Here is a 144,179-nt window from a genome sequence, read left to right on the forward strand (position 1 = left end):
GAATGAAACAAAGGGAAGAGAGAAGATGAACCGGAAAGATCTCACCGGTACAATGAAATCGAGACAGATCCATGATCAATCCACATGACGTCGCACCCAATGGTGTTTCCTAAGCCTCTAAACTATCAAAAATGGATCAGAGCTCTTCCATGGGGGAAAGAGGTGATAAAAAAACCTAAAAAAGTCTTTTTACAACATATATACAAGTCTGAAAGTCGCAGACCGCGCTAAGCGCGCCCAGCGCGCTAAGCGGGCTGCTTTTTATTTTTCTTAGACCGCCAGACCGCGCTTAGCGCCAAAAACCCGCGCTAAGCGCCCAACTTTCTGCCAAATGGGTCAAAAATGCTCCCAGAGCCCGCTTAGCGCGGTCAAGCCCGCTTAGCGCGCTCAACAGAACAGCAAATCTTGTTTTGGTCATATCTTGAGAACCGTAACTCCGATTTGCGCCCGGTTCGAAGCGTTGGAATGCTTATTCCATGCTCTATCTAACAATGAACAAATTGCAACCAAATTGATGAATTTTATCATCCTTATTTTGAGCCTTGCCCGCCGATGAATTGGTAAAATCGCGTGTTCGCCGCCGTGTCTTCGACACTTTATTCCTCAAAGCTTCGAACACACATAAATACCTACAAAAAGACAACAAAACTATCAAACGATATATATTTACATAAAAACGTAACAAAACACAAACGATACAAATATACACAAAAACGGGGAATTATTCAAACGGTATTAACAAAAAGTATCGATAAGTGCCACTATTTACAAACACAAAATAACTACATTTTGGCACTTAACAACTCTCCCCAACTTGAATTTGTTTGTCCTCAAACAAGGCCAAACACTCAAAGAATCAAAAGTAAAAATCCAAAGAATCAAGAATCAACACAGTTTAGAAAACGAAACAATTGCACAGTTCAAACCAAAAACGTACAAACAAAGTAAAAACTTACCACAATCCTAAAACGACGCATGAAAATGAAACGGATCCTAAGTACAAAAGTCATACAAAACATCCTAAAACAAAACAAGCTCAATAATGAATCACACCTAACAAAAACTCATCGGTAGATGAAAAACACCGAAAGGTGAGGACTTTGACACACACCCGACAATCTTGCAAACAATAGACAAAATTATGCATTCATCCAAAAATAGTATCGAAAACGCAACGGCACGAATCACAAGGGCTTTCAAGGTTGTAATGTGGCTCGGTTTACAAACAAGTGATAAGTCCTAAAGCTAATCGAAACAAAAAACTTGCCTAAACCTAAGGGAGTAATTACTTCCACAAAGTTTTAAACAATATAATTTCAATCAAACTTCTTCTTTATCACAAATTGTCAAACCAAAACATAATACTTATTAGCACACTCTTATTCTAAACTCTTTTTGTTCTTTTCTTTTTCAAACTTTTCTCTTTTTTCTTTCTTTTTCTTTCTTTCTCACATTTTTTTTTCTTTTTCTTTTTCTTTTCTTTCCACTACCTCATATCAATCACATCATAAAGAGGCAAACACCTTCTCCCCAACTTGAATTCAACCATAACATAAAGTGAATACTCCCTACTTTCTAAGGCAAGGTAAAAATCCATCTAAACATCATAATTATAGGTCAAGAAAACAAAGATAATCAAAATCCATCAAAAAGGGTGAACTATGTCTCAAGTTCAAAAACAAAATGGACAATGACAAAAAGGCTCAAAGGGGGTACTAATGGTCACACACTCACAAGGTAAAATGACATTTGGCTTATGGTAGTTGCGCTCAAAATCAAACAAGTGCCTTGATCACTTTCGTGCATTCACAAAATCAATACAGATGAAAGATTAAACATAATAATATCCAGATAAAACAAGAAATGTCGGTCACTCACATATATACACAATGGAAAGCCACCTCACATTTATGGTAAAAAGGGTAAACTAATTGTGATTCAAGTAATGAGCAAGTTATGCAAAAAGAATGAGTAATATGAAAATTGTACAAATGAAAAGTCTCCTAATCATGCTAAGCTATAGAAAGCGATAAACGAGTACCTTGTTATGTACAAATTCGAACAATCATTACCGCACAATTGGCATGTTGAATCAATCAAAATTGAAGAATTACCAAATGCGACTTCAAGTAATCAAGCCATAATTTGAGTCTAAACAACAACAAAAGAATTAAAATTATTACTAATAATTACTGCACTATAAGGCCTTGGTGTAAGTGGGAAAAAGGCGAGTCAAATGAATCATTAAAAAGAATTCATTGGCTAAAAGCTACAGACCGCGCTAAGCGCGGTCTAGCGCGCTAAGCGCGCTACACCAGAAAGACAAAAACCAGTGCAACAAAACAGAAATTCCAGTGTGCCTCCACTTAACACCTATACATCTCATTTACAAAAAATAAAACAGAAAAAGATACAACCGTTGGGGTGCCTCCCAACAAGCGCTCGTTTTACGTCGTTAGCTTGACGCCTTTTATTGTTTCGCGAATGGTAAGAAACTTCCCCGCGGTACGCCAATGCTTTCGCCTCAAACGCCACCTAAAGAAAACGTCCTGCCCAAACACTTAACAAACGAATCAAAAGCAAAAGTATATACAAGTATGTGTAAAAACACAAATTTACAACGGAATGGTGAAATTGACTAAACAAGTTGAAAAGTGAAGATATGTAATTTAAGAGCTAATCCGAGTTCAACTTGTTTAGTAAGTTCACCAAACAAAACGAAACAAGTATAACTATACAAAAACACACAAGTATGAGAATATGCTCAAAATATACCATATGAACATATTTACGAAACTTAAAACGTGAAACCATCGCAATGCGATTAATCTCAAAACCAATCCCCGGCAACGGCGCCATTTTGCTGATGCGGTAAAGCGGCAAGCAAAAAGTAATAGGTATTATTTATTACCGGGTGATATAGGTTATATCGTATCGTAGTCCACAGAGATTGGTTGAGAAGAACTGCCGTTCGACTATCTCGCGTTCTAAGTTTCATGATTTGGGTGCGGAAAGTAAATGCGGGAAAAGTAAATAAAAGCAGATAAACAATCTCAATAGTCTAAGAGAAATAGTTATGGAATTGCATTTCGTTCTACCCGTCGAATACTTAAATCTGAAGATCTATCGCTCGACATTCACAATACGCATCAACATCACCGGGCATCACTCGAGATGCCACATCGGTGTCCATGTCTGCAACACCGACGAAAGCTCAACCGTACTATTCACATCAGCGATTTCTCCACCGACACAAACAACACGGAGGCATTAGACTCGATACCCACTACGATTGTTAGTCCTAAATCCATGTCTGCAACCCAGAAACTAACAGTTATCATTCCTAATCAAGATCTATGGTGTCCATGTCTGCAACAACACAAATCCAGAGCATTTAAGCAAAAAGATCAAGAACAACAACAATGATGATTTGTAAAGCGAATATATAAACGATCCCAAGATCGACAAATGTACATACAAGAAGAGTAGAAATATACATACAACACCCACCATTGGAATGAAACAAAGGGAAGAGAGAAGATGAACCGGAAAGATCTCACCGGTACAATGAAATCGAGACAGATCCATGATCAATCCACATGACGTCGCACCCAATGGTGTTTCCTAAGCCTCTAAACTATCAAAAATGGATCAGAGCTCTTCCATGGGGGAAAGAGGTGATAAAAAAACCTAAAAAAGTCTTTTTACAACATATATACAAGTCTGAAAGTCGCAGACCGCGCTAAGCGCGCCCAGCGCGCTAAGCGGGCTGCTTTTTATTTTTCTTAGACCGCCAGACCGCGCTTAGCGCCAAAAACCCGCGCTAAGCGCCCAACTTTCTGCCAAATGGGTCAAAAATGCTCCCAGAGCCCGCTTAGCGCGGTCAAGCCCGCTTAGCGCGCTCAACAGAACAGCAAATCTTGTTTTGGTCATATCTTGAGAACCGTAACTCCGATTTGCGCCCGGTTCGAAGCGTTGGAATGCTTATTCCATGCTCTATCTAACAATGAACAAATTGCAACCAAATTGATGAATTTTATCATCCTTATTTTGAGCCTTGCCCGCCGATGAATTGGTAAAATCGCGTGTTCGCCGCCGTGTCTTCGACACTTTATTCCTCAAAGCTTCGAACACACATAAATACCTACAAAAAGACAACAAAACTATCAAACGATATATATTTACATAAAAACGTAACAAAACACAAACGATACAAATATACACAAAAACGGGGAATTATTCAAACGGTATTAACAAAAAGTATCGATAAGTGCCACTATTTACAAACACAAAATAACTACATTTTGGCACTTAACATAATGTTGTGTTGAGTTGTTATGTGTATTGTTGAGTACTTGCTGCTGTATGAGCATAATTATGATTAAGGTGTTGTTGCGTGTATGAGAAAATAACTCGATTGAGGAGATTTAATTAACAGTTGTGTTGTGTTAATTTCACGTACATTTGTGATTGTGATTGTATAGTAATTCGGATAATTGATTACAAGAGTTGTCACTGCATTATAATATTTATTTAACAATTGTGATTGTGATTGTGTTGTATATTAAAAAAGATTTTTTTTTTATTTGAACCACAATTTACAAACTCAATCCAACTCAATTTATAAATGAATTGATACAGTTTATTCGGTTTTAAAATTATGGGCTGAGTAATTCATTAAAATTTGAACAAATTAAAAATAAATAAAAAAATGTCCAGTCCAACTCGTATACATACCTTAATAAACAACTCACTTTATTTATATTACTATTGCGAAATAAATCAATAACTGATATTATATATTTAAAGATAACCAATAATGGATGTGTCAATCATTCACTTTTTCAATTTACTCTACGTTAATGTGTTAAATGTGAGTAAATAGTATGTATTAAATTATGAATACAATATTAAACAAGAATATAATTAATATACGTAATATTTTAAAATTTTAAAAGAAAAAACTCACTATAGTCTAATATATTAATTCATTCAGTATTATAGGCTCCCCTAGGCTCCCAAAAGTCCCAACACTCTCTACCTTATTTATCATCCAGGTAGAGTTTCCTTGATTAATTAATGCGTAGTTAAAGATAATTAATTAATTAATTGCATTTCCTTGATAATCACTTGGTATTATTCTGTCACAAATGAGAAGCTGATGTGAAGCAAATCATTGCCATAAATATTAACATATGATTACAATTTAAGAATCCTTAACCATAGCATGAAGTCAACAACACTTGACCTCAATAGTAGCTAGGACTAATTAATGATAGCAAGTTGTTTTCAAGATAGCAACAAAATTGGTCAATAGTGTTCCAATTCTAGAGTCATGAACTTTCTTTTGAATCTTGAAATGTTAGAAACCATACAAAATTACAAAGAGATGATGATGATTTTGCTTCCATTTTGGCTAATATGGTGGGGTACTTAATATACATGACCCCCTAACAACTTCCAATTTCACTTTATAGTAGCCCTTGAATTTGCCCAAAAATATAATTACTTTGGTCCTGGCTCCAACTACTCTACCCTAACATGTGACCCCAAAAATCTAAAATCCATATTGAAAATATATCATATACTAATCTATCAACTTGTTGACCCTTTAAGTCCATATTCCTCCTCTCTTATATTCATGCATAAAATATTAATGAAAATTATTCACTAGAATTGCCTAGTTAAATCAATTCAATCGATAACTGTGAAAAATTTGATTGTAGATAGATGAGTTTGAATTTGTAATATCTCGCAACATTTCATTTGTTTATCTTGAAGAAATAGAATTTTGACCTAAACTACTAAATCATGTTTTAAATTTTGATTTCAACCCTAAAAAATGCAGCAGTATAATCTTTATAGTCGTTTTTTAGGGCGTGCAATGCGGATTAACGCACAGAGTCTAAAATTTCTCACGGTTAAGTATGACTAAATAAAACTTCATAAAATATTTGTCTTAATTAAATTATGATTAAATATAATCTTTATTTATTTTTTTAAACTAATTTATGTTTAATCTACATAGAGTTTTTGAAAATTTGAGACGGTTATGATAGTCGTGAAAATATTCAATTTATATTAAAATATAGTTGTGTGATGATAATACTATAGACTAATTTTTAAGGGACAAGGAAACAATATCATGGTCAAAAAATGGGTCAAATAAGAAAGAAAGATTTAGTTATATTAATCTAGAAGCAAAAGTGACTTAAAAAAGGTTCAAAAAAGCTTCTATCATTTTCCATAAGTTGGAGAACCCACATTGCCCATCCTTATTTGAGAGCATTCTATGGCCCATTAAAAATGTCTTTTACTTGTATCAAATTTCATATAGGTACAATGCATCTAAATTCTAATCCTTCTTTTATTTTTAAAAATGACAACAAATATGCTATGTAATCTTATAAAAACATATTTCTTTTCTTCAATCATTCACTAAATGAATTGGCAACATCGACAAGATTTTATGAATTCATTATAGTTTTTAAGTGGGTTCCATTGATACTATTTTTCCTTTCTTGGATTTGTTTGTGCTTTGTCATTTTATAAATACTTTCACTTTGTTGCCCAATTTGATTATTTGATTATATATCACTTTATCAACAATCTCTTTGTTTTGCCGACAAATAATATGTTTGAATTGCTTATTGACAAAGCATTAGTCTACTTCATTAACAACTATTTTATAGTTCATCAAACCCAAAAAAAAGAAAACAACTATTTTATATGACGATAAAAAGTAATTGCTAAACCATATAGAGCATGACTAGAATTATTATTATCTTCTACAAGGAAATATTATCAAATATCTTGGAATTCATGACTCTAGTATTATATACATGACTTTTAACATTCAAACCCTAATTCATTTAAATAATAATACATCACTTTAATTCTTTGTAGTAGGAGATAAAAACATACTTAAATTGTTTAAAAAATATTAAGTTCTTTTATTATTTTTTCATGTAGTTTTATGACTGAATTTTCATTCTTTACGGATAAATAAGTGATATTGTTTAAATCAATATATTTATAATGAAAATCGTCAAGTAAATATGAGAGATTATCAAATATGTAAGTGAGAGATAAACTTGAGAGGTGCTGGAAGTGTTTCAAGAATCGGAGCAGGTCGACCCATTGAATAGAAAATTGGTCTGGTTTTATTGTTGAATCGGGTAAACTACTAAATCAGTAAGAGCCAATAAAAACTGACGAACCGACAATTTTGAAAAATAAACGGATTAAATGCATTTTTTATTTAAACAAAACAACGTCATTTTTTTTGTAATTAAAATATAAGTAAATTTTGTTCAAAATTTATTTGGAACAAATTTTCCTCTTTTAAATTTATTAGACACTCCACTTATTTTATTATACAGTTTATGTTATTAAATTTTGTTCAAAATTTATTTGGATTTGTATTTTATACTATTTTATCATGTGTGATGATTATGTTTAGAATTTAAATTTAAAGAATGAACTTGTTACATTATAATATTTTAAAAATTTAAAATTGGTAGGTGTCTTTATTTTTTTAGAGATCAAGTCATCTGATTCGACTGGTTTAATAATTATATAATTCTGTTATAGAGACTAATTTATTCAATTGAGTTATCTGATTTATTCAACTGAGTTATCTAATTTAGTCTTACAATTCGATCAATAACTCATTAATCCGACTAATAAACAATGACCCACCTTTATCAATTTGATGATCAGTCCAATTTTTTAAAATTAAGAGATAGAAAAATGAGTAATTTATATATATATATATATATATATATATATATATATATATATATATATATATATATATATATATATATATATATATATATATATATATATATATATATATATATATATATATATATATATATATATATATATTGAAGTAAAAAATTAAATGAAATTAGAAACTCCAAGCTTTGGGGAAAACACCTCCAAAAAAGAAGCTAATCAAGATAGGTTGGGCACTAAGTATAGTGATATGAATTTGATTAATGACTCTTTGTAGGTAGGGTCACATTATCACAATGTCAAAAAGGAATTATTCATACACCTAATAAGTTTAGGAATATACCTTGTAAGGTAAAAAATTCAATCATTCTTCTAATCAATTATTTTCATTCTACTTAAAAGAAAAAACATGTCGATAAAATTTGTGTTGCCGTAGGTCCTACAAAACATGGGCATCCTATTTCATCCATTATCAGAACTATTCTGTCTCGACAAAAAAGAAGAAAAGAAAATTAACACAATCACGTGAATAAATTTTCACAATCCTTTTGTAATTAAACTTTACCAAGAGCAAATATCTAGCAAGATTTAGGAATTAGTTTCTTTTTTAAATCAAGTATTCTTTCCATATAATTGTAAAGATTATATTTTTGAGTTGGAGTGGATTACAAGTTTAAAAAAATCAAAAGAATTTAACATTATTATTATTATTATTATTAGTATTATTATTATTATTATTATTGTTATTATATTGCGTGTTTAGGGCTGAATTCTAATTCAATATCTTTAAAAATTAGTTAATTATAATTAATTATTGTTATTATTATTTTATTTAATAATTTAATTGATCGGCAAAATTTCACTTTAAAAAAATGAATAATTGACATGACGCAAGTTTAAATTCCCACTCCCGTAACTAAATGTTATCAACTGAATCGAATTACTAGAAAAATATTATATAATTGTTTATCAAATAACTTTTGGATTAAAATTTAGCTTAATGAATTGGCATTGTGAAATCTGTTTGGTAAAAATAGCGGTTGAATGATAAGCTAGCTGATAGCTTATAGCTGATGACTGATGGCTGATGACTGATGACTTATAGCTTATAGCGGATGGTTGAGACTGATAGCTTATAAGCTCATTGAAGTGTTTGGTAAAATTAGCGGTTTAATTAACTTATAAATGTAAAATGACATAAAAGATATTTAATGTACAATTATTTTATTTTAAATTAGAATAAATTATAAGGGTTAAAAATGAATTTTAATTAAAATAGTAAGGATAAAAAAGGAATAAAAAATAATAAGCTATAAGACATAAGCTAAAACGCTATTTAAAATAGCGTCTGGAAAATAAGCTATAAGCTAGTAAAATAAGCTATAAACTCGTGATGAAAAGACCGTTACCAAACGGGTCTAAATTATCATATGAGCTTATAAGACATAAGACATAAGCCATAAGTTCGAAAGCATGTCTTACCAAACAGAGCCAAATTCTTGTTAAGGAATACAAAAATAGCTTATAATTGATATATGGTATTGATTAAAATATTCTTTTTAATTTATTTTATGGTTTTTAATATTAATATGAAATGGAGAAAAATGACATAAAATTAATTGTCATTTCAAAATTAGGTTATTGTATTGATGTATGGAGAAAAGATTTGTTGTATTTTGATTCCCTCAAATTGATGGGGTGGAAAAGTGGTCCATCAATTGGAGTGCATTGCATCAAGTTCAATTCTGTTTTATTCAACTAGACAACTATCCAAATGATATGAAACCTATTTATATTTATTTATTTATTTTAAATTTAATTTTAAAACCCATTATGTTTATGCTTCCCCTTTCTTCAAACTAAAACAACACAATAATTTAATCTTTAGAATTTTATTAATAATTTTATTTTCTAAAGCTTTTTCATATCACTTCAAGTTCTATTTAATAATTTAATGTTTAGAATTTTATTCTTAAAATTGAATAAATAGGATGTCGCGTATAGTAATGAATATGACATAAGAATATTTTAATGAGATGATAATGATTTCTTTCAATTTAATTATAGCTTCTGAGTTCGAATCTAACTAACACACAACAGTTTTAAATTTTCAAGAGAAAATTTTGTCAGCTATTTAGATCGAACACTATTATTCTAATTTGAATCAAAATTCAAAAATCTACTAAAGAGTTTATAATTTTTTTTTTTAACTTTTTTTACAATAAAAAAAAAAAGTAAAATTTGCAAGTGAAAGAAAACAATTCCAATCAAGATCCACAAGAATTATATAATATGTAGCTAGCTATTATTAACTTTCCATTTGATTTTTACACCTCTTTGAAACAAGAATATCATCCACTTGTGTGCTTATATAGCTATTGAAAACAATCAAACATTTTCATTTCTTGTATATATAATAACTTTGTGAAAAGTTAAAATCATCCAAAATTAAAATTCAAAGTGGCCAAGTTGGTTGAAAGCATGAAATTCCACCATATCCTTCTCTCTTATACATTGCCAATTCCTTTGCCTCAGATGCTCTTGCTCTCTACAACAAATCAAATAAACAAATTAATATAAAATCAACATCAATGTCACTTTAATTAATAATTTTTTTTATAAATTAAATTATTAATTTTCTAAAATCACAAACTCTAATAAATTTTATTTTATCCATCACATCAGTTTGAAAGGTTTTCATGCACCCTAACAACCATACATAATTAGCATATTATATGCATATGAATATGAATATATGCAATGTATCAATACATACATATATATATATATATATATATATATATATATATATATATATATATATATATATATATATATATATATATATATATATATATATATATATATATATTCACTTTTTAAATTTAAATAGGACCATGACAGTTTTAAAAAATGATTATACCTGCATTGTTTCTAAATCATCTGCCTCTGAATTGAAGTCATAATAAGTACTTGCTGCAGTAAGCTTCAATGAAAGAAACTGAAAAAAAAAACATAAATTAATATTAATTCATTAAAGCTATGTTAAAAGTATTTTTTTCCATAATTAAATGAAAATTATTTTGTCTTTTTTTTAAAATAATTTTTTATCACTTAATTACCTCAACTTGATGCTGCAATGACTGAACATAGTTTATGATTTCATCCAACATTACTGCCATTCCCATGGTCTGCAATATTAATTAGTAAAAGTAAGAAAATAGTGATTTTTTTACTAAAAAATAAATAAAATTTTACTTAATATAAATTATAAAGGAACATAAATTATTAACCTTGTAACATCCTGGAACAATATTCTGCAAGCATCTCAATTTCTCATTGATTTTTCCTCTTCTTACCTGAATAATAAAAAAATTAACAAAAAAATCATATAATAAGTGCTTATGAAATAAGCACTTAATTAATTAAGCTGAATATTTATTAAATTATACCCTTTCTGCTAAACTGTGACTATCAGTAGCTTGACCTCTTCTTGCTCTAACATGAACAACTTCCTTTGCTTTTTCTTCTTCTGTTTCATAGCTTTTCATTTTTTTTCCTCTTCCACCACTCTAAAATTTAATCAAAGAAAAAATTAATAAAAAAAAATTAATGATTTTTCATCATAAAACATGAAGAATAAAATGAATAAAAAAATAATAATAGAAGAAATTTTACAAGTTTTGTTTTGCTTCCACTTTCAGAAACCGCAGGAGTTGAATTCGCCGAACTAGTCTCTTGAAAATCCATCATTTTCCTCTTTTTATTATTACCATCATGAACTTTGTTTTCTTGAAAATCTTGAAGTGAAACTTGAACTGCATTGTTGTGACTATTAACATGATGATGATGAACAAGACCATGAAAATTCTCTTCCAAGTTTCGTGGAAACACATGTTCTTGTTCTTGTTGATGTTGATGATGTTCCAAGATGTTGTTGTCACAAGAAAAAGGCATCAAATTCTGCATCATGTTCATGTTAGAATTCTCCATGAATTGATTCAAGAGTTCCATGCTTTGATCAGAATCAAGAAAAGGAAAAGAGGGTCTAATAATATTTTGAAAATTTTCTGTGAATTCAGCCATATGTGATTTTTTTTTCTTCTAAGGAGTTTATTATTACTTTGTAATATTGTGGATAATGTGTAATGTGAGTTACAATTTTGTTGTATTTATAATGTTAGAATTTTTCAGCTGCATTGATGAATAGGAGTAATCTTAGGTGGCCACGTGGCAATTCAAGCTTCTTTAGTTTTCTGTTCCCTTTGTTGGGTCCCTTTCACAAAGAAAAATGTTTAATATTAATAAGGGTTCCATGTTTTGTGAGAAAAAAAGCACTTCCTATTTTTGGAGGTTTTGGACTTTTTTGATTTAGGAACCATGACTGTGTTTGTTGCCTTTATGATCTAATTTATTTTAAGTTGTAGTGGGAATTAAGAAAAAGTTGGGTTTTTTTTTAAGGGGAGTATAGTCTAGGTGCAACTCTTCCATAATTCCTTTTTGATGGATATGGATTCTTCCATTAATTTTTTTTTTTTATGAATTTGCAATCCATTTAGTTATATATGATGGCAGATCCAACTAAATAAATAAATAAATAATTTGGAGAGAGATAAAATTTAAAGCGAAAACGACATAAATCTGTAGTTAAATATGACAGAAGATCATGTTAAATAAATAAAAATAATAATTTGAAGAGACATAAAATTGGAAGAGAAAATGACATAAATAAACTCTAAAATACACAAACGGGAGAGAATATGTGATTTATGAATATAGGAGATTCGAATTTTCTTTTAATACGTGTTCAAGTCAAAATTCATCACGTTTTTAACCAAATTTATTTTTATTTAATCAAATATATACTCTAGATTAGCTCAAATGTCTATTCAGTTATTAATCAAAGATTAAGTCAATTGATAAGAAGTTGATTCATATTCTATGAAGTTGATGAAAATTCAATTTCTGCCGTCGATATGAAAATATCTTTAATAAATAATTTATACTAAGCGAATTTGGAACCTTCAAATCTATCCTCTTGATTCTATTGAACCCTAAAAAGTCAAAGATATAACATTTATTAATCTTTATCCTTGATTATTGAAATATCCTTTGTCTCATAATATGAGAGGCCATTATCTATTTGTGACATTTTGATAAGTTTTTACTTCCTACATAGTTAAAACATTAGAAACAAGTCATAGTCACTTCTCCTAAATATATGCAATATTGTTTTCCAATGCCAAAACTATTCCCTTCCATTCCAAAAAAAAAGTACCAATCAACTTGATGGTTACAACATCTTTAGTTCATCACCACAGTATTTTTAAACTTCCAATAATTGTGGCCATAAATTTGAGTTCAATTGAGATCATTGATGTCAATTGTTGCACAAGAAGAACATATCCATATGAGATTGTCACTTTCTTTTGTCTTCCTAACCCCCCTTAAAAAACATTACCCTTGGTGAATTGTGATTTTCCTAAGTATTGTCTTGTATATTACATACATAAAACCTGTCATTTAACAGTATTTTTCTTTCAAGTTGTTCTTAGTTTGTCCATATTTGAGACCAAATAAGCATGGTGTTTTGTAGTACTATGAATCTGTTATAAAAACTAAATGCATTTAAGTGGTGAATAGTTTGGGTTTATTGAGTATATTATGTGCTTTCACACTAAAAAAACACAAACTAGTTCACTATTTTCTCACACTTCTATTAGGCTTGTGCAACATTCTATCAATAAGCCTTGAATGACCAATTTTAAATGTTGTTGAGCAACCGTTTTTAGGTCAAATATTCGATGGTTTACGATTATGATTTGTATAAGTGAAATCTGATACGATTTAAGATTAATTTTATAAACTAAATTATAGAATTTAAATACAATTTTTATTTCAAAATTTTTAAATTGATTAATAGAAAGATATTATCTGAATACTGAATACGTCGAAACTATTAACTATTAGACAGTTCTCTTTTGATTATAAAAAAAAAAACTATTATATATTAAATTAATTAGTTTCTTTTTCTTAAAGAAATGCTATAGATAGTTTTATCTTTGAGAGCAAGTTGTGTCATATTTATTTATAAGCTTTTCAACCTTTCAATTACTACTTTACTACTTTGCCACACAATTCACTACCCTTTGTTTGCTCAACCTTGCCTTTGATTTGAACATATATATGAAAAAATGAATGAACCAAACTTTATAGCATGCCTTCTGACATGTGGGGTGTGTGTTTGGCAAACATCATTTTATTTATTTATTTTTCATTATTAAAAGGTTACATTCCTTGGTCTTATAGTCTAAAGATAGCATATGGGCAATCAAAAGTAGGGGTTGCCCCTATTTACCAAACTGTATATAGCTCTTAACCAAAAATAGATATACAAAAATGGTTTCAACTTTTGTTTGTAGGCATTAACGGTTCATATACAAAAAAGACAAATTGTTAACTTTAGGACAATATATCTTTCCTATAGGAGTAGTGTACACTTTATTATCTCTTTCTAAAATAAATGACACTGTGTTTATTTCAAAATCTTGGTTTAAGTCCACTTTTCAAGTAGATAAAATTGATTTATAGTTGAAATTTTGTTTTTATATTCTTTAAGATTTATCAAAATGGAATGACTGATTATTCAAGAGCATTTTGATGAAATAGTAAGAGATTTCTTTTAGCTTAATTAGAGATTTTGGATTCATATTTTGTTATGGGCACACAATAATATTACATTTTTTGAGAGAGTTTTGCAGTTAATATTAATTATTCTCGTTTCGAAAAATCAATCTCTATAATTGCGCACAGAGTATACCTAGAATAGGACGAAAACAACCCCATAATAGGATATTCAAATAGAAAATTGTTTTGAAAGTCAGTTGATTAAAGTGTAAAAGATACATCGAGGCAATTTCACAAACATAGGAGATACCGAAAAGATGTGTTAGAATGAAATTAAAGATACCGAAAAGGACGAAAAATTGTGGATGGTTAAAACAAGATATTCTATAACAAGAATAATAATTGTGACGTTATCGAAATGACATCGTCAGCACAAACTATCATTTGATTGTGTAACTTACCGCTAACAAAAACCCTAATTTTATTTTAATAACGGAGTTTTGAGACTTTTTGGCCGGAGTACAAAAATTTAGTTTGTCATGTGTTACACTCACTAAAGGGAAAATATTTCTTTCATATGATAAACGTGCATGAGTGAACTTGCCCATGCATTTGCATTTATAAGCTTTAATATAAATACAAAGTTAAAGCCAAACAAGTTATAGGCATGAAAAGAGTACACCATACAAAGAGTGGCTATGGATATGGCTACTAGTTAAATAGGACGGATTTTACCTAACACATTTCATAAATTTTCTTGACTTTTGACATTTGGGAACTAACTTAATGTACTCTCAAACATCCTTTTTTTAGTCATGCCTTGAATTTTAAGGTAGCAATTCCCATAAAAGAATCATGTACCAGAATGTTTTATCAAGTTAGAAGAGATAATTAGTAACTAAAGAGGGTTGGGGGAATGGTACTAAGTGTCAGATAACTTACAAATTTTCAGAGAATATTTGGTGGACTTTATTACAGTACTTTGACGTATTGCATCAATTTTTTATGAGTGATTCTCAAATGCTAAAAGACGAAAAGCAAAATACAAAGGTTCATTTTTACCGATGTGGATAGTTGCGTTATTTTTAGTTATACTTAAAGTTGCGACGTAAATTTTACGTGGTAAAATTGTGAAGTGAAAATCACGTCGCAACTTTGAGTATGGCTGAAAATAATTTGATAGATGTTGCAACATGATATTTACGTGATAAACTTTTGAAGTGAATATTACTTCACCAATAGATTTTGAGTTTAATGGCAGTGTACTGTCAGTATAAAAAAGTATTACGCAAACATCCAATCAAATCATTTTAAAGTGCCAAATTATAACAGTAATTTAAAATTTAAAGGCTAACTTTGTAAGATACATGGTTGTCGTTAGTTGACAGTGTAAAAATAATTTACACTGTCAGTGCACATGCCCTTTTCTCATAGATTTTTTTAAAATAAAAATATAAAAATAATTAATTGTTTTCATTTTATTTTTAATAAATATATTATACTAAATTAATAATAAAAACTATAAATAAAAAAATTTAATATACTAAAAAGTTTTAATTAATCTCTTACACAAATTAAAATTTAAAAGAAAAACAAAAATAAAATAAATCCTATGGGTCAGGAAACACGTCAAGATCAAGATCATCGTCATTCTCCGCATCCATCGGGTCTTGACCACCAACTCCTTCATTTCCATCAAATACTTGATTACCACTCCTTTGGAATTGCATAAATAGTCGCATTTGATGTTCCATATCAGATTGCCTCTTTGCTATTGCCTCAATTTGTCGTTGTTGCTCTTTCATTTGGGCCTTTAGCGTCGCCTCACGTTAAGTTGACTTGCGTCTCACCTTAGTTAACGCTAGTTGTCTTACTATTTCTACCATTTCAGGTGTCAACTACGGTGGACGTGACATTCCTTGTCCACCTTTAACTCTTTGAAATAGAGTTCTATCCCCACTTCTCAAGCTCTCGACCATATTTCCAGCACACAAAAACACCCATTTGGTCCCTTTGCGTCCTTTACTAAACCCCAAATATAAAAATTCACACATGAATTAAGCGGCTCTGAACCTCTTGGAGTATATTGAGGATTTTCAACCAAAAATTATGTAAGCAGTGTTCGATAACCAAAAAGTAAGTTAAATATAGTTTAAAGAACTTAGTTATATACAAGAATGAAATTAAATTAAATTAAATAATGAATAGAATATAGCCACATGATTTTCACGCTATAATATCTATATTTGCCACGTGAAAATCACACCACAACGTTGCCATTAAATATAAAAAATATATAAACAATATAAATAAAATAACTTAACAAAGTTTTTTTGGTACGTTCGTCAACAAAAATCCCTGATTTTTTCCGAGTCTTTTTAACCAGGTCTAGCATTAGTGGTAGTCTCCCCAACTCCTTAACTTAAATAATAAAATTAACTTTAATTAAAAACATATAATAAATCAAAATATAACTTAAAAAATTGGTAATAATTACCATGCGTCGAGCATGTTCGTAAGTACTTATACTTCTAACTACGTTAAGGCTATCCCTTTTTTCATATGCTCTCATTTTCTTTGCTTTTTCAGATCTAGCCTTAAATTCATGTATATTCCAATAGACAAGAAGTTCATCAAATACTTCTTTGTCTATCTAGTTAGGACGAATATTTTCATGGTTCCAACGCTTTCTAACACGCTGTAGCATGTCAGAAAGTTGAACTGATGTTCTTCCATAATAGTTTTTTTTAACCACTCTCTTGTCCATTTGTTCCCACGTACAATTTTTCTGCAATGTTGTATGATATTCAAATAAATAGTTAGATAATTATAATAAAAAAGTAATGGCTTAATTACAACTTTAGTCCCCAAAATAAAAAATAAAATAAAGGGATCAAAGTTGAATTAAGCCAAAAGTAATTTAAATAACACTAAATTACAGTTTTGATCTTCCTATTTTATCTGATTTACGAAATCAGTCCCTCTATTTTGAATTCAAACGGTTTTGGTCCCCATATTTTAAATTTAAATAGTTTTAATCCCTCTCTCATGTTTTTCAAAGAAAATCAAAGAGATATTTTATTTTTTAACTTATATTCTTACACCCCAGTTTATCTCGTATAAAAGCTCAATAGATTTAAGATCATCTCGATAAAAAAGTTTATTTCGCTTTGTGGTGAGACTTTTTAAACCCTTGGTTTGAGACCAGCCCTTAGAGAAACCTTTGTTTTGTCTAGGGACTAATAGCTCTAAGCATTGTTCTCTATTTGGTTAGAAGTTAAAGTGAAATTTTCATTTTCTTGTATAAGGGGATTCGTGGATAAATCCTTATAAAAGCTCTCAAATTTATTAGATACTCTCAAGAATAATTCTTAGGACATGAGTAGGTTAACTTAGGCCAAACCTATTAATTCTCTCGTGTTCTTTCTTCCCCTTTATCTCTTTTATTTCTAGTTATTTTGTTTTCTTTTATTTTCACTACTTATTTACTCACTTGTTTTAAAAAATATTTTCAAACACTAATATTTTAAATAATTTTATTTTTAACCAAAGTTTTCTAAACCATCACAATTCACCCCTCATCTTATATATGGATTCACATGTAAAATTCAATTTTGATAGAAAAGATCATCTTAGAGAAAGGTAAACACAATAGAAGCAACCAGAAGCATCAATTCAACAAATTTATCCATTAAAGTTTTCTTTTTGCGACAATTCTTGTGTAATATTGATAACTTTTACAATATATTTTGTTTAAGTTATGAGAAGCTAAACTTCATAATGTCACATATGAGTAATGGCCTCAGATGAATTTTGTATTCGATTATTAATATTTATAATGACTAAGTACTTATTTTTAGTATGATTTATTTCGATATGTTCTTAATACCTTTTACCTACTGATCAATCATAAATTGTCATAAATTGTAATACATTTACCTGTTAGAAATGAGCTTCAATATTTAATGCTGGATAGAAATATTTTTGTTGGTTATCAACTAAGTCTAGGGATTGTAGGCTAAAAGTGTAATGTTTTTTATATTCAAATTGCATAGTTTTATCTATGATTTACTAATAGCCATAGAAATCAATTGGCTAAATTACAGTTTTAGTCCCCCTGTTTTGGTATTTTCACGATTTTGGTCCCCCTATTTTCTTTTTAAACAGTTTTAGTCCCCCATCCCAATTTTGTTCATAAATAGTGCATGATCCGTACATGAATAGTATATGACCGTACATGAACAGTACATGACCGTACATGACAGTTGGTTCAAAATTGTGATGGGGGACCAAAACTGTTTAAAAAAAAAATAGGGGGACCAAAATCGTGAAAATGTCAAAACAAGGGGACCAAAACTGTAATTTAGCCAAATCAATTTTATACTAAAGGTTTTTTTGTTAAGAAATTAGAAATAAATAATCTAGAGAACTAATAGTCATTAGGTTTAAGGCTTAGTTTTACTAGTTTAATTTAGAATACAAAAGGATTCAAGTTCAACCTCTCATTTCTAACATGTTTTTATCATATCATTTTCTACTCTGCTAAATTTGTTCTCATTTTACCTTTTTGCAAAGAATCAACCAAACCCCCTTACCCTTTTTTTCAACTAAACTAAACTCTAACTTATAATAACATGCAGTCCTTGAGATAAAATTTGTGATTTCCCTATATTACCACATTGGACAATTTATTACACTTGCTAAATTATTTATCAAATTTTTGGCGCCGTTTCTGGAGATTGCCAAGGATTATAGAGTTACAGTTTTTATTTCAATTGAAATTTTGTTTCTCTCCAGTAAAATTTTAGTCTTTAATTTAATTTTAATTTATTATTAAAAAATCTACTTTTTCTTACTTCATGAATTCTTCTATACTTTGCTATTAATGAGTTGTTTGAGTTTTACAGTCGTATATTATCTTGATACATTACTACATGTATCTCCTACACGTTGGTCGCCTAATTTTGGAATCGCTTTAGAAGATGTGACTAAAATTTTAAAGCGTTAAAGAGTAAAGTAAAAAATATTGTGAATGAATGTAAGGAAGCTATTTTTATCTAGAAATGTATATTTGGCGAGAGTTAAAGTTGAAAGAAAAAATATGAGAAAGAAGAAGAAAAATATGTGTCATTAGATGAAAAAGATTATTTGAGAATAGAAGAATTTGAAGTAAAAAATAAATATGGGGAAGAGAAATGATGCAGCTTGAGGATGATCTAGTTTTGGATGAAACTCTAAATTCAACCATTTTTTGATTATGTAGTTTTGGATTAAACTCCAAATTCAACCCTGATAGCCTCAAACTGTCTTTGGACAACCACCAATAGATACCAAATAAGATTCTTGGTTTCTATGTTGGAAGGCAGGATCTCGAAGATTCACATGATCAAAAAGGGCACCCCTTAAGTATAGTATAGAAGGGGAACTCTTCTTCTTTGTGGTTTGATGAAAGTTTCATAAAAGGAGGAGGAAGCAATCATGTCATCCAGTTAGTTTACGATCCTTACTACCTCGTTTTCCAAGGCGTGTCAATGCTTGGAATTTCTGGTTGTCGTAGTCTCCTCTCGAGTTCATTGTGGATTCACCATCAAATATGTAACAAATGGTGGTGGAAACACAAAGCCTGTTTCCATAGACACTGCCAAATAATCTAGTCGTACTTGAGGAATCAGAGCATTGGTGAAACCTTTGACGTTAGTTGATGATCTACAACTTCTAGAGATGAGGATGCACATGCAAATCTCATACGGTTAAGTCAATAAACACTATGAGTATGGAATTCAATGTTAATTATAGTGTGTACCTGAGTTTGAATTGTTATGTATAATTTATTGAATGTGTCAAGGGTTTAGATACCCTGCAAGCAGTGTTTTAAAAACCGGACCGGCCGGTCGGACCGGTTGAACCGGGAACCGGCCAGGTAACTGGTCTGGTTCAATAGCTGGATTGGGAATGTCATTGAACCGGTCAAAACCGGTATAAACTGCTAAAACCGGGAAAACCGGCAGTTTAAATGCATTTTTATTTTTTTAATTTTTTTATTTTAAAAAATTTAAAACAACGTTGTTTTGACTATTTTAATTAAAAATTAAAATAATAAATAAAATAAAAAAATTATTACTGATGCGGTTGATTTTGTTACCGATGATTTTGATATTGAAGAAGGAGATCCCAACATTGAAACAATTTTTTTAATTGAAATTAAATTTAGTAGACAATGAAATTATTTTGTTATAAATTATTCAATTAGATTATGTTGCGATTAAATTTTTTTTTTCAATTATATTTTATAATTATGTACTATTTTATTGTGTGTGATACCTATGTGTAAAATGTGAATTTAAATTATGAACATGTGAATTTTTTTATAATATAATATTTTCAAAAAATTTAAGTGCTAGTTATATTGTGTAGAGACTGAATCATCCGGTTCAACAGATTTTATACCTATATAATTTTGTTATAACGACCGGTCTATTCAATCCAGTTATTCGGTTTAACCCGGTTTAGTCATGCGGTTCGACCAGTGATCTAGTAGTTCGACTAATAAACCAATGACTTAATACCCTAACTAGTTTGATGTCCGGTCCAGTTTTTAAAACACTGCCCGCAAGCTTCTCTTGGATAGTCTTCAAGGGTCTGATGTCACAAAATCTTATAAACTCTATCATCTAACTGTCTTTAGAAACTGATCAAACTTAATCAAATATGTCTATAAGACATACTTATTTAATGAGTTGTCATATGATAGAGAGTAGTCATATGAGTTGTCATATGAGTAGGATAACTTCCTATCATCATACTTCTTAAGATTTGAATGACCCGGTTTAAACCAATTGGGCCTTGCTCGAAACTTGCAAAAGACTTCCTAAGAAGCAATATTTTAATCACAAATGACTTAAACTATTACCATAATTAAACGTGTCTTTTTTCATAGAATGTGGGAACTCTACTATGTTTTACTTCTAAATTCTAAACGAAAAGAACAAATTATTTTAAAATAAGTATATAATCCCACTATCATTAACCATATAAAGCCAAAATGTATAGTCCCCACCACATTACTAATACTAATATACGTGGCTCAATTGTAATCACCTCAATATAATCCAAATATGCATCTATCTTAAATCTAATCAAGTCCAAAGAATTCAACATTTTTTTCTTTTTAAATTAATCATCCTTATTAATATCTATCTAAGCACTATTAAGAAGTCATGTATTTGGAACAACCTCGGAAAGACCATGTATTAAGTGACAAATAATTTGTACCTACTTTTGACTCCAAAAGATTATTTGATAATTGATATGTTGACCACTTAATCATGTTTATGTCTAAATGCATCCTTCATATCTTCTCTTTTGTGACAATGGCAATGGAAGAAGCATTTTCAAGAAGAAAATTATTAGTGCTGCGTATGAAATCAACTATATATGGAAAAACTTTGATCTCTCAATATATTCCATTAATTCCTATATTTGATGCGTGGTTATAATGATTGATTGATTAATTTGACATATATTAATTAAGATAGGGTTCAATGAACCAAGAGATTTGATGGAGTGGTTGCAAAGTAATGATGCAACTATAGTTTGTAATAATAGTTCAAATTAGCTCAAAATTAGCTCACTAAGTGGTTTAAGTTTTGGATTTTTAATTTTTAAAAAAGAAAACCTATTTTATTAAAATGAAATCAAAATTTCATATAATTTTAAGTATTTTTCACTTAAATTTCAAAATCACAAATTTATATTTTAATTTGATATTTGACAAATTTATATATTTGAAATTTTCAAAAAGTAAAATATTTTAAAATTCTAATCACTGTGAAGTTTAAAGAAATTGAGATCAACAATAATGAAAATTTTATAGTAAATAGAGAAACTGAGCTAAATAGATGATAGGGTATGTTGTTTAGCTTTCATCATATAATTAAGATTAAAATTATTAGATAAATAAGTTAGGTGAATGTTTAAAAGAAAAATAGCATAGGAAGAAGTTAGGTATAAGACAAGGGGTGATAAAATAGGTCGAATTAGTATAAGATCAAAAATTATGGTGGTTAAATATTAAGGGGTTGTTTGGGAGTTGGTTTTTAGAGGATTTTTTAGGGTTACGTCTATATCTTTAAATGTGAGTGATATTTTTAAAAAGTTTAAAAAAGGGTTAAATATATAAACTCCCCTGTAATGTTAGCGAGTTTCAGGTTAGCCCCCTATAAAAAAAATTTAATCACCTCATTAACTTATGTGGATTCTCTCATTGCTGCCCCCCTTCTGGCCATGTGGCATAGAATCTTTAGTTGAATTTGCACGCGTGGCATTTGGATTAAATTTTTATGTTATTAAATATCCAGCATGGCATAATTAGGGTTATTTCTTCCCCAATTCCTCTCCTTCTTCGTTTCTTTCTTCTTCAACCTCCAAGTTCATTTATCCCGTTCATTAGGGCAAGTGTGTGTTCCTAGAAAACAATTGTACGCCCTCTTCCATATCGTTTCACATCAGGTTATAAGTCACAGCGAATGGGTGGGAGCAAGGCCTCTTCCACGAATGATTATGGAGTTGGTTTACCCAAGTGTGGGTGCAACATGTCAATGAAGATGTGGGTGTCCAAGTCAGTTGATAATCCCGAGAGGAAATTCTCGAAATGCAAGAACGTGATGGTTAGTTTATGTTTTATGTTGTGTTATATGTGTTAATGGATGATACGATTGGGATGCAAGATGGTTGTGGTTTTTTCTTGTGGGATGATTTGATTGAAGGAAAAGACATTAATTCGTCCAGATGCTTACAGTGTGATGGGGAGAAGAAATACTTGAGAGAATTGGCTAATGAGATTGTGGACGAGATGGAATGCACAAGAAAATGGAAAAACAAAAGAGAAAGATTGCAAATTAAAGGAGGAAAATTTTCTGGTTAATGGTTATAATTGGCCTGTCTTGGATTATGTTTCCAGCTTTACTTAAGTTAGTGTAGGTAGAGAGTTAGTTTATCATATGTAATCCAAACGTTGTATCCAATTGTTTACAGTGTGATGCAATTCTAGTGGTGTTGTTAATTTATGTTCTTTGAATATTGTAATGGCTTTCAATATGGAAATGTGGTTGTTATCAGCTAAGTTCTGTTATTTGATTTACAATTACAAGGACAGATGGAGCTTATAACAGTTAAATGAAGATAACAAGCACACTGTGGTGCATAACATTCAGATACATTAATAAAGTCAGTACATAAAAGTTACAACAAAAGAAGCACACTATGGTGCATAACATTCAGATACATTAAAATTAAACTAGCAACTAAATAACTACATTAAACACACATAGGTGCATAAGTCACATACACTAAAGTTGGCCAAAACAAGAACACTATGGTGCATAAGATGCAGATACATAACATTCCTTACAAAAGATAACAGAATTATAGAGTCATTTAATCTCTCATCTTCCTTGTCTTCCATGTCTTCATGTTCCTAGTTGAAACTCCAAGTTTTGAGTCCTTGGGTAAAACGTTTTCTTCAATTTCTAGCAGCACTATTGGTTGGTCTTCTGAACCTTGCCCTGTGATGGGTTTTTTGAACCAAAACAGTTTGATCCTCTCACTTTGCCTCCTTTTGATAGGTGGTTTGGTTGGTCTTCTGACTTGTTGTTCAAAACCCTAACACATGTATGTTTGTCTACAAGTGTTTTAATAGCAAAAGTCTGTTGGTGGCCCACCTTGGAACATAAGACTAAAAAACCACACTTGGACTTACAAATTACGCTTACCCTGTGGGCCTCATTTTTTACAAAAGTTATCTCTCTCCCATTAAGCATTGACCACTCCCTAATAGCCTCTCGAAAATCGTTGAGGGAATTAAATTCCATGTCCCACTTGAACTTAAAGTCTTTGTTTAAGTGCTATTTCATATACTTGTCATACTTGGGCTTATCTTCATCACAGGAGTCATCTGGATCGTCACTATTCAATTCATCATTTTGATACTGGTCATCCTCATCCATGCTCTTATTAGGCTGACTTAAAAGCCCACTAAGACTGTCATCTACATTTAGAGGCAAATTAACATCTATTTCTTCATCAAAACCATTAGCAAGACTGATTGCTCTCTCGTCTTCACTATCATCCAATCCCTCAACAATTTCATCTTCCAACGCATCCAACTCCTTTTCCTCATTCACACAATTTGGTTCCCTATACTACGATCAAATTCCATACCCTTACTGTGTTCCACATACAAATCTCCTATGATATGCAGTGAGCTAAAATACAGGGAAAAATCTACTGCATCATCGTCCTTTCTAATCAAGATAAACCCTTCTTGGATTTCTAATACCTTTGCCCAAACCCTAAAACTACACTCGTTATACCCCAACCTATTAACTAATTTTACAATACTATCTAATCCCCAGCTAGCTACGTGCATACCTGTAATGGTTGTATCAACACCTCCTCTGTAGATGATTTCTTCGTCAGCAACCCTCACGAACTCCTCACCATGGTGAAACGTCACATTGAAATGCTCAGATTCCTGATATTGAACCAACAACAATTTTCGTAACATGTTTTAACAACATTTAGTAGAAATAGAACCTACCTGAGATTTCGCGTGAACTTCTTCTTGAACATTGCTCTGACTGGGATTTTTCTTAGTCTTCTTCGCCATTGTTTTCTCAGTGATGAAAGCCCTAAATACTGCAAGGGGGTATTTGAGAGAAACAAAATGTAATATACCCACTAATCAAACATTAAATAAAAAATAAATACACGTGTGTATTAAGAATGCTTTCGTGGCAAGTGTGGCAAAAGATTCCATGACATCTGGCCAACAAGGGGGTCTAGTGAGGGAATCTACAAAACTTAAGGGGACGATTAAAAAAAATATTACCAGGGTCTACAATGGAAACTCACTAACATTACAGGGGGGTTTTATATATTTATGCCTTTAAAAAACAATATACTATGTTATCATATAAATTTTTTTTTAAAAATTTTAAAAAAATATGCAACATATTTTAAGATATAGACGCAACCCTCCAAAGTCTTTCTCTCAAAAACCCTCCAAAAATCAACTCTCAAACAGTCCTTAAATATTGTGGTGGTTTAGACCGCCAATTAGCAAAAATAATCGTAAATTCGATTGCCTCTAGGAAAATATCAGTGGTCAAAAAATAAACGTCGTATGAACCGCCACTTTAAACATGGTTTAAAACACTGTTGTAAAATATATCTTTGATAACACCATATTACTACGGTCGTTCAAGCAAATGTAGTAATAACTCATCTTAACGAGCTTAAATTTATTTTTACTTTATTAAAAAACATTTATCACGGTTCATAATAACAACAGTGGTGATAGATCATAAAAGGTTATGTGTTTCGAATTCCAGCACCAACAATTTTTTTATTTTTTCTTATAAAAAGGACTTGTCCATATACTCTTATAAATATACTAAAATAAAAATACATATCACCATAGTTAATACCAGAAATCATTATGAATAGTACTTACATTTTATCACGGTTTTTGTTACCAACTGTGGCAATAAGTGTTACACACACACACCACACACACACACACACACACACACACACACACACACACACACACACACACACACACACACACACACACACACATATAAATATAAGTGAAGTTATCAAGCTTCATCAAAGAATAGTCGTCTCTCTCAAAATACAAAATCCTAACATCTCTCTTCTATATTCGGAGAACTCGTATATCTTCTTCTTCCACAACACTCGTCTTTTGGATGGGGAGTTTTTCATTATAGAAATCTATCTATCTAACACCATTGTTCTTAATTCCTATGTACATTCAACCGTAACGGGAGAGTAAATGCTGATATTGTCTTTGACTTTAACAATAATAGATTTTTCTAGCATTTGAAAAATTCTTTCACCCAGTTTGAGGCCCATCTTAAATGTTTTTCCATTGATAGGAAGCCCCCATATTTGAACTCAAATTTGGTCTTTTGAGAACTCTAATGTCCCAATAGACGATATAACATTCCATTCTTGAAGAATTAGCTAGGAATTCCTGAAACTCCAAGGATTTCCTTTCATAATATGCTTGTGATCTTAAGTTCTTACGACTGCTATTTTGAAAATTCTTACATCAATTTCTTTGACAATCAAATTCTAGGGATTGCACTAGATATTTGCAAGAGCATATTGCAGTGATCCTCTTTGGATGTTTTTTTGCGTGATTATTTTTCCCAATATGCTTAGAGATGGAATTCCTTCTGGTTCTTGAATCTCCTCCTCCTCGTACACAAAAAGTTTAGGTGATTTTGTTCTAATATGAGCATTTTTTTGAGTTGTATGGTTCAAAAGTTTTCAAGTGTCCTTTGATGGAGATAATTAGGTTTTCAAGGTTGCCATTGAAAGGGACATTTGTGATTTTTCTGAGACTTGTGCTAGAATTTTGGACCTGGAGATGATTGTTGTTATCCGTGTAGTCTTTGGAGTTTAATTATGGATAATCTTTTGTAGTTTTGCTTTAATTTGGCACAAGCAATTGAATGGTATCTTTGTTGGTACCAATGTGTTCCATGGTTTCTTGCATTTGGTAAGATTTGGATTTTTATTTTCCCGACTCCATGTCAGTAGCAGAGAGGAAGAAACGAAACATGAAAAAAAAAGGAAGACGGGTAAATGAAAAGAAGAGAGGAGTAAACCAACGAAGACGGTATGCACAAAAACCTAAGCACCTACTAGAGTGAACACACAATAGTGAAAAGGAAGGAGGAGGAAACCCAATACAAAATTAAGCTAAAACATAGGGGATGGAAAACGAAAGAAGATAGCAAAGATAAAATCACACAAGAATTCTTTAGAGGGCCAAAGATTCTTGAAACAATCAAGAAGAGTTCTTAGAGGGAATTACTTGAAAAAAAGATTATCTTTCATTTTATACTTTCTTCATAAATGTGAGATTCAAATTAATATACTTCTCTTTAAATCAAAATTAATCATATTACTCATTATATGAATTAAATTCTGAAATTTTAGTTTGCAAATAATAATGGAACTTAATCCATTTCTTTGAAACCAAAATAGTTAAAGTAATTTATTCAAATTAAAAGTACATATATTTTTTAAATACTCCATTTATTTTAGTATGGTTGATCTAGTTGATAAATTCACATGTATTACAAAAATTATATAAATAAAAGAGAGAAAAATATTTTTATTAATTTGTACAAAAATATAATAGTAGGCATTAGTTAATTACAGTGGACCTGCTTTGATCATCATATAATATAAAAAAGCAAGATGAGTATTTTGGCAAGTTCGCCAAGTGTCACATTTTTAGAGTCCTTGCTATTTTTACATTTGCTATTAATTGAAAACTTTCTATAATTATCTTTTAAATATTTATTTAATTAATTAATTTCTAACTACATTTTTCATTAATAATATTATAATAATGATAATAATAGTAATAATTAAATTAGGCTTTGGAAACAAACAAAAAACGGTTCAATTTTTTTTTGTTATTAATTAAATTTTAAGCAATTATTAGGGTCATTTTTTTGTTTTTTCCAACCAGCATCTATGCCTTTTGATTTTTCAATCTCACATGAACCAACGTTTGAATCATTATAATATCTGTTGGTTGTTGAATTTTGCCCACATTCATATGACCTTTTGTATTCTCAAAGTTCATTATATAAACCTTATACCCTTGCCTCCAATATCAATGAGTTTCATCTTTCCAAACTTTTTCTCTAAACGTGATATATGTTGTTGTCTTCTTCTTAAATGCTTTAGGTTCATGTATCATCAAATCATACCACAGCATATATCATCATTCATAATATAAACCTGTAGGAAACAGAGAAAATGAAACGGATTGAACATGGAAGGAGAACAGAAAGAGCTATGGACTGCGTCTGTGCCGAACCACCGCGCTGGCAACACGAAGCCACCGTGCTTAGTCCAGATCCGCACCGACGTCAACACCACCTTCGATTTTGCGCAACATGCCATCAGAACCGCTCACATCTGCCGCGGTCACCGCACTGCAGCCTCAGACCACCGTGATCTCTCCGATGCCACTCGCGGACTTACCTGCCTCTAAGTTTGGTTGTACTTTCAATATGTAACCGTTTTTGTTCATTAATTTTTTGTTTTATGGATTGATTTAGTTGTTTGAGAACATTGTATTCCTATGAGTTTTTTTATAAAGAAGAGAAGTTTTTATCGTAAGAAGAAGAAGAATGGAACGATGAGAGAGAAATAATAGACTGTTTGGTTTGTTTCTTTTATTTTATTATTTTGTCAATGCGGTGTGTTATGCTGTTTGGTTAACTTTTTTGATTGATTCTTATGGACAACTACAAAAATGCAGCGCCTCCTCTTATTGTAGCCATCTTTTTTTGTTTTTTTTTTGTTTTCTTATACAATACTATTATTATTTCCAGATAATTAATTTATTTAATAATTAGAGTTTATTTTTCACGGCTTCTTGGACCCATTCCAATGCTGCGCCTCCTCTTATTGTAGCCATCTTTTTTTGTTTTTTTTTTTGTTTTCTTATACAATACTATTATTATTTCCAGATAATTAATTTATTTAATAATTATAGTTTATTTTTCACGGCTTCTTGGACCCATTCCAATGCTACGCATACCTCACATGTCTTATTTCTACATACACTCTTTTAGTTGTGCTAAATTTAGTTAAGTTTTAATTTAGTTAATTTAGGTTATTATCCAAAATACAAAATAATAAAAATAATAAAATACTAAAAATATGACTTATGTTCCTGACTATTTTAGTATCTTATAATATTTTTTTTACAAAAATTAGTATCAAATATTGATTGTGATGTGTTTGTAACTACACCAAACAAAATAGGATAATGCTAACTTGTGCTCCAATGACACAAGTTAATAAAGCCTACTTTTAGAAATTTTATTTTGAAAAATACAATAAAAAAATTAATTTAATATTTTCATAAAATCAATACCCAAGTTTCAAAATATTCTTACTTCAATTACTCACTTCTTAAAGCACAAGTTATCATTACCAAAAAAAATAAAGATGATATCAAATATTCAAATAATTAAAACTTTTATCACTGATGAAATTTTTTATTTATGTACTAAAATATCTAAATGTCTTACATATAGTTTGTTTCTAGAATGTTGACTAGAATTTATTGATTTTGATTATGCTTTATAATTAATAATTGCTTGGGAGAATCATATTAATTATGAAATATACATTGCATATTAATATTTTATGATACTTATAAATGTCAATAGTAATTATCATTGATTTTTATTCAATAATGCGCACGTTATTTCACAACTATTTGATTGTGTTTATTTTTGTTTCTTGAGAAAAAAATTCCTTTTTTAGAATTTAATTGCATATTGATTTTTTTTAAATTGTCACTAGCTTCAAAATTAAGAAAAATATATCTTTCTTAAATTATATTTATATTTTTTATCGTGGCTTTTTTTTATCAACAATTCACTACATCACAAAAAATAAATTTAAAATTAAAATTTATAAAAATGACTTAAATAAAAATAATATTTATGTACTAGACAAAAATATTCTATAAATTAAAATATTTTTAGATTTAAAAAGTTTATAGACACGGACTAATTATTTTTAAAAGGGAAAAGCTAACATGTGCCTCCAAGGGCACAAGTTAATGAGATATTTATAGAAATTTTTTCTTGTAACGCGTGCATTCAATCAAAACTTTAAATATGACTTTATTGCATTTAATTATATCTAACTTTTTTTAATTATAGTATCCTTAACATGAACCCTAAGGGTACATGTTAGCATGACCCTTTTTAAAAACACACGGGTTAGAGACAAGTACCGTGTAAACGCACGGTAACCATACCAAAATTTATGCGCATACGAGTTATTACGTTTTTCGTGCAATTAAAAAAAATAAAAGTAAAAGTAATGTATTAATCCAAACTCAAGAAAAATGTGTTGTTTTTTAATTATTTATGCATCTAATATTTCAATTTTTGAAATTATTTTTAATTTAAGATATAAATTTTGTTAAGATAATATATATGTAAAATTATCGATGTAAAACAATTTAGGTAAAACAATTTTTGTTTTATTTTAAAAATAATTGATTACTTTGGCAAAACAATTTTCTTTTTCTCATTTACATTTTAAAAACAAAAGTCTGCGTATCACACGAGTACTTATATGCACACACACATGTTATGATATTTTTTGTAAAGAAAATAAAAATAAAAATAATATATTAACCCTAACACGATATAAATGTTTTATTTTTTAATTATTTATATATAATATTTATATTTTAAAATAATATATAAAAAATTTTAAAGACTTGAAGGAATGGGGTGCTGCTTTCCCCTTTTAAAAATTTAAATCCTAACACGATATAAATATTTTGATATAAATGTGTTGTTTTTATTAAATAAAATTTTAAAAATTTAGTTAAAAAAATTTTAAAAAAAAATTGAAGAAATGGGCCTTCCTTCCATTTTTGTAGGATAGTTTTTATTTTATTTTTTTATTTGTTATTCATTTAATTTAATTTTGTTAATAAATAAACCATAATAACTTTGAATTTGGTAATTTATTTTGTTTTAAAAAAATAATAATAAAAATTTTTAGAACCCTAAACGTCCATTTCCCCTTTTGTCCGGTGCCTCGCACGGGTATCCATACTAGTATCATTATAATCCTAATCATAATCATCAATCATCAATGTGCTGATTTCAGTCATTATCATTGTGACCTTATTGTCATTATCTTTGTTCTAACATAATAAGTTAATTAATCTCATCTTATGGACCCTAATTTTGTTAGTTTCTTGCTCAGACTTTTGCAAACTTATCTTATATCATGGATCATGGATGCACGTTTAGCAATTTCACTGCTCTAATTACATGTACTACTTTCTTGTCACATTCATCAATATTATAACTACATTATTTCTATTATTCCTGGACAAACTAAAATGAATTGAAGAATATTGAAGAACATGTAGTACTACTAATAACATAATTAAGACAATTTCTTTATTCATCCTTATTTTTTGAACCCGCGCAAAATTTCAAAAATATCCATATATTGCGAAAGTACATTTTCGAATGCACTTTTTATAAAATAAATGTGATTTTTGATGTGCACTTCCGAAAATACCTTATTTTATAGAAGAAAAGAAAGGTGTTTTCGAAAATGCATGTTGATCTATCTTTGTAATTTCGATTATTTATGATAAGTCGAAATCAATTATAAGAACGGTTGGAAATCAATTATAAGCGGAAGCCTATACTTGTTGGCCTTGTACGTCGAAATGACACAGTTTTATTCAACAACAAATTAGCAACAATGTAGTATTTACCTCAAATTGTAGCTTTGTATGCCCTCTTCGGTATGATCAACCACTTGAAACTTGATTTGGAGACGAAAAATGGATTAAAAATGATGGAGGTTTTGGAGAGGGTTTGAGTTTTTGTTTGGAGGAAAATGAATGAAATAGTGAAGGAGGGAAAAGGTATATGAAGGGTGTTTTCGGAAATGCATCTTCGAAAAAACACTTGACAGACGACAGTTTAAACCAAACGTTTAAATTGAAAAATAAGTACTTTTGGAGATGCATTTTCGAAAACACCCAGAAATGAGTGTTTTTGGAAATGCATCTCCGAATCCTAAAAAAATTTTTAAAAAAAAAATGTGACTTCAGAGATGCATCTCCCAAATCAAAAATATTATGGAATTTTTAGTAAGGGTTCTTACCTAGGGGTGGATAAAGAAATTGTCATAATTAATTAGAAAATTGGATCCAAAAGGAACAAAGTTGGGCTTGCAATATCTCATAAGGCTACAATTGTGATAGCAGGCTTTGGAGAATTTTACATGCACACCTTGGTCATAACACCCCCTCATATTTTTATAATACTAAAAATATTTATCTTAATTTTTTCATTAATCACGTGTTAAAAAAATTTCTTTAATGCAAAAAATTCGATAGGTCATATAAAAATTCAATATACATTTCTTAGTAATTTTGAGAAGTTGGATGTAAATAATAAATTAAAAAAAAAAAAAGTGATTATACGCCGGATTTTTCCAAAATATTTGGGTATAATACTAAAATTTGGAAAATCTTTAGTTTTATACCAGATTTTTAAAATAACCAATATAAAATGCAGATACCTCAAATTTTTTTAAAAAATTCAGTAGGATATTTTTTTAATTGTTATTTTTAAAAACTAAGTTTATACTACTAGATTCTTTAATAAATCCGATATATTTTATAGTTTTTTAAATATTTTGAAAAATCAATATAAAACTATAATTTATTTTTTAAAAATCTATGAATTTATATCGGATATTTGAAAAATCCGAAAAGAAAAAAATGATTTTATACCAATTTTTTAAATATTTGAAATAAATCTTTGAAAATTTATATTTTTATACCGACTTTTTAAAAAATGCTATAAAATTTATATTATTATACTGATTTTTTTAAGAATCCAATATAAATTCATAGGTCTTACACTGATTTTTTTTTCGAAAATCTAATATAGAAACATAAATTTGCCCTACTTTTGGTTCTTGTTTAACACTAAAACCTTTTTATATTATTTTTTAACATTTTTTCAATTGTTTTGTCAAAAAGAAGAATTCAGTGTGAATATACGCTATCATTTATATTTTACTAATAATTTGTATACAATGTTGCTCAATTTTTATTTTATACTTTTCCATTTATATTTCACATTAAAACTATTCTCGTGTTTTCATCATTTAGCGATATTAATATCACCAAAACAGTGAGGGTGAGTTCTGGCATCAAGTGATTTCATCCCCTCCCAATCGCAGTGCAGTTGTGGGGGATCGAACCTTGGTTCTCCCTACCAAGTCCAGCGCCAATCACCACTGAACCAACTAACGATTGATTTAATATTAACAATTTTAATTAGGTAGAATTTGATATAAATTGTATATATAGAAAGTTACATAAGAATGAAAGGCAAGCAAATAATAAATTGTGTCAATAATCTTTTTAGAAAGGAAAAGAATCTATCTTAAAAGTATATTTATAGGTGTGAGGGATACGACATTATTAGATATGATTCTTTTAACTTATTGTAGAAGATTTACTATCTCATATACTAAAAAATTAAAAATATTAAATGTAAATGCTAAATAAATTTTTATTAGGCTTAAAAGTGATGAAGGGTAGAGTAACCCGCATACATAGAAAACAAACATATGTACATGGTGAGGCCATACATCCTATAATAACTACAAATTCTCATGTTCCTCCCGAAGATGGTTACCTGTCAGTCTGAGGATGGCCTCCCATCTCAATGTGTATTGGTGTACTCCCTAAAGACCAATAGTTTTGTTAGATCTCAGTACTTGTATCAAATTATCTATTAATAATAAGACATTTCTTTATTATGTTTGATTTTTAAAAGTAATATAGTCCCTATAATTGCTAGTATATTTAATGAAACACTAAGCACGACTTAATCGCAAGACCTCATTAAACATAAAAACAATATTCTTAGAGTATTCATAGTCGACCTTTATTATGAAGTGGGATATCATTAAAATATTCAAATTATTACGTGGATGGATTGATGACCACGTCTCATGAATCATGGATAAAAAGTTATCAAGTCTTCACATAGGTGTAAATTTTAGGAGTAATATCCATAGATAAAATAAATGGATATTTAAATACCTGTTTATTAATGGATATGGGTTTAATGTTATCGTGCACGGGAATATCCATATCCATTAATAAATTATAAAAATTACTTAAGTATTATTAGTTTATTATACACTATCTTTGCATATTCTAAAACTAAAAAACTAGTCTTCTCATATACATATTTTTTTGAAGTTTTTTTTGAAGAAAACATTTATGTTCTATATAAATTTTATTGGTCATTTCATATTTAAGCTTCTTCTATACTCCATACATCACTTCAACAATTCTACAGTCCAACCAACGAGGCAACGAGTATCGCTCTTTTCCATTCAAAGTAGTGTCATCCTTTCTTCTCCTCTCCCGTCCGCTCTTCCACCAAAACTCACAATCACAATATCATTCTTATTTTTGTTGTTAAAAATAAAATGTATGGAATTTTATGCTCTGATGAAAATGAAGAAAATTAATTTGATAAAATTTTATCATTAAAATAAAAGAGATTTGTATAAATATTATGTGATAATAACATCCTGTGTCTTTAAAAAAAAATTAAAAATATTTTTTTTCAAAACATAATTTTAGAAAAATAGTATTATCCACGAATATCTGTAAATATTCGCGGATACCTTAATACCCACGAATTACCCATTTAGCGGATATCCACACAGATATGGGGCAGATATGAATATCATATTTATCCAACGGGGCGGACACAGATATCATATTATCCGTCCCCATGGATATCCATGTACATCCCTACACACATAAGAACAAATAAATAAGATATTAAATAAATAAATGAAAATTATTCGATGGTGTGTTCTTGTAATTCACTAGCTAGTGTTAATTAGAGAAACGTAGGACTAGGAGTATATCGTAAGGTACAATGTACTTAAGTTAAATTTGAAACACTGTAAGGTACAATGTACTTAAATGGTCATGATCATCTTGCAACCTATACAAATGGATATTTAAATATAATATTTATGATGAAGTAAATAAGCTTGGCCAAAATTTGTTTCAGGAACCTTAGCTTTCTGAAACCTAAAATTGCACCCTCTCCATCTTTCTCTCTAAGACTTCATTTTAATCACCTGTCACTGTGAGTGGATTATGATTGTGTGGATTAAGTAAGGGTGTTTTCATTCAAGTTGTGACCACTCTTTGAATTCGACTTCAAAGGTTCATCATTGTTAGAGGTAATAATTTAATCATCGGTCACGATCATTCCTAAGGATTCGCTAAAGGGAGATTTTTTGTATAACTATCGTGTTTTGCTTGTAATTTCCTTACAATGGTATTAAAGCTACTTATAAAAAGGAATTAAATATTGACATTGTGCTATGTGCATTTAGATATTTGATATCGACTATATTTCCTGATATATATTCGTGTGATTTTACATCAGTGCATTTGATATACTAGTTTTTTAACATCCATTCAATAAGTAAATAAATTATTGTTATATATTTGAATGATCAATGTTAACTATGCTTTGCGACCGACAATTGTATGGTGAAGCAATGATATTTTAATCACTCATATTGAATAAGCAATGTAAAACAATGAACACTCAATGTAACAACATAAAACCAAAACATGAACACTAAATATAAAACAAACCTACATCTTTGTCAACTACAGTCATCTCAAAATGCTCATTTATGTTAGAGACGACCTTCCATGTGTGATGTACTTTAATCATGATCTTCCGCAACTATTTCTGGTCGTTGATGTCCTTCACCATCTCAAAAGGCCTAGCGATGTTGAATGAATGTCAATGAGCAGGATTTGGGCAGGGTACTATAATAACCATCCCCATACCCGCAGTTTAAGAAAACCTCGTAACCGAGCCCATAACCGCGTGGACACCAACATTTCAATTTGTACTCGTACCCTATGGGTACCTAAGTATCCATACCCATACCCATTTACCCATATTTTTAATCAAATATAATATATTAATTATAATTTATCATGTTATTTCAAGTTTTTAACAACGTTAAAAAAAATTCAAGGATGATATTGTTGAGTTATGAAATAAGCAAACATTTGTATTTAACTACGTACAAGTTTAATTAATAGTGATGTAATTAATAAAATTGACAAATTAACATGTAGGCATAATCGTAAAAATAAGAAATATATATGGGTCGGCCTAGGTACTAAGGTTCCCATACATGTGCCCATACCCGCTTATTTTAGTGGATAATTGCATGTGCCCATACCCGTACATATTTTGCGGATTTTTATTCTATCCATTTTGAATAATTTTTACGGGTGCCCACTGGGGATGAGTCTAATTCACATCCCTAAATGAAGATAATAATGATGAAGTATGAAACAAAAACAGAGAAATGATAGTTTAAAGGATATTTTTAATCGTGAACCAAAAATGGAGCAAGAGGTAGGAGTGTGATTGGAGAATGAATAGGGTCAGGGTGTAGGAGGCTAAAACATGCAACATTTTGCATAATGATTAGACAAATGAAAGAAAGAAAACAAATAAAAGTATTTGAAAAAAGAGGAAGCAAATTGGAGACACAAGGAAAGAAGAGCAAAAGATCATAGAATTGGAATCGAACAACAAAATAGCAAATGGCCAAAACCTAGACGCGTAGAAATAAATGACAGAAATGGTAGTAATCACTACAAGAATAAATGTTTTTTGCAGCGACAAAATTTGTGGGCAAATGCATAAAGTTGTTGCAAAAGAGCTTTACCGCAACAATCAAAATATCGCTGCTGGTTGTTGCGATAAGTCCCGTTGCAAAAAGTTTTGCAACAAAATTTAATATCGTTGCCGTAAATAACTTTTTCCAGCAACAATATTTGCTGCCATTTTTTTAAATATTTGTTGGGATAAGTAAATTTTTCCAACCAAGATTGTTGTTATATATAACTTATCTCAACGACTAAAGTTGTTGCCATAATATATTTATCCCAATTTTTTATTTTTAATGATTCTCAATAATAAAAATCATAATTTTAATTCTGTATTTAAATTAATATAAATTAGTTCATGTAAATATATTGTGAAATTTGTAAATCGTAGTATACTAATTAAAATATATTTGTTAAAATCTTGTCACTTATTATTATTCATATGTAGAAATATAAAAACAATATCAACACAAATTAGTTTATGTAAATATGTTGTGAAATTTGTAATTCATATTGAATTGTAGATTAATTACAATATATTTGTTAAAATCATGTGACTTATTATTTCATATTTTAGAAAATAAAAACAATATAAACACAAATTACGTAAAATAAACACATGAAAATACCATAAAATATACTTGCATAATGAATCATATTTGTTTCCATTAGACTAAACAAATAAACATATTTCATAAAGAAATAGAAAATATAGTTACAATACTAATTATTTTTCCTAATTTTATCTTGACCATCTCTTTGTAAAGTAGCTGAAGTATCCCTGATTTCCCTGCAATTTTCATCCAATTATAAAATAATAAATAAAGATAAGAAGGAAAAAACATGACTATATTAAAAAAATTAAAAATTAAAATTACATAATCAACATCTTAAATTATACATTTATAAATATGTAAGTCAAGAGAAATATTTTTCATAGCATACCTTTGTGAAAATATATTACTAGTAGTTTCAACTATATGATCACGATAAGCTGCAATATTCATAGAACTTGGAAATTGTCCAGCCTGTATAAATGTTCAAAACACAATGATTTAATTATTGAAAACTTAAAAATATTAAACTAATATATTTTTAAAATGAAAGTTTTTGATTTATTATATTTTTGTAAATTTCAATCCAAACTTACCATAAAAGGATTCATTCTAAAATAAATAGTTGCCAATTTTTCTTCAAGTTGCTTTTCCATCCTTTCTTCAAGTTGTCTTTGAGTATCTTAAAATTTTGACATCATTTCTTCTCTTTTGTGACGTTCTTCTTGAAGTTGAGCTTCAACCTCTTTCAATTTCATTGTTATATCGTGTCTTTTTTCACGTTCACTTGCCAACTCTTGATATAAGGCGGCGGATTTTTCTTTTGTTGGTTTAATTCCAGCTCCAAGACCACGACAATACCCAGTTCGTTTTCCTACCACTGATTGAAAAGCATCATTAATAATTTGGTCTTCGTCAATATCTTCATTAATGTCTTGCAAGATCTCCGAAGAAGCTTCTTGAACCTTCAACTATTAAAAAAAAAAGTAAATTAGAATTAGAATTTATAATAATATATAAAAGCTTAATAAAAAATATATTTAATAAATAACATAACTAGGCATACATGAATTTCTCTTGAAGCTCCATCTATCCATTCTCCATTATTTTTCATGTGAGTCATTTGCCATAAATCTTGAAAATTGGGCTCTTTTCCACTATCAGGATCTCTCTAAGAATGGTTTTTACATTAAAGAAAACAAATAATATTTTAATAAATCATTAATAAAACTAACAATTCATAATAAAATTTTATATTTTAATATATTACCGCATCATAGCTAACTGCCTGAAATGACTTTCTTCCACATATGTGATTGATAACTTGTTTTGCTTTGTTTGCTTTATTTCTTTCACTCATTTCCTAAAAATCATACAAATAAAAAAATACATTAGTTTATATATATATATATATATATATATATATATATATATATATATATATATATATATATATATATATATATATATATATATATATATATATATATATATATATATATATATATATATATATACATACACATACACAATAATTTAATTTATCTATATTTACAATAATTAATTTCGATTACCTTATAGCGAGGATTTGAAAAATAATTTACCAAATAAGTCCAATCCTCTTCACTCACTTCATCAGGTTTGTTGTCCAAAGCTTGCTCATTTGTTTCAAAAATTTTATAGTAGCTATGAAGTCTTGCTCTATGGCTTCGATAGAGTCTTCTTGATGTATAAAGTATAACATCTTTATTATGCTCTGATTCTTCAATGTCAAAAGTATCCTAGATTTAATAATAAAAATAAAAAATCACTTTCAAATAGTTTTAACATACAATAACAAAAATAACATGTAAGATATTAAAATTACCAGAACTTTTGATACTATGTTATCTCTATCAATTTTAGAAATATCCTTCCATTTTTCAACATTAAGGGGGGCAGGCTTCTTGGTAAGAATAGAGATTTCAGTAACGAAATCAGAAGCTCCTGGTCCCATGGCTACCATCTTATCAATTGGAATAAAAACCTGTAATTTTCCGGTAGCACTCTTTCTCTTTTTCTTTGCAACACTTAAACCTGCAGTTTTACCTCTTCCAACTTTTTTTGTATTTGTGCATTCTTTTTTATTTATCGTCAAAATAAAAAATAAAATAAGAAATAAACAAAATTTGTAAAAAGAAAAAGCACATTAAACATCAATTGAGGAAAATATCAAATAATTGTACCTTCTTGAAGTGAATCAATACTAGCACTTGTAGAATTTGGATGCATTGAATTTGAATCATGATTTGGCAGTTCCATAATGACATTTATGGTGCAGGAAAGTAGAGATTGTATCCAAATGAGAGATTGTTGTTTAAAATAATTTTTATATCCAAGTTTTCCATGGGAAAAAAGTTGGCGCCTTTAATTAGCGGGAGTTTTTTTTCCCTTTGTTAGAATGAAAAAAATAGCGCCTAAATTATAGGTGATACATGTTTAAGAATTCAGTTGTGATAATCTTCCACTAAGCCACTATCCAACTTCTTTCCTTTTATTTAGATCTATCTTAAATTAGTTTTTTTTTCCTCAATTTTCAAAGTATAATTAAAGGTCCAGCTATAAGTACATTTATATATTCTCTCTCGTTACTTTGTTTCAAAAGAAAGTTCATTATTTATTTATTTTTAAAATAATTATATCATTCTCGTACTTATATATTATATATCAACTTATAAATAATTTACATATATTCCAATCACTTATATTAATAATAATAATAATAATAATAATAATAATAAAATTGATACATTTTTAAATAAGAACGAAACAACACTCTAAATGTGTATATACAAAACTAAATAGTTAAAATAATAAATAAAGAGTATATAATAATTTAGTTGTGAATTAAAAATAAATTAAAAAATATATATATATATATATATATATATATATATATATATATATATATATATATATATATATATATATATATATATATATATATATATATATATATATATATATGTGTGTGTGTGTGTGTGTGTATGGGATATGATCAAATGACACCAAGGTGTCAAAGTTTAATTTAACGTCAAATCTCAACCGTTAAAAGAATTGATCTAGCGGCCACACACACATACACACTATGTAATTTTGGGAAAAAATTACATGTAACCAAAATAGATAAAATTAAATAAAGTAATTAAAAAAAATACATTTTACTCTGTATCAGATTCTGTATTTTCTAGATGATCTTCTTCATCTATGAAACATTCATCTTGATCATCTTCAATATCACTGTCAATGTCATCAACATTATTTAAGTCTACTGTTTCTTTTTCTTTGTTAACAATAGATTCTTCTAAATGTATTCCACTAATGTCGTCTCTACAGTGTATTATCTTGATCCAGTAATGTTGCATCTAGTTGTACGTGAGTATCACCTAATTCATTGAGTTGGTATGGTTCCAAGTCATCGCCACATGGCAAATCAAAACTATTTCTTGGTTTTACTTTGACCACTGTATGCCACTTTTCATTGTCACCGTGTCTTACATAATAAACCAATCTGGCTTGAGAACCTAAGATAAATGGATCATTTCTATAACATAACCTTGTCATATCAACACTAAAAAATCCATATTCATCTTTTTTATATCCCCTACCTTGATTTCGACCTTGAGACGGAGCTTCAAACCAATCACATTTAAATAAAATGACAAAATTTCTATTCATGTATCTTACTTCTGTGATTTTTTGTATGACGCCATAATAATCAACATTTCCTGTCAACTCATCTCCTCGTACTATCACACCACTATTTTGGGTTTTTAAATGTATCTCACTATCTTTTGTACGGAATTTGAAACCATTCAAAAAATACCCTTTATGATTACATACTCGACAATCTGGACCTCTTGCTAATGCTAACAATTGACTAGTAACCCTCTTATCACCCAATTTTTGTAGTTGTATAACCTACATTTGAAAATGATATATGTTGTAACATTAATATTTATACAAATGAATATTAAAAAAATATTATTTTAGTGTACCTCTTTTTCAAACCACTTATTAAACTGCTCTTTGTGTCTCTTGTCCACATTTCTACTATTTTCATTTCTCAATATTGTCATGTGTTCCCTGTAAATTATTAAACATTATAACATATGAAAATATTTAAAATTATACCAAATATAAAAAAATGAAAAAAAAATGACAATAAAGATAATTACTCTATCCAAGGTCTGACTTCTTCACAATTTTGCAATATATAAAAATGAGCTTGTTGTATTTGATATACACTCATATTCTCCCAAGATTCTCCACAAATAGGTCTACCATTATTCTCAAACACTGACAATCCATTATAGTCGTCGCATGAGTAATCCATGCATCTTTCCGGTCGATTCAATCTAGAATCCATATCTGTCAAATATTGGGCACAAAACAACATACACTCTTCAGCCACATAACCTTCTGCTATAGAACCTTCTGGGCGTGCTTTGTTACGCACATAACTTTTTAATACGCGCAAAAACCTAATGATAAAGAAATTCATATTATCATAGGTATTAAGAAACAATAATTAGATTAATATACATATATCACATAAACTAACCTTTCAATAGGAAACATCCATCTATATTGAACCGGACCTCCAAGTTTTGCTTCATTCGCCAAGTGAATTGGTAGATGAACCATGACATCAACAAAAGAAGGTGGAAAAATGCGTTCTAGCTTACAAAGAGTCACTGCAATATTTTTATCTAAGCGGTTCAACTCATCCATTTGTAACTCTTTAGAGCATAAATCACCAAAGAATAAAGATAGTTCAATCAATGGATCACATGCGTCTTTTGGGAGCAACCCTTTTATTACAAGGGGGATAATTCTCTCAAACAAAACATGATAATCGTGACTTTTAAGTCCAGAAATCTTCCGTTCATCTACATTTACCCCACGACTGATATTTGAGGCATAAGCATCAGGAAATCTCACATCCTTTAAGACACGACAAAACCTAGTCTTTTCTACCTTTGACATTGTGTATTTTGCAGGAGGGATTATATATTTATCCCCGTTCCAAATAGGATGAAGTGGTCTTTTGATTCCCATGTTTTGCAGATCTAATCGAGACTTTAATGTATCCTTTGTTTTACCTTCAATATCTAACAATGTCCCAACAACACTTTCACATATATTTTTCTCTATGTGCATCACATCCAAATTATGTCTGAGTAATAATGTCCTCCAATAAGGCAATTCAAAAAATACACTTTTTTTCTTCCAATTATGATCTACCTTTTTAGTTCGTTTTCTTTTTTTGGTAAATTTTCCAAAAGTCACTAGTTCAAGATTTTCAAGTTGTGTTAACACGTCATCTCCAGTTAATTGTTTTGGTGGATACCTTATCTCCTTTGTGTTATCAAATGAGCTCTTATTCTTACGCCAAATGTGATTAATAGGTAAAAACCTGCGATGACCCATGTAGGATTGCTTTAAACCATATCTCAAACGACAAGAGCTAGTATCTTTATTACAACAAGGACAAGCTAGTGCTCCTTTAGTACTCCACCCAGACAACATTCCATAAGCTGGAAAATCATTAATGGTCCATAATAAGGCAGCATGCAATTTAAAATTTTGTTTCATCGAAGCATCATATGTTTCAATACCTATGTTCCATAAGTCTTTCAAGTCATCAATCAATGGTTGAAGAAAAACATCAATATCATTCCCAGGACTTTTTGGACCAGAAATAATCAACGATAACATAAAATTTGGTTGTTTCATGCATAACCAAGGAGGTACATTATACGGAATTAAAATCACAGGCCACATACTATAATTAGTACTCATCATACCGAAAGGGTTAAAACCGTCTGATGCTAGTCCAAGCCTTATGTTACGTGCATCTGAAGCAAAAAATGTATGTTCTTCGTCAAATTTCTTCCAAGTCAAAGAGTCAGCTGGATGCCTCAATATTCCATCATCGATTCTTTTGTTCTTATGCCATATCATGTCTTTTGTAGTTTCTTCAGACATAAATAATCTTTGTAGTCTTGGTTTGATAGGAAAGTAACGAACTATTTTATTCGGGACATCATTTTTCTTCTTATTTGTTTTCCATCTACTTTGACCACATATAGGACACTCTCTAAGATATTCATATTCTCCTCGATACAAAATACAATCATTAGAGCAGGCATCTATCTTAACATAATCAAGTCCAATATCCTTAATAATCTTCCGAACCTCGTACATTGAGTTGGGAATCACATTACCTTCAGGAAACGCCTCATTTAGTAGCTGTAGTAGTGAGTCAAATGAAGTATTGCTCCACCCATAAAGACACTTTATTTGAAAAATACGCATAATAAAAGATAACTTTGAGAACTTTTGACAACCAGGATATAACTTTTGTTCAACATCGTTCAACAATCCATAAAATATTTTAGCATCTTTATTTGGCTCTTCAGAGGCATTAGTCCTAGGTTGATGATCAAATGCATTATCTCTATTTGCACATGATGATTGATACATGTCTTGAAGCATTTTGTACGTTTGAGCATCATCACTCATTTCAAGATTGACATCAAATTCATCACCTTCATCTTTAGAATCTCCATTGTTACTAGATGATGAATCGTCTGATGTTTCTCCATGAAACTCCCATTTTATATAACTTGGTTCAAATCCCCACCTTAGTAAATGTTGTTTTGCATCTGCTTTGTTCTTAAAGAAAACATTATTGCATTTACGACAGGGGCATCTAATTGTTGTTTTAGGCTTGGGTCCAGAAAATGCAAATTCAAGAAAATAAATTATTCCTTTTATATATTCTGGTAAACCCACATCTTCCAGTTTCATCCATCTCTTGTCGTGTTTAGTCATTGTAAAAATTCCTGCCACTTGAAAAAAAATAAAAACATATATTATTTAATAAAAGAATATAACAAATAAAAAATTATTTTAATCATTATGTTTGTGAATTGGATATTTTCACCTAAAAATAAAAATTATTATACTATTGTTTTATTAATGACTTTAAAAGATAATGAATAATAATTATCTTTAGTATTTTTTTTCCATACTAATGTAATGTATTGGGAATTTATGCATATAGACAACTAGGATTAGAATTTGATAGTTTCAAACTAAATGTAATTGTTTTACATATACCTAAATCATTAAAAAATAATTAATAATAAATATATAATATAGACAAATATATTTGAAATAAATTAAAAATAAATTGTATTAGAGATATAAAAACCTCATTCGATATGAATTTGAGAGTTTTAAACTAAATTTAATTGTTTTACATATAACTAAATCATTCAAAAATAATTAATAATAAATATATTATATAGATAAATATATTTAGAATCTATTAAAATATAATAAACTGAATTAAAATAAATTGTGTTAGAAATATAAAGACCTCATAAAAAAATAACATGTTAATGATTTGACACACTGATATACTATTTATGGATTCAAATTAAGACCCCTTTTTAAAATTCTAACTTAAATGTCAAATATTTTTAAGAACAACAATTTTGAAGAGATAATATATACGATTTAAAGTAACATGTAATGCACCGCATTATCCTATCATCAGTAATTCGTTCCCTAAATTATGATTATATGAAAATGTCATCTCCACTTAATCAACAAAAAAAATCAAAAAACATATTTAACTATTATTCAATTTCCGTAAAAAAAATCAAAATTTGAATGATTAAATATATAATAATTTTACCTAATGCAAAAACATAATTTATATCAAAATTCTTAGGCTAAAAATTATGTAACTGTTAAAGTTATGAATAAAAAAAAGTAAAAAATCAAAATTTCTAATTTTATTGAGTGCAAAAACATCATACCTGATAAGCGTAAGTGGAATGAAATTTTTGCGTCGTACTCTTGAATTATCGAGTTAAAAGAACCATATCAAAGCTAGTTTTATTTAGCACAAAAAATAATAACACAAGAATGCATTTATAAATAAATTTGCGGTTTACTTGTCTCCTTTTTTCTCTCCATAATTACCTATTGAGTTGAGATTTTAGTGCCGATCTACAATTAAGATGAATTGAATAAAATTTCAAGTTCCTATTTAAAGGCGAATTGATGAATAGGCAGTTAAGTTTTAACGCTAATTCACTATTAATTAGTATTATTTATTTTGATTGAAACCGATTCACTATTATTTAGCATAATAATATGTATTGAATAAAATTTTAGATACTTGATTTATGGGAAGAACCATTTTTTAGAAAAAAGTGACGTCATAAATATAAAAAACTGAATGATAATCTCTCTCCTCCAACTACCATGTCCACATAACGTGGTCTTTTGATTTTTGAATTTATTTATTTATTTATTATTTTTAATATGTGCATCTACCAAAAGTGAGTTATCATGGTATTTTATAGCAGCACTCTCTCCTAAATCATTATATTTCCCAACAGTCTTTAAATGGTTGGAATAAAGTCGTAGCAAAAACTATATATTCTTGTAGTGAATGAAATTTCTAAAACATATAATTTTCTCATTCGATAGATATTAAAGTCCATGTTATTTTATTTTTATTTATATGTGTGGGATTAAGATACTTGTATCTAATTTTAATTTCTAAGAACTATTTTCTAAGACATTTAAAAAGTAAAAAGAGAGCAAATATTAAATCATCTCATTTGCAAAAATGTCTCAATTGTGGCAATTTTTCATTGGTTTAATTAAATGACCAATCAAATAACCGGTTCGAACCAATTGTTTCTCCGTTTCCGGTTCTCCGGTTCAGCCAGCTTATCCGAACCGGTTCTCCAGTTACTTTGGGTCCGCTATAGAGCTTCTCTTCATCAAGGGTAATTCTGTCAACAACAAAAAAACGAAGGTAAACTAATCGAACGGCCAGGATAGATTGATACATAACAACCAATCTTTATAAACCAAACAACAGAACCTCACTCCGCCTCTAGGGTTTCTGCTTCATTACACTCAGTCACAACAGAGGCCTTTGATTTCAACCTTCTTCAGCTAAGGTACAATTCCATCACCCCTTTTCGATTTCTCATCATGAATCATTCTTCACTGGAATCAAAATTCTATTTTTCGATTTTTGTTACAAATGATTTGATTATAGTTCGATTGATTATTCTGTTTACATTTTGACTTTTTTTTTTTTTGAGGTTTTAGGGTTAGGGATCTAGGTTTTGAAGAAAAAAGTTTTTTTTTTTTGTTGTTGTTGTTGTTGCATTTTATCACTTTTTTGCACTTATGATTATGTGTAATTAATTGGTGTTGTTGATGTATAATCTTGCACGAAGCACTTGAATCTTAGGGTTAATTGTGATGTAGTGTTATTCTGTTTTCAATCTGATTTTGGAATTTGTGAGTGATTCTGTAAATTTGGCTGTAACATTAGGTTTGTTATGTACTCCATGTTGATATGTTGGTTTTGTTGGTGCATATGATATGGGAGATGTTATGTGATGAAATTGTTTATTGTTTTAATATCAATGTAGCATTTGTGATGAACTTGCTGATTAAGATTTACTTTTTGTTTTGATATTTGCATGTTGAAAGATTATTAATAGTTGAAAGTTTATTGTTTCTTCTGTGTCCACAGTTGTCAAGATGTTCACTTCAAGGAAGAAAATCAGCAAGGACAAGGGTGCCGAGCCAACTGAATTTGAGGAATCAGTTGGACAGGTTATTGCTGTTTCTGTGGTTGTTGATAAGTTTCTCAGTTACGGAATATAAAATATTTATTGTTTGAAATATGTTGATGCAGGCATTGTTTGATCTTGAAAACACCAACCATGAGTTGAAGAGCGAGTTGAAAGATTTATACATAAACTCTGCAGTGTGAGTCTGTTTTTGTGTTGTTTGTTTGAGTTTACATGTGTTTTCTCTTTGTCTTATAGATGCTATTTTCCATATTCATCTACAGCCAAGTTGATGTTTCTGGCAACCGCAAGGCTGTTGTTATTCATGTCCCATACAGATTGAGGAAGGGTTTCCGCAAAATTCATGTCAGGCTTGTTAGGGAGCTTGAGAAGAAATTTAGCGGCAAGGTAAGACAGTTTTATATACATTTGTTTTTTGTAAATTTATAAGATTGCCCTTTGTTCTTTCAAACTTCTCTTATCGCTACTCTCTGCCAATTTATTTTGGTTCAATTTCTGTTAACCACTGAGTTTCAATTTGTTTTTCATATCTTGCATGCCTCCTTGGTATTTAAATTGCATTAATCTTTAGATGGAGCAGTTCTAGTCAATCTATAAAGCTGAAATTAATCAAGCTGCAATGTTTTTTAATGTGATGATACAGTAACTTTAGCCTTGAACCTTGTGTATTCACGATTCTTTGTGTGATGCTTCATTCTATTGTGTATACTAACTAAACTTTTGACTTGTAGGACGTAATCCTGATTGCCACCAGGAGAATTGTAAGACCCCCAAAGAAGGGTTCAGCTGCTCAGCGCCCCCGCAGCAGAACACTCACTGCTGTCCATGAGGCAATGCTGGAGGATGTTGTATTGCCTGCTGAGATTGTTGGGAAAAGAATTAGGTACCGAGTTGATGGATCCAAGATCATGAAGGTAAAAAGACTATTGTAACATGCAACTAATTTCCAAAAATTTCTCGTGATCAATCAATAAAGATTAAAATTAACTCTATCTAATCTAATATGGGATTTAGCCTGCAAATGAAACACATGCGGTTGGGTTTGTGTTGACAAGTCTGTTTGTTATGTACATTCAAAATATAAATATTTTGTCTTTTTGTTTTGCCTGAATTTGTTTCCTCTTATGCAGGTGTTTTTGGACCCCAAGGAGAGAAACAACACTGAGTACAAGTTGGAGACATTTTCTGCAGTTTATAGGAAATTGTCTGGCAAAGATGTTGTGTTTGAGTATCCCATTACCGAGGCTTAGATTCTTAGCTTCTGTTTCCCAGTTTTGAATTTGCTTCATGAACTGCATATGATGGATGCTGCCAGTTAAATTTTGTTTAAGTTGCCTTTAATTCTGAATTTTGTTTGGTGACTTTAAAAAGTATTTTGTGGCCTAGTTAAGCAATGTAGCTTTTGATATATTTATCTGATTGAAATTACTTTCTGAATTTTATTTAGTGTCTGTCTATTTTGTTTCGGAAGCAAACACAAATAAGTTGTTATAACAAATTTATATGTAACAAAAGATTTATTTTTAACAACTAATTATGAGCTTGGATCAAATTCAAATATGCTAAAAACAATTTAAGTTGCTTGGACTGCCTACAAAAGATGTATTTACGTTGGAATCAGCTTCAACAAAAGAAGACTGGTTGGAGTTGTACCTACCACAGGTGTATTTGGTTTCGCATAAGAAATTATCAAAATTTATTTTCTCATGCTTAATTTTAGGAAAAATTATGATGACTGTTCGCATTATGAAACAATTGATTGTACTTAACAACATAAAGATGTTATCTATATCTAGTTGAAAGAAAAATCACATTTGATCGGAGAGCTTTAAGCTGCAAGTTAAGCAGTTAGTTTCATAACTAATTCAAGATATCCTACAAAAAAAACTCATCTCTAATGTGTGAGAATTTCGTTATTGAAAAATCTGTAAGCTGCAAGATAAGCAGTTAGTTTCATAACTAATTCAAGATTTCTTACCAAAAAAACTCATCTCTAATGTGAGAATTTCATTACAAAATGCTTCACAAACCTTGATTGATACTATGTTTCCGTGTATATTAATTCTGTCTTTCAGATTAGACTAAATGAAAGTGTTCATATTAAAAGAAAAGAATTGTCTATCCACAAGCTAGTATATAGGAGAAATATAATTTTACAAAAGAATACCCTTAAAATAAATATAGAATCCTAAATACATTCTATGAATGTAGTTTATCTATCTCCCTTCATCAAAAGAAGAAGTAGAGATAGAATTTCTAGAATAATCCTCTACAAAACTACTACCACCTGAGGCTCTTGTTGCACTACTGGCATTAGTATTGGTCAAAGCAGAAGTGGAGGTTGTAGTCCACTTTCCTACACGACCCTGAAGTCCTGGTTTACTTGGTCTTGGCAAAGTGAATGAATCACTTGATAGCATTAGATGAACTGAATTCATGTCAGGTCTCTCCACTACACTTGCCTGACAGCATAATAAACCTAGCTGAATGCACATTGCAGCCTCGTCACCGTTGTATTTACCGATGCTCTGGTCTATTAAATCCATTGTCTTCCCTCCTTGATAAAGCTTCCATGCCTACAAATAAGTTAAGAAATAAACAACATTGTAAGACCATGAAATAAATTGTCACACTGGTAACAAAGTTTCATGTTTCATGTAACCTAAGATGGTACTATCAGTCTAGCAGAGCCTACGTCTATCTGCGTCGTCCAAATGCTGATCAAGTCAGTGTATCAGCCTTGAGCACAAGGAGGATCAAGAACTTCAAGTCAGTGTTTCAGCCTTGAGCACAAGGAGGATCAAGAACTTCTACTAACGGAAGGCGACATGTTTTCGGTAAACTTCAAAATTATTTTTAAGTATAGGTTCGCGGAAGTAGAGTTTACCTATTTTCTATTTTTCTACATATTACAGCAGCTGATCATTAATTTATTACATGAATCTCAGCTCATGAAAATAACAAGTCCATACTTAATTTTCTCTAATGCCTTTTTTGGAATAAACTTACATAGCTTAGGAGATCTGCTTTTTCTGTACCAAGATTCACATCATGGTTTTTTCTCCCACTAATTATTTCCAACACCAAGACTCCATAACTAAAAACATCAGTCTTTACAGAAAGATATCCGCGCAATGCATATTCAGGAGCCATGTAACCACTGAGATTCATCAAACAAAAAAAAAACATAAGGATTTCTACATGACAATAACAAAAAACAGCAAGTGACAAAACAAAACTACTCACTGTGTACCGGAAATCCTAAATGTCTGCACATGAGTGTCCTCTCCAGGAAACAGCCTTGCCAAACCGAAGTCTGAAATTTTCGGATTTAATTTCTCATCCAGCAATATGTTACTAGCTTTAATGTCTCTGTGAATAATTCTCTCTGGGGCCTCTTCATGCAGGTAGAGAAGTCCTCTTGTGATACCGGTAACTATTCGAAACCGTGTCGTCCAATCCAATGACCTCTTTTTATCTAAAAGAACATTATATATAACTGTTGTCAATTATTTTTCAGAAGCAATCACAAAACATAGGAAAAAAAGAATTGTGGCATGTTCCTCAATGAAGTTGTTTTCAATACCGAACAAAAAGTGATCAAGACTTTTGTTTGGTAGATACTCATAGACAAGCATTTTTTCGGGTCCTTCTGCACAACAACCTAGTAAAGTGACTAAATTCTTGTGCTGGATTCTTAGTAATAGCCGAACTTCGTTTGTAAATTCTCTAATTCCTTGTCTAGATTCCAATGACAGCTTTTTAATAGCCACTTCTTCACCATTTGGCATCAATCCCTGCAGAAAAACACGCATAATTTAGTGAAATTTGTGTTCTGAGAAAAAGAAAATTTGTAAACTGTAAGCTCCAAATATCTTAATTTTCTCCTCCTATCCTTTATTTTGTTTTCAAATGTGCTATAGACAGTTTAAGAAGATCAACTGCATAAAAGCAAGCCATCCATAACATGATTTTGTTGCAATCCTCAACCACAATTGCAGATTTGCAGTATGAGACAAGTAAATAGTTAGTCTCTACAATCAACTCAGTTGCATTCGTCCAAAATTTCTGAAATACATAGAATTGTAACCTTGACTGCAATTAAAATATTGGAGCAAAAGCCTAAATTACGAATTTCGATTTTCTGCAGTCATGTCAACATGGATTCACACAATCAACTAATTTGAACCCTCAGTTTCATCCAAAACCCCACATCATCTCTTCCCGAGTCCTTAAAAGGATGATAAATTTGGTTCCATTGATTACAATTTGCAATGCATAATAACAATGATAAATTTGTTACTTCCCTTAACTTAATATCTCATTAATCCCAAAAGTAATGTGAACTTCAATTCAATTCTAATGCATCATCTTCATCACAAATACAATTAAACTATTCCTCATCATTATTACTATTAACATTAACAATTAAACTATCTTTGATGTATACTGATAAAAGAAAAATTCAAAAAAAAGTAACCTTGAAAACAGGACCAAAGCCTCCACGACCAAGTTGATTATGTTAACAATAGTGAACATATGTAAACATAGAAAAAGGAAAAACACCCTTTAGCTTAGGGTTTCAATAGAATGAACAAAAACTGAAGAGTAAGGGTTACACCAGAGTATAAATACTAAAAGTTAGAAAAGACCGAATTACCCTAACAAAGATACAATAAACAAATATAACAATAATAATAATAATAACCAACATCTCCCCTCAAACTCAAGATGCATTAGCAGAGAGCATCGAGAGTTTGTCAATCAAAAAACGAAAACGTTTAATGGAATGCGTCTTCGTAAACAAATCAGCAATCTGTAGAGCGGACGAGACGAACGGTAGAGTAATTGTCCCGTGCTGAAGATGATGACGAGTGAAGTGACAATCAATCTCAATATGTTTGGTTCGTTCATGAAAGACAGAGTTGTGGGCAATTTGAACAGCACTTTTGTTATCACAATACATAGGAGTTGGTTTAGAAAGAGTGACACCCATATCAGAAAGTAACCAACGCAACCAAACTATTTCAGTAGTGGTGGATGCCATAGCACGATACTCAGCTTCTGTAGAAGAACGAGATACAATATCTTGTTTCTTACTCTTCCAAGAAATAAGAGAGTCTCCAAGAAAGACACAAAATCCTGTAGTAGACTTACGATTCGTGGGGTCTCCGGCCCAATCAGCATCAGAATAAGCACGTAGTTCCAATGATGACGATGAGGGAAAAAGAAGGCTCTGAAATTGGGTTCCACGAAGATAACGACATATGCGAAGAACAACTGCCCAATGCAATGTAGTAGGAGAGACAACAAACTGACTAACAACATGCACAGCATAAGCAATATCTGGTCTAGTAATTGTAAGATACACCAAACTGCCAACCAATGTACGATATAAGGTGGGATCTGGAAGGGGAACACCATCAGATAGAGCATATTTCACATTCAACTCAAGAGGACTATCTGCTACTTTGGTATCAGAAAGGCGACTTTGATCAAGAATGTTGGCAATATACTTGGATTGAGAGAGAAGATAACCTCTAGGAGAGTAGGCAACTTCAATGCCTAAGAAGTAGCGAAGAGTGCCTAAGTCCTTCATCTCAAATTGTTTGGCCAACTGTAATTTCAAATCATTAATTCCATCCATATCATCACCTGTAATAATCATATCATCAACATATAATGAAAGTAAAATACGACCGTGACAAGTGGTTTTGACAAACAACGCAGAATCATGATCACTAGAGCTAAAGCCAATAGATGTAATCACAGTGGTAAACTTCTCAAACCAAGCTCGTGGAGCTTGTTTCAGACCATATAATGCTTTCTTCAACTTACATACTTCCCCTTGATTATGAGAAACACCTTGTGGAGGTACCATATAAACTTCCTCTTGAAGATCGCCATTTAGAAATGCATTTTTAACATCCATTTGATAAATATGCCACTGACGAATAGATGCAACTGCAATAAGAGTGCGAATAGTAGTCATTTTAGCAACAGGAGCAAATGTTTCTTCATAATCCATACCATATTGTTGAGAGAATCCCTTAGCAACAAGTCGTGCTTTGTATCGCTCAACTGACCCATCAGACTTAGTTTTGATCTTGTATATCCACCGAGACCCAATAGCACGTTTTCCAGGAGGAAGAGGTACTAATTCCCAAGTATCTGTTTTATGCAGAGCAGAAAGTTCTTCTGTCATAGCCTGCTGCCAAAGAGGGTCAAGAATAGCCTCTTTATAGGAAGAGGGCTCAGACAAACTGTGTATAGAGGTTAGAAAAGAAGCAAAAGAAGAAGAGTAAGTTGAATATACAAAATCAGGTAATTGAGTAGACTTACGCTCACGAGAGGGATAACGAAGAGGCGGAGGATCAACAATCGTAGGAGGTTCTTGGGTAGCCGTGGGGACAAGAGGGATGTCAATATCTGGAGTAGCAGTAGTATCAGTCCTGCAATTCTCAAAATTACAATCACTAGAAATATTTTCATTTTGACCAAAAGGATCGATATGAGTGAGTTTCGAACTACTAGTAATATAAGAATCAGAAGAAAGAGAGTAAAAAGGAATGTGTTCAAGAAAAACAACGTGACGAGAAACATACAATTTCTTTGCACTAGGATCATAACAACGATAACCCTTTTGACCATCCCCATAACCAAGAAAAACACATATAGCTGAACGAGAAGACAACTTACTACGTTCTACTTGTGGGCGAAGAACAAAACAAGTAGAACCAAACACTTTCAAAGAGGAATAATCAGGAACAAAGTTATATAATTTTTCAAAGGGAGACAAACCTGATGTGACTGACGATGGAATTCTATTAATAACATGAACAGCAGTAAGAACAGCTTCACCCCAAAATTCACTAGGAACCGAAGCAGACAACAAAAGAGAGCGAGCAGTCTCCATAATGTGACGGTGTTTCCTTTCAGCAACCCCATTTTGTTGAGGTGTATCAGTACAAGAGGTTTGATGAATTGTACCATCAAAAGCAAGCAATTCAGAGAATTTATTAGAGGTATATTCACCACCTAAATCACAGCGGAAGCACTTTATAACAACATTATGTTGAGTCTTAACCATAGCACGAAACATACAGTAAATGTCAAAAAATTCAGAACGATTTTTCATAAGATAAACCCAACAATAACGAGTATAGTCATCAATAAACGAAACATAATATCTAGATCCACCCTTAGTAAGAAGTGGTGATGGACCCCATACATCAGAGTGAACTAAGTCAAATGGTGCATATGAAATGGAAACACTTTTATTAAATGGTAAAGCTGAAAATTTAGCAAGTTTACAACCACAACAATCTGAGATATCACTGGTTTGTAACTTTCCTAAAGCTCCAGTAGAAGCCAAATACTTTAATCTAGAAGCAGAGACATGTCCAAGACGGGAATGCCATAAATAAAAACTAGAAGACGAAGAATTTAAACGAAAAGAAGATAATAAATCAGCTGTGGAAGTAGAGGTTGAGGCTGCAGTATCTGGGACTCTCAACTCATCCAAGATATAAAGTCCCCCTTGTCTACGGCCTGTCCCAATCAGCCTCCCGGAATGAGGATCCTGCACACAACAAGAAGTGGAAGAAAACATAACTGAGTAACCAGAATCACACAATTGACTAACAGAAGCAAGACTCAAAGTGAGGTTAGGAATATAATAGACATTAGAAAATGACAAATTTGGTGTGGAGATAGAACCAATGCCTTCTAATGGCATATGAGTGCCATCAGCAGTCATAACTGACATAGATGGTGTAGTATTCAAGGACATAAATGATTTTGCATCATATGACATATGATGTGATGCTCCAGAGTCAAGAATCCATATGGAAGGAGATATACCTGGCAAACAAGAAGAGTTCAAACCTTTAATAGAGGAGGCAGACATGGCACGAGACTGAGTGGCAAAAAGCTTTTGGAGTTGCTCTGCAATATCAGATAGTTGAGAAGTAGTCTCAGATGGATATACATGCTCAGAACTAGAACCAATGGTAGGAGGAGCAGCAGTAGCCACATTGGATGATGGATGTTTGAAATTTTTCTTATTTCCTTTCAACAATTTGGGACATTGAGCTTTCCAATGACCTTTCTCCTTACAAAAAGCACATTCATCAATACCAAGCCCAATTCTACCTTGAGGTTTTCCTTTGTAAACTGGAGCAGCAAAAACAGTTGGAGGAGTGGAGAGAACTCCTTTATCTGGAATCAAATTGGAGTGAGACTTGAGTCTAATTTCTTCTGCCAACAATTCATTAAAAACTGAATCAACATTAGGAAGTGGATTACGATGTAGAATACCCCCACGAAGTCCCTCAAAATCATCCCTAAGCGCCATCAGAAATTGAACCAAACGTTGCTCTTCTCTTTGATCAGTGTATGCTTTGACCACTTTTAATTCAGACGATTCCATAAGAGCCAACTGATCCCACAAATTACTCATAGTTGAATAGAATTCCTGAATGGTCATATTATTCTGTTTGAGAGCTCTAATATCACTCTCCAGCTGGTACCGTTTTGCAAAATTAGATTGAGCATACAAACGTTTCAAATGGTCCCAAACCTCCTTAGCAGTATCATATTTTGCTAGTTGCACTCCTATTGACTGAGAAACAGAATTATTGATCCAAGTAAGAATCTTAGAATTATTGACATCCCATGTTTCCAACTCTTTTGCATATTTTGCTTCATCCTTTTTATCCGTAGGTTTAACAAAGGTTCCATCAACATAACTCCACATCCTTTTTCCTTTCAAAAAATTTTTCATTACGTAATTCCAATAAGAATAATTTTCTCCATTGAGTTGAACACTAATAGATTGAAGAGAATCATCTTTATCATGACTCATTGTATTTAACTATGAGATAACCAAAAACACCACAATTAAGTAAAAATAAATTAAATAAAAGTGATCCAAAAAGAATCAATTTTTTTTTCACTGTATAAGAAATAAGGATTCTCTATTGAATAGGTATACCACCAAGTTGTTTTTCCACCTACCACGTTGAATTTTTGTACTGTATCAAGAAGAAAATTGGCAAAGCTTCAACGAGGAAAAGGATAAAATTGACGACTAGCCAACACACTACAGGAACAAATGAAACCGTCAAATTCAATTGAAACAGTACCGTCAATACTCCAACAAATCGGCAACGAACAAATATGTGTACCACTTCGCGGTAGATCCGAAATCAAACCAAGCTCTTTGATACCATGTTAACAATAGTGAACATATGTAAACATAGAAAAAGGAAAAACACCCTTTAGCTTAGGGTTTCAATAGAATGAACAAAAACTGAAGAGTAAGGGTTACACCAGAGTATAAATACTAAAAGTTAGAAAAGACCGAATTACCCTAACAAAGATACAATAAACAAATATAACAATAATAATAATAATAACCAACAGATTAAGCTCAGAGAAGAAATTGGTGGCGAGTTGAAGAGTATGAAGGTCGAACAAGAGGTCGGAAGAGTCACCGGCGTCGATGGTATCTTTATCGTCATCGGCTTCGTCGTCGGAGGCTGTGGCGCCCTTCTTCAGCCGTCTCTGCAGGCAGGCGCAGAGGCTGGAGAAGAAGGACATAAAGTCAAAGGAAAAGTCAACGCGAATTTGGAGAAGGAAGCAGAAATTAACACACGCTATAGAATAGAATTAGAATCAATGTATTCGAATTCAATTAGTACTACTTAATCAAGGTTCTTGTTGGTTTATTAGTATGTACAGTACCATTTTTTAATTTAACCTATACTATAAATTGCAGTCCTAATTTAGTTTATTGTTAATAACTAGTAAAGGACCCGTGCGTGCGCACGGGTCGCGCAAAGTCGATATATATGAATTAAGAGAAAAATAAATGTCTTAAATGATAATTGTCATATAAATATTAATTGAATTTTTCAGGTTGTAGTTGTCATGATATATATAGAATTTACGTTGAAGAATGTATGAGAATAATTGTATCAACAATTGACTTTTTTCATTCATAAAATGCCCGCGTGTCCTCCACGTTTCACCTATGTGGTTTTGCAGGGCAGGGTAACGTTTTATGACCCATGTATCCATTTATAAAAATATTTGAAATTTATTTCCATTTATATAAAAAAATTTATCAACAATTGACTTTTTTCCGTTTATAAAAATATTTGAAATTTATTTTCATTTATATAAAAAAAATTGTATCAACAATTGACTTTTTTCCGTTTATAAAAATATTTGTAAGTTACTCTCATTTATAAAAATAATCGTATCAATCGTTGACTTTTTCATGTATATAAAAATATTTGTAACTTAGTCCCGTTTTTAAAAATAATTGTATTAAGGTAGACTTTCCCCGTTTATAAAAATATTTGTAACTTATTCTCATTTATAAAAATAAGTGTATCAACAGTTGAATTTTTCCCGTTTATAAAAATATTCGTAATTTATTTCTGTTTATAAAAATAATTGTATCAATAATTGACTTTTCTCGTCTATAAAAATATCTATAACATATTACCGTTTATAAAAATAATTGTATCAACAATAAACTTTTTTCTGTTTATAAAAATATTTGTAACTTATTACGATATAATTATTCTCTTTTATATAATTGAATTAATTAATTAATATTTTAAATGTATCCCTTAAATTAAACATGAGGATTATTGATTAATTAATAATGAAAACTATAGCAAAATTTATAAATTATATATAAATATAAGTATTTTTATATGAAATAACAATTAAAAAGAGTTTAATAAATATTTATTGATACCGAAAGATAGTTTTAAACAATTGTGAAATTACCAATCTATCTTTTTAAAATAATTTTGTAATTTCGCATAATCCAATTAATTATTAGTTGTCAACGTAAATTATTTTTATTTTTCTTAAAAGTAAAAGAAAAAATAATTATTTTGTATTTAGCTTTTTAATTTGATTTTCCATTAAAGAAATCTAATATTCACGTTTTCAATTAACCCACTTTTAAATTAACTCTCATTATCATAAAAATGATTTAACCTACAATCATGTTTCCAAAAAGTTATTTTTAATTGATTTATAATAAATAATAAAAATTAAATTTTTAATATTTTTTATTACAAAAAATTTAATACCCTAACAGATTTGATTTGCTGTTGAAAAATAATATTTTATCAATAATTGACTTTAATATAATTCACTTATCTCTACTATTTTAGTATAATTTGATTTAAAAATTAAATTAATTTTTTTTATTTGTTAATAGAAAGAATAAAACATTTGGAGTTTCTAACCTTAGATAAATCAATCTCGATTTTGTGTGAAATGGAAGTGATTCATAGAATCGAAATATATAAACTCTCCATTCATTTATGAATTTTGTGTGAGAATCTTTAATATATTAAAACCCAATACTTAGCACCTCTATTAATGCCTAATTTTTTTCACGTCCCCCTAAGAAGAGATATTCTTACATTTTCCTTATTTATCTCAATCACTTATTTGAATTTATTTGTACTATTAATTAGTCTGTCATTAATAATAATTATTATAGAATTAATTTTTAATTAATAAATTTTTGACGCAAAATCACATTTAGGTACTAAAAAAAGATTATTAAATTGTTTTTATTATGATAATTAAGTAAAATTGATAGTATACTTACTTTATTGTATTAAAAGTAGATTGCATTAAATATATTTATTTAAAAATGGTTAATATATTTAATAGATTTATTTTATTTATTAATCTTTAAATAGTATCATAGTATCATATTATCATTTTGATTAATCTTTTTCACAATAAGACTTGTGAAAATAAGAAAAAAATGAAATCTGTTAACAATATTTTCAAAACTGTAATAATAATTATATTCGATTAGAAACTTTAATGATTAAAATTATCATTTGAAAAATTATTCATATTGTTTAATTTTATTCCTCTATTTTCTATGTTATGGAAGATATAAAGACAATGAAAACTGAAGAAAAAAATATAATATAGGACTAAAAATAAAAATAAAATAAACGAAAGTAATTATGAAAATAGTTAAGATAAAAATTACAATTAAGGTGTGGAAAATAGTTTAATTAGTATTAATTAGTATAAGAATATAATTATGGTGATAATCGATTCCTTATTAGTTTAATATAGCTATTAATTGTTTTTATTATGAAAATACAATTAATTAGTTTGATTGCTATAAGAAATAATTTCATAATTATTATTAGACATCTCATATGTTTCTTTACGGCGTGTGTATCTTTAGTAGAATACATATAAAAGAAGATTAATAATGTAGACAAATAAGTGATCAAATATATTTATTGGTTAGAAATAAATGATTATATTAATTGGTATTCAATAACACTCATGTGAAATAAATTTTAAAATTAAATATGTTTTACATTTTATTCCTATACATTTTGTTCTAAGTCAAAAACAAATTTGAAAAACTAAAATAAAATTGAATTAATTAATTAATATTTTAAATGTATCCCGTAAAATTAAATGACAGTGTTATAATATATTGAATAAGATTTATAATTGATATATTAAATTATTGTTTTAAATATAAAGAAGAAGAATAAATTTGTGTGTTTCATAAGAAATTTTTTTGTCACTCGTTTTTTTTTTTTGTATTAACAAATATTTGTATCATATTTTAGTATAAATGCTAACATTTTAATAAAAAAATACTAATATTTTAATATAAAAATGCTAACATTTTTTCAAGTCAATTTTATTTTTCGTTGTATCATGTCATAATATCATATATTATTTTTATCAAATATATGATATTTTTGTTTTAAAAAATTATTTAAAAAATTACATATAATTGATTGAATTAATTTTTATAGAAAAAAAGGGTCAATACCAACTTTCTGTTTGTATGAAATATTTGATATTTTTATGAATATTAAAGGAATAAATTAAAATTAAAATTAATATCAACTATTTTTTCATGGATATTAAAATAATAAATATAAATTAAAATTAATGTCAACCTTATAATAGTGCATGTTTAGGTAATGAAGGCATTGAAAATATGAGAATATGTTTGTATGCATTTAATTTTTAATTCTATATAAAATCTTTTTTGTACGTTTATTTTTAATTATTTCATACTTTTCTGATTCCTCCATTTGAGTTTGAATTATGTCAAGATATTATTTATTTTATTTGTATTGTATGAAGGTAGAGAGTTATATTTATTGATATTATGTTTGAATTCTACTTTTTTTTTTTTATGATTAATTAAGCATAATGATTGCTTTTAGATATTAAAAAACTTTGTACCTATAAATGAATTATTATCACCTAAATTCAATTATTATCAACAGCTAATACCTACCTCTATTGGGTCATTTAATTTTTCAGCATGTGGATGAATGTACATAAAATCAATCTATTCTTTTGTTTAACACATTCAGTTTAATCAGTATAACTTCAAATAAAAAAATATTAAAAGACAACATTGATTATGACAAAAAATAAATAAAATAATTAAATGATTATATTAGACAATAAAACTTTTCTTATAAAATTGATATGATTTCAGATGAATTGTTCCATATATTATCAAGGGTTTAATATTAAGAATTGCATTTGGTGTGAGTCGTGCGTGATTAGAATAAAAGTTAATAATGATGGTAATTAATTGAGTCTTGAGGTATAATATATGTGAGAAATCATATAGGGCATGAATTCATTTATTAAAGCAATCAATTAATAGATTTATTATAAATGCTCTCAATTTTTGTGAGTATCATAGGTTATTATAATAGTAAATGTCATAGTTAAAAATAAATATATTTTCTTTCCTTAAATAAATATTATAATTACAATTATTAAAAGTTTAGATTTTAATTTGCATATATATATATATATATATATATAGTGATCTGGTCTGGGCCGAGCAGGCCCAACCCTTGTTACCAGCCGAGCAGGCCCAGTTCCCTTGGGCCCAATTACTGGACAACAGATAAGGGCTGCCCTTCGCGAAGACCATAGCCGAGCAGGCCCAAACCTTTGGGCCCACTTACTGGATAACCGTCAAGGAGTTATCCACGCACGAAGACCACGCGTCACGCAGCGAGGGATTCGGTCAACCACCTCCGAACCCTACGCCATGATCATCCGGAACGTGAGTCTCCTGCTGACTTAGCCCTAGCATGGGACGTTCTGGAAGTTCCCTAGCACGTGGGCCTCCAGTTGGATTTGGCCCAATTAGGGAACCTTGGCCCAGCGCTGGGGGCTATAAATACCCTCTTTCACTAGAGGGTCAGGTATTCTATTCTTAACTCTAAACCTCATTCTCTGATAGCTACTGACTTAAGCATCGGAGAACCTTGCAGGTACCCCCCCCCATCTTGCTCTTCAAGCCAGATATTGCGCCTTGACGATTCTCCTGATCAGGTACGATCAGTGGCGCCGTCTGTGGGAACCTTGCTCCCCCTTCTTTAACAAAGATCAAAGCATAACCTTTCACCATCGTCATGGCCAACAACAACATACCTAGTCCTGATCCCTTCGTCCTTGAACAACTGATTGAAGATTCCAGCCGCGAACTGACGAATCGCCGTCGGCAAGAACGTGCTTTTGCCGGACAGAGGCAACAGATTCAGCACATTCAACATGGGCACGGCCTTCAACAAGTCCAGAACGTCGAACAAACCCATCCTGAAGGACAAGTTCAGAACGGGGAAGACGGGCAGACCCGGCCCCAGACTGAACCAGACCAGCTCCAAGTGGTGAATGAAACTGATACCCGAGACGGGCAACCCGCTTCCTCGTTCACCCACACCTCTGGCAGACGAAGAAGCCGTAGCCCAGACGAGGAGGAACAGATCAACATTCCCGAGGGCGCTGATCCAACCGCCATCCTCCTACTCAAGGAGCTGCAGAAAACCAACCGCCTCATCCGCCTACAGGGCGACCGCATCCACGACTTGGAAAGGAAGCGACGATATCGCTCCCCCCAACGGAGACGCCATCGGTCACATTCCTATTCCTCTTTGCGGTCTCCTCCGAGGAGAAATCGCAAGCGCAGTCCATCTAGGTCTCGCTCCCCCTCGAGAAGAAACCGGCGCCAGCGGTCTTATTCCCGCTCTCCACCTCGAAAGACTCGGAAGAATCAGAAACCTGAAACCACTGAAGCCAAGAGTCTCTCACCCGAGCAGGAGCACCGAGGCCCCTCCAAAGCCGTGCAGAAAGTCCGCGAGCATTCTCCAAAAGACAACCGCAAAATCTCGGGCAAAGCACGTACTAAATCCCAGCGGGGCAGACATTCAAACTCTCCTGAGCCTAGCGACGAAGAAGATTTCCGCAGTCCCTTGTCCGAGCAAATCCGGCGTGTTCGTCTCCCCCGGGGGATGGAAAAACCACCAGCCTTGGACCACTATGACGGGACCACCGACCCCGATGACCACATAAGGAGCATCGAAGCTGTCATGGACTACCATGTGGTACGAGGATCCATCAAATGCCGCATCTTTCCGACCACGCTAAGGAAAGGCGCGATGAACTGGTACAGGAATCTGCCCCCTAACTCCATCCACTCCTGGACTGAACTGAAGGATCTTTTCCTAAGCCACTTCACCGCGTCTCGTCTGCAACCGAAATCAGAAGCAAATCTTGAGGCAGTAATCCAAGGTACCAACGAATCTTTGAGAGACTACCTCGATAGGTTCAACAAAGAAGTTGTCCAAGTGCAGACCGCGGACTACATGAAGAGGTACCTACTCGAACGAGGGCTCCTCCCCGGAAGCGACTTCAAAAAGGCCATCAAGATTGAGGAAGTCCACTCCATGAACGCCCTCCTTCGCAAGGCTCAGGCCTTCATCAGATATGAGGAAGCAGAAGCTGCTGCCACGAGAGCGTCACGGGACAACGACGCCGCTCGCAGTTCAAACCATGAGCCCTCAACTTCGAGGCGCGGGCACGAGAGAAGGAAAGACGACAGGTCTCTCGACATCAAAGAACGCCGGGGACCTTCTGGTCGTTTCAACGAATATACCCCGCTGAACGCCTCATGGGAAAGGATCCTAGCCGAATGCCAAAACACCGACTTCAAAAAGTCGAACATCAGACCCCCGAAGTCAAACCCCGCGAGGCCAGGAACCGACAAGTCCAAGTATTGCAAATACCACAGGAGCCATGGACACATGACCGAGGATTGCATTCACCTCAAGGACGCTATTGAAACATTGATCAAGGAAGGTCGTCTTTCAAAATACACACAGAAAGGGGAACCTTCCCGAAGGGACGACCACAGAAACTCTGACGAAGGGAATTCGCCGGACAACAGGCCCCTACAAGTAGCCCTGTCAGTGACCCGACCTGAAGATTTCATACCATCGGTCGGGGCACCTGCCGCACTCAGCAAATGGGAAGGATTCCCATTCGCCATGGTCGTCTCCAACGGCGGAGATCCGGGCTCCCTCACCATCAGTTCAGTGAAGAGAAAGTTCGATGAGCTGCTCAGCGCCAACGCAGACCTCGGCCCTACACTGAGAAAGTTCCGAGGGAAATCTGAACCAATCACCTTCTACCTGGAAGAACTACCCAGCGGAGCTCCAAACGCCACAATTCCTCTGCTCGTCCGAGCAAGAATGGCGAACTTCGATGTTCGACGGGTCCTAGTCGATGAAGGCAGCTCGGTCGACATCATGTACTCCCATCTCTTCCGGACACTCCAGCTGGACGACTCACATCTCACTCCCTACGTGGGTTCAGACCTTCAAGGCTTCAACGGAGCTACCACTAAACCATGGGGTTACGTCGAGCTGATTGTCACCTTCGGGGAAGGGGAGGCTTCTAGGCAAGTCAAAACTAGGTTCTTGGTGATCGACTGCAAAACCCTCTACAACTGCATCATCGGACGCCCCACTCTGGCCGAACTGACCGCCGTACCCTCCACTGTCCACCTGAAGATGAAGTTCTACACGAGGACAGGACGAGTGGCCACCATCAACGCCGATATTGAAGCAGCCAGAAGAATCTTCGACGCCTCCGTCAAAGGATTAGAACTGATCGCTCCGCCGACCAGCTCCAACAAAAAGCCAAGGGCCGAAGACAAGCATCCTCGAGGAGACCAGCATCAGACAACCAACGTCAGCTCAGTCAACCTGGATGCCCGGTTTGCAGAGGAAGAACTAAAGACTGGGGAAGAGACGAGGTCGAAGTCACCTCACCCCTTCCGACCAGTTCCGGACGGAGATTTCGAGCTGGTCCCCTTGGGCGAAAACCCTGACAAAGCAGTGAAAATCGGTAAAGGGATCCCAGACCTTCCGAGGAAGCAGCTCATAGCCTGCCTTCGAGCCAATGCTGATCTGTTCGCCTGGAGCGCCGCGGAAATGCCCGGACTCGACCCTGAGGTCGCCTGCCACCACCTCTCCATCAATCCAGCCGCAAAGGCCGTAGTTCAACGTAGGCGTCGGCAGTCTCCCGAGAAAGCGGAGGCTGCCGAGAAAGCTGTAAAAGACCTCCTAGAGGCAAATTTTATTTCCGAGGCCAAGTATTCAACTTGGCTCTCAAACGTTGTACTTGTTAAGAAATCTAATGGAAAATGGAGAATGTGTGTTGATTATACTGATGTTAACCGGGCATGTCCAAAAGACGCCTATCCTTTACCAAACATTGATAGACTGGTCGATAACTCGGCCGGCTATAAACTATTGTCTTTTATGGATGCTTATTCAGGTTACAACCAGATCCCCATGGCGAGGAGCGACAAGCAGTACACGGCGTTTATGACCGAGTCGGGCAACTATTACTACAACGTAATGCCCTTCGGCCTCAAAAACGCGGGATCCACATATCAACGGATGATGAACAAAGTGTTTCGTGGGGAGATCGGCGACACCCTCGAGGTATACATGGACGATATGATCGTCAAATCTCGAGAAGACACCGACCACACCTCCCATCTCGAGCGCGTGTTCGAGCAGGCCAGATCCTGCAAGATGCGCTTCAACCCAGAGAAATGCACCTTCGGCGTCCGGGCAGGAAAATTCCTCGGTTTCTATCTGACCGAACGAGGAATAGAAGCCAACCCAGATAAATGCCGAGCATTCTCTGAACTCCCTACTCCCAACAATAAAAAATCCATCCAAATCTTAAACGGGATGCTCACTGCACTTTCACGTTTCGTCGCGAAATCCGCCCAGCACGCCCTCCCTTTCTTCAAACTGCTACGCAAAGAAGCAGCCTTCAAATGGTCCGAAGAATGCGAGCAAGCACTTGCACACCTTAAGCAAGTACTTTCCAAACCGCCTGTCCTTTCTCGACCAGACGACAACGAGCCTCTGTACCTTTACCTAGCCATTTCAAACGAGGCCGTCAGCGCGGCACTGATCCGAGAAACCGTAGACGGACAAAAACCCGTGTACTTCACCAGCAAAGCTCTACAGGGACCCGAGGTGCAATACCAACAGATCGAGAAAGTCGCCATGGCCCTAGTAATAGCGGCCAGAAGGCTACGATACTACTTCCTCGCCCACACAATCTTTGTTCGGACGGACCAACCCATCAAGCAACTCCTCAGCCGACCAGACATGGCCGGCAGAATACTAAGGTGGTCCCTCGAGCTTTCAGAATTCGACGTACAGTATGAGAGCAGGAAGGCACTAAAAGCACAGGCACTGGCGGACTTCGTGGCCGAAATGACCTCTATGGCCGACTCGCCCGACGCAACTAAAGACAAGTGGACCATCTACGTAGATGGCGCGTCAAGCAGCTCGGGCAGCGGGGCAGGCATTATCTTGGAAAACGACGAAGGTCTTATCATAGAAGTATCTTTAATCCTCTCCTTCAACACGTCGAACAACCAGGCCGAGTATGAAGCCCTCCTCGCGGGACTGAGACTCGCCGAGGACATAGGGGCACGAGAGGTCAAGATCTACACTGATTCCCAACTCGTCGCATCTCATATCAGCGGCGAATACCAGGCCAAAAACGACGTACTTGCCGAATATCTCGCGCTCGTCAGAGATAAGATGAAAAAATTCGCCAAAGCAGAAGTCGAGCATATCCCCCGAGAACACAACTCGCGCGCCGACATACTGTCCAAACTTGCGAGCACGAGAAAGAAAGGGGGAAACAAATCAGTTATCCAAGAAATTCTGCCCAGACCAAGTGTAGGCGAAAGCGCGCGAGCTCTACAGATATTCGCCATCGGGGACGACCAATGCTGGATGACCCCAGTGTACAACTTCCTCACAAAAGACGAGCTCCCCGCTGACACGAAAGAAGCCTCAACGATTAAGAGATGAGCGTGCTCATACACTATCCTCGAAAACAAGCTGTACCAACGAGGTTTCTCCATCCCCCTCCTTAAATGCATCGATGCCTCGCAAGCACTGGAGGTACTCCAGGAGCTCCATGATGGAATCAACGGCCAGCACCTCGGTGGGCGGTCACTAGCTAGGAAAGCCCTCAGAGCCGGCTATTACTGGACGACCATGCAGCAGGACGCCAAAGAGTATGTCAAGAAATGCGACAAATGCCAGCGTCACGCCGACATGCACTTGGCACCACCAAACGAGCTCAAATCTCTCTCCTCACCCTGGCCTTTCTCTACGTGGGGAATGGACCTCCTCGGACCTTTCCCGGTCGGATCCTACCAAAACAAATACCTGGTGGTCGCTGTAGATTACTTCACAAAATGGATAGAAGCTGAAGCGCTCGCTAAAATCACATCCCAAAACGTACTCCGATTTTACAAGAGGAACATACTCGCTCGATTCGGAGTACCACAGGCGATTATAACCGACAACGGCACCCAGTTCACGGACAGAAAATTCCAGGAATTCGTGGCCAAACTCGGGACAAAGCAACACTTCACTTCGGTCGTACACCCCCAAACCAACGGACAGGCTGAAGCCGCCAACCGGGTCATTCTTCGTGGGTTGAAGAGAAGACTGGGCGAAGCGAAAAAAGCCTGGGTCGAAGAGCTACACAGCGTCCTCTGGGCATACAGGACGACCCCACATTCAACCACGGGCGAAACACCATTCAGGCTAACCTATGGCACCGAAGCCGTGATCCCCGTGGAGATCCGAGAACCGTCTCGTCGGACTGAGTCACCTCTCGAGGAAGAACTCAACGACGAAGCTATGAGAGAAGAGCTCGACATGGTCGAGGAGATCCGAACAGGATCCTCCCTGCGAGAAGCGAAATTGAAACAACAAATAGCGTTAAGACATGACACCAAAGTTATCAAGCGCTCCTTCGAAGTCGGAGACTTAGTGCTCCGTAGGAACATGAAAGATTCACGCGAAGGCAAACTAGCCCCAAACTGGGAAGGTCCATACCGAGTGTACGACAAAACCGAAAACGGTGCGTATTACCTCGAGAACCTTCTCGGCGAAAAACTAGCTTGACCTTGGAATGCTGAAAAACTCAGACGCTACTACAGTTAGAAACAACCTAACGCTACCCGGCCGCTCGTGACGAACACGAGGAAAGCTGGGCGAGGACTCGCGCCATGGTACAAGCGCGTATGCTCCACGACAGCTTCAGTCGGATAACCCTACCAGGAGGCAAAGCCGACTACGCGGCGGGCCTTACACGCAGACCCTCCGCGGAAGTACCTGCACGGCAGAACCCCAGCTCGCGATGGGATCGTTCACGCCGCGAGCACCTGGCCCCGACCGCGGCCTCGAGCTCGCTTATAGCGCACACCTGCTCTGCGCACCCGGACCGTTCCCCACACGCCCGGGCCATAAACCTCGGTCGAGCACAAACATAATTCGAGCATAAACATAAAGCATACATATTAACGGCAAAATCAGATAAGCAATAAACATTGGAGCATAAAACGGAATATTAAAAACCGACCAAATTGGCCGGAGATATCCAAATATTACAAAAATTATCCGGGCATCGCCCAACTAGCTACCTTGGCGCGCAGGCCACAAAACATCGGCACGCAGGCCACAATCATAAAAAAGAGACTGGTCAAACATCGCAATCTTCGTCCTCGGCACCGTTATCCTCGCCCTGGGGCTCCTGCTCGTCTTCCCAGTCCTCGAACTCCGGGTTTGATTGAATTCGTCCGTCCACGACCTTATGGTATGGACCAATGCCCTTCGTCACCAGACACGGGTTGAGGACTTTCAGCTGATCCACCGCAGCTTTGAAACCGACCCCCAGGGTAGCAACACAGTCAATCTCCAACTCCTTCACCTTGCCCAGAAGCTGAGAACGCGTCACCAAGGCCTTCTCATCATCATCCTCCTCGGCCGAAGGGAGATGAGCCCTCTCCAACTCAGCAATTCTCTCGCGGAGCCTTTTCCCCTCGGCCTCCAAGTCCGCAACCTTATTACGCTCTTTAACGAGATCCTCCACTATGCCGCTCTGGACCTCATACTTGTCCTTGTACTGTTCGAACTCGTGCTCCAGCTCGTCGTATTTGATTTGGAGAGCATCGTAGTCCTTCTGAGGACAGACTTTCTGAGCATTAAGAGCCAAGGCAAAGGCAGCCACCCTCATCATCCCTTCGAGGTCCTCGGACAAATCCTTGTCTCGAGCCACCCGGTCCCGCCTAACGATGTGCCTCACCTCCTCGCGCTCGAGGAGCACATTCTTCCTTGAAAAGATTCCCCTGTGCAGAGTACAAGAGGGCAGCACTATGTCCTCCTCGGAGGGGTTGTCGATGATAAGAGGACGAAGCTCCGCGGTCCCGTCATTCTTTTGCTTCTTTCCGGCTGGAGAACCACGCGAAGTCGTCCCAACCGACGAAGGAGAGCCACTGTCGGGGGCACTCGCGGCAGCCGCCTTGACCTCCTCAACCCGCGATCGTTTCACGGACACTTTGATGGCCCCCTTGTTCTTGGCCCGCATCTTCGTAACTTTTTCATGCAAGTCGGCCATTTTTCCTGCAAAATAAAGAGTTAGAACCAAAAAGATATTGTTTAAACAAATAATAGCTAGCTCACCTAACAAAATCATAGCATCCCCGTAACTGCCGCACTCGAGGACAGCTTTTGTGTTGATGTGCCGAGGCTCCAGCATGGGACTTCCATCTTCCTCGAATAGGGGATCCCCGTTGGGATACGTACATATTGCCGGCCTAAACCCGTCCACGTAGGAAGCGAGCCGCTGATACCCCCCAGTATCACGCTCATTGAGGTCCTCGTCACGGAAGATGAAATAATCGGTCCCCCGCTCGAAGTGGTCGGGCTGCCACTCCAACGGGAACCGGGCAGACGGACCCACCTTCCTCACCCCATCCTCGATATACTCGCGCTCCTCGAACAAGTGGTTCTCGGCATCGGGGGTAAGTGGCTTAACCAGAAAGTATCGACTCTTGAAATGCTTGATAGAGTCCTGGTAAATGGCGAACAGCTTCTTCGGCTGCTTAAACGACACCCAGCTCCACTTGCCGCCCCGATCACGCAACCTCTGCAAGTGAAACACTCTGAAGAAAAGAGGCAGGGTCGCTTCCACCTCCAAGTACCCACATACGATTTCGAAGGCTCTTAAGAACGCTAAAGCATTGGGATGAAGCTGAGACGGGCACATGCGCAGCCAACTGAAGACACTCCGTTGCAAAAGAGTGAAGGGAAGACGGAGACCAGCCTCCTTGAAGACGAACTCGTACATTGCGAAACGAGGACCAGAGAATCTCGAGCAGATCCTCTGATGAGATTTAGGCACAAAGGCAACCCAAGAGGGCTCCTCATCCTGCTCAAGATCCTCGATCACGTTAAAAGCTTCCCTAGGACGCGTCGTGAAGCGCGATGCGATCATCCTCGGAGCAACGGCCACCCAGTCTTCAAGTGCCCGAGGGGAGGTCTCGATGACGGGAATGTCCTCTTGCGAGCCAACAGCTTCCTCCCCATCTGAAATGTCGAAGACGACATCATCCTTGTTCTCGTCGGCCATTTACCTGAAAAGCAGAGGAAACCGTGAATTCGACTGGTCAAATCCACCCTTCCACCGCAAGTCAAGTGAAAGGGCGAGGAAAAGGGACGAGGAAAACTCCCCCAATCGTCAAATGGCCGACGAGCTAAAGTGCCCTCAGAGCATATACGTCGCACGCAGCGGAGGTCGGCAAACTCATGCCCTCACCGAGACGTGCAACCTCCACTGCTCGTGGCCTTTATACTACTCCCTAGTAATCCTAAAAGCTGGACGTCTCATTCAAACGTTCTAGCTCCGTTCACTCAAAACTCGCTCGGCAAACGCATGGGAGAAACGCTTATCTTCTAGGATTACTCGGTTAATTCATAAACGTTGCTCGTCATACTCATCAATCGTCCCCACCTCACTCAAAACTAATACATAAAACTTAAATAAAAACATGAAGGAGACGAGGAACTTACTTGGAGAAAGCGAAGAAGATATGAACGAGACGAGGAAGAGAGCAGTGAGCGGATCTCGAAGGCTTGGAAAATGTTAAGTGCCAAATGAGTGACCTCCTCACTCCTTATATAGGGAAGGAAGGCCAAAGGGTGTCATGATGGCCTAGGAAGCCTAGGAGACGCCATCATTACCTACGCTCCAAAGACGGCTCCCTCCATGAAAAGCTGCCACGCGTCCCAAAGATCTTGAGAACTCCAAAAGACGCCGTCTACTTTCATCCCTAGAAACGGCGCAGTAATGATTACACCCTGTACAGCTGGCACCTGTCAATCACGCTGACGAGTGGCAATCAATAAGGTTAAAAACCGAGGACAACAGCCGACAAAGCTCTCGAGGAACCCAGGACTTGGAATCGTTGCCCGTGCTCGGCTAAACCTCCTCGTTAAAGTCATCACCCTTATAAGGCTAATGACTTGGGGGGCTCCTGTTCTGGTCTGGGCCGAGCAGGCCCAACCCTTGTTACCAGCCGAGCAGGCCCAGTTCCCTTGGGCCCAATTACTGGACAACAGATAAGGGCTGCCCTTCGCGAAGACCCTAGCCGAGCAGGCCCAAACCTTTGGGCCCACTTACTGGATAACCGTCAAGGAGTTATCCACGCACGAAGACCATGCGTCACGCAGCGAGGGATTCGGTCAACCACCTCCGAACCCTACGCCATGATCATCCGGAACGTGAGTCTCCTGCTGACTCAGCCCTAGCATGGGACGTTCTGGCAGTTCCCTAGCACGTGGGCCTCCAGTTGGATTTGGCCCAATTAGGGAACCTTGGCCCAGCGCTGGGGGCTATAAATACCCTCTTTCACTAGAGGGTCAGGTATTCTATTCTTAACTCTAAACCTCATTCTCTGATAGCTACTGACTTAAGCATCAGAGAACCTTGCAGGTACCCCCCCCATCTTGCTCTTCAAGCCAGATATTGCGCCTTGACGATTCTCCTGATCAGGTACGATCATATAGTATTAAGTTTTTATGTCAAATTACAAATATTGTTTTATAATTTATTAGTTATTATTATTATTATCGATGATGATCGATTTGATTATACCATGGTCTCAAATTTTTGTTGTTTTGTAATTAAGAGAGTTGTGTTGAAAACATATTAACTTAAATATATTTAGCCTTCCTATCACAATCTAGTTAATCTATTGATTTGATCTTTATTAAAATGTAATAAGATGACATTCGTTTTCTTGTAGAAGTATAAATCTCTCCCGTCCAATATTTTATAATTATTTTATATTTTTATTTTTATTAGGTTATAAATCTGTTATACATATTTTATATTTAAATTTCTATTAGAATTTTGAATCTGTATAGATTGTTATTGCTGCAAATTTCAAATCCCGCTCTATACATTTTTTATTGTCGTCAGAATCAATTATAATTTATTGCTATCTTAACTCAATTTTCCGCTATAAAATAATGAAACAGAAACTTAACTTTTCGTTATTATATTTTAAATAACTTTAGTAATTTAAGTCAATCTTAACTCAATTTTAAAATAATGAAATAAAAATTAAATTTTTTGTTACTATATTTTAAACAATTTTAGTGACACCGTTTCATAGAAATACACCTTTGTCAACATGAAAAGAATGCTATAAGAGAATCACATGCACATGACAACGCAGTTGATATATTTTGTCAATAACATTAATAATTTAAAGAAACTAATTCAACAATCACTCAAAGTTTTTATCCTTCATATACATGAAACTAAATTGGAGCAGCTCCTCCTGTAATTTTTAGAGAAAAGTTCAGAGGTGACCATCAATTTTACCTCATGAAATTGAATGTATATGTAATCTAAGACATTAGCAGGTAGAAAAATAAAGTCATATATCCAGACTAATGTATTCTAAGAGATTAACATCTTGCTTTTGATGCAACAAATGCAATCAATATTTTATCAAAGATTAAAATAAATCAACATTAAATTTAAAATTTAGGAAGTGACATAATAGAGACCAAATCATAAATCTCTTATAAAACTTTGGTGAATTAATAAGCTGGAGAAAAACTTAATTAGTTTTTGCTCTTACATCACCACTTATAATGATGTTATGAACCCAACCGAAATAAAACAACCACCAGTTTCAATCTTTAGAATAGTATTGAAGCCACAATTTTGACAACATCCAGACCAACGCTTCCTCTGTACAGATCGGAAAAAAAAGACAACGAATCAGCCATCACCATCCAATTAAAGCATATGAAAAAATACCTAAAAGTTAAGAAACAATTTACATTAGGTTAATAAACACAAATCCTCTAAAACCTAAATGGTTTAATCGTATGCATAAATGATGGGTGGTGATTAAAGGGGAATTTTGTTATGCAACCATGCTGCGAATTTAAGAAGATCAAGATCCATTGGTATGAATTGCAGATAGAAAGGAAAACATGGAAAAAAATTCGAGGGAAAACAGTGAAGACGAACAACAACATTACTGTAATGAAGGAATGGTTGAAAAAAATCTGGAAGTGGGACGAAATCAGATGCCATAATATATAGATTAATGAGAGTATAATTTGAAGAGTTTTGTAGAATTCTAAGAGGGGGATGAATGGAAATAGTTTTGTACAGTTCCAAGGAGGTTTGTGATAAAGCATGCTCCAAATTGATATTTTCCAAAAGGTAGTAATGATGGTAGATTAAGGAGAGAAAATTGAAGGGTTTCTCAGAAATCTAAGAGGAGAAGCATGGAGGTTGTTTTGCTGTATTCCAAGGAATTTTGCACAATTCCAAGAAAGTTTTACACGTTAGTAATGATGGAAAAATATAAAAGGGTTACTGAAAGGTTACCCAATGATTAAGGAATATAATTTATTAATTAAAATAATAAAGGAGATGCAATTACTGTTACGCCCCCGATTATCACCCTCAAATTGGTGATTAGAGGGATAATGATAGGATTTCATATGTATTCTACTTTATTATATTAAAAGTAGATATTATTATAAGTTTCATTTATCATGAAATAATAATTTTTAATTATTTGACTAAAATGCGCAAAATAATAAAATACTTGGACTTTTTTTTTTGTTATGTCTCAGACTCAGTTAGGCATAGCGTGCATCTTTTTAGTTAATATTTTTTTAAAAAAAAAAAATTATTTTGGTACGAATACACTTAGATTTTGGACGATCCTATCCTTTTCATTAGTTTATTTTGATACATTGTGTTGTATTGTTGAAATGTAATTTAAATTTAGGATAGTTTTAGTTTCATTTACATTAGAGAGTTTAATTTGAATTTAAATTAGTTACCATTGTTTGTATATAAATTTATTGATAGTTGCATTTGTGACATAATTTAATTTTTTCATTTTTCGAGTGAAGAAAGTTTGTTACATATTCTCTTACTTTCTCTTTTTACAATTCTTTCATCTTATCTTCTTCACGTTGTGTTTTAATTGAGGTTTTCCGCTATTAAATCCAACAAATTAGTATCAAGGGTTTCGATTTTGGTATATGAAAACACGAGTGTACATGAGGTGTGTGATCGATTTTGTTCCTCAAATTCACATTGAATTGAAGTTCGAAATCGTAGAAGAATCACATTTCTTGATTATATGGGATTGAGAAATACAAGTGTTGGCAAGAATTAAGTGATTTGCACAAGATCGAAGATGAACGACAGAAACGGTAGCTTGAACACAAAGCTTCCTCTATTCAACGGAAAAAATTGGAATCAATGTTTGACTGAATGCATGTGTTGTTTGGAGCTCGAGATGTTCTTCATCTCGTCAATGTGGTTATACGATGGTTGCATCAAATGCAACAAAAGCGCAAAGAAACGTGCAACGTGAAACGAAAAAGAACGATAAAAAATATTGTTCTATATCCATCAGTGTGTGGATACAATGATATTTGAGAAGACCGCAGACGTAACAACGGTGAAAATTGCATGATACACTGCTGCAGTGTTATGGCGGTAACACATTAATAAATCAATTTTGTTAGATCAATTCTGACCACCGCTAATTTAAACACATCCATAACGAATAATCCCAAATGTTTATTTTTGTTGGACATTAAAAATATTTTTTTCAAACATTATTATTTTTTCAATAATACAAATATTCTTTGTTACTAGTCATACAAAACAATATACTATTCTAAACCTTTTAACCTTTTGCAAATTTTGAATTTGTTGTTGAATATTGAACGCGGTTACGTTGTAAATTAATCTACAATCTATTGAAATGATTTTCTTCTTCTAACTTTTAATATTTAGGAATATCTAAAAGTCACTAAAACTAAAAGGAAAATGCTAACCAGTGTCTTTGGAGCATTCTTTAAGTAATTAAAGTAGTAAGTTTTTTTTAAAAATGCGTATATTTAATGTATTGAAAATGCATTGGAAATTGAAATGTTAACTTTTACAAAAGATATTTTAGTTTGGGTCTTGCTATCAGTAGCCTGAGGACACTGATAGCAAGACCCAAACTAAAATTCATCTTTGAAAAATATTCACATTTATGTTAATAGTATAGAACAACAAAATATTTACAAATGTAATAAAATCAAAATGACTAATATGCATGTTTTTTAATATGTAATAATGCTCCTGACAACAATTGAATTTGAAGTTAAATAAAAGTAAATTACTCATTGCAATTCAAGATTTTAACTTTACTTTTTAATTGAACCGTTAAAGACATGATTATAAAATTCGCAATGATCATTAGACAGAAAATAATTTTTGGTTGTTTGTAAGCCACACATGTTCAGGACTTTCTCTTTATTATTCTTATTAATGGGTTTGACAAACATATATTACCGGTGGAGTATTGTACTATCCAAAGATACCGCCTTATGATTTCTTTATTTTTTATTGATGGGATTTTTCCAATTTGTCGTAAGGCGTGTTTGGATACTTTTGGTGTTGAAAGTGTAATTCTTTGTGTCAAAGCAAGTAATTCAACAAAATCTATTGTTGTCGAAATCCTGTTGTGTCAAAGGAAGTTGTCGAAATATCGAAGCTGAATTAGACTTAACATTGTTTTGTATGTTTTAGTTAGTTTGTTAGAGATTGTTTGATGTACAAGCAATCTCAACTATAAATAGAGAGATATCCTATAATTTGTAAATAACGGAGAAAAAGTTGACTAAAATTTCAATTTTGAAGGCAAAGAGAAACTCCATTGAATCTTCTTCTTCTTCTTCTTCTTCCCCTTTTCTATCAAATCTTAATTTCTCTTTTCTTCCCCAATTCATCTTTCTTTCTTTTAAAATTTATGTGCGGTGTGAATCATCTTGCAACTAAGGTATGGTTGATTCACTTGAGTGAAGAGTGAAGAACACGAGAAGAAATCAATCAGAAGGATTGATTCTTTTTCATCAAGATAGATTCGAATTATCCTCAAGATTTGTGTTTAATTTCAATATCTAGTATTTAGAGCACTGACTATGTGACTCATGGGAACATTTTCCATCAAGTCTTTCACTTCTGAAAAATAACAATTATGAGAATTGGTGTAAGTACAAGAAGATCGTTTGCTGCTATCAAAATCTTTGGGATCTTGTAATGGAAGAAGTAACATCAATTGGAAAAGATACTACGGATGAACAAGAGGTTGCACATAAAGAATTGAAGAAGAAAGATTATAAAGCTTCAAAATATCATTTTTGGTCCCTTATCTTTACCATGGGATCCAGTTAGGTCCCTTAACTTTTAAAAGTATCAATGTAGTCCCTTATATCTTAAAACAATGTCATTTAAGTTCTTTCCATTTAATTTTCACAAACGGCATCTATTTTTTCATGTTGACATCTAACATGACATATCTTCATACTCATGGCACCTAACTTCACAAACGGCTAGGGATGAATAAATTTCAACCAACCGGTTCTAATCGACCGATCCATTACAATTTTTGTGCAAACGGTTTGAATTGGACTTGCTTAATTTGGATAATATAAGATTAATTATTTTGGATTCATCGAAAATCGAACCCGACCGAACTCAACTAATATTTATTTTATTTTTATTTTTTATTATTATATATTGATTCATTTTAAAAATGGAGTTCACTAATGTTGGTGTAATATTTATCATTATAATTAATAATGACATTGTTTATTCACAAGAATAAAAAATACTCCCTCCGTCTCATAATAAATGTCCTATTTGAGCAATGCGCGGTTTTTAAGAAAATGATTGGATGTGTTGGTTTTAGTAAAAAAGTTAATGTCATTTACTAGAATACCCCTATTAGTAGTAGTTGAATAACGTGAAAGTTACTAAATAGGGGTATAATAGTGGAAAAATAATAATGATTGATGCATTGGAATTGTAAATGGACAATTAATTTGAGACAAAGAAAAAATGCAAATGGGACACTTATTATGAGACGGAAGGAGTAATGCAATATAAAATTTTGATTGATATTTACTGTGGTTCAAAGTATGACAATGATCAAATTAATGTCAAATGATATTGAAAATATTATACATAATAATAATTTTTTTCAATAATAAAAATATAATCTTATTTTGTATTATTTTAAAATTTTGATAAATTTTTTTAAAATAAAAATAAATGTTATTCAATTTTATAATAAATAGCTTTTATGTATTTAGTTTAATAAATATTAAGTCGATTAAATTCGATAAATCAATCGAACCGAATTTATCAAAAATCAAAATTTTTTCGATTAGAATTTAGTCTTTAAAATGAAATTGTAATTTACATTGAATTTAAATTTTAAATCTAATATCGACTCAAACCAACTTTTGTCCATTAAGGAGTCTATTTTTTGAGAACTTATCAAATATAAATTGTTTTCATTTTGAATTTGTTTAAGATAACGATGAATCTGCAAAAACATTATGACGTAATAACAACCATGTCCTACATTTTCAAATTTACCCTCACAAAAAGTTAAAATTCCAATCCAATCCTCTCTTCGAAATCCACTTCATCTTCTACCTCTGAACCTAATCCTAAACCCACCATTGATGAATTCACTCACATCAACACTATCAATATTTCTTCTTCTATCTCCAATAACAACAACAAGAATACAGTGAAACGCTGCGTTTTGAGAATTTCAATTCAACATAAAAATGAGGTCTTCTTCTACTACTGCTACTAATTCGGGTACGATCAATATCGCTGCGAGTGCTCAGAAGCTTGATGTTGATAATCGAATTGCTCTTCGGTTCTATTATCGGATTGCTGATAACATACTTCGACAGGTTCGTTGCTTTTGTTTGAGGCTTTTTCAATTTTCGATGATTTTTTCGAAATTTAGATACTTGGTTGTTATTGGGTTTATGTTTGTTGATAAAGTAGAATGCTTTTTTATAGAGGGGAATGTTAGGGGATTCTAGGTTTTATTAGAGATAGGGTTTAATTTAGGTTTTGAATTGATGGGTTTGAGATATTGAAGTTCATCAAATTTTATATCAGTTGGAGAATGGAGAATTATTGTAGTCAAAATTCAATACATGTAGTGTAGTGTTTAGTATTTACTAGTACTACTAGAGTTTAATTCCTTACTACTATTGGATAGTATTTTGTTGACTGTATGAAATATGGAAATCCGAAACACGGCACGTCGACATTTGAAAAAAATGGATAAATTAAATGTATTCACAAGTGTCGGTTTCGGATACGGATACAAACACGCATATTTTTTGGAGGTGTCATTGCTACATAGATGAAGCATATAGTCACTTGTAAGTGGAAAGTTGTTGCTCGAGCTTAACACTGTGGAACATGCTGACCTGAAAGCATAGCCAGCGGAGCCGAGTGGAGCGAGTTCGTCTGCCCTTTGGGTTTGACCCATCCGTTTATTAGGTTAAGCTCCCTATGGACTGTTAAGGTTCATGGGTGATACTGTAATCTGAAGCATTTCATCAGAGTTTTGTACTTTGTAACCCTAAGCATAACATAATAGAAAAAAATACAGCTGCCACTCTGTTAGAGGTGGCCACAATTAGCCGAACTCCGTGATCAATTGTTTATGTTCTTGTATTATTGAATTTATTGGGTAAACTACACTTACCTCTCCTGGGATCTTCTTAAACAGCGCAACTTCCCCTCTAATTTTTCACCTGCATTAACCTCCCCTTACTAATAACACCATTTCACGTATGCTAGATAAAATGTATGAAAGTTCCATGAAATTATACCATGGCGTCTAGTAAAAAATGTTTTTGCAAATTTCCATTGGTAGAGTGTTCATCAAACCCTCGAACATTTGAATAAATTGTACTAAAACTACAATTGAAAATCAACAGAAACTTGTCAAATCATAAGTGTAATACCACATAGCTGAACTTAGTAGTGACAGTTAGAGCTCCCAACCTTCACTTTACTACTTTTAGGCTTTAGATTTGGGAGAAAATTCTTCAGCATATCCATAAATTGACCAAAACAAGTGGGTTAGAAAAGAAACCCATGAGGGAAGTGATAATCAATGCACAAGCTTCAAGCCATCTGCAGTGAAAGTGCTAACCTTTCTCCATGTGTGTGGTGAAAGTGGGGGTTGTGAACTTGACAGAGTTAACTCCAAATTAACGGTGTTAAAGGAAAAGGGAGGTTAGTGTTTACTTAAAAATTAGTGGGGGGTGTTTGTGATATTTAAAAAGATATTAAGAGAGGTCAGTGAAATATTCTGTCATTTATTTGTTTACTGTAGAACCGAATTCGCTGTTCAAGCACTCGTTTTAAGTTGTATGAAATATGACATGCATAAATGTCACCATCTTTTTATTTTATGTCACTGTCTAATTTCATCTTCGCATTTTTCTTGGATTCATTTTATATTATCTGCCATAACGCTGATGATCAGGTTTCTTGTGTGTGTAGAGGTAGACACGGTTATATCGTATTGTAGTTTTTGGCATTATAGAAAATTACGTACAACTGTGATCGCTGTTTGTTGTTGCAGACCATAATTTAAAACTGGGGATGATTAATTTACTTTTTATTTCAAGATTTTTGTGCTGCTGCGTCTGATAGTTGCTTTTGCTGATATTATATTTTTCTACTGCCGAGTTTTATTAATCTATTGTCCTGCTTTAATTTCTTTTTATATCTGGAGACACTTATGTGGTCTTGTTTTCTTCCTAGGAAGACGGGTTTATTATTCAGTTGATGTGTCTGACCCTTAGCTTTGACTGTTGTTTTTTAAATATTGCAGGCCGACATCTTTCGTGCAGAGAAGAACATTATTGACCTATATGTCATGCTTTTAAGATTTTCTAGGTAATGCAAGGTTGCCTGTTAATCATTATTTGACTTGAGGTCTGTCTGGATGAATTTGTTTGAGCATATCTACTAGCATAACTTCATAAGCACTTACGAAACTATTTGAAAGTGCTTATGAAAACAACTTACGACATGTCGACAAACCATTTTCAGCTTATTTTCTTTAAGCTCTGCTCTCCAGGATAGCTTAGGAAACAGCATATAGCTTATATAGAAACACTTTATTTTTATCTTGTCATAGAAATAGTTTATGCATAAGCACTTATATAATAAGCGCTTATGCTACAAGCATTTGTTAAGCTACTTATCCAAAAAGGACTGTGTAACATATCTGGATTTGGTTGCATTTGTTTTTATGTATCGTTGCATTTGTTTTTATGTAATCACACTGCATTGAGGGTTCCGTCTTTTTTATTTTTAGTTTGGCATCTGAGACAATACCGCGTCACCGAGAGTATAGATCATCTCCACAAACCAAGAAACAATCATTGAAAAAGGTTGACTTTCAACTCTCATCTTAAAGTGACAATGTTTGCTTATAAAATCGTGGATTCACCTGATTTTTCAAGCTCTTTCTGTAGAGATTGCTGATTTCCTTGAATGAACTGGAGAAGCTGAAGCCATTGGCCCAGCAGAAGATCATTGAGCTTAACAGCAGAAATGCTCACCAACAAAATGGACGGGGAAATTTTCATTCAAATAATAACGTGGATATTTCTTCTGTGCATAAGCAAACTTTGGCTAGTAATGGCCAAATAAAGGTAAAAGCAAAGCAAAATTTGCTTTTGAAAGTTGTAAACTTGGAGTTCGTTGGTGATAATCTTTCTATAAATTAACATTCAATTCTGTTGGTCGAATGCATGCATTTTCTGCTTCGCTGCTCCCTTTTAAAAGAAGTTTCACACTTATATGGAATTTTATATTTGACCAGCCTGTCAGAGCAACTGCTAGCGAATTCGCTTACCAAGGATCAAGTGGTCAAAATTTCTCGTATGTCAGACCCGTGGAAGAGCAAGTGCGAAGACGGTAAGTATTGGACTCATAATTCTTGTATAATTCGCCCCTTATGGCGATTCTTATCATATATACTATTGCACTCTTTTTTCTAGAGAATTGTCCCAATGACGATGAATTTACTGTCACTGCATAGTAATCTTTTGGGATATTTCACAAACTGCTTTGCATTTTTCGGATATATATTGCTTAACTAATGGGATACTTCCATTTTTACGTGCCTTTTGTAGATCTCTAACTCTGCTACCTCCAAAGGAGGAAACTCTCTCTAGACATTCCATCCTCGGTCCCAATGGGCTTAATGGGCAGTGGCGGTCACCTACCATTGACACAGGGGTATGCTAGTGTAGTTGTAGAAATTGTATTCTATTCAAAGATCATTCTGACTTTTCTCTATGGATGTAGGTCAGGTATCCATCCAACATAGATCTGTCTCCAGTTGAACTACCAAGGTTGTTCCCTAACCTAGTTTAAGTTTCCTATACTTTTTAAAATTGTATTGTTTCATAGGGAGTTCAATATTTTAAATGTGAGTTTGAAATCTTCATGCATCCGTCCTCTGGTTTATCTTTTGATTTTATATACTAAATGCGGCCATCGCATGGGATTTTCTCTGAATGTACAGCTTGCAACGTCACTTGGAAGATGTGTCTCCGAGTAATAAAGATAATAGCATTGCAGAACTCCATAAATTAGATTTAAATTCAATTCCTACCGAGAGTGAAGACAGCCAGCCCCAGCGCGCTCATGAATCTCATTCTCTAATATCTTTTGAAGCAACAGAAGAAACCTCTGCTCAAATAGAAATTATTAGACAACCTTCTCCTCCACCCGTACTTGCTGAAGTGCATGATTTGGTCCCTGCAATGTCACCTCACATTAATGAGGCAGGATGTAAGGCAGAGATTCCATCATCTGATAGCAGTGTTCATGCCGAGTCTCCTCTGCAATTGCACATTGTGAGTCAATAACATCTTCTTAATGTCTTTGATGTTTTATTCTTTTAGGTTAACATTTCTAGGGAGGGCATTACGAAGTTCGTGTGTAGTGTTTGTTTTCCTCAAATATACTTGCAATTTATAGTAGAGAGAATACGTGTGAATTCTGTAGTAAGGAGAGTAGATCAGATGGAGGGTAGTCAAATAACTAGAGGTAGGAGAAGATCTAGAAAAACCATAAAAGAAACTATAAGTAAAGATCTTCATATCAACGAGTTGGATAGAAACATGGTTTTTGATAGAACATTGTGGCGCAGTTTGATCCATGTATCCGATCCCTTGTTGTATACTTACAATTTGTAGAAAACATTGAATGGTAATAAAGTTCGACATCATTCCAATTTCCATCTTTTTATAATAATTGTTTATACTATCTGCATGCAGTCAACTGCTTTGATGGAGAGCTTTATGAATCTTGCCAAGTCAAATACTAAGAAAAATTTGGAGACTTGTGGTGTCCTTGCTGGTTTGCTTGTAAGTGCTGTTTGCAATTTTTGTCTTAAAGTAAAGCAACATGCAAAGGTTGAAAATTGATATTTTGCACCACATGCTAATTTGCAGAAAAACAGAAAATTTTATATTACTGCGCTAATAATCCCGAAGCAGGAGTCAACATCAGATTCTGTAAGAACTCCTTCATTATATATCTTTTGGTGAAAGTATATTACTCCATCCGTTCCTTTTTAAGTGTCGTTTTAGCAAAAAGCTCTTCAACCAAGATAGTGGATTATTAGAGTTATTTTTCCTAACATACCCTTATTTATTTTTCTCTTTCCAAATAAATTCAATCATAAACTCTCTTTTTCCAATAACTAATTGAAAAATTTTAGGTGGAGTTAATGAAAAATAAGGGTATAAATGACAAACTATAACATTAAATTATAAAACGACACTTAAATAGGAACAAAAAAATTCTTCTAAAACGACACTTAAAAAGGAACGGAGGGAGTATTTATTATGTATACATAATTGTTAATCTTTCTCCTTCGTGAACAGTGTCAGACTACAAATGAAGAGGAAATATTTGAAGTGCAGGATACACGATCACTTTTCCCCCTTGGGTGGATCCATGTGAGTTTTCAAATTTTATGTTTGGAAGAAGCTTATTCATTATGAAGTTTACTTCTCTCTATTGTTGTGAATAGTAACACTGAAATATATTGTTCTTCCATTGTTGTGAATAGTAACACTGAAATATATTGTTCTTAATTACCAGACACATCCTACTCAATCTTGTTTCATGTCATCAATTGATGTGCACACTCATTACTCATATCAGGTTAGTTCAATAGTGTTCTTGCCAAGTTCTATAATAAAGTCCTATGTATTTCTGATGCAAATGCTCGTTTTTTAGATTATGCTGCCGGAATCTGTTGCAATAGTCATGGCGCCGACAGATAGTTCAAGGTAAGACATCACACATTAGATCTATTTTGTTGCATGGATAATAACAAATAAAACATCTCCATAGCAGAACATGTTGGTGGGACATCAACTTTAAAATTACATCACAGTTTTGCTTTATAGAAACATGATCCCTTAAATGAAGGAGTAAAGATCCATTTAGAGACTAAGAAGTTACCGAATTTGTTTCATTGTTTGCTGTCTTTTTGAAGTTTATGGTGTTTCATTGTTTACTGTCTTTTCGAAGTTTTCCCTAATTTGAAATTACATTTGTAAATTAACACGCGCAGAAAACATGGTATTTTTCGGCTCACAACCCCCGGTGGAATGTCGGTTATTAAACAATGTGATCAACGCGGCTTTCATCCACATAATCAACCTCCAGATGGTGGCCCTATTTACGATACCTGTACAGATGTTTACATGAACCCAGATTTAAAATTCGAAGTCATCGATCTCCGGTGATAATAAGAGTTTTATTTACATGCACCCTGTCATTGTGTATATATAGACCATAATTACTATTTTTTCCTATATATAGTTTTTCATTTTGCCATTAACTTCCTGCATTTTTTTTACTGTATAATCTAATCTAGCTACAAGTCTCAGGTACATATATTACATGTATAAATAAATATAATAAAATAAAAATATTACCTTTCAGAGTATAATACAGTTGTTACATTATTGCTCAAAGTGTCTCTCCAAATATGGACAGTTTCTTATATGATAGAAAATCATAAATCAAAGGTGAGACAATGTCATCACACTGTTGTTGTCAATGTCTAATAAGCCATTCTTTCATGATCATTGAGAAAGGTTTGAAAATGAAAACTTACCTACATTTCTTTCAAGTGCCAACAAATCCAATCCTAGTTTCTAATTACTCATAACATTATAGTTAACTTGAGTATCTAATGTATAAGATCTATGAGTATTGTAAATTTTAGAAGACTGAATTCGATTTTTCTTAAAATTTGGTATTTGGTTCTAAAACCGATTAATATGGAAGATCAATTCTACCGTTTACTAGCAAAACCAAATTCGAGAGTTTGATTTCTTATGATAACAAAAATAGAAATGCACATATAGAGATGACATCTTAAGAGGCACAACCATCTAGATGATTGAGTTTTTCATTTGATGTTTTGTGATGGCATTTTTTTTCCATTTGGTTGAGGGTCCACTAAAGCAACCATAGCCAAGTCTCCATACCGTGTATCAATTATGTAACAACAAAGATAGGTAACAAGTCTCATTCAAAAGTGTATTGAACATTCTAATTTAGGTTATATGGTTTTGGTTAAACTTTTTATTGCAACAAAACCACTTTTTTATGGTAATGCCAATTGTGGATTGAGAAAGGTGGTATTGTGGGGATCCTTCAAAAATTGATGGGTAGGGTCTTATGTTGTGGAAGGTATTGAGCAACTTAAATATTGAGTTAATGACTCTTTTGTCATCAAGGTTTTGAGCTTATTCATTTTTCCATGTTGGGAAAATGCTCACATGGCAAGTTGACAAAAATGGATTATCTTTGTTGGTTAAAAGAAGAAATAGTAGTTTTCTATTGAGAGTTTTGGGTCCATCTTCTAAGGGGACCCCTACATCCCATGCTATGTAAAGTTGTGCCCATTAGGGCCCAAATCCATTTTGTCTAGGGTTCTCTTCACATCAATATTAAATCATCTTATACTTAATATCATAACAATGGTTTTCACTTGTGAAAAAATGTAACCGATGCGGTTGAAATTGAAATTGTGATACTTTTGAAGAGGGCGAGTAAAACGTGCTGCAACACAAGTACAAAATTTATCACAATTAAATCGTGGTCAAGTAAAATCTCTTAAGATGTTTGTCACAATTAAATCGTGATTAAATATGATTTCTATTTATTTTGTTATTGTTAAGCTGCGATTAATCTAGACAGAACCTCCAATAACTTAAGATGATTATGATTTTAACATAGAGTGTAAGTGCTAGATAAATTAAGAAGACTTCAATTTTTTTATTTTATAAATTAATGCAATATATCATTTAAATTTGAATGTTTAAACATTCATTGAGCTCATCATTTAAGCATCCATATAAAATGCAACATGAGTGTCACAAACATTTGGTAAGATATTTGAAAAATTTATAGTTTAACTTGGTATTGAGTAAACTAATTAATCAACACCAAAAAGTTATACTTTTAGTTGAGTTGATCTTTGTCAACTTATCACCATATAGAATTAATTAAAGGTAGAAAATATCACACCTAATGAAGATTAACATGGTTAATTAATTAAACATTTTTGCAACACTTAGTGCTTGATGAATATGACAGATTTTGTTGGTAGGTGAGAAGTTATTTTCATTGCATTGCAACTTTGCAACTCTTTCTCAATTATAAGCCATTTTTACAACATCCAGATTAATGAAAATTTGTTTCAAATAATCATAAGCAGATTTTTCTTTACTTTCAAAAAATAATGAAAATACTTGTTTGCCTTAAAATGATGAAATGAGTATTTAGAAGTACTTTTCAATCTAATTGATTATTATTGTTGACCTTTTATATATAAATATGATATGATTGAGGAAAAGAAAAAAAGTGCTTAATTAGTGGTTAAGATATGATAATCCAAAAATTCTAATATCTTATAGAGCAAGTTTTGTAGATTACCTATTTTAAAGACAAAAAACTCCACATATTATTCCTTGAATTCAGCATAATTAGATTATGGTTGCAATCACTTTCCTCTAATCAACAAACCACTTTTTTTAATCACTTTTTTTAAATATTTTCTCTTTTTAATTCACACATTCTTTGTTTTCCTCTTTTGTTTCTACTCTCAACCAATAATACACTAAAAAAAAACTTGAATAAATATTCATTCATGTTCTTTCTATTTCTTTTGTCAAAAACAACTTCATATTTTCAACCTTAAAACCATGTTCTTTTTTCATTGTCTTTGATTTTTTTCTTCTTCATGTACTTAAATCTTGAAATCAACCTTGAATTTTGATTCTTTGTTTGTAGAGTTATGTGCTCCGAAACGAGTACTCCGCCGCGTCTTTCTTTCTCTCATAATCTCTCTGAATTCCATCTTCAAAAAGATGTTACTTGCATTGAAACATTGTTGTTAGACTCAAATTCTGATTTTGAGTTCAACACATGTAACAACATTCTTGAGTTTGAATCATCTTCAGCTGATGAACTTTTCTCTAATGGTGTCATTCTTCCAAAAAAACACACTCCTTTGGTTAAAGTTAATCAAATAAAACTTCCTCCTCGTCCATCGATTTCAAATGTTGAAAAAACGAAGAACAAAACCGATCATAAGTTGATCTTGGCCCATACCGGACCAGAAACCGTTAGAGAGCTTCTAGACGCGAGTTCTAATAACGCGAAAAAACATCATTCTAAGTCTTTTTGGGGATTTGGTAGAAGCAAAAGTCTCAATTGTGATACAAAGAAGAATTTGAGTTTTTCTTCACCTTTTTTGCTTAGAAGTAACTCAACCGGTTCGGCCAAAAAACCGAGTTCAAGCAAGCAAACATCGACGACAAGAGGTAAATCATCGTCGTTGCATTCGTGTTCTTCAACTTTAAATTTGTATCCAATGCAAAAATCTAATTCAGGGAAGAGTTATGGAGGATCTTATGGAAATGGCCATTGGATTAGTCCTGTTTTGAATGTTCCAACTCCTTGTGTTTCAAAGGGAAGTGCAAGTTTCTTTAGGTTTGGTTCAATTTTAAGTGTTGGAAAGGTTAAGAAGAATAAGAAGTGATTTTATTTATATGCTATTATTATCATATCATAACTAATGATTAATGTCATGGCTTCATCTTTGTTGTTAATTATCATATTTTTTATTTTGTTCTGATCAATGAAGTTATAATTAGACTTGTTTGTTCTGATCATGATTCATCTGGGCTTGTTCTCTATATGTTATGATAAGCAATTTAATTAAATATTTATAGTATAAGTGTTTATTATATCAGTGTTAATGTACAAGGTATCTTTACAACAATTTTATTATAGGTGAATTCTTATCTATAATAAAACAACTATGTAAAGTGAAACTGTTTTTTCAAATTATAAATTGCTTCGTTAGTGTAGATAGGGGTATTCGTGGTGTTGTTTAGATCGATTTTGAGAGAAAAATTTATCTGATTTTAAGATGAAATTATTTGCAATTTAATTCGGTTTTAGGTGATAAATTAAAAAAAATCATTTTAATTCAATCTAATTTCATATAGTTTATTTTGGATGAATGTTTGAATATTTAAATTATAAATTATAATTTTTATTAATATTATTATAGAAGTTCTATAAAATAATAGATTTGAAAGAATAAATAAAATATTAAAAATAAATATATAAATTAGTCTAATAAACAATATTAAAACAAATTAAATATAAACGTATAATAAAAATAAATAAGTATTACAATATTTAAATGCGATTCAATTAAGCTTAGATAGATTTTAAAAAACCAATTTGAAATCTCATTTGTTAAGAGGGATTCTCAAAAAAATGTAAACTATTTGATTTTTTTGCTTTTTGTTTTTTTAAAAATAATTTATAATTTATATTTAAATGGATTTAGATTTGAACACCTTTAATTTAGAATATATATAAAAATAATTTTTTTTTGAATTTACTATAAAATTTTTCTACAAATTCTCTCAAATATCGGACACATGTTTATCTTAATAGATAAATTTAAATTAATAAAATTAATAATTTTAAAAACTCTAAGTTCATGAAGTTAATTAAGTAGTTATATTAAAAAAGTTATCGACAAGAAATATATCATGGATTTTCTGAATGGCATTAGTCTTGGGAGACAGAAAAATGGAAATTCATGTTTAATGTTTTGTCCAATTTTGCACCAGTTTTTTAGTTCCTTCTAATAATGGAACCTTGTGCTTTTTGGTGCTTGTTTAGATTAGCATTGGTTTATTTATGAATAATTTCCCATTTATTTAACGAACATTTTTGTTTTTAATTGTAAGAATATAACAATTATATGGTAGCATGTTCCATGAGAAAAAGTTCGAATTACATTGGTCTTAAGGTCAAATATCAAATTTTCAAATTTTGTTATATTAAATTATGAGTTTAAAGGAAATGCACGGATACTGTCATCTAATAAAAATATATCGTTTTGTCATGTTATATAAAAGATTTAAAAATATAGTCTAACTTGGCACGATTCATAATCGTGATTGATTGATACTATAAAATTATTTTACACAGTATTTTCTAAAATCTATTATGCAAACCGCCAAATCGGATATTTATTTATCTTTGATTCTATTTGAATTTAAATTTCACCGGTATGGTATAATATAAGTTTAAATAGTTAAATCGTATATGTAACTTAGTGAAAAACTATTTTAACTCGCCTAGTTTTCAACTTAAATGTTTTTTCAATCATGCTTTATATATTTTGTGAAGAACTTCTGAAGAAAATTTAAGATTCTAACTTTTTTGAATTTTGTCTCAAATGCCTTAAACACAAGATATTTTCATTGAAAAATGTATGGTTTTCGGGGGAAGTATTTTATGAAGAAAGAGGAAGTTTCTTAAAAACATGTGTTGGATTTATGATTTATCTCATTTTTTTAGTAAGTTTTTTTTAGGGGGAGAAACTTATAGAGATAAAGAAAAGATTTATGAGATTTTTAATCATAAAACATAGAAGATTTTTATAGATATTTAAAAGCTGAGGACACTTTTGAATATATTGAGATTGTGTGATTCATGTATTAAGAAGATGAGAAATTAAATAAAAAATTAGATAGAAATTAGAGATGTTTTTATGAATTTGAAAATTTAATTTTTTATAACTCATTTGTAATCTCTTGTTAAAGACCTTTGATTTATAGTTGATCGAAGAATTACTTTATCTATATAGTAGATCATCTAGATCGAACTAGGTAAACAATTTTGTACGTGTTAAATCTCATATTTTTCTTGTTTTTGTAACTTTGGTTTTGCTTTCACCTTAATTGGGAGGTTATTATTGTTGAAGACTATTTATTGGGGTTGCTTCTATTCTTTGTCCCACATGTCATATTTTTTGGCGTGTTTGATCTTCATTTTTTCATAAGAAGTGACATCCACTATTGAGCAAAGCGTCTAAGTCTAAAAATGAATTCCATGAATTCTAAATGAAATATCGAGTTTTTTTTTTTGTTGCAAATAGCTATTTTGGATTATGAAAAGTAAATATGGAAGCAATTTTGATTCAACGAAATTCAGAAGAAACATTAAAAGGCGATGCATTGAGGTTGGTAAGTCCAACACAAGAAGAAAAGTCGAGATGGTAAATAAGGCCACAAGTGTCATTATCTCATGTCTCTGAGATGAAGTATGGAGGGAAGTCACAAGAGAAATATTGTAAAAAAAATGTGGGTCAAATTTGAATCATAGTTTATAACCATTATTTAACTCATTGATTATGTTTGAGACAACAACTTTACTCATTTTGGATGTGTAGAGAACCAATTCATTGTAGAGAAATTAACAAAATTTCACCAAATTATTGATGAGTTGTAAATATTGAAGAGTGATGATTAGAAATTTAATTACTTTTGTTGAGCTAATTACCTAAATTCTTTAAAATTTTAAAGGAAGTCATTTTTTAATGGAAAGGGAGGCATTATCACCTCGGAGGAGGTCAAATTGAATATAAGAACCACTGATTTAACAAATGTGAAAGATTTAAAGGTGGATAATTATGAAGAAGTTTTCAATAACTCAATGGGGATGGGTGGAAGTATGTGAAACCAATTGGGGAAGAAAATATAGGTCTAAGTGCAACTCCAAGTGATTTGACAAGTCAAAGTCTTTCATTTGTCATAAAAACAATCACTAAGATTGTCTTCAGAGAGAAGCAAGGGGAAATTATGTACTTATTATTGATGCACTAAAGAGACGGAAAATAGTTGAGTTATGAATTGTGGATGCTCTTATCACATGTATCTAGGGAATGGACATTTTAGGACATTAAAGTTAAGAGATGATGGAGTCGTTCGACTCCGTAACAATAAAGCTTGAAAAGTTCGGGGTATTAGTTTGGTTCTGCTCAAGATATTTGACAAGTATGAGTTCTTTTTACGCAATTTTTTGTCTATAATTGTACTTGATAATTTCTGCTATTGCAATAGAATTGAACATTACATATTAAAATTTTTGCATGGTTCATTGATAATTGTTGAATGGATTAAAATGTGTGATTTGTATATTTTAAATGGTTTTATTATTATTATTAGTCATGCATCATTCTCTATCAAAACTTTCGTGATAAAACCAAACTATGGTGTTTAAGATTATGTCATGTTAATGAAAGAGGTTTAGTTGAACTAGCTAAACACAATTTGCTAGATAGTGAGGGATCAAACAAACTAGAATTTTGTAATTATTGCGTACTAGAAAAGGCCATGTAGAATTTGGCAGAGACCATAACAGAAGCTTCCTCTTAAGTTTCCATGAAAAACTTGGTACTACTGATATCATTTATGCTGAGATGAAAGCAGAATTCTACAAACTATCCCAACAGTACATACAATCGCAACTGCAATAATGATTTCGCCTACGGGTGACAAAAGGACGTCCAGTTTTTAGCGGACTTTGGCAAGGCGGGACGAGCCTAATCAGGGCGAGCGGACTTTGGCAAGGCGGGAGTATGTCTGTTTGACACCCCTTTCACCTCTAATGAGCAGTAAAATTACAACCCGGTTGAACTCACACTTTTCAAGAATGATCAGCGCTGAACTGAAAATTGAAGAAAATTTCCTGTTTATGGAAACAAAATCCTTGAATTGAATGATGCAATTTTATTACTGCGGCGAGTTCATGAGTTGAAATCTATAACAGTAGGTATCTTCTGAACAAAGTTTGAACTATTTTCACTTACAAAACAAAAAAGAGCAACAAGATGCTAAACAATTCTTAATCACTTCAAAAATGACATTGCTTTTCCATTTCAAAAAGTCAACCAATGTTACTATTTCAAATTGCAACTAACTTTTCATTCATTGATTATTCTCAGTTCTGTTAAAAAGACAATGAATTTGTTGCGTGATCGATCAGTGATCAACAACTTGATGGTTCACAAGTAACTACAATACACGAAAAAATGATAGTTTTTCGCTTTCTCGAGTAAGCAACAAAGGAATAACTAAACAAATGAGAAGTTAGAGAAAAGAATGCAAAATCCAGAACAAGACTCTAACAACTTGATGGTGAATAGAATAATTTTGAATAAAGAAAGTTGATCAATAGAATCTGGAAGCTACAACATTGAAATAACCAAATACAAAATTTCATGATTATTAAGCTGAACTTTTGATTTACATATTGATGATTTGGATGGAAATTACCATTATTTATGTGACATTGTTGAAGGAAGTCACCAAGAAAAACATTTGGGAACATCCAGAAATTCAGTTATGTCATTCATTTCTGCTCCTGCAAGTATAACCACCGATCAGAATCAATTTGTGTCGCTACAAAAACAAACTCACTAATCTATATCATAAACTCAAGTCAAATTAACAATCAAAACTACAATTGCATAGAAAGAAAAACACAATCTACAAACTTCACCTCATTCGGGAACTTCAGAAACTTTGTATGACTCTGCAGTCACCTCCGATAGCCACATCCCAGGAAGAAGCGTCTACAAAACAATAGTCCAAAAAACAACTTAACAACACAACTTTTGAAACATGATTCACATGAACAAACAAATGTTAGAAAATGAAACCTATGATGATCACTTCATGCAATGTTATCGATCACGAAACATCAGAAAATAGCCATTTGTTCAAATTCCACTATGCCACATTGTTAGATCGCTACTATTACTATATAACCCAACAAAGCAGTAAAATGAAACCTATGATGATCACTTCTTAATCATTTCATGAAGTATCATCAACCGTGGATCGCCGAACATAGTTGTTTGTTCAAATTCTACTACTAATTGCTATTTGACAAAACTATATACAAATTAGTATATTGCAGAACAATAACACAATAACAGCAATTGATTCAAAAACAATGATTTCATGTCAAACATCAACATAACAAAATCAAACAATAAAAATCAAAACAGTGTTATAGTTATAGTTAGTAACTAACATTCAATTGTCTCTGAACAATTCTGGGCCTCTTCTTGGGCCTTCTGGGAGGTCTAGTCCCAGCCAAAGCCCAAAAATCTTGTTCAATCTCTTCCTTAGAAAGAGAAACAGAAAATTTAACTTTCTCATTCACCATAACCATTTTCTTCTTCTTCATCATCATCACAGGCGAAGAAGGTGAAGAAGACCCAACCTCAAAAAACCTTCTTCCTTCATCTCTAACCGGCGGTAACGGTACCGGCGAAGGCGGTGGCGGTGCTTTACACGCAGCTCTTCTTGTTCTCAAATTCCAAGGCCTAATTGTACCATTAGAAGCACCAACAAGAGAAGCATCAGCATCAGCATTACCATTACCATTACCATTTTCTTCAAAAATAGAAACTTTAAGTTTCGTTGCAGCGACTGTGAGATCACCCATGATTCTTTCACGAACGATGGGTTGGTGGTTTTTGCGATTAGGGTCGGTTTGGGGAGAATTGCGATTGAGAGGTGAATGGTCGGTGTTGACACATCTTAGAAAACGCTGTGCTCCCCATTTCATGGGTGGTAATGAAAAGTTGTGGAGTGGTTTTGATCTTTCGGGTTCCATAGTTGATTATCTCAATGATGATTGATGATGATGAAGAATGTTTCAGAAAGAAACAGTGTGTAGAGAAAGAAAATGAAAGAAACAACAGTGGATTTTCGAAATAAAAAATTGTTTTTTTTTGTGTGTGTGTGTGTTTGAGGTTGTCGTGTTTGGAGTTTTTGTGTGATGGATTGTTGATGAAGATGAAGATGGGTTGAATTTTGTAGAGAGAGAGAGAGAGAGAGAATGGAGTTTTGTTTTGTTTTGTTTTGGTTTATGTAAGAATGAATGAAAATGTTATGTTAAGGTAAGAATGACATAGACAAAGACACAAGAGAGAGAGAGAGGATGTGAGATCGGTTTAACGTTCGGCTAAATATTTGCTGTTTTTTTTATTTAATCAAGTTACACGTTTTTTTATTTTTCTATTTGAGGTTGTGAGAGGATCATGAAGATGAAATTCAAAAAATATAATGTGAAATATATATATATTTATATTCATATGGTTAAAAAACTTTATGTATATGATGTCACACAAACTTCTAAAACTTTTTGGACAATAATTTAGACCAAAATACTACATATGAAACTATTCATTGAAAAAAAGAAAAACAACATTCACTTTAGATAAACATGTCTTGACAATGGATCATCATTTTCCCTCCATCCATCTCCTTCAATCAAAAACACATGCAATTGCATAGAAAGAATTAAGGAAAAAAATGATAAATAGAATAGAAGGGAGAAAATGTTAGAGAAAGAAAGAGACATAAATTTGAAGGAAATAGTTGAGAGAAAATAGTGAAGGAGAGGATCCAAACCCGCATGTCTTGTATGTCTAATCTTGAGATTTTTGTTTATTATCATATAAAAATTGTGTAATAATTAATAAAGTTTCTCATCCAACCCCATCGGTCTCTTATACACCACACAAAATTCTAATTTTTCACATTGCTTCCGTAGACGCACATCTGAAAGCACTCCATATTTTGAAAAAATTTGATTCTTTCTGTAGATGCATCTATGGAAGTGTATAAAATAAAAGAAAACACAGTTAATTTTACCTTATTTTCAGTTTAAAAATACTTCCACCAAGGGCTCTGCTGGCTCTACCCCTAGCGTCAAGTGTCCCACGGGTCCTGGCACGATGTCGACGGTACAAAAATGCAATCTCTACCAGCCTAAACATATCATCCAACAAACGCCTATAAGCAGTCCTATCAGGGAATAAACCCTCTGCAATGGCTCTGAGGCCCCTGTCAGCTATTGTTGAAAGAGTATTGTGGTGTACTTTTCGTTATTATTGTATCCACAGGGATTATTGCGATATCACCGCCGTTCTATAGCCTATTTTGTCTTGAGTTAATGTTACTTTAAATTTGGGTTTGCAAAAGGTCATTCAATTCTTTTAGTAGCAAAGAGTAAATTAATGAAAGTTCTAAGTTAAAGAAAATGTATCAAGATTCGATTTCATCGACCTAAATTTGTATGTCTCCTTATAAATATACGTATATGAACATGGTAACGATCAACATAATTACGTATCGACGCCTATATCGTCCGTGTCCGCAACGATATAGTTAGATTTACCGTATTGTTTAACCGACGATTTCTCCACCGTTTAAACAATACAAATAACGTTTTAAAACCGATACTAAGTAAACATCAAACGCTAAATCCATGTCTGCAATTTATAGTTTGATAGATGATAAAGTTAGATCTAGATACAAATATTGATGTCTCAAACACTTATACCAAAGAAAAAGCTTTAATAAACAAACTAAACCATCTATATTGATCATCACTTGTTCATACACATATATTCACAAGAAAAACCTACAAAAGGCTAGGAAGATTACATCTTATCTTGATACAAAAGAGATTTAGCTATCCATGAAAATGGTAGCTTGCTCAAGAAGTAAAGGATGAAGATCAACAAGCATCAAAGGCGATTAATCGACGATCAAAGCTTCCAATCTTCGATTCTTTGTTTGCTACAGTGCACAAGTGTTCTTTAGCTCTCAAGATCAACCAACCAACACAAAATATCTGAAAACCCCTTTATATAGCATTTCTGAATTCTGTCCAGGGCGCGTCGCGCCCTCCAGCGCGCTTCGCGCCAATACACTTAAGAAATTTAAACCGCCCATGCGCGTGACGCGCGCAACTCTCTGCTTTGAAGCTCCAAAATATCTTGCCCAGGGCGCGACGCGCCCACGTCTCCGCGCGACGCGCGCTTACTTCTGCCAGGCACTCTCTTGCAAAGCTCAAAACAAGCTCCAAACTTCCCCAAAATTGGCTAAAACCTACAAAATCATAACTAAAACACATATTAACATAAAATGAAAGCTTAATATTATAAACTATAAATAATTATCTAAAACTTCAGGGAATTGTACGAATATCCGATAAAAACGGTCGAAAGGTGCCATTAATTAAACTAAATATAAACACAATTTGGCACCTAACAACTCTCCCCAACTTAAACTCTTGTTTGTCCTCAAACAAAACAATGATAAATTACCGGGAACACAGAATATCACAAATGAAACAACAAGGTAGAAACAAGAACAATTGAATGGTTCAAATTCCAAAAGTACACAAAGATCAATCCTTACCAGTTTTCATCAAAGTACCATGATAACAATGCTAATCCTATATACAAATTCTATGTCAGAAATTCCACAAAGCAAAAGAAGTTCAAGAATGAATCACACCTACGTATTTCTCTACTGAGAGAACAAAAATGGAGGATCCTAACACTCACCAGACAATGACGCAAACATACCGAATTAATTATAAACTCATCTAAGCATAAGATATATAAAAAGTATATAAGCATGAATCACTAAGGACTTTCGGGTTGTAGCTTGGCTTGGTTAACAAGGAAGTGTCTCATATCTCACGGCCATTGAATCGAAAATGTCAAAACCTAAGAGAGCATTCAAATTCAATTATCACAACCTAAACAACCAAGTTTACCACATTATTCATTACTTGCTCAAGGGTCACAGAATTCTTTTCTTTCTTTCTCTTTTTTTTTTTATTATTTATTATTATTATAAATATATATACCCCTTGAGCACTATCTTTTGATATATCCTCACCAATGTACACCTTTATTTCATTCTCCCCAACTTGTATATTACCAAGACATCACTAAGAATGCTCCCTATTCTAAGGCAAAAAGGGGTCAATCCTTACCATATCAAATGGCAACAGTTCAAGGTAGAAAGAAAAGAAAGTCATCAAGATTCTATCAAAAATCGGTATAGAGATCTATATACAACATAAGCTTAACCGATAAGAATCTTGGAAAACGGCTCAAAGTGGTTAGCAAATACTCACACACTCACCGGGTAGGTTATATTTGGATTGGAAGTTTTTTCTCATAGTGCAGAACAAAACGCCTTGATCACTTTCATGCTTAACACAATTTAATAACAATGCAAGATTAATCATAATAAAAACGAGTTAAAACGCACATTGCTGGTATCCAGCACAATTTATATATATACACAGTGGAAAGTCTCCTCACAACTACAGCTAGGCTAAAGTGATTCACAATTGAACTAATTTTATCCACAGAAATTAATGACCACTAATTTGTACAATTAAAAGCATCAGAATCGAAGGTACTTGATAAAAAAAAAATGATAAAGGATGTACCTTGCGCGTACAGTTTTCAACTTATATCATCACCACTCAAATTGTGTTGCATCATCCAAATTCATCGTGGCAACAAAAATTCGTGTTCCAGCTAATTAATCATCAGGACAACTTATCAAACCATTATTTCTAAAATATAAACACTAAACTAAAATAAACTACTTAAAAATAAATAAATGCAAAAATAAAATAAACTGAACTTATATAAAATAAAAACCACACCAAACAGGTGTTAACTATCCAAACTATCCAAAGGCGTAAACTTAGCCTTTCAAAGTACCTCATCCAAAAGGATGGAACAAAACTATAAACATTAAAAACAAAGTAACTAAAAATTGTTCTAACATAAAACTAAAAACAATAAAACATAAAACAGTAAAACAAAACTACTCCTCATCGGAAGTCTCCGGATCATCCTGCTCCATCCCCTCCTCAGGATCTGGCCTGCCCTCAGGCCATGAAGCATAGGCAGATAAATCATCCCTGGAACCAACAGGCTGCTGCAGAGAAAGCTGCCGGATAGAATCCTGCAAAAACAAAAACGCTCTCTGATGCGCCATATGCATCTGATAGTTCCAATCACTTGCATCACCATACTGTGGACCAGCAGGCGGTGCAGCAGCAACCGGAACAGCCTGAGAAGCATCGGGAAGGTCAGATGCACCAGCAGCAACACCAAAAGGACGACCTCCAGGCAAACAGTACCTGTTAGCAAAAATATCATCTATAACACCATCCATGGGGATCATCCCACCAGTTGGGAACCGGACACCAGCCTTCCTGCACAAACCCATTATTAAACCAGGAAAAATCAACCTACATTTCACCCCATCTCCATGAAGAGTCCCATTCAGGGCGACTCTTTTCAGCTCATTCGCCACAATCCTGGACACATCAATGTTATCACTATTCAGAATACCCTGAACCAAACCTGCCGTATCAATGGTGAGGGAAGAAGTGTGACTCCGTGGCCTAATGTTGTAAAGGACCACCGAAGTCACCAACTGAGCCTCCTCCGTCAACTGACTACGAGTAAAAGTCTTTGGCAGCCCAGCTTTAGTCAGAGTATAGGTGAAACCAGTCCTGCAAATCCTGTCCCTAATGCTGTCTGCATCCCAATTTCCTCTATTCAACCTGGGATGGTACTGACACTCTTCTACCAAAGCAAGAGGGTTATCCAGAAAATCAAAAATAGCCTCTTTGCTAAAATCAATGGCCTTACCTCTCACCCATGTTTTAAACGGGTAAGCTTCAGTACCTGACCAACTGCTCGGAGGCAAGGCATTTGCATAAAACTCTCTGACAATCTCCACCTGATAGAATTGTGGTGGAGTGAACAACTTGTCCCAGCATGTTTCAGACAAAGGAGTCCACGCCCTTTGGAAGAGGCCGTGGTCAATAGGAACCACCGTGCGTTCACTCCACACAACGCGGCTTTCAAGCTCATGGTACCTCGCCTCTTGCTCCGGACCTAGAAACTTCGTCCGATCAAACCTGCCAGCTTGTGAGGAAGATCCCTCACCAGAACCAGTCTTCTTTCTCTTTAAAAAGGGTGCCATTCCTGCACAAATTTAAAATCAAACAAAACACACACAAATTGAAACAAAGTTAGCATAACCTCAATTTTAATAGCCTACATCAATCCACATTCATCATCAATCACAAAACAGACCCTATACAACTTCACAGAATGCATAAAAAAAAATTCAAAATTTAACCCAGGGCGCGACGCGCGCTGAACAGGGCGCGACGCGCGCTCTGCGAAACCCAGAAAATTTCTTCAGAAATCTGCAAAACAGAAAAGGAGAACAAGTTTCTCCTCCCTTCTAAAGGTTCCAGCACACAAAATATGCATCAATAACATGTTTTCTACCCTAGTTTTTCACAATTATTCAAAATATTCCTAAATCTAAAAACCTAACTTCTAAAACTATATTAATGGAAATAGAAGGGAATAAGAACAAACCTTTGATGATGATGACAATGGAGAGACGAAAATAGTGAGAGAATGCAAGAATTGAAATGAGCAAGTGTGTGTTGTGTTGTTCTATTCTTGGAACAAAGAGGAAGAAGGGTGGAATGGAGGCAAAGACCTCCAAAACCCTAACTAAACCTCTGCCAGCGAAACCGGGTCGGGCCCAGCATGGGTGGGCCCAAATAAAAATTATTTTTTTTTTCAAAAATATACACAGCGCGCGACGCGCGCAGACTCGGCGCGACGCGCCCTCATCTCTGCCAGGAAGGGGTCTTAGGACTCACAAAGCGCGCGACGCGCGCAAATGGGTGCGACGCGCGCTACACCAGAAACAGCAGAAAAACTGCATTGTTTCAGCACGCCCAAAAATACCGGTAGATCGCTTCTGGCTCGACGACAACCTAAAAATCCCACCTGCATAAATAACACAAATACAAGTGAATATATACAACTTGGGGTGCCTCCCAAGAGCGCTTTGTTTAACGTCGGTCAGCTCGACGGTCAAAGGCAATCAAGGATCGCCAAACGATAAAACGCAAGTTTCACGATTAAAATCGCTTCCCCGATACACCTTCAACCTCTGACCATTTACTACCCACTCTTGGTTTGATTTTTGGTCCTCTATCACAATAGCCCCTTGGCTTCTCACTTCTTTGACCAAAAACGGTCCGGACCATTTAGACTTCAACTTTCCCGGGAAAAGTCTTAACCGAGAATTGAAGAGTAAAACTAATTGCCCTACCTTAAAGTCCTTCATTCTAACCTTACTATCATGATAGAATTTGGTCTTTTCCTTGTAAATTGAATTGGACTTATAGGCATGCAATCTCATCTCTTCCAACTCATTAAGTTGGATTTTTCTTCTCTCTCCACACAACTTGTGGTCAAAATTCAAAAGCTTTAAGGCCCAATATGCCTTATGCTCTAGTTCTACGGGAAGGTGGCAACTTTTACCATACACCATTTGGAATGGTGTAAGACCGATCGGTGCTTTGAAAGCGGTCCGATACGCCCACAAGGTTTCATCTAACTTCATTGACCAATCCTTCCTAGAGCTAGACACAGTTTTCTCAAGAATTCTCTTAATCTCTCTATTGGTCCTCTCAACTTGCCCATTAGTTTGTGGATGATATGGAGTAGCTACCTTGTGCTTTACTCCATATTGCTCCAACACTTTTTCAAGCGAAGCATTACAAAAATGAGATCCACCATCACTAATTAATACTCTTGGCGAGCCAAACCGCGAAAATATATTTTTCTTCAAAAACTTTATCACGGTCTTACCATCTGCTTTGGGTGAAGCAATCGCTTCCACCCACTTAGACACATAATCAACAGCTACCAAGATGTATTCATTTGACCTTGAGGAAGGGAATGGTCCAACAAAATCAATGCCCCAACAATCGAATACCTCAACTTCTACAATACTTTGGAGGGGCATTTCCTCTCTTTTCCCTATTCCACCAGTTCTTTGACAACTGTCGCATGAGGCAACATGGTGGTAAGCATCTTTGAACAAAGTAGGCCACCAAAATCCCGATTGAAGGACTTTTGTGGCCGTACGCAAACCATTAAAATGACCACCATAAGGCGAATTGTGGCAATGCCACAAAATGCTTTTTGCCTCCTCATCCGCGACACATCTTCTCAAAAGATTGTCACTACTCAACTTAAACAAGTGAGGATCGTCCCAAACATAAAAATTAGCATCGTTTAAAAACTTTTTTCTTTGATTCCAAGTTAGATCCTCCGGTATCCAGCCAGATGCTTTGTGATTAGCCATATCTGCGAACCAGGGTCTAACTTCTTGTACCATGTACAGTTTTTCATCGGGGAATTCTTCCCTCACCTCTTTTTCATTGTTTGTCACCTCGGTATTCACTAACCGAGACAAATGATCCGCAATCAAATTTTCTGTACCTTTCTTATCTTTCACTTCAAGATCGAATTCTTGAAGCAAAAGAATCCACCGAATAAGCCTCTGTTTTGAATCAGGCTTGGTGAGAAGATATTTGATTGCGGCATGATCAGTATAACACACAACTTTAGAACCAATGAGGTAAGGACGAAACTTTTCCAATGCAAATACAATTGCGAGCAATTCTTTTTCTGTGGTGGCATAGTTAACCTGTGCCTCATTTAAAACTTTGCTCGCATAATGTATAGCATGGAATTGTTTGTCCTTCCTTTGGCCTAAGACCGCACCAACCGCATAGTCACTCGCATCGCACATGAGTTCAAACTCAAGCGACCAATTAGGAGCGACAATTATGGGTGTGGTGGTCAAATTTGCTTTAAGTTCTAGGAAAGCTTTTAGACATGATTCATCAAAATTAAATTCCATACCTTTGTTGAGCAAATTACTCAAAGGCTTTGCAACCTTGGAGAAATCCTTGATGAATCTTCTATAGAACCCAGCATGTCCCAAGAAGCTCCTTATGCCTTTCACATTCACCGGAGGGGGAAGTTTTTCAATAACTTCAATTTTTGCCGGATCGACCTCAAGACCCTTTGAAGAAACCTTGTGGCCAAGAACAATCCCATCCGTCACCATGAAAGTGCATTTCTCCCAGTTGAGAACCAAATTTGTTTCAATGCATCTCTCCATTACCACATCAAGGTTCTTTAAGCACAAGTCAAATGACGACCCGTACACAGAAAAATCATCCATGAACACCTCAATGCTTTTCTCAATCAAATCAGAGAAGATAGCTTGCATGCACCTTTGAAATGTTGCAGGAGCATTACATAGTCCAAATGGCATTCTTCGGTAAGCGAAAACGCCAAAAGGACATGTAAAAGCAGTTTTCTCGTGGTCCGCCGGATTCACTGATATTTGATTGTATCCCGAATAACCATCCAAGAAACAATAGAAATTTCTTCCGGCTAACCTCTCTAACATTTGATCCATAAAAGGTAATGGAAAGTGATCTTTTCTTGTTGCTTGGTTCAACCTCCTATAATCAATACACATACGCCACCCGGTCACCGCTCTCGAAGGAATCAACTCGTTCTTCTCATTTCTCACAACTGTCAATCCACCCTTCTTAGGAACCACATGCACCGGGCTCACCCATTCGCTATCGGAGATGGGATAAATCATCCCCGCCTCTAATAACTTCACAACCTCTTTTCTAACAACTTCTTTCATGGTTGGATTCAATCGCCTTTGAGGTTGTGCCACGGGCCGAAAATCATCTTCTAACATAATCTTATGCATACAATAGGCCGGACTAATACCCTTCAAGTCGGATAAAACCCATCCTATTGCTTCTTGATTCTTCGTCAACACTTCCTTCAATCGATGCTCTTCCTTGTTAGACAAACCACTATTAATGATAACCGGCTTAGTAGAATTGTCACCGAGAAACACGTATTTCAAGTGAGATGGTAACACATTCAACTCCACCTTTTGCTCTTCAACTTTAGGTTCATCCTTCAACTCTTCAATTTGAGTTTCAAATGGATTCATCTCCTCACAAGCCTCTAAATTTCTCAAGCAATCTTCAATTTCCTTCTCTTGATCTTTGGTGAGAACTTCGAGAGCTTCCATTAAAGTCTTCTCAAGAGGATTCGACAAGTGCATTTGATTCTCCACTTTCATAATAGCCCTTTCGGTAGCATCGATTCTAAAACAATCATCCTCATCATTAGGATGCTTGATGGCTTCAAAGAGATCAAGACATAATTCTTCATCTTGGTACCTTAATTTCATTAAGCCATCATCAATATCGATCATCATTCGGGCCGTCTTCATAAAAGGCCTTCCTAAGATCAATGGAATCTCAGGATCTTCTTCCATGTCTATGACAATAAAATCAACAGGATACCAAAATTTGTCAACCTTGACAAGCAAGTCTTCCGCAACTCCATGAGGATGAGCTGTGGATTTATCTGCTAATGATAACGTCATTCTTGTCGGCTTCAAATCGTTGATTCCTAATCTTCTCACCATAGACAATGGGATCAAATTAATGCTAGAACCGGTATCTACCAAACCTTTGCCTATGTGAACATTTCCAATAGACACCGGTAAGGTTACCCGCCCAGGATCATTTGATTTTATCGGAGTAGTGCGTTGAATTAACGCATTACAACAAGAGCTCACCGTTACTACCTCCGGATCCAAGAATCTTCTCTTCTTAGTGATGATGTCTTTGATGAATTTTGCATACATCGGCATTTGCTCTAATGCTTCGGAAAAAGGGACATTGATTTGCAACTTGCTAAAAATGTCCAAGAACCGAGCATAGTGCTTTGCATCTTCTTTCTTTGACGGACCGGGAGGGTAAGGTAATTTCTTCACTTGTATAGAATCATCCACCTTCTTCTTTCCCTTTTCACTCACACTCAATTTTTTTCTCTCTTTTTCTACAACTTTCTCAAGAGTTTCTTTTTCCACTAATTCTTTCTCTTTCTCATTTTCAACTAAATCACCCTCAACATTTTTTTCTACTTCAATCACCCTATCTTTTTCTTTCTCAACAATTTCCTCCTCAACTATTTCTCCTACACCCATATCAATTTTTCTACCGCTACGAGTTAGAATTGACTTACAATGCTCACGAGGATTTTCTTGTGTAGTAGCCGGAAAAGGACCTTTGTTTTGATCGGCAAGTTGCTTTGACAATTGCCCGACTTGAGTTTCAAGGTTCTTAATTGCGGCATCCGTACTCTTTTGGCTTGCAATTTGCAATTGCATGAATTGGCTAAGAGTGTCCTCGATAGAAAGCTTTGTTTGTTGAGGTTGTTGATTGTAACCGCCTTGATAAGGATTTTGACGATTCGATGGGCCCGCTTCCGGCCTCCATCCTTGTTGATAACCTTGATTACCTCTTTGTTGGTAACCTTGGTTATTGTTGTAAGGTTGTTGTTGTTGTCTTCCACCATATCCTTGATTAGGATTAGACACATAATTCACCTCTTCACCCGGTGGAGGACAAAAACCTGTTTGATGGTCACCCCTACACAATTCACAACACATCACATGTTGATTTTTAGAAGGGCTCCCATTTATCTCTTTGATTTGTTGAGGGAGTTTTGACATTTGTTGAGTGAGCAATTCTACTTGTTGTGTCAATAACTTGTTTTGAGCAAGTATTGCATCACTAGTATTCAATTCAAGAACTCCCGGTTTTCTTTGCAATGCACTACGGTTGTGTTGCCCTTGATGATCATTCAAAGCCATTCTATCAATGATAGCAATCGCTTCTGCAGCAGTTTTTGACATCAACGAACCACCCGCGGTAGCATCTAAAAGAGTTTTTGGTTGAGGTTGGAGTCCATTTCTAAAGATGTGGATTTGAGACAACTCATCAAACCCATGACCTTTGCACTTTCTAACCATGGACTTGAACCTCTCCCATGCTTCATTGAGAGATTCATTCGAACCTTGAGAGAACACCGCAATAGAAGTTTTCGCTTCCATGAACCTATTGTGAGGAAAGAACCGATCCAAGAACTTCTCTTCTAACTCGTTCCAATTTGTCATGACATTATTAGGTTGATCAAGGTACCATTCCTTAGCTTTTCCAATTAAGGAATGAGGGAAAAGTCTCCTGAACACCTGCTCTTCTTGGTCTTCCGGAGCACCAATTGTTCCGGCAATCTCGTAGAACTTTGTTAGATGAGTAAATGGATCCTCGTGATCTGCCCCTGTGAACGGATTTTGGTATAATAATTGAAGTAACCCCGTCTTCATTTCGGAGTTTCTTCCATTGGCCTGATCACGAGCAAATTGTGCATTGAGACGAGGGCTGTTAACACATGGCCCTCGAGCTGGAGGATCCGCAGCCATTTCTTCCTCAACCAAGTTTTCGACAGGAGTTGAAGAAGAAGATGCCTCTTGTTGCTGTCTTCTTTCCCTAGCTAGTTGTCTCCTCCTACGAGTTTTGCTATTCTCTCTACGAGCAGTCCTCTCAATCTCAGGATCAAAAAGGAGTTGATCTGCAGGTACACGTCCTCGCATAAACTGTAATCTGAAAAACTAACCAAGCAAATTAACAAACACAAGGAAAATAAATTTAGAAACAAGATATTAATTATAAGACTCAATACAAAACAAACTATTGCAATGCTTGCAATATCTAAACAACAATCCCCGGCAACGGCGCCATTTTGTTGAAAGAGTATTGTGGTGTACTTTTCGTTATTATCGTATCCACAGGGATTATTGCGATATCACCGCCGTTCTATAGCCTATTTTGTCTTGAGTTAATGTTACTTTAAATTTGGGTTTGCAAAAGGTCATTCAATTCTTTTAGTAGCAAAGAGTAAATTAATGAAAGTTCTAAGTTAAAGAAAATGTATCAAGATTCGATTTCATCGACCTAAATTTGTATGTCTCCTTATAAATATACGTATATGAACATGGTAACGATCAACATAATTACGTATCGACGCCTATATCGTCCGTGTCCGCAACGATATAGTTAGATTTACCGTATTGTTTAACCGACGATTTCTCCACCGTTTAAACAATACAAATAACGTTTTAAAACCGATACTAAGTAAACATCAAACGCTAAATCCATGTCTGCAATTTATAGTTTGATAGATGATAAAGTTAGATCTAGATACAAATATTGATGTCTCAAACACTTATACCAAAGAAAAAGCTTTAATAAACAAACTAAACCATCTATATTGATCATCACTTGTTCATACACATATATTCACAAGAAAAACCTACAAAAGGCTAGGAAGATTACATCTTATCTTGATACAAAAGAGATTTAGCTATCCATGAAAATGGTAGCTTGCTCAAGAAGTAAAGGATGAAGATCAACAAGCATCAAAGGCGATTAATCGACGATCAAAGCTTCCAATCTTCGATTCTTTGTTTGCTACAGTGCACAAGTGTTCTTTAGCTCTCAAGATCAACCAACCAACACAAAATATCTGAAAACCCCTTTATATAGCATTTCTGAATTCTGTCCAGGGCGCGTCGCGCCCTCCAGCGCGCTTCGCGCCAATACACTTAAGAAATTTAAACCGCCCATGCGCGTGACGCGCGCAACTCTCTGCTTTGAAGCTCCAAAATATCTTGCCCAGGGCGCGACGCGCCCACGTCTCCGCGCGACGCGCGCTTACTTCTGCCAGGCACTTTCTTGCAAAGCTCAAAACAAGCTCCAAACTTCCCCAAAATTGGCTAAAACCTACAAAATCATAACTAAAACACATATTAACATAAAATGAAAGCTTAATATTATAAACTATAAATAATTATCTAAAACTTCAGGGAATTGTACGAATATCCGATAAAAACGGTCGAAAGGTGCCATTAATTAAACTAAATATAAACACAATTTGGCACCTAACAGCTATCTGACGACACAGAGGAAGAAGATCCTGAGTATGGTCCAACTGAGCATGATGCGCACAAAGAATCTCCTCGTGGGCTGGTCTGAGTGGACCTCCCTCTGCAGCTGGAAGCATGTATGGGTGTGAGATTCTGTAGTACCAGGAGATGTACCCCTCGGCACAACTCCAGTTGTGCTCTACTATCGTCGCCCGTGCCTCCTCAGGGACCATTGGATGCTCCTATTCTGCAAAGACCTCATATAATTGCCTGCGGGTCATGGCGATAGGAGCTGGGACAATAGGATCGTGAGGTATCTTTTGCTCATATCCAAGCTGACGCATGACGCGCTCCAGAAGATAGCGTACAATAATAGTCGAGCTGACGGCCAACAACCCTGAATACAGAGCTATCTCGTCAAACGGAACCGTCTCCCGGTGCCCAGCATAGTAGTAGTACTTGATGTCCTCGGCGGCCATGCGGTCAAGACCGCGCTTGTAGGAATCCGACACCTGATTCTCTCTAAGGGGGTGAAAGCACTGGCACGTGGCATGACGTCATTGTAGGTAGGCATCTCTCCCCAGCCAATAATGCCTGGGAAGTGCTGTAGTATCCAACCCTGAAAAAAATACGGTTATTTTAAAGTACTATAAAAAATATAAAAAAGTAGAATAGTATATAGGGGTGGCAAACGGGCATGCCCGCGCCCGTTTAGCCCGCCCCGCAAAAGCCCGCAAATAAACGGGGCGGGGCGGGCATAGTTGAAGATGCGGGCCTAAAACCTAGCCCCGCCCCGCAAAAAAGTGAGGGCGGGGCGGGCAAAGCCCGCGGGCATTGCACCTTTTAAGCCTAAAAACATAAAAATTTATGAAAATGCACATGCCCGCAAAAGCCCGCATTGAAAACGGGGCGGGGCGGGGCAGTCACATTAGAGGGTGAGGGCCTAAAACCTTGGCCCGCCCCGCACTAAAGTGCGGGTAAAACGGGCATGCCCAACGGGCCGGGCCCGTTTTGCCACCCCTAATAGTATAAGATTGTTACCACCAAAAGAGTACAGCTGTCCGCAACTGTCCTTGCCTTCTACAGACATCTCTCTCAAAGTCTGTGGTAACTATACGCCAGTACAACCACTCCCTAGTTGAACTCATGCATACATGATATATTCGATAAGTACGTTAGGTAGACGACGTCTATGTACGACGAGCTCGTGTCCACAAAGAGCTGAGTGCCTATCAAATATAGGAAGTAGCATCTCAGTGCCCGCTCTCTGTGTGTAGCCTTCTTCAACTCCTCCCTCTCGGCCTGATGTACCGCAGTGATCTCTGTAGCATATTGTATTTGAAGGAAGCTAAACTTGACACGGGCCTCTCATGTCTTCTCCACCTCCTCAAAGGCGTCATCGGGATCAGCCCCTAGTTTTGAAATCAACACCTCCTAAGCTTCCTCCTTCGTCATCCTACCGCGACGAAAGAGGGTACCCCTGATAGGTAGATGAAGTATGCATGTCACAATATATAGGGTGATAGTAATCTCCAGTCAGAAGAGAAGCATCTATTTCACAAGATCATATCCCACAAAGTAATCCTCAAGAAGCTATCTTCGAATAATCTCTTCTCCAACAAGGTTTATTCAGGTTGGCCCTCACAGTTGAGCTTGGTCAGATTGAACATCAGAGATTCTATCCATCTCTCTTATCTCCGGTTAGGAAACGTCAAGATAGATCTTTCAAATTACTTCCTTCCCCAAGCAGAAGTCAAAGATCCACAGCTGAATATCCTCGAGTATGAAGCAAGGGTTCCTACTAGAATGCAGACACTTGCACTCTGTATTCTCCGCAATAGTAGGGATTTATTTTCCGCGCCAGACGCTACTACAATCTGTTGTCGTCATTAACGACATTTTGCATTCATACATCATATACCTCATGGCATATGCATAAAACTCTCATTCATTTCAAAAAAACATACAATACATGCATCATGACATTGCATAAAACTGACTTTGCCTTACAAGTCGGTCAACCGGTCAGACAAATATCATCAACAAATCAATCTCTATCAGATATACATTCTGGAAAGCATATCCCTCCAGACATTTTGAAGACACTGTAGCAACCTGTTTAAAAATTAGAGCCGCCACCATTTATTTAAAGGAAAAAGGGTAAAACTTTAAAATTAGAGAAAAATTAAGATTTTGGGTAAGTAGGTTAATTAGGCAAAGGGAAGGTGTTAGGCACCCTTTGCCTTCCTTGTACTCAAGGGGACCCGTACTTAAATTAAAACATAATGCAAAGTAAACATAAAAACAATCAAACATGAAATACTTAAACAAAAACAATAAAACATTGATCAAAGTGTTACCGAATCAACAAATTTAGACCGAATCCATGATAGAAATTAGGTAGAAATGGTGACCGATCAGACCCGTTTAATATTTAGGTTTAGGTTTTATAAAAAAAGGTTTGACAATTGTTCACTAGTAGATTTAAGAAAAGGTAGACCTCTGGCCAAAGGGCAAAACCTTAAAGGTTTTGATAGAGTCATTGTCAGATCGAGACAACAAAGACTATAGCCCAAAGACCGGCAAAGAGGGCAAAACCTCAAAGATTTTGATAAGGTCATTAAAGGGCAAAACCTCAAAGATTTTGATAAGGTCATTGTCAGATTGAGACAACAATGACCATGGCTAAACCAAAATACGTATAAAGTATATAAAAATACGACCTCAATGCATCATTGGCCAAAAACCTTTAAAAGATAAAAAAACATTAAAATTCAACAGAAGCCTCAGATGTTCATCATTGGCCAAAACAAAGATTTTTAAAAGGGGGGCCTCATATTAAATCATTGGCCAAAGGTTTTTTCAAAATAAATTTTTCAAAAAGGAGGCCTCATAGATTAATCATCGGCCGAAAATGTTTGAGTTTGTGATTGAGTTTGAATGATTCGAAATCGTGTTTGAGTTGTTTAAAAATTACGTTTGAAAGGGGAAAGGGTTTGTCAGCTCTTGTCAGTTAATCGACAATGGCGGATTAGGGATGTTCAAGACAAACCCTAAGACAAACCCTCAAAGGGAGAAGAGAAAAAAGCGTAAAAAACGTAGTTGTGTGAAAAGCGTCGTTTTTGGGTGTGTGTGAATTTGTGAAAAAAATACGTGAAAGTGAAAAGAAGCCCTAATAGGATTGTCAAAGGTCCTATTTATAGTGTTAGAAAATTAGGTTAAAACCCACAAAAGAAAAAACTTAAATTTTGTGATTTTTAGAAAGTAATAATAATAAAATGATAATAATAATTAGTTAAATAATAATAATCCTAATACTAATAATATTAAAATTAATAATACTAAAATTATAATAATAGTCAGTAATAATATTTAATAAAAACCCTTATGATAAGATAAATGGACTGACTGGTTTTGGGCCTAAAATACCTGCTAATTACACCCCAATAAAAATAGTTTTCTAAGAGTGTGGGTTTAACAATAGATATGTTAAACCCCATAACTCTTAATTTTAATACCCTTGATAAATTATTAGACGAGAATTGATCGGGCAAATTTTGGGGTATGACAGCTGCCCCTGTTCAATCTTCTTAAACCTGAAGAGGTAGATAGGCACGTCTGCCTATCGTAATCTAAAGGTAGAGGAGGATTGAATATTGAATGCCCTGAAATTTGCACTTATTGGGAAGAAGTTCCGTGGGAGATGGGCTTAGAGATGCCATCCAGGGTAAATACCCCCCCTTTTTTTTAGAATGTGAAGCAGATGCTTTTTGAAAGGAACCACGTGTTTTGATTGTAGCATGGCCTAAAAAGGAAACCTTAATTTTATGCATTGTCATGATGCATGTGATGTATGATGCAGTGAGCTTCTCAAAATAAATGAGAGCAATGTATGAATATGCATTATGTATGAATGAGGTATGCAATTGAATGATGCATGACTGTTAGTTATGTTAGAAAAAATAAAACCTTTGATTGTTATTGATGAAGTTTTGGAGAAGATCACTGCCGAGGGACTAACGTGATGAACAACCCCAATTGAGAAACCCTTGGAAAAACCTTGTTGTAAAACCCTTTGTATTTTTGGAAGAGATCACTGTCGAGGGACTAACGTGATGAATAAACTTGGCTAGCAATAGCGAGGGTTCGCCGTTTGCTATGTAGAAGATAATTAACTTGCTATAGTGCTAGCAAGGTTTTGCAGTTTGTAGGTAACCCACTTACTATAGTTCTTAGTAAGTCGTCGCAGTTGGTATACCCACTCACTATCGTTGTTTCAGTAAGTTTATCGTAGATGGTATGACCCACTTACTATAGCTCTAGCAAGTCGTCGCAGTTAGCCATACCTACTTACTATCGTAGTTTGAGTAAGTTTATCGTAGATGGTGTAGCCCACTTACCATAGCTCTGGTAAGTCGTCGCAGTTAGCCATACCTACTTACTATCGTAGTTTGAGTAAGCTTATCGTAGATGGTGTGGCCCACTTACTATAGCTCTAGTAAGTCGTCGCAGTTAGCCATACCTACTTGCTATCGTAGTTGGAGTAAGCTTATCGTAAATGGTATGACCCACTTACTATAGTTCCAGTAAGTCGTCGCAGTTAGCCATACCTGCTTACTATCGTAGTTTCAGCAAGTTTATCGTAGATGGTGTGGCTCACTTACTATAGCTCTAGTAAGTCGTCGCAGTTAGCCATACCTACTTGCTATCATAGTTGGAGTAAGCTTATCGTAGATGGTATGACCCACTTACTATAGTTCTAGTAAGTCGTAGCAGTTAGCCATACCTGCTTACTATCGTAGTTTTGATTAATCCCCAAAAGGATCACTTGCTATAGCTCTAGCAAGCTCACCTGCACCAATGGGATCCACTTGCCCCGGTTCAGACAAGCTTACCTGCATAGAAGATTGTTTGCCTGTATGAAAAATATTCACTTACTTAGAGACTCACGACTCGAGGGTTCTGAACAAATAGCATGTCAAATATTCACGACTCGAGGGTTGAAAAGGAAACGATATGTTTAGAAACTCACGACTCGAGGGTCGGAAAACACACCTATCACAACACGAGGGTTGGAAACTCACGACTCGAGGGTCGAAAAACACACCTATCACAACACGAGGGTTGGAAACTCACGAATCGAGGGTCGGAAAACACCTATCACAACACGAGGGTTGGAAACTCACGACTCGAGGGTCGGAAAACAAACCAATCACAATACAAGGGTTGGAAACTGGGCTTTTTGTAGTATGTGAATGCGCTAGATGTAACACCCCTTTTATACCCCAAAATAAATAAGCATATAATCAGAGAATAAGCATGCATATAATAAAAGGGTGTCACATTGATGTTTTCAAAAACTAAAAGCCTTTAAAAATCGACAGCATTTACTTACAATATATGATACACCTGGTCATTTCAAATAACACTTCTCAATTAATCATACTTTATCAAGAATATGCATTAACAGCGGAAACTACTAAATACTCACGTGTTTCATAAAATGATCCATGTCCCATACCATGATCAAGTCTCAATAATCATATCAACATAAATTAAAACATAATTCAGAATATTTGGCTTAAGAGTCTATCAAACAACAAGTAGTAACATAACAAGTACTCAAATCAAACGTAATACATAATCGAGTAGAAACATGAGTTCAAATAACTAGTCTACCCAGTGTTACATGACCAGAGCATCCACTCACTACCTAATCTCCAAATAACTCGGAAGAAACTCCGACTAAGATCACACGCGAGCTACTAACTCCAGAACCTGCATGTCGCCAAATGAGGGCAACATTAAAACAGAAGAGTGAGAATACGAATCATTATGAAGAAAGTATAATAAGATACAATGGTTAAATCAATATTTCAAGTAATTAATCACACTATGTATAACCATATAGATAATAATAATCGATCGATATTTCACATGTTATCAAGTATACAACAAGTATAAAGAGTATAATATTTCAATTCCAATATTATATTCTCAATTACGCACACAACCATAATGATCACATATTCACACATTTAATCAAATATGCATTCAAACATCACTCATTTCAATTATCAAGCTCATACACACATCACGACTACATCAACTTCACATAATCAATTATCGCATAATTCTAATGTGACTCAATGCAAGATATGTGACGCTATGCATGTGGTACCGCAATGTGAACCCAACGTTTCACCGCTTTCCGATTCAATATCTAGAATCCAAGCCACGCTTCCGATCCGGACAAGACCAAAGCCCACCAAAATGTAAACATATAGTTTACCGCTTCCGATTCACTCTAGAATCTAAGCCTCGCTTTTGTTTCAAAGCAAACCACCTTTGTTTCAAGGCACACCAAGATATGAATGTATGTACAATGTTAATCAAACATATGCAATTAAGATCATCTCTACCATCTTAATATTTAGCATATCACAATAATTCACTCTATGAATTATCCACAATATTGTACACAACATTCTCAACACATACATATCATTCACATATAAAAGGCCAATCAATCAATTACGATTCATAAAATCTAATTAACACTAGTATCCATACTATCTCATGTCAATTCACATTGATCACATATATATGAATATACACATTATCAAAACAACATCATTGGCATGACAATATATTATTCTCAACATAAATATTCGAGCCAAAAACCCAATTACGGACAATTCTCAAAATAGCGTAATTTACCGATAAACCGAATAAGTTGGTCTAATTCCAAAATTATATTCCAATCAATTAATCACATTGAAATTAATTCAACTATTAATTTAATCAACCAATTAATAATCACACTATCTTAATTTAATTCACTTCTATTTCTACTCCATTTCCAATTTCTAGCATTCTATTGCTCAAGACCATTTTTATTGAAAATAATATCGCGCTAGCTTCCTAACGCTTCGAACGGGGACTTGAACAGAGTTACGGTTAAAAAGATATGAATTGTTAAAGTTTCAATAAAAAGGCAAACACTGACATCATACACTAACAACTCTAAACATGTCAAAATTACGCAAAACAAATAAAAGTATGACTCTTGATAACCCAAAACAACTCTAATAACTTATTGTCAACTCTAACAACTCTATTGACAACTCTAACAACTATATTGACAATTCTATTAAATTATTATAATTTATTTATAAAGAAGGTTTAAATCAAACACAATTTCGGTCGATTCATAAAAATATCACAATTTCAACAAAATAACACTACCACGTTAATCTACTAATTAAACTTAGCTACCACGTAAATTTTCATTAAATTCCGGACAACTAATTATACCGTTTAATTCTGTCATTCGGTCAAATGGGACTAATTTTGAATTACATATGTTTTATAAAGTGATAGGAAACAGTGGACCACTTCCGCTACAGTAAATGAAGGTAATAAACAAACCACATTATGGGAGACATGCTTCATTATTGAAAGATGATTCAACTATTTCCATTTTCAATTTCTATGGTATGTATCGATACAGTGGCTAGTATATACCATTCATTTTCGCTACAGTAGGAAAAAAAAGGATTGTATATATAACATTAACGTGCTACAGTAACTAGCAAGAAGAGATATCTACAATGAAGTGGTGTGCTACAGTAATGGAACACGCAATAGTGCGTTATCTAATTGGTATAGTGTCAATATATGCCAATTTGTAATTTTCAATCTTCCCCTAATTTCACCAATGTATCAATTTCTAATATCCAAACATTTTTCTAATATCAATTTTTTTATGGATTTCAGCCAACAACAAACCTAATCATATTAATCTACCCATTGACCCAATCATACTAACCCATAATAATAAGGATTCTCCCCCTTACCTCTTCATGTGCTTCAAACCCTAGCTTTTGCCCCTTCTTGTTCTTCCCCTTTCTTTCTCTTCCTCCTCTCCAAAATGAGCCAAAGTTATGATACCTCTACTCTTCCCAAACCCTTACTATATTATTCATATTGGGCTTAACCCATGTAATTCCACTTCTAACTAAATAGGCCCAATTTGATAAAATAGATTAGTCAAATAAATAATTATGCTCCAACAAACAATATTATTACCCTTAATATTATTTTCCGATTAATCCAATTAAATCCGACTTTATCTCAAATAAATAAAATCCAATAATAATATTATTTCTAATATTATTTCTCTACATACTCCACTTTATTAATTCTTCGATTAACCGAATAAATTCCAACTTCACTTAATAACCCGAACATGTTTCTCAATAACACCGACGATCCAATTAATTATCAAACTTCGTCCAAATTAAGTAAATAAATCCTTATTTAATTTAATTAGTCAGTTATTTAAATTCGGGATGTTACAACTCTCCCCCACTTAAAAGATTTTCGTCCTCGAAAATTCCGTCGACACAACCATCTCAACACCAAAACCACGTCCACTCTCTCTCTCGATTCATACTGATACAAAACGTACTACACTTACGACCATACAATGCTTCAAAAGATGTCATTCCAATATCCGAAGAAAATACCATATGCAACCACACAATCCTTTCGATGTACAACTTAGCAAGTCTCTTCATCGAAATAAAACGAGCACATTTTGTCAACTATCCACATTAACCTAACTCACTTCACAATTACTCGATGCCTCGTCAATCTCGAAACAAAATCCATAGAGATACTATCTCACTTCCACTCGAAAATAGATAATTGTTGCATCAAACGAAACAGTTCCTGGCAAATCCAACTCAAATACACAATTCCGGTATATTCCTCTTCATACTTTACCACTACACATTTCTTCAAATCTCGATACATCATTAACACCATGATTAATACTCAAATCATTACGATGTTCCTCATCCAAAATTCTCTTTGTCCGAATTCTAACCATCAGGAATACAAACTCGGTCACAACATCTCATGACACCATTCTCGACAATCCAAAAGTTACTACTTTTTTCTTGATTAATCAATATCATCTTGTCAACCAATTGAAAAAATCCAATTTCTAACCTTCTCAAATCTTGTCAGAATATTCCAAGTAGGCTTCAACATACCAACTTAACACACGAAGACGTCGCTTCATAACCAAACTCAACCCTCTAAATCGTTCCAACGATTTCTAATTCTTGAATCCTCAACATAACTTATAAAATTATTTCCTACTCAATGCATCGGCCACAACCTTCACTTTTCCAGGATGGTAATTCAAACCAAAGATTAAAATCCTTCGAAATTCTACTCGTCTTGTTTACCTCATATTCAACTCTTGTGATCACTCAACACATCAAACCTTGATCCACACAAACAATGCTTCTTACATTCCAAAACAAACACAAAGGCAAACAACTCCAATACATACATCGAATAATTCCCCTCATAAACTTTAAGTTACCTTGAAGCATAAGCTACCACTTATCAATATCTGCATCAACACACCTCAACTCGAAATCCCATATCCAAGAAAATTCACTTCTTCCAACCAAAACTCATATTCAGAAAAATGAGCACATAACTTCTTTTCTTTCAACACCGATAACACAATCCTTATATGTTCAACATGATCATCTTTACTCTTAGAATTAAATCCTCAAGAAATGTTACCTCAGGGAACCTTCTTTCTTCTTAATCGGCAAAACAAGCGCACCCTACGGCTACACACCCAGACGAATGAACCTCTTCTCATATAACTCCTCAACTTGACCCTTCAACTTCTTCCTAGTCGTTTTATACACTACCAAATTAGTAAGACAAGTCTATCTCGTCCAATACGATCTCGTCTCCTATCAACAATAGATTAAGGGTGATCAAGTCCTCAATTTGTCAATAGACAGTCGACAATCATAATGAAACATAAACCTCCATTATGGAACTACAGTATCGTTCCTTCAGATCTTGCACTCGAAATCACTTAAAACACCAAGATTCAAAATCTTCCTTAAAGTTACAATTACTTGATTCAACTCCAAACAATTCATACCAAAATTCATCAACTTGGTCTAACGGAAAACAACCTAAATCAATTCTCAAAATCTCTACCAAAGATGCTCAACGGATAATTCAACCATGTAAAAGAAGTAGAAACAAGGCCACGGCAGTTGTATCAATAACTATACTTCTATGCATGACAGGTAAAACAAGGTCCAATCTTGTAGCACAATCCAAAGAATGAAATAATGCGTTGCACCATTATCAATAATAAAGCACGTACCTCAGATTAACTTATCCTTAGAAGTAGTCTCAGCACCAGACAACGCAAACACTTTTTCTTTCGCTTGATCCTTCTTTGGCTTATCGCACATGGCACAATTGTGTGCTTTCTCACCACAACTGTAGCAAATCCTACTTGAACCAACTCCACAATCAACAGTTTTGTGACCCGTCTCTCCACACCTGTAGCACTTAATCGGAGTAGAAGCTCCTCCCCCACTTGAGTTCTTGCCAAGTCCAGATTGTTCCCTCATGTCATCATACGATTTCCCACGGAACTGTCCTCCTTCTCGTTTCAACTGTAGAAACCTCACTTCTTTCTTTCCACACACATCTTCTGGAAAATAGTTTCCCAAAAATGCATCACGGAAAAGAGTCCAAGTAATTTCAATACCTTTTATTTCAAATCTCCTCACAGTATTACTCCACCAAACGTCAGCTTCTTTTGTCAGCATGTGAGTACTAAACTGTACCTTCTGTACATTAGTACAACTCACGGCTTGAAAGATCTTCTCAATTTCTCTCATCCATGCACGCGTTTTGTCCGGTCCATACCCTCCTTCAAAGATCGGCGGGTTGTACCTTTGAAAGTCTCCAAAAGTACGGAACTCACCCTTTCCTCCATAACCGACATTCTCTTGTGGCGCTTGTCCAATTGCACCAGTCCACCTCATCATTGCCTCAACATTAATGTCAACATTCCTTCCTGCAGCCATCATCCTGAACAACCAAACAACCAGACAAAACAGTATCGATCGTGTCAGATACACGAATCAAATACAACAGGGTAAAAGACATTAATAACCTTGACCAACTGGTCGACCATGCTCTGATACCACTAATGTAACACCCCTTTTATACCCCAAAATAAATAAGCATATAATCAGAGAATAAGCATGCATATAATAAAAGGGTGTCACATTGATGTTTTCAAAAACTAAAAGCCTTTAAAAATCGACAGCATTTACTTACAATATATGATACACCTGGTCATTTCAAATAACACTTCTCAATTAATCATACTTTATTAAGAATATGCATTAACAGCGGAAACTACTAAATACTCACGTGTTTCATAAAATGATCCATGTCCCATACCATGATCAAGTCTCAATAATCATATCAACATAAATTAAAACATAATTCAGAATATTTGGCTTAAGAGTCTATCAAACAACAAGTAGTAACATAACAAGTACTCAAATCAAACGTAATACATAATCGAGTAGAAACATGAGTTCAAATAACTAGTCTACCCAGTGTTACATGACCAGAGCATCGACTCACTACCTAATCTCCAAATAACTCGGAAGAAACTCCGACTAAGATCACACGCGAGCTACTAACTCCAGAACCTGCATGTCGCCAAACGAGGGCAACATTAAAACAGAAGAGTGAGAATACGAATCATTATGAAGAAAGTATAATAAGATACAATGGTTAAATCAATATTTCAAGTAATTAATCACACTATGTATAACCATATAGATAATAATAATCGATCGATATTTCACATGTTATCAAGTATACAACAAGTATAAAGAGTATAATATTTCAATTCCAATATTATATTCTCAATTACGCACACAACCATAATGATCACATATTCACACATTTAATCAAATATGCATTCAAACATCACTCATTTCAATTATCAAGCTCATACACACATCACGACTACATCAACTTCACATAATCAATTATCGCATAATTCTAATGTGACTCAATGCAAGATATGTGACGCTATGCATGTGGTACCGCAATGTGAACCCAACGTTTCACCGCTTTCCGATTCAATATCTAGAATCCAAGCCACGCTTCCGATCCGGACAAGACCAAAGCCCACCAAAATGTAAACATATAGTTTACCGCTTCCGATTCACTCTAGAATCTAAGCCTCGCTTTTGTTTCAAAGCAAACCACCTTTGTTTCAAGGCACACCAAGATATGAATGTATGTACAATGTTAATCAAACATATGCAATTAAGATCATCTCTACCATCTTAATATTTAGCATATCACAATAATTCACTCTATGAATTATCCACAATATTGTACACAACATTCTCAACACATACATATCATTCACATATAAAAGGCCAATCAATCAATTACGATTCATAAAATCTAATTAACACTAGTATCCATACTATCTCATGTCAATTCACATTGATCACATATATATGAATATACACATTATCAAAACAACATCATTGGCATGACAATATATTATTCTCAACATAAATATTCGAGCCAAAAACCCAATTACGGACAATTCTCAAAATAGCGTAATTTACCGATAAACCGAATAAGTTGGTCTAATTCCAAAATTATATTCCAATCAATTAATCACATTGAAATTAATTCAACTATTAATTTAATCAACCAATTAATAATCACACTATCTTAATTTAATTCACTTCTATTTCTACTCCATTTCCAATTTCTAGCATTCTATTGCTCAAGACCATTTTTATTGAAAATAATATCGCGCTAGCTTCCTAACGCTTCGAACGGGGACTTGAACAGAGTTACGGTTAAAAAGATATGAATTGTTAAAGTTTCAATAAAAAGGCAAACACTGACATCATACACTAACAACTCTAAACATGTCAAAATTACGCAAAACAAATAAAAGTATGACTCTTGATAACCCAAAACAACTCTAATAACTTATTGTCAACTCTAACAACTCTATTGACAACTCTAACAACTATATTGACAATTCTATTAAATTATTATAATTTATTTATAAAGAAGGTTTAAATCAAACACAATTTCGGTCGATTCATAAAAATATCACAATTTCAACAAAATAACACTACCACGTTAATCTACTAATTAAACTTAGCTACCACGTAAATTTTCATTAAATTCCGGACAACTAATTATACCGTTTAATTCTGTCATTCGGTCAAACGGGACTAATTTTAAATTACATATGTTTTATAAAGTGATAGGAAACAGTGGACCACTTCCGCTACAGTAAATGAAGGTAATAAACAAACCACATTATGGGAGACATGCTTCATTATTGAAAGATGATTCAACTATTTCCATTTTCAATTTCTATGGTATGTATCGATACAGTGGCTAGTATATACCATTCATTTTCGCTACAGTAGGAAAAAAAAGGATTGTATATATAACATTAACGTGCTACAGTAACTAGCAAGAAGAGATATCTACAATGAAGTGGTGCGCTACAGTAATGGAACACGCAATAGTGCGTTATCTAATTGGTATAGTGTCAATATATGCCAATTTGTAATTTTCAATCTTCCCCTAATTTCACCAATGTATCAATTTCTAATATCCAAACATTTTTCTAATATCAATTTTTTTATGGATTTCAGCCAACAACAAACCTAATCATATTAATCTACCCATTGACCCAATCATACTAACCCATAATAATAAGGATTCTCCCCCTTACCTCTTCATGTGCTTCAAACCCTAGCTTTTGCCCCTTCTTGTTCTTCCCCTTTCTTTCTCTTCCTCCTCTCCAAAATGAGCCAAAGTTATGATACCTCTACTCTTCCCAAACCCTTACTATATTATTCATATTGGGCTTAACCCATGTAATTCCACTTCTAACTAAATAGGCCCAATTTGATAAAATAGATTAGTCAAATAAATAATTATGCTCCAACAAACAATATTATTACCCTTAATATTATTTTCCGATTAATCCAATTAAATCCGACTTTATCTCAAATAAATAAAATCCAATAATAATATTATTTCTAATATTATTTCTCTACATACTCCACTTTATTAATTCTTCGATTAACCGAATAAATTCCAACTTCACTTAATAACCCGAACATGTTTCTCAATAACACCGACGATCCAATTAATTATCAAACTTCGTCCAAATTAAGTAAATAAATCCTTATTTAATTTAATTAGTCAGTTATTTAAATTCGGGATGTTACACTAGATGATATGTATATGCTAATGCGTATGTATATGTTTTATAAGTGAAATGAACAGCAAGGTTGCTTATCATCAGTAAGGTTACCGGGAAGCAGGTGGACAATGTGGTTTTAGCACCAGAGTAATGACTTGGATGTTTTGATGTATGGGATAATGCTTGTGCTCATGCATATGTTGATTGATGTAATGAGTGGAACAAAATAATGTTTTCTATAAGACTACCTGAAAAGGTTTCCGAAATGGATATGAACATTTGTCTTAAAGAAGACTACCTGAAAAAGTTCTTAGCAAAGGATGAGGAATGTCTTAAAGAAGACTACCTGGAAAGGCGGGAAAATGTCTTAAAAAGACTACCCAAAAAGGTTCTTGGAAAGGACAATGAATGTCTAAGAAAAGGCTACCTAGAAAGGTTCTTAGAATGTCTTAAAGAAGACTACCTGAAGAGGTTCCTGAAAAGTATGACAATTTGTATTAAAGAAGACTACCTGAGGAGGTTCTTAGAAAGAAAATGTCTTAAAGAAGACTACCTAAAAAGGTTCTTGGAAATGGCGATGATTGTCTTAGAGAAGACTACCTAGAAAGGTTCTTAGAAAAAAATGTCTTAAAAAAGACTACCTAAAAAGGTTCTTGGAAATGACGATGATTGTCTTAGAGAAGACTACCTAGAAAGGTTTTTAGAAAAAGAATGTCTTAAAAAGGACTACCTAAAAAGGTTCTTGGAAATGACGATGATGAATGTCTTAGAAAAGACTACCTAGAAAGGCTCTTAGAAAAAGAATGTCTTAAAGAAGACTACCTGGAGAGGTTCCTAGAAAGGATCGTGAGATTTGTCGTAAAGAAGACTACCTGAAAAGGTTCCTAGAGAGGATCGTGAGATTTGTCTTAAAGAAGACTACCTAAAAAGGTACGGTGTAATATATCAACCAATGTATGTAATGAATGATTTATATGTATTTGCATGATGCTCCAATGATAGGTTGTTGATAACCAAAGCGTATATAGTTTGCTAATGTTGTAAGGTTGTTGGATGCTAGCGCGATTTCCCAATACCTGTTTTTTGAACTTTGAAGATCGTAGTTAGGAGAAAGATTGATTCGAGGTTGTAAAGTATGAAGACGCCTTTTCCTTTTGTTGTGCTTCTTATGGATTTGATATCCACTGCCCCAATATTTTCGTGGGAAAAGATGCTTATGATCTCCAAGTCACGAGGGAAGTGCCCCGGGAAGTAACCCTGTCATATGCTTCGACGTTTAGGTTGAAGGGTATGCCCTTGATTTCCAGGATATGGAGGGTTATCCATGGTGTTCTATCCTTTTAAATTTCTCCCATGTTTGACATGCCCCTGATTGTTATTTTTTCGAGATATGACTCAGGTCGATTGAACCTTAGGGTGAATGCCCTTAGTAAATAGGATCTTTGATTGTATGCCCTGTAATCCTTGAGATTTTGCCCCTGTTTAGGAAAATCCTCTGGACGTGTTTTCCCCATTCAAGAGTCTTTATCAGAAATGATCGCCTTTGGTTAAACCAAATTCGAGATCTCCTTGAGTGCTAAGTGTTTGTTCGTAGATGACGTTGTACCCTTTGAGAAGTAACTCCAATGCGATGCGTATGCAAATTTTGGAATCGAAGTCCGTTATGAATTAGGACTGGATAATTAGAAATGAATGTTTGAAGAAGCGTAGTGATTAGAAATAGTTTTAACAAACCTAAGAGTCAGTATAACAAAATTCTGCTTTATATGCTTTCGTAGTTAACCTTGCCTCAATTAGGACTTTTGAATGTTGTAACTTGGCCTGGTTCGTGGTTTAAGAAGCAACGGATATAAGGCTCAAAAATTTATTTAGCCCACCCCTTTCTCCTTGATGTTCTCCAATCCTAAAATTCGTTTAATCCAATGAATGTGTTTTGTTTGCAAGAGAACCGTTTCAGTTTTGATGTTGAGCGGAAGCATTAGTGAAGATGCAAGCATCGATGAAAAATGTTGTAGAGATCCAAGCATTATTGGGAAGCTTCGTTGATTTAGCAGTCACAAGATTATCCTTTGTATTTTGCCTTTGTTTTTTTTTTTTCTATCCCTTATTTTTGCATGAGCCAATTCCTTTGAATTTGACCCATCGGGATGCCCTAATTTTTGCCTAAGTCGTTGTTATTTCCTTTTATGGAAGTTTTTGAGTATATAATTGTGGCACTTATCGATTCTATTCATTCCGTTTTTGTAATAAAATCCCCACTTTTGTGTATATATTCACATTATTTAGTCTTCATATGTTTTATATACCATTTAATAGTTTTTCCTTTGTTTTTATAGGTATTCATGCTTATTGGAGCCTCGAGGAATAAAGTGTCGAAGGCACGGCTCCGATTGCGCTATTTTGGATCAAATAAGCAAGTTTTGTGCAGAGAGCGCCGCTGAGCGGCGTGTAAGCGCGCTTTCCAGGGGCGAACCAAATTTCCCTGGCCGCTAAGCGGCAACTCTGGCCGCTAAGCGGAGGCCTGTTTACTGTTCTTGATATTTTTGTAATACGTGTAGTCCGCTAAGCGAGATTTGGCCGCTAAGCGGCCGTAGCAGAAATTGTCTTTATATTTCTTCATTTGTAACATTTCATGGTTATGGTTTTGGAGAGTTTTTGATTCCAACTCCATCATTTTCATTCTTAGAGTAGGATTAGCTTAGAAAACAACACCGGGTCATGCACTTGGAAGATCGGAGGTGGATTTCTCATCAACCGGAGCTGACAACCCGCGAGATGTTTGGTTTATCTTCTCTATTCTTTGTGTATTTCTTTTGTGTTGGGTTTTGTTTGTATATTTACTCGAATCTTATGTATATTTACCGATTATAAAGTTATATTTAACTTTCTTTACAAATCTATGTTGATTGTTATCCTGGATTTTTGCTCTATGCTGGGGATTTGGGTTGCTTTAGAGATAAACTTCTTGAATCCTTATCTAGGATGATTATCTGTTGGTTCTGAACTCTAGAGATAGATTTAGAGCTAGCATTCACCGATTGTATCTGTTCTTAATGCTTTCGTGTTTGAGCGGCACGCGAGAGATCGCCGACGCGAGAATACGGATGTTCTCGCGACTTCGCGTTAGAGATAACCTTAGTTGTGAGATGATCTCGTTTGTGCTCCAGAGATGGACGCTTATGTGAGAGATACGTGATGACATAGATGAGTATCGTAGGTTGAGTATAACGGGTTGGTAAGTGTATGTTTGTGAAGAGTGAATATATTTACATTCCTGATATGTTATTTCTCTTCTAAGAATGTGTTTATTCTTTTCTTGTCCATATCTTTGTTTACTTTTTGCTCATTCAAACCCAAGCTCGAAACCGTAGAAACTGTTGAATGGCATCTTCCATCTCTGTGGACGATAATTCCCGGATCAATATTTCCAAATCTTTCTTTTGTTGCTTGCCCTATACTGCATTCAACAAAATGGCGCCGTTGCCGGGGATGGTTGTGATTGCATCGCAATAGTTTTCGTGGTTTTGAGCTTTGTATATATCGTATATATTGTATATGTTTACTTGTATAGTTTCACTTGTATATATACTTACTTGTACATGTTTACTTGTTTATGTCCACCATATAGTTTTACTTGTATATGTTACATACAAGTATACTTTTGTTGGTGAATGTTTATGAAACAAGTTGAATTCGAATTAGCTCTTTAATTACAAATCTCACTTTTCAACTTGTGAATCCAACATTCACCAATTTTTCTCTTTGTGTATGTTAATAGTTATATGTGTTTCATGTTTGTATATATGTGTTTGTTCATGTACATATTTGTATACTTGTATTTTCCTTTATGTTCGTTTAATCGTTGTATATATTTGTACCAGTAACATTTGTTGAGTGGTTGGTTAGGACACTTTCTTTAGGCTTGTGCGGTGAGACGTCACCATGGCATGACGGAAGGAAGCTACTTTCCAAACACCGAAACAATAAAGGCGTCGAGCTAACGACGTAAAACAAGCGCTTGTTGGGAGGCACCCCAACGGTTGTAAATATTGTTTTTATTTCTGTTTATGAGGTGTTTAGGTGAAGTGGAGAGGGCTGGAACACCTAATTCTGTTCTGGTTTTTCTGAATTTTACTGTCATCGCTTAGCGAGCTCAGCTCCGCTAAGCGAGCATAGCAGAATTTTGTTTTCTTGCTTTGTATCAGTGGGGTTCCCATTCCACTTGGTTCACTCATTTTTCCCACTTTCACCAAGGCTATTTAGTAGTAGATACTAGTTTTATTTGTCTAATTCTTTTGTTGGTTGTTTGTACTCGAATTTTGTCCGTTATTCGAAGATTTTTTAGGTGATTTTCCAAAGCTTGAGTGTTTCAACTTGCGGATGTATGGTAGGATATTGTTTTTGAAGTTGTATCATTCAAGGTACTCATTTATCGCTTTCTATAGCATAGCATGTTTAGGAAACTTTTCATTTGTACAATTACCATACCATTCATTCTTTTGCATTACTTGCTTGTTGATTGAATCACTTTAGTTCCCAAACCATAAATGTGAGGAAGCTTTCCATTGTTCACATATGCTGGAGGCCACAATCTTTGTTTTAACTGGATTTTATTATGCTTAATCTTTTGTTTATGTTGATTTTATGAAAGCATGAAAAGGATCAAGGCACTTTGTTTCATTTTGAGCACAACTACCATAACCAAATAGTCAATTCACCTTGTGAGTGTGTGATCATTTGTTAACCCTTTTGAGCCTTTTTGTCAATGTCCATGTTGTTTTTACTAAATGCTTATCTTTGAGTGTTTAGTTCTCATTTTTGCATGGATGATTGATTCTTTGTTTTCTTGAACCCTCAATCATGATTTTTTGTATGAATTTTTACCTTGCCTTAGAAATAGGGAGTATTCACATGATGGTGTGGTTGAATTCAAGTTGGGGAGAGAAATGGTTGCTACTTATATGGTTGTTGCTATGAGGTTGAAAAGAAAGAAAAAAAGAAAAAAATGTGAAAAGAAAAGAAAAGAAAAAAAAATGTGAAAAAGTTTTGAAAAAGAAAAAGAAAAGAGAAGCTAATAATTGTGCTAATAAGTATTGTGATTGGTTTGAGAAACTTGTGGTTATGGAAGAAGTTTGATCGGAATTGTGTTGTTTGAATCTTTGGTGGATTGATCACTCCCTTAGGTTTAGGCAAGTTTTTGTTTCGATTAGCCTTAGGATATATCTCTTGTTTGTTAACCAAGCCACATTACAACCTTGAAAAGTCCTTGTGATTCTTGCTTTTGTATCTTCAATGTGATTTTTGGATGAATGCATAATTTAATCTTTTGTTTGCAAGATTGTTGGATGAGTGTTAAAAGTCCTTCACCTTTGTGTGTTCTTCATCCATTGATGAATTTTTGCTAGGTGTGATTCATGATGTGAGCATGTATTGTGTTAGAATGTTTTGTATGCTTTTTGTGCTTAGGATTAGTTTCATTTACATGTTGTCGTTGTAGGATAGTGGTAAGTATTTACTTTGTTTATACGTTTTTGTATTGAGCCATACATTTGTTTTTGGTTTTCTGAACTTGTTGATTCATAATTCTTTGGTTTATTACTTTTGATTCTTTGATTTATTTGACATTGTTTGAGGACAAACAAAGTTTTAAGTTGGGGAGAGTTTGATAAGTGCCAAAATGTTGTTATTTTGAGTATATAATTGTGGCACTTATCGATTCTATTCATTCCGTTTTTGTAATAAAATCCCCACTTTTGTGTATATATTCACATTATTTAGTCTTCATATGTTTTATATACCATTTAATAGTTTTTCCTTTGTTTTTATAGGTATTCATGCTTATTGGAGCCTCGAGGAATAAAGTGTCGAAGGCACGGCTCCGATTGCGCTATTTTGGATCAAATAAGCAAGTTTTGTGCAGAGAGCGCCGCTGAGCGGCGTGTAAGCGCGCTTTCCAGGGGCGAACCAAATTTCCCTGGCCGCTAAGCGGCAACTCTGGCCGCTAAGCGGAGGCCTGTTTACTGTTCTTGATATTTTTGTAATACGTGTAGTCCGCTAAGCGAGATTTGGCCGCTAAGCGGCCGTAGCAGAAATTGTCTTTATATTTCTTCATTTGTAACATTTCATGGTTATGGTTTTGGAGAGTTTTTGATTCCAACTCCATCATTTTCATTCTTAGAGTAGGATTAGCTTAGAAAACAACACCGGGTCATGCACTTGGAAGATCGGAGGTGGATTTCTCATCAACCGGAGCTGACAACCCGCGAGATGTTTGGTTTATCTTCTCTATTCTTTGTGTATTTCTTTTGTGTTGGGTTTTGTTTGTATATTTACTCGAATCTTATGTATATTTACCGATTATAAAGTTATATTTAACTTTCTTTACAAATCTATGTTGATTGTTATCCTGGATTTTTGCTCTATGCTGGGGATTTGGGTTGCTTTAGAGATAAACTTCTTGAATCCTTATCTAGGATGATTATCTGTTGGTTCTGAACTCTAGAGATAGATTTAGAGCTAGCATTCACCGATTGTATCTGTTCTTAATGCTTTCGTGTTTGAGCGGCGCGCGAGAGATCGCCGACGCGAGAATACGGATGTTCTCGCGACTTCGCGTTAGAGATAACCTTAGTTGTGAGATGATCTCGTTTGTGCTCCAGAGATGGACGCTTATGTGAGAGATACGTGATGACATAGATGAGTATCGTAGGTTGAGTATAACGGGTTGGTAAGTGTATGTTTGTGAAGAGTGAATATATTTACATTCCTGATATGTTATTTCTCTTCTAAGAATGTGTTTATTCTTTTCTTGTCCATATCTTTGTTTACTTTTTGCTCATTCAAACCCAAGCTCGAAACCGTAGAAACTGTTGAATGGCATCTTCCATCTCTGTGGACGATAATTCCCGGATCAATATTTCCAAATCTTTCTTTTGTTGCTTGCCCTATACTGCATTCAACAGAAGTTTCCATTTTGACTTAGCGGGCGCTTTCCTCCTTTTTTCTTTTTGAATGCTCCTTTTGACATATTTATCTTTGGATGTTGAATGTTGTGACTGCCATGCTGATTTTGATTTGTAATCTTCGGCTTTGATACTTCCTCGCTCTTGAATGATGTGTTGAGGAAGAAGATGTTATGAATGTTATCTCCATTGTTTCCTCAATCTTGAATGAGCGCGAGGAAGAAGATACGCTTGAACCTTGCTTGGATTGACTGATTCTCTTGACAACCAAAATACATCATTGAATTAATCGAAGTCTACCCTGCCCCTGGTTGAAATCAATGTTTATTTGAAAAGTAGAAACGAACTCCAACTCCTGGCTCGAGGGGCTGACGAGGGATTAACATCCTTATATCTCCACTGTTTAGGAATTGAAATAATGCCTGTACATCGTCGGTTCGGTCTTACCTTGAAAGCATATGTTTAACGAGATTTAGTTATTTGTATTCTTCATTCTCCCTTAAGTTTGTTAGTAATCCTAAATTTGAAATGGAAAATAGAATAGAAGTGTGTGAGTGAAAATTCGTAGTAGTGAGCGAATGAGGCGAATGAATTGATTCCAAAACCTGCATGGCCATTCTATTAGAATTTATAATCCGAAGGTACAACTTTTATCCTGAGTAACACTTAGCGATCATAGGGGTCTAAATTCTGAGCATGACAAAATCTATTGATCCTAGGGACAATCTCCTTTGTAAATCCATTAACCTTGTTTTACTCCTTAGTTCCTAGACTTATAGAAGTAAAGGGTAACCTCGAATTCTCCTTGGGCACGTCAAACCTGTCGGGAATAAATTGTTAGCTGTGGGTTTTCGTCGTATCAGAACTTGATGAGTTTCCTTTGACTGAACCTCTTTTGCTTTTCCTAAGGATAGTATCACACCGTTTACAATCTCCAGAGTTTATAAGTTGCTAAAGAAAACCTATGACCCTTTTGCTCCTTGGTGTGGAGTTAACATATGTCTCCTTCCCTCCATCGTGGTTATGCATCTTTGTTTAGGGTATTTCCCCAATTGGACTGATCCTTGCCCCCAGGTTATCGTAGAGCGTCCTTGTAAATTTGATACGTTCTAAGATGAACCCCTTTATGATTAGATACCTCTTGAGTGTATCTATGGGGGGACTTCTTTGTTGAACTGATCTTTGCATCGATGATAACCTTTATTGTATTTTCAATCTTGTCACGAAAAGACATGGACAGGTGGCTGGCATGGTGAAAAACATCCCCTTTTTCCTTTGTAAGATCAAGCTCGTTCCCATTAATTGATCCTCCTTTACCCGTAGTTTATGATCCTTTGATTATCTTCGCGAGTCTCAGGAAATCGGCTAGCACGGTAAGTGTGGATGCTGGCGAAGATGCAAATGTAAATGCATGAATGCATGAAAATGCGAATGCATGCGTATGCGAAAGACTCCTTTTTTTTATTATAACTCCTTGTAAGTAATGCAATGCGGACGTGCGACAGATATAATCCTAAGGATAGCCTATACAAATTTAGAGGTGACATTAAACCTTAGCGAAATCCTTGCAAGCTCGGCGTTATGACGCGCCAATAGAAAACCCTTAGATTAGGGAGTATACAAAAGGTAGTAGCTAGTGACCGTTCAAGACAGTCACCGAATCTCGTGGCCATCGAGAGGCCGTTCGACGTGCACTAATGAAGTTGTCTCTCATGGGAAGGTTCTCTATGCGGAACACAACCTATCTAAGGACGATATCAGACGAAGTAAAATCCCCGCAAGCTAGGGACGAAAGATGTATAGATGGAAATCCAAACCCTACAAGTTAGAGGATGCGCGAGAATAAGCACGGGGTGACCGTTCAAGACATTCACTAGATCTCATGGCCATCGTGAAGCCAATCGACGTGCGTTAATGGAGACGTCCTTTAGGGGAAGGACAAAGTCATTGTCAAAATACATAGACATAAAAGAAATTCCCTACAGGTTAGGGAGTGAGTAGGAGCAGGCACATAATGACCGTTCAAGTCAGTCACTAGATCTCATGGCCATCATGAGGCCAATAGACGTGCATAAATGGAGATGTCCTTCGTGGGGATGCGATTTTAGAAATAGAATCCCTACAGGCTAGGGAATGCGTAGATGTAGGTACAGGGTGTACAAAAAAGTCACTAAGTCTCATGACCATCGAGAGGCCAATTGACGTGCACAAATGGAGATGTCCTTCGTGGGGAGGACGTGGTCTTGGAAATAGCATCCCTACGGGCTAGGGAATGCGTAGGAAAACCTGCAAAATTAAGACGCAAATATTCGTAGCATATGAATCGCAAGCATATAACAAGCAAAAAAGCACAAAAGTCTTAAGTTCATAGGTTCGGCATGACGGCTTAGGGAGGCTACCCTTCCCATTGGTATGTTCTAGAAGGTCTCATGGGGTCGTTCATAGCCTCCGAGACTTTTTGTCTCTTTGGATTTTAGAACAACTCATTTATCCATGAGGTTCGAGTTTTTGGGGTAGGTTCCCAGAGAGATCAGCCAAATATCAAGTCCTGCCCTCAACAAAGTTAAGCCTCGTTTTGGACATTTCCGAATATTCAACCCACTCTGAGTGGAATTATCAATAAGACTCGTAGACGATTCAAGTCCCCCCTGGTCTTAAGGATAATTCCCACACTTAAGGTTTACAACATATACATATATAATCCCATCAACAAGTATAATAAAATGATAATTGTATATACAAAATGACGAAATAATTATATAAATATTAGCAGAATAAAAATAAAGAAATAAAAACACCAAATAAAATTGAAAACCCTAAGACTAAAAGGTAGGTGAGTTAATTGAGTCTTAATAAAGAATCGTGATCTTTATCAGAATTAATTCGCTCGAGGCGAAGAAATTTGTCTTAATTCATTTACCACATTTTTAGCGGTAGTGTTTGATTATTACTCTAAGCATAAACCAATTTGCATGAATTTCAATGGTGTTTGGAGTAATCCACTCATCTTATTTATGGAAGGTTGAATTAGTTTTATCATTTTATATTAGCCGAATAAAACTAACTAAAAAATAAACTAGAAATGAATAAAGGGATCTACGCTCCGACCCAGCAAGTAAGAATTGAAAATCTTTCCTTCTCCCTTACGGGTAAAAATCTAAAAGAACAGGTTTGAATCTTAACAACCCAGCAACTAAGTATCACACTAGATTTTTAAGCTGAAAACCTAATATAATACATAAAATGTAAATAAATTTAGAAATTAACAAATCACGTGCAATATTGTCACTTACATTTTAGTGTGAATTGAAATTTTCAACTTATTAACATAAGACACTCATTGAACGACACGTGGTGAGGAATAAAAAAAAATTAAAATAACTTAGAGCATTAAAAAAGGGAAAATAAAAGAGAGAGAAAGAACAAATCTCTTCTTCTTACCTCACACACGGTTTTGTTCTTTTCTCCATCAAAACAAAACTCAAACTTAATTCATACTTTTTAGATCCACTCTCAAAATACCAGCATGAAACATCCTAAAAAAAAAGTATTAGTGAATATATACAGTGGAGATTTAGAGAAGTTTCAGAAAGTTACTGGTTTATTATGTTTGAGTGAGTGATAAGAAACAAAAGTTTATGGTAAAAATTGTGTAATTGTTGTTATCAACAAACAGTATAAGGGTGATGATCGTGAATGATGCTATCATATTACTCATACTGGTGTAAAACGATGGTTAGCAATAATAATAATTATATAAATGATAAAATTGTTAGATAAAATAAATAACAATAATAAAACCTAAAACCTAAGATAAAATTAGCGTAAACCTAAATTTAAAATTATCCCCAGCAGAGTCGGCAACTGTAACAACCTGTTTAAAAATTAGAGCCGCCACCCTTTATTTAAAGGGAAAAGGGTAAAACTTTAAAATTAGAGAAAAATTAAGATTTTGGATAAGTAGGTTAATTAGGTAAAGGGAAGGTGTTAGGCACCCTTTGCCTTCCTTGTACTCAAGGGGACCCGTTTAATCTTTAGGTTTAGATTTTATAAAAAAAGGTTTGACAATTGTTCACTAGTAGATTTAAAAAAAGGTAGACCTCTGGCCAAAGGGCAAAACCTTAAAGGTTTTGATAGAGTCATTGTCAGATGGAGACAACAAAGACTATAGGCCAAAGACCATGTATGGCAAAGAGGGCAAAACCTCAAAGGTTTTGATAAGGTCATTAAAGGGCAAAACCTCAAAGGTTTTGATAAGGTCATTGTCAGATCGAGACAACAATGACCATGGCTAAACCAAAATACGTGTAAAGTATATAAAAATACGACCTCAATGCATCATTGGCCAAAAACCATTAAAAGATAAAAAAACATTAAAATTCAACAGAAGCCTCAGATGTTCATCATTGGCCAAAACAAAGATTTTTAAAAGGGGGCCTCATATTAAATCATTGGCCAAAGGTTTTGAAAAAATAAATCTTTCAAAAAGGAGGCCTCATAGATTAACCATCGGCCGAAAATGTTTGAGTTTGAATGATTCGAAATCGTGTTTGAGTGGTTTGAAAATTACGTTTGAAAGGGGAAAGAGTTTGTCAGCTCTTGTCAGTTAATCGACAATGGCAGATTAGGGATGTTCAAGACAAACCCTAAGATAAACCCTCAAAGGGAGAAGAGAAAAAAGCGTAGAAAATGTAGTTGTGTGAAAAGCGTCGTTTTTGGGTGTGTGTGAATTTGTGAAAAAAATACGTGAAAGTGAAAAGAAGCCCTGATAGGATTGTCAAATGTCCTATTTATAGTGTTAGAAAATTAGGTTAAAACCCACAAAAGAAAAGTCTTAAATTTTGTGATTTTTAGAAATTAATAATAATAAAATGATAATAATAATTAGTTAAATAATAATAATCTTAATACTAATAATATTAAAATTAATAATACTAAAATTATAATAATAGTCAGTAATAATATTTAATAAAAACCCTTATGATAAGATAAATGGACTGACTGGTTTTGGGCCCAAAATACATGCTAATTACACCCAAATAAAAATAGTTTTATAAGAGCGTGGATTTAACAATAGATATGTTAAACCACATAACTCTTAATTTTAATACCCTTGATAAATTATTAGACGAGAATTGATCGGGAAAATTTTGGGGTATGACAGAAACCTACATCAGATACACATTCTGGAAAGCATATCCCTCTAGACATTCTGAAGACAGCGACATCAGATATACATTCTGGAAGCTTGACCCCCAGATATTCTGAAATAATCTAACGGGTATACATTCTTGAAGCATGACCCCCATATATTCCGCACATCCTTATCAAATATACATTCCGGAAGCTCGAACCCTGGATATTCTGAAACTTTCCATCAAATGCACATTCTGAAAGCTTGACCCCCAGACTTCTGAAACATCCTCATCAGATATACATTCCGGAAGCTTGACGATGACCTGGGTGTTGTGGTGGAGTTTGAAGAGAATAAAGAGGATGAGGATGAAGAGAGTGATCTATATGTGGTACATGAAGAAGAAGAGGATGATGATGATCTTGCTGAAGTTAATGGTTCTGGTAGTATGCAAATGGGGGGTGGTATTGATGATGAAGATTAAGAGGAAGCTAATGAAGGGATGAATTTAAATGTTCAGGATATTGATGCTTCTTGGCTACAGAGGAAGATTTCTCATGCTTTTGAACAGCTGATTGATCCGCAACAGTGTCAGAAGCTTGCTGGGGAAATGTTGGATATTTTGGATGAACTTGATGATAAAATTAAGGGACACACGAACCCTAGATTCATATGGTGAATAAATTGTCCCAGTCAGCAAACAATTGCCACTGTGGCCAATACTTCAAAGCCCAGTAAGCAAAAGTGGTAAAAGGGTTAGGTAAATCCAGGATTTATAAATTATAAGGAGCCTTTAATAAAAAAAAAACTTCAGGGGGCCTAAATCAAAACTCGCTATATTGGCAGGGGGCTTAATATATTTAACCCATAAATACATCAACTTGCTTTGGGTGACTCAGGTTTGTGTGGGATGGACAATAACTTAGACCAAAATACTAAAGATGTGTTGTATGTCCAGTGAAAAAAAAGTTGATATAAAAATAAAAACAACATTCACTTTAGATAAACATGTCTTGTAAATGATATTTAAACAAAAATAAAGTATGTATAAGGGGAAAAATCATTTAATGATATAAATATTTTTATATATGAGAAATAGTATTTATGATCAAATATTTTTATATATGAAAATTTAATTTTGATTCAAATATTTTTTTAAATGATAACTAAACAAAAATGATGTCTGTATACGAGATTAATATATTATTAATCTAAATATTTTTATATACGAGAAATAGTATTTATGATAAAATATTTTTTATCCAAAATTGGTATATGTAAAAAATCTATTATTGATCTAAATATTTTCATATACAAGAAATGGTTTTTATGATGAAATATTTTTGATCAAAAATGGTATAAGAGAAAATCTATTATTTATCTAAATATTTTTATATACGAAATAATTAATTATTTACTTAAATAATTTTTTCAAAAATTTATTTAAAATAAATGATGTATCCAAATACGCGTAATAAAACAAAACCCCCGTGCGTATGCACGGGTTTGTTACTAGTTTTTATATAAAAATTAAAAAATAATTAATTCAAAGATTACATTATATATTAAAAATGTACGATCATTCTTTTCTTTTTTTACTTTTTACTTATTCTCTTATTTGGGTTGGGTACATTTCCTATTTTTGGTATATAATAAACATTTGATTTTTTTTTCAAAAAAAATTGTTTTAACTTTTTTAGTCTTGATATTAAACCAAATACATTTTCTTTTTATATTTTAATTTAAAACAATTTGAATACCTTTTACTTATAATTTTTTCACATAAATAGAAAAGTTTTTAAAGTGAGTGATACAATATTAATTAAAACTATTTTAATAGGTTATGTGAAGTAGTTTAATTAATATGTGCTAATTGAATTAAGTGAGTGTAACCTAATGATTTATAGTTCAATTTATGACGACTACATTTATTTATATTTGTATATTAATATAAACAAGTGATTGTTATTTATAAATAAACAGTTTTAAATAAAAATTTAATTCCATGACTTGAATTATTAAATCTCTTCTTATAAGCCTATTTTATATAAAAAACCTAGGTCGTAGATTACAAAAATTCTTTTTAGCCTATCGAGTCGACATATTTCAATAAATATGAATAACTTTATTACACTTATTATTATATTATATTTTATATTTTAAATTAAAATACAAAAATAAAATATAGTATATTGAATAAGATAAAAAAAAAAGCTTAAAAAAACTCATGAACAATGTCATAAGTTGTTTAAATAATTTTGCTCCAATAAATAGTATCACAAATTTTTTAAGAGAATGTAAAAAAAAATTAGTCTCATTTATCTTTTAATTAGTTAGAATATTTAAATATTAGTTGAATTGTTTATTTAAAAATATTCAAATGAAATAGGCTTTTAGTAGTTTAATAAGTCAATAATGCATTCATAAAGATTAAACTCAAACTTTAAACTAAGGCTATGATAATCTACATATTAGAATTAGACTTAAGCTTTGAATTTTTTAATAAGTCATGTTCATGCTTGACAAAACTTATCTCGGTCCAGCTTATTTCTACCTTTAGGGATCAATCAATGACATCAATATTTAATTATATTTATATATTAATGTGAGAAAGATGTTGAATAAAAATTAATTTCATTATGCAAAACGTTATCTTTTTTGAATTTACTTTTTATGTAATATTTTTTAAATTCAAATAAATATTTATTTATTTGTTCGTTTTACAAATTTCTTCAATTTAATTTATTTTTGCCTTAAAATCTCCTATAAATATATGGTTTCTTTTCTTCAAATATCAAATTTCACTCACTTCTGAAGGAGAAATGTCTCAATTTATGCATAAAGTTTTATTACTATGTGTGTTGATGCTTTTATCAATGCATAATATTCTTGCAATTCATGTGAATATGGTCAACTCTTTGGAAAACAAATCAACTTTAACTATTCATTGCAAATCTGCCGATGATGATTTAGGAGTTCATGTCCTACAACCTGGCGATAACTATGGTTTTAAGTTTGGTGTTAAAATAGGTGCAGATACACAATTCTTTTGTGGATTTACTTGGAATGGTGTACTGCATTGGTTTGATATATACATAGACAGTGATTTCAAAAGATCTGATTGTAGTTATTGTGACTGGAAAATTTATGAATCAGGACCATGTCGAACTCTAAAACCTGGGGCATTTGCTTGCTTTCCGTGGAATAAGAACAAATAATTTCAACCATTTTTAAGAAATAGAGTTCAAGGGGTATAGAGAAATCAATGTATCTTCTCAAATATTTTAAATAAGTTTCTCATTATATAAAATATAATGCACATCTACAAGTTATATTTTAATGATATGACAAAATTAGATTGACTCGACATATTTCTTATATTTTAATAATTAAAATTATTAAAATATGAAAAAAAAATTGAAAAGTAAAATATGAAAAAGTTATTAGTATTAAATTTGAAATAAAAAATAGTGAGTTGTTCTTTAGGTGGTGTTTACAATGGGAAAGGTAAATCCTTTCCTACCATGAAAAAATGAAATTCTTTACCATTGAAATAGTAATAAAAAATACGAAAGTTACCTAAATATAATTGGATAAACATTGTTTTGAAAATAATGATATGTGGGTTCCACAATAGTTAATATATTATTAAAAAAAAAGGTTGTACTTTTTTTAAGCAGAAAAGAAGATATTATAAATCAAAAAGAGAAATACAAGTTACACAAGGGGGGACCAAACTAATACCCCTTAATTACAAACTCTAAGCCTTGGGTAACTAACTTGTCTAGCAAGAAATTTCTAGAGATATCTTCTGTAACACCCTTCTAAACCCCGCGGAAATTAATAAAATAATTCAGAGTAAAACATGAAAACAAGGGTGCCACAATTCAATATAAAACAAATTACCATAAATCAATTGTCATGCTTCATTTAGGGACAAATCATCTTTTTAACAAAATCACGTTTCTACACAACGGAACATTAATCAACAGATAAGCATAACATCATCTATGCAATATCTCACACAATTAATCCGATAAGAACAAAATAGAGTATCATCATAAACTCTAAACTAGCGTTCCCCTAGTGTTACAATATCAGAGCATGACACCGACGCTATACTTAAACAAACTGGCCTATGAGCTATACTCACCAAAGCCAAAAGCCGCTACTCGCCAATCTGAAAATGTCAACAGTAAGGGTGAGTCTCATTCAAATTAACAAATGTTATTGAATCATAAATAATAACACATCATAGTTACATCATTCACCCAATTGCTTCATAAACAGACATTCAGACAAGTTTCATCATCACAAAACAATCAACCAACACATCATCAATATTTATAACACTGGAATACATCCAATCATGTTATAAAAGTCATGCATATGAATGCAACTGTGTTGCACCCCAAAATTTGCCCATCTAATTTTATTTCTAATTGGCTCAAACTTTGCATTTCATCGGCATACCCTCGTTAGGTAATTTGCATATGACATTCATTCGTCAAAAGTTTCAAAGCTTAGATCAAGGATCGTGTTGAGAAATGACTTCTCTATACTTTGCGGATCTCGACTCTACGCCAGGAATCAACTGGTTCTATTGTTAATTAGGGTTCGTGAAGTTGAGGTTGTGTGTTAATAGTCATTGTGGATTTCTTCCGTCTCTCAAGCTACAAAAGGGGCATTAAACTTATTATCAAATTATTTCAAAATAAGAGGTCATCCTGATCAAAGAATCTGCTGGTGAACTTTCTATGCAAAGTGAACTCAGAAATTTGAATTAAGTTCTGAATAATGTCATAATTATTCATTTCAAATACTACTTATGGCAAGAGTTCTCAATGTGTGAAGTTAGTTGGATTAAAGTATCGAATTGCTTGGAGTTTTGATTACAAAAGCAAAATTCATCATGTGTCAAAGTATAAGACAACATCATTTGAGCCAATACCGTTCAATTTCAAACATTTCCCATCATTTCCCATTCAAAGAACTACACAAGTATACAAATCCACCACTCATTCAAACATAGTCCATACATTTACAAAAAAAGATTATACAAAATTTTCTCTTATTCCTAACCCTAAACTCCCATCAAATTTGTGTCTGCCTCTTTGATCCCATTATATGTCTTTTCTTCAAGCTTTCTCCATGAGTCCTATACCAAATTCCATGTACCATGTAGCCATGTCTATGCCATGAAGTTTACTTGACTCCCCACACTAAAGAAACATCAACCTGCAAGATCAGAAGAGAAATATAAGGTTCACATGTTCATACATCCACCATAAACTTCCAGCAGTGACAATTCACATACATACATTATATACCCAATTCAAGCCCATCTAAACAGAATTCATATCAATTCAAACCAAAAAAAGGTAGAAGAAAGTCCCTAGCAGCTTGTAATTAAAACTCTCATTCAATATCCTAACCTTTTCCCCAACAAGCAACTAACTTCTGAATTATTCCTAACACTCACTCTAAAAGCCTTCTTACAATTACTACAGTTCTGTCAATGCCCTATTTTCAAATAACCATTTCAGTTAACCAACAACTAACTCAGTTGACAGTTTAAACCAATTAACTTCACTAACTGAATCCTAACAACCTAGTACAGAAGCATAACAGAATCAGTTATTAGCCTCTAACTACATAACAGATCCTAACAGAAGTTCAACAGAAAATAACTAACCTTCAAAAACAGTTACAAAACTCTAACCACCTAACTGAATGGTAACAAATGGTAACAGAAATTCAGAGAAGAAACAGAGTAGAACCAACCTCTATATAATCTTCAGCCACCACTCTGATCAGTCTCTCCACCATTTTCCACAATTCAATTCATCACTTCTCACCACTTTCTTCACCTTCATTCTCTTCCTCTCTTCACCACGTACTCATCATCTTCTTCACCTCTTCTCAATCATCAACACCATTTCCACACTCCACCACCATTTCACCTCTGAATTCAACTTTCCATTCATCTTCTTCAATCTCCATCTACTCCATCATTCTGATACCTCTATCTCTCTCACTATCATTCTTCAGAAAAATCAACAATCTTCAATCACGGTCCAAAGCTTCAATCAACTACAACATCCTCATTCTGCAACAGCGTTCATCATCATCATCATCATAATAATAGCGCAAGAAAAAGATTCAACAAGAACAGAAAGAAGAAGAACCGAGAACAAGAATGAGCTCGGAGCGCGCATTACCTGAAGTACTCGTCGTCGGCGTTTTCGTATCGGTTTCAGATTGAAGTTTAACTCTTCGCGTCAAGCTGGACGGAGCTTCACTTCTGATATTCCACTATTTTCACGTGCGCCTTCAAATCCAGGTAAGTCCTCAAACGTTCCTTTCTTCTTCATCTTCTTCTACGTTCTTGACGCTACAATATAAATGTTGCTTCACTGAATAGAATCCCTAAGGTGTTGAGATTCAATTGAGCATGAGAGACATTCAATTTAGCTTTTAGGGTTTGAAATCTATTCCGGTGTTGAGGGTTAAAGGATAGACGAGGAATTGAAGAAAAATAAGGTTAGAAATGGATTCGAGAGGGAGAAAGTGAGATGATGTTGTTCACGGCGGAGGAGAGATCGGAGAAGCCACCGGAAATCGCTCCGGCGAGATTGAGAGTGGACCGAGAGTGAGAGTCTGAGAGAGTGGAATTGGGAGCGTCACAAAATCCTTAAGCCCCTTTTCCCTTTCGTTTTTTATTAAAGCCTGATTAACTGAGTTAAATGCATTAATTAGGGCCTTAAGTCTGTTTAATGATATTAATGATATAACATAGGGTTGGTTAATCTGATTAATTAACATTTGAATTAAATCATCTTGGATCAAAACACCTTGGGCCGATTCCTTGTTCGCACCCCCCAGTAGGCCCGTTGCATCCTTTTTGGCATTCAGAAATCTGTGAACAAAAAAACGCCCTTTGGGCCTCTCTGTCTGGGCCCTGCGCCTGTGCTATGTGCACCATCATGTTCAATTCTGCACCCCCCTGATTCCATTTTATTTCAATTAACAAATTTAGTGTTTTTACTTAGATTCTTTTATGTTTCTTTTAGGTAATAAAAACTGTTTTTTTTTCCTATTAATTTTGAGATTTTAGTACATAGATTTCGGCATATAAAAATAATCAACAAAATATTAGTTTAGGCTTTTATTTTAATTCTTTTTGTTTGATTAGAATTCTTGTTTTTGTCATGTAAAAAAATCAATAAAAAATAGTATCTTTTAATTCATTTTGTGCAATATTTTGAATCATGTTTTGTACCATATTTTCAGGTGTTTATGTTAGCCATTTTACACTAATTTTTGTATCGTTATTTACTTGTATTTTTACTTGTAATTTCGATCTCCGCTTATGCTTATATCTTCATGCCATTAGGATCTAGAATTCCCATCGTAACATTAGGCTAGTTGATCATTTTAGGCTAGTCTTCCTTCTTTTCTTTTCAACTTTTAAAATACTTAATAAATATCGATGAAGATCATACCGTTACTATATTTCATAGTAAGAAAGAAATGATTGAGGCATAGGCCTTGATGTATGTTCTTTCCTACTTAGCGGAGAAGAAATGATTGAGGTGTGAAGCCTCGATGTATTTCTTAACCGTTGTTTAGAGAAACGATCGTGGTGTAGGCCTCGATGTGCATTCCCTAAACATTCACAAAAGAACTCTTTTTTGTATCTCCTTTACTTAGCGGAGAAGAAATGATTGAGGTGTGAAACCTCGATGTATTTCTTAACCGTTATTTAGAGAAACGATTGTGGCGTAGGCCTCGATGTGCTTTCTCTAAATATGCAAAACAAAACTCTTTTTGGTATGATCTAAGTCACAAATTAATTTCCCTTAAAAGACACCTAAACAAAAACACTTCAAAATATCTAATAAAGGCTCAGAGCTAATCAAAGTGAGGAAGTGATGCGATGCCTTGTAGTAGGTTTTCGTCCATCATGGAATCACATATAAAAGACACAAACCAACCTCTTTTCTCCCTTGCCCCCGAGGCATTCTTTAATCGGACACGTTATTTCCGCTCCATTCCCAGCTTAAGACTCCAGAGGTCGAGCAGCGGGGTGCGAATGTAACTTCGTCCACTAAAAAACACAAAAACAAACAAAAATATGGAGCCGAACTACGGCGCTCTGATTCCTGAAAAGGATACGTAGGCATTAGGTCGCGGGGCCTAAGCGAGCACAACTATTTATAAACCTTATTTTCCCCGTGTTTCTTTTTCATTCATTTGCATGCATTCCCTTAGCAATTAAGCTTTAGATTTATACACCCTTAGAATAGAACAAACATAGGTGGATACCATCGAGTACGATGGGCGTGAGGGGTGCTAGCACCTTCCCCTCGCGTAACCGACTCCCGTACCTTATCTCTGGTCGCAAGACCTTTTCTTATCCTTTTCTTATTCTAGGTTTTCTGATATTCCTTTCCCTTATGGGATAAATATATTGGTGGCGACTCTGTTCACATTTCGCGAGCGTGCGACAGCTGGCGACTCTGCTGGGGACCTAGCTTAGTCGATCCTAGCTTGTGTTTGCTTTCTTTTCTATGGGTGTTCATTTATTGATTTATTGCTTTATTGCTTTACTGCTTTATTGCTTTACTTCTTTATGCCTTGCATATCATGACTATTTATTGCTCGCATATCATGTTTATTTTCTCGCATTCTGGACTATATTATGGGTCCCCGTGGGGACCACATATTTTCTCACTGTTTGCAGGTTGGGTGGGATGATTCTATGAGGTAAAAGGCCCAATACACAGGCTATGAGTGCACTTTAGGTATCCTAGGATAGAGTGGGAGCATGGTTTGTCTCGAGGTGTACGTCTCGGGATGGATCATGTGACTACGAGCAGAGTAGTGGTTTCAAACGGAGGTATTATCGTCACCCGCATCCGCGCTGTGATGATACTTACCTTCGGGCGGACCGTATACTGCGTTTCATGACTTTACCCTGACCTAGACTACACCTGTGAGTGGGGAGGGAATCATATTCTTTACAGGTGCAGGTATATGTTCTGTTGGTAACTATTGGTTCTTCTGGTACTCAAAAGGACGTCGAACCTTTGATCCTGGAACATTTGACTTATACAGAAACTCTACATCGGTGATATATCAGAATCAACGTCGAACCTCTGAATCTGGAGGTTTCGACCATCTTTGACTTATGCACAAGCTATTTATCCAGAAAGCAACGTCGAACCTCTGAATCTGGAGGATTCGACCATATCTTATTGACCATGAGAAGTTGTTATCCAAGAGGCCTTGATCCTTGATCTTGATTTATGATACATTTGCATCTTCATTAACATTTTTGCATTCATGCATGTGCATCCATGGTTATCAAGACTCTTACCACTCTTCCTCTCCATCAGATCAGTCAAGACGATTCCTCCACACCGATATCTGACAAGAGCTCACAGAAGAAGAATCATGGAGAATTACGAACAAGATCAAGCTGCCATTAGAGAAGAGATGGATCAAATGAAAACTAAGGTCGATGCTATCCTGGAAGCTATCCAAGCCTTGCGAACTGAAAGGGTTCCTGCTACACAAGAGATTCCCGTTGTTGGTAACCAAGCTGCTGCTAGCCAACTTGAGGTCGTTCCACCTTCTTCTACTCCATTTGAGTTCCAAGCAAGGACTAATGCTACTCTTGGAATGCCATTCAACTTCATGACTGTCGATACCCTTGGAGCTTCAAACCAAGGTGGGACTATACCCGTGACTTCTGGAGCAATGACTATGGCTGATCCCGTCTTCCCATTCCCTGTGCCACCTTCTCAAACAGAGATTCCTATTCCTGCTTTCTGTGGTACTCGTTCTGCTAATCCAGAAATGCAAACAATACCAACAGCTGAAAGAGCTCGACCCGTTGAGAAATCTGCTGAGAAGTACAAAATCCTTGAGGAAAGAATTCGAGCCATTGAAGGATTTACTGCCTATGGGATGGATGCTGAGGATATGTGTCTAGTTCCTAATCTGGTTGTCCCTCCTAAGTTCAAGACTCCCGACTTCCAGAAGTACAAGGGTTTGAGCTGTCCGAAGAGCCATATCATCATGTATTGTCGTAAGATGGCTTCTCACATCCACAACGACTCATTGCTCATTCACTGCTTCCAAGATAGCTTATCTGGGGCATCTCTGAACTGGTATATGAATCTGGAGCGTAATAGAATCCGATCTTGGAAGGATTTGTCTGATGCTTTCCTCAAGCAATATCAGTATAACATTGACATGGCACCGACTAGGTTGCAACTTCAAAATCAAGTGCAAAGGACCAATGAGACATTCAAAGAGTATGCTCAAAGGTGGAGAGAAATGGCTGCTCAAGTGAATCCACCACTTTCTGAATCCGAACTGGTTGACATGTTCATGAACACTCTTCAAGGACATTACTATGAGAGAATGGTTGGTAGTGTTTCTTCTGGTTTCTCCGATCTAGTCAGAATTGGTGAAAGAATTGAGAATGGTTTGAAAATTGGTAAGATCCAGAATCCCGCCAATGCTGCTGCTTCAAACCAATATGGGTACAAGAAACCTCAGGGTAACTTTGTCAAGAAGAAAGAAGGCGAGACCAGTGCCACCTATGCTCAAGATCAAACTCCTTGCTATCGAGTGGCCGCCACCGCCCCTCAAGCTTATGTGGCACCTGTTGGTCAACAACCTTGGGTCCCTTATCAACAATATGTCCAACAACAATAACAAGGTTTCCAACAACAAGGTTATCAGCAGAGACAAGGTCAACAGAGGCAGAATAGGCCTAAAAGGGTGTATGATCGTGTACCAATGACCTATAGCCAACTTCTCGCCGCCTTGCTTGATCAAAAACTGATTCAATTAGCTGAAGCGAGGCCTCCTCCTGATCCCCTCCCTCCAAATTACAAGATTAATGCCAAGTGTGAATTCCACTCTGGAGGATCTGGTCACACCACTGAAGAGTGCAGAGTGCTCAAAGACAAGGTTCAGGATCTGCTTGATGCAAAGGAGATTACATTCACACCTGCGGCACCTAATGTGGTCAACAATCCCATGCCACCTCACAATGGAGCTTCCACCAGTGGAACATGAAGACTTTTATGTTTGTCAGAAAACATTTCATTTGCATTAGAATAAGGCCAGACTTGCCATTGTATAGGTTTCTTTAGTATTTTCAATTGTACTACTTTTGTTGTTATCAAGTACTATCCATTGTAAGAAACTCATTCTGTTTGAATAAATAAAAATGTAATATACATGTTTTTCTCAAATCATTTCATCTTTGTCATTATGTTCATTGATACTTCACGCATTTGTCTTAAGCAACTAAAAAAGGAGAATGATGAAAATCAAAAACACATGAATCACTAATTGTATGCCTTTGGAACAAGATCCTGCTGACGATGTACAGGCATTGTTTCCATTCCTAAACACCGGAGTTATAAGGGAGTGAAACCTTCGTAATCCCCTTTGAGCCTAAGGAGTAGTAGTTTCTTTTCAAAAAAAAATACAATGAAACCCTTCATCTTAACCAGGGGCAGGGTAGTCTTCATTTAGTGCGACCGAGTGCTCAACTTTCAAGTATTCCATCAGAGGATTAATCATATCTCATATCTCACAACAAAAAGAAGAAGAGCACAATCCACAACGGATGTCTCCCATTCACTAAGAACAAGGCAGTCGCTACCTTTTCATCAAGTCAATCACAAATGTCATACAACTTGTTCCCGAACGAGACAAAAAAGAATGAAAAGAAAGTCATGAACAATCAAAAAAAGAAAAGAAAAGAAACAATAGCCCGCTAAGTCCAAAAGAAAAAGAAAAGCTTTGAAGCAAATGACTTAGGCAAAAATTAGGGTATATCCCGCTGGACAACGAAAACCAAAATCAAAAGAAACTTTTTGTCCAGGCAAAAGTTAGGGAAAGCAAAAAGCAAAAAAAAATCCTCCAAGGGACAAGTTGTTGTGACCATCAACAAAAGCACGAAAAGAGTGGCTGCCACCTCCATAAAAGCCATAAAGGATCCTCATCCATCATAATCTTTCCTGAAAGGTGAATACTCGTGTCAAACTAACTGAACGTAGGACTGGAGAACATCACGAAGAAGGGGTGGGTTAAGTAGAACTTGAGCCTTTATCCTTTGTTTCCTAAACCGTGAACCCGACCACGTTATAACCCTCAAAAGTCCTAATTGAAGCAGGGTTTGTTCCGAAAGCATACAAACTGTGAAATCATGTCAAACTGACTCCTAATGTTGCTGTGTCATTTGTGTTAGTATCAGTACAACATTTTGACAAATAAAACTTTTTCTTTGAGATT

At 34.1% G+C, this 144,179-nt stretch overlaps 8 protein-coding genes across 10 annotated transcripts; 4 read left to right on the forward strand and 4 right to left on the reverse strand.

The window, feature by feature from the left end:
• Window positions 1-4,127: 4,127 nt before the first annotated feature.
• Window positions 4,128-93,034, reverse strand: LOC131594352 (uncharacterized). Of its 3 annotated transcripts, none has more exons than XR_009281332.1 (4): window positions 92,121-93,034; window positions 91,584-91,656; window positions 91,358-91,445; window positions 4,128-4,144 (listed from the first exon to the last, which is right to left on the reverse strand). XR_009281332.1 is itself a non-coding variant. In XM_058866457.1 (3 exons), exons 1-2 carry the CDS (start codon window positions 92,706-92,708, stop codon window positions 91,585-91,587), a joined length of 660 nt encoding a protein of 219 aa, XP_058722440.1. In that variant the 5' UTR covers window positions 92,709-93,034; the 3' UTR covers window positions 91,218-91,445; window position 91,584. The 3 variants fall into 3 exon arrangements, 1 of the variants encoding a protein (XP_058722440.1); XR_009281331.1 differs by lacking the exon at window positions 4,128-4,144 and adding an exon at window positions 90,433-90,749; XM_058866457.1 differs by lacking the exon at window positions 4,128-4,144 and having other exon boundaries at window positions 91,218-91,445.
• On the reverse strand, window positions 10,027-11,875 carry LOC131594350 (transcription factor BEE 1-like). The gene is made up of 6 exons (XM_058866455.1): window positions 11,422-11,875; window positions 11,196-11,315; window positions 11,037-11,102; window positions 10,866-10,934; window positions 10,667-10,744; window positions 10,027-10,291 (listed from the first exon to the last, which is right to left on the reverse strand). Exons 1-6 carry the CDS (start codon window positions 11,827-11,829, stop codon window positions 10,199-10,201), a joined length of 834 nt encoding a protein of 277 aa, XP_058722438.1. The 5' UTR covers window positions 11,830-11,875; the 3' UTR covers window positions 10,027-10,198.
• Window positions 40,669-44,178, reverse strand: LOC131594944 (uncharacterized). The gene is made up of 4 exons (XM_058867142.1): window positions 41,903-44,178; window positions 41,517-41,822; window positions 41,337-41,424; window positions 40,669-41,259 (listed from the first exon to the last, which is right to left on the reverse strand). Exons 1-4 carry the CDS (start codon window positions 44,176-44,178, stop codon window positions 40,669-40,671), a joined length of 3,261 nt encoding a protein of 1,086 aa, XP_058723125.1.
• Window positions 46,254-48,407, forward strand: LOC131594353 (small ribosomal subunit protein eS7-like). The gene is made up of 6 exons (XM_058866458.1): window positions 46,254-46,334; window positions 46,922-47,004; window positions 47,087-47,160; window positions 47,246-47,369; window positions 47,714-47,896; window positions 48,113-48,407. The coding sequence occupies exons 2-6, from the start codon at window positions 46,930-46,932 to the stop codon at window positions 48,230-48,232; spliced, it is 576 nt and encodes a 191-aa protein (XP_058722441.1). The 5' UTR covers window positions 46,254-46,334; window positions 46,922-46,929; the 3' UTR covers window positions 48,233-48,407.
• Window positions 48,976-56,692, reverse strand: LOC131594349 (cysteine-rich receptor-like protein kinase 43). The gene is made up of 6 exons (XM_058866454.1): window positions 56,408-56,692; window positions 51,463-51,497; window positions 50,569-50,779; window positions 50,229-50,460; window positions 49,992-50,142; window positions 48,976-49,558 (listed from the first exon to the last, which is right to left on the reverse strand). Exons 1-6 carry the CDS (start codon window positions 56,583-56,585, stop codon window positions 49,199-49,201), a joined length of 1,167 nt encoding a protein of 388 aa, XP_058722437.1. The 5' UTR covers window positions 56,586-56,692; the 3' UTR covers window positions 48,976-49,198.
• Window positions 61,463-63,755, forward strand: LOC131594948 (uncharacterized). Its single transcript, XM_058867148.1, has 2 exons — window positions 61,463-62,431; window positions 63,702-63,755. Exons 1-2 carry the CDS (start codon window positions 61,463-61,465, stop codon window positions 63,753-63,755), a joined length of 1,023 nt encoding a protein of 340 aa, XP_058723131.1.
• Window positions 77,148-83,535, forward strand: LOC131594348 (AMSH-like ubiquitin thioesterase 1). Its single transcript, XM_058866452.1, has 14 exons — window positions 77,148-77,539; window positions 79,492-79,556; window positions 79,981-80,056; window positions 80,141-80,320; window positions 80,491-80,585; window positions 80,804-80,909; window positions 80,979-81,025; window positions 81,199-81,532; window positions 81,956-82,045; window positions 82,133-82,195; window positions 82,568-82,642; window positions 82,788-82,850; window positions 82,926-82,978; window positions 83,266-83,535. Exons 1-14 carry the CDS (start codon window positions 77,408-77,410, stop codon window positions 83,438-83,440), a joined length of 1,554 nt encoding a protein of 517 aa, XP_058722435.1. The 5' UTR covers window positions 77,148-77,407; the 3' UTR covers window positions 83,441-83,535.
• LOC131594351 (uncharacterized) lies at window positions 85,661-86,808 on the forward strand. Its single transcript, XM_058866456.1, has one exon. The coding sequence runs from the start codon at window positions 86,005-86,007 to the stop codon at window positions 86,749-86,751; it is 747 nt and encodes a 248-aa protein (XP_058722439.1). The 5' UTR covers window positions 85,661-86,004; the 3' UTR covers window positions 86,752-86,808.
• Window positions 93,035-144,179: the final 51,145 nt, after the last annotated feature.

Source organism: Vicia villosa, linkage group LG4 (genome assembly GCF_029867415.1).
Source record: "Vicia villosa cultivar HV-30 ecotype Madison, WI linkage group LG4, Vvil1.0, whole genome shotgun sequence".
NCBI lineage: Eukaryota > Viridiplantae > Streptophyta > Magnoliopsida > Fabales > Fabaceae > Vicia > Vicia villosa.

Bases quoted from the DNA above. Each gene is read 5' to 3' on its own strand.
- LOC131594350 (XM_058866455.1), bottom strand. From the start codon at position 11,829: ATGGCTGAATTCACAGAAAATTTTCAAAATATTATTAGACCCTCTTTT. The intron at 11,316-11,421 runs GTAAAATTTCTT...ATTAAATTTTAG, and splicing joins GTGGAAGCAAAACAAAACTT to AGTGGTGGAAGAGGAAAAAA. The intron at 10,292-10,666 runs GTATAATCATTT...GATTTGTTGTAG, and splicing joins ATGATTTAGAAACAATGCAG to AGAGCAAGAGCATCTGAGGC.
- LOC131594944 (XM_058867142.1), bottom strand. From the start codon at position 44,178: ATGACTAAACACGACAAGAGATGGATGAAACTGGAAGATGTGGGTTTA. The intron at 41,823-41,902 runs GTTAGTTTATGT...CTTTATCATTAG, and splicing joins TGGATGTTTCCTATTGAAAG to GTTTTTGCGCGTATTAAAAA. The intron at 41,425-41,516 runs GTAATTATCTTT...AATAATTTACAG, and splicing joins GAAGTCAGACCTTGGATAGA to GGAACACATGACAATATTGA.
- LOC131594353 (XM_058866458.1), top strand. From the start codon at position 46,930: ATGTTCACTTCAAGGAAGAAAATCAGCAAGGACAAGGGTGCCGAGCCA. The intron at 47,005-47,086 runs GTTATTGCTGTT...ATGTTGATGCAG, and splicing joins TTGAGGAATCAGTTGGACAG to GCATTGTTTGATCTTGAAAA. The intron at 47,897-48,112 runs GTAAAAAGACTA...CCTCTTATGCAG, and splicing joins ATGGATCCAAGATCATGAAG to GTGTTTTTGGACCCCAAGGA.
- LOC131594349 (XM_058866454.1), bottom strand. From the start codon at position 56,585: ATGTCCTTCTTCTCCAGCCTCTGCGCCTGCCTGCAGAGACGGCTGAAG. The intron at 50,461-50,568 runs GTATTGAAAACA...ATGTTCTTTTAG, and splicing joins TCTTGATCACTTTTTGTTCG to ATAAAAAGAGGTCATTGGAT. The intron at 49,559-49,991 runs GTAAGTTTATTC...ACTTATTTGTAG, and splicing joins AAGCAGATCTCCTAAGCTAT to GCATGGAAGCTTTATCAAGG.
- LOC131594948 (XM_058867148.1), top strand. From the start codon at position 61,463: ATGGCCAACAACAACATACCTAGTCCTGATCCCTTCGTCCTTGAACAA. The intron at 62,432-63,701 runs GTACGAGGATCC...ACGTGGGTTCAG, and splicing joins CTGTCATGGACTACCATGTG to ACCTTCAAGGCTTCAACGGA.
- LOC131594348 (XM_058866452.1), top strand. From the start codon at position 77,408: ATGAGGTCTTCTTCTACTACTGCTACTAATTCGGGTACGATCAATATC. The intron at 80,057-80,140 runs GTTGACTTTCAA...CTCTTTCTGTAG, and splicing joins AGAAACAATCATTGAAAAAG to AGATTGCTGATTTCCTTGAA. The intron at 80,586-80,803 runs GTAAGTATTGGA...TGCCTTTTGTAG, and splicing joins GAAGAGCAAGTGCGAAGACG to ATCTCTAACTCTGCTACCTC.
- LOC131594351 (XM_058866456.1), top strand. From the start codon at position 86,005: ATGTGCTCCGAAACGAGTACTCCGCCGCGTCTTTCTTTCTCTCATAAT.
- LOC131594352 (XM_058866457.1), bottom strand. From the start codon at position 92,708: ATGGAACCCGAAAGATCAAAACCACTCCACAACTTTTCATTACCACCC. The intron at 91,657-92,120 runs GTTAGTTACTAA...ATTGTTTTGTAG, and splicing joins TTGTTCAGAGACAATTGAAT to ACGCTTCTTCCTGGGATGTG.